Raw genomic sequence first — 144179 nt, 5'->3', positions numbered from 1 at the left:
GTAAGAATGACCAGGAAATGATAGCAGGAAGACACAAGAGCCAGGTTTGGCTGAGAGAGAGAGGAGGTCTGGGCAGCCTCACAACCAGTGGTAACAGTTCTCATACAGCCAAGCAAGTGTGGCTGCATTTACCTGCGAACTACATTACACACAATGCATTGCTCACGAATCTTTGCAGTGAGAGCTACAGCCACGAAAGCCCTTAGACATGAGAATAACAGTAAAGGCATTAAACACATTTTAGGATCCCACTACAAACTAATGCAAGGATGTCAGGGGACAGAACATTCACAGCTCAGCTCTTTTTGTGAGTCTAGCTTTTTCTCTCCGATTCCAACCTTTCAAAGCCTGTGACCTGCAGTTACAGGTTTTCCCCAATATAGAGAAGCCTTCCTCTCAGCCATAAGACCAAGAACCAAAGACCCCCAAACAGCATCTCTGTATATCAGAAAAACACCAACTTGAAATTGAGTCTGAATTCCTGGGGAAGGTCTATATTAGCCCACCCTAGTACTTATATTCTGGTGATGAATTTTCCTGACCCCATAATCAGCTTCAGTTACCTTTACTTATTGTGTGTGCATTACTAACCCCGCCTTTAATACGTAATTATCCCCAAAGTGTGTAAATTTCGATCATTTCTTCTTTTTCTCCCAGTGAGTAATTAGAATATCCAGCCCACTGTGCTGTTCTGTCCCCTGAACGTATCAAAATATTACTTTCCAGAGACCTCCTGCCAGAGCAGAATGTCAGTTATAAATTGTTCTTTCTCTCCCAGATAATTTACCTCAGCCAGAGAGAATAGTCTGGTTTTCAAAATCATTTTAACCAAAGATTTCTTCTTTTCTTTCTATTTCTGAAACCCTCCTTCCTTGGGGAGGGGGGGGGGGGGGCTTCATGAATGATGTACATATTTCCAGGGCTTTTTTTGAGGGGGTACTCAGTACCGGCACCTTTTTCATTGTCTGTTAAAATTGACCTATGGACCCCAAGTTTTAAATGAAAGAGCTCAGGCTCTACACACCAATTTTACCTTTTCATAGATTCTGTGACTAGTTGCAGGGGGCCTGGCTATTGTAGGGTGGGTCCCTTAGTGATCACCCCACCCCTGAAGGGTGGCCTGGCATTTGAGTACCGGAACCTTTTTTGCTAGAAAAAACGCACTGCCTGTTTCACTTATTTTTGCCCCAGGCTCATAGTGGCACATTATAACCATCCAATTAATACTGCACTTAATGTGCTTTAACAGCAAATATTAATATGCATTAAGTACAATTGCTGAGCGCTGTTAAGGACATGTCCAGTACATTCTCTGCAGTTAATGCACTGAAAGGTTCTTTACTGTACGATATTATATTCACAATTAGGGCTAGATTCTATATATGGCACCAAAAAAATCAGCATCAAAAAAAGTTAGATTCTATAAGTTGGGTGTGGTTTAAAGAATAGCACTTATGCCCGAGAATCGTGCCTAACTTTAGGCGTGGCTATTTGCACTAACTGAAACGTGGTGCAAATGTACACACCTACATTAGGTGCATATCCCTGTTATTCTATAACAATGCACATTAATTTTAGGAACGCCTCCATTCCACCCATGCCCCTCCCATTTCTACACCCCCTTTTTCAAATCGCATGTAAAATTTAGGCACAGATCCCATGCTGAAATTTACATAAGTGAAGTTCAATTAAATTTAATTAGGGCCAATAATTGTTAAAAAGCCAATTGTTGATGCTAATTACCTTATTGAATTACATTATGCATGCAAATTAGGAATACTCCCAAATATGCATGCACAATTTTTGGCGACTTTCAAGGAATTAGGAGGCTAATAAGGATATACTTAACACCTGCTGTACTAACCTCAATATGCAGACTGAACCCATTCTCTCTACCCATAACCCATCCAGTTCCTAATCCTTAACACAGCTTACAGGTAATTTGCCTATTGCCATATGCTAATTGTCATGGCAGAGCAGTAACTGCTTTATGTACTTTAGTTTCACTAGAATTTACCATTATTCCCAATTTCCCCATTTCTCCTAGACCAGTGGTTCCCAAACCTGGTCCTGGAGACACCCCCATCCAGTCAGGGTTTCAGGATATTCACAATGAATATTCACGAGAGAGATTTGCATGCATTGCCTTCACTGCATGCAGATCTCTCTCATGAATACTCATTGTGGATATCCTGAAATCCTGACTGGATGGGGTGCCTCCAGGACCAGGTTTGGGAACCAGTATCCTGGACATCACATTGATGGCATTCTGCAAATCTATAAACACTTATACTGGCAAAATTCTCATAAAGTTATTGTCAAAGCCTAAAATGTAGTTTTTGTACATCTTGTGTAAACCATATCAGTACAGCATTCCTTGTTTTGCAGGAGTTCTAGTTTCATTCTAAAGCATGAAAACATCAACCATTTTGTTATATTGTTTTGTGTTTTACAGACAAAAAATACTAAAATGTCATTTATGGTGTTGCTGCACATGCTAATGGGTTTCAAAACATACTAAAGTGAGTGCTATTCTTTCAATACATGCTATTCTTAAGAGTACACGAACTACAAAAATATTGCATGTCTTAAAACTAGGAAAAGCAGACAGATGGGGAAGTGAAAAGAACCAAATAGGAAATGAAATGACATAGCGGCATGAGATGATGCTTTTTTCCAAGCACATTCCTGATTCTAGCACAGAGAGGTTTTTCCTTTGTTTTTAATTTCAGGATAATTGTCTTTGTCAGAAAGCATATAGGGACAGACTTAAAAACCTCATTATGCATACTTTGAAAGAAAGATAGAAGAGGGGAGATATGATAGAGATGTTTAAACGCCTTCATGATGTAAATGCTCTTTCAATAAGTAGACTCAGAAGTAAACTAAGGAAATATTTCTCTATGACAAGGGTGGTGGATGCATGCAACAGTCTCCTATTGCAATTGGTGGAGACAAAGCCTTTATCTGAATTTAAGAAAGCATGGATCAAGTACAGAGGATCTCTAAGGGAGAAGAAGAGATAGTAGAGATTAGTAGATGGTGTAGATGGGCAGACTGGATAGGCCATGTGGAGGGGCATTTTCGACCGGGGACGCCCATCTCTAAGGGCGCCCATCTCCAAGGATGGTGCCGCGAAGGAGCGGGGCCGACCGTATTATCGAATGAGATGGGCGTCCATCTTTCGCTTCGATAATATGGTTGGGGGCACCCAAATCTCAACATTTATGTCAACATTAAAGATGGTCGACCTAAATGCTGAGATTGCTGGATTTAGAGATGGGCGCCCTCGGTTTTCGCCGATAATGGAAACCGAAGGCGCCCAACTCAAAAACGAACAAATCCAAGGCATTTGGTCGTGCGAGGGGCCAGGATTCGTAGTGCACTGGTCCCCCTCACATGCCAGGGCAGCAACCGGACACCCTAGGGGGCAGTATAGTGGACATCGCAAATTGGTTCCAGGTGCATAGCTCCCTTACCTTGGGTGCTGAGCCCCCCCCAAACCCCATGAAAACCCACTCCCCACAACTGTAAACCACTACCATAGACCTAAGGGGTGAAGGGGGCACCTACATGTCGGGTGGGTTTCGAAGGGCTCCCATTTTCCACCACAAGTGTAACAGGTGGGGGGGGGGGGGATGGACCTTGGTCCGCTTGCCTGAAGTCCACTGCACCCACTAAAACTGCTCCAGGGACCGGTATACTGCTGTCATGGACCTGAGTATGACATTTGAGGCTGGCATAGAGGCTGGCAAAAAAAGTTTTTAAAGTTGCTTTTTGAGGGTGGGAGGGGGTTAGTGACCACTGGGGGAGTCAGGGGAGGTGATCCCCGATTCCCTCCAGTGGTCATCTGGTCAGTTAGGGCACTTTTTTGGGACTTGGACCTGAAAAAAAGGGACCAAATAAAGTGGACCAAATTCTCGCTAGGGACGCCCTTCTTTTTCCATTATCAGCCGAGGGCACCCATCTCTTAAGCATGCCCCGGCATGCCCCTGTCCCGCCTTCGCTACCCTTCCGACATGCCCCCTTGAAGTTTGGCCAGCTCTGCGAAAGACTGCAGTTGAGGCCGGCCAAAATCGGCTTTCGATTATGCCAATTTCGCCGGCCTTGAGAGATGGCCGGTCATCTCCCGATTTGTGTCGGAAGATAGCCGGCCTTCTCTTTCGAAAATAAGCTGAACAGTCTTTATCTGCTGTCATTTCTATATTTCTCTGTTTCTTCTCAACTTCCTTATTCACTTCTATCTATCTCTCTCAATCATTTTGAGTCAACTATTGTGAATGTTAGGAATTAAAGGAGATAAGTCTGTGGGATGATATTCAAAAACATTGGCTGCTGACCCCATAAGTGCTCTTATTTGAATTTCCTGTCACACTAAATGGATAACATTTGGCTATATAAATTGATATATGGCCAAAGATTATTAATATAACTATGGGGAGGGGGAGGATTGTAGAGAAGTTCTATAGTGGGGTTTAAAATTAAGTGGACATGAGCAATATTTGGCCATTCTCCATGTCACTTTATTTGGATTTCTTGGCCACAGAAATAGCTGACCTAAACATATTCCTTTAAAGATATACAGGTATGTATTTTTGAATATCTGCATAAAGGTACAGTAGAGCCTCAATTATGCAACGTAAATGATAAATGAAAAGTCGGATAATATGGAAAACACTGCATAAACTCCTCAAACAACGCATAAACAAAGACACAGAGTTTCTGATCTTCAAAAATTGTTCTAGAACAAAGATTGTTAGTAGAAATAAATGCAATGACATCACCAGGGGTCTGTCGAAGATGTCGGATAATCAAGACTGTACTGTATACAGATAACTTACCCGTATAACCTTATGTGAATAAATTTCTGCTAAACACTTGCCCCTTAAAGTTTAATTAGGTGAGCCCACTTTCATCTACAGAGGTGACAGGTACATGTGTAAGGATATCTGTCTTACCATGAGTTGTTGCTCTCACAGTGAAGGCAAGATGGATGTCCTTCATAAGCTGCTTAGTTTTGGGGTGCAAGGGCTTAGGCGATCATATTGGCAATAGGGGGAGGAGGTGGTGGGGCACCAATTCAGCATCAGCACCTGAAGCATTTGGGGGGAGGCACTTCTCCTCTCTATGCCCAAACTATGCTTATAAAGTCCTTTGATTTGAAGACCTAGTCCTCCATCTACCATACAGGACCATCAATCATTTGTTTTGTTCTAAAAGCTTTCTGATGTTTAAGTGCTTACTTGGAATTGAGGAAAATCTAGTTAACAGCAAAACCATAGGCAGGCCAGCCCTCCAGCAAATTACTGCAAGACACTACACTCAAATTCACTCATGCTCACACAACGTCATGTCAAGAGGATGAATTCTCTCTCACAAGGAGGAATTGTGTGGTCCAGTGAGTCGAGAAAATAAATCAATAGTTTCTAAAGTCTTATCTGCCACTGTCTGGCAGTGTGACCTTAACCAAGTTGTGCTCGCTCCCCATGCCTCATCTTATCCTGCTGTGATTGGTTGAGAGAATATCCAATTGTTCCAGGTGAGGGAACCTGTCATCTAACACATTTCGAGAGCTCTTGTGTGCAAAGATAGACCTGGAGATACTCCTGTAGTAGTGCAACTGTAATATGCCCTTGTATTCCATTGTGAAGAAAGGTGTAGTATCTATGTCAAACACTGTCATTGCACGTCTCCTTTGTTTCAGAGAATGGTTCGTGAATTGAAGCGTGGGAGGCTATTTTGTAGCTGTTGTAACTAAAGATGCAGAGTACAGCAGATGAGCCCTTCCAATAAGAATTTAAAAAATTACTGCCCTATTTTCGTGCATATGGATCTCCTTTTTCTAATGATCACATTAATGTGGTAATAAAGTGCAAGGACAGAGACATGGCTAAGCAGAGCATGATTATAATTTTATTGCAAAGTGAAGCCTCATGGCAGACAAATGAGTTGGGGATCATTTGGTTATTGCATGCCTGTGAAGCCACTTTAAACAGGGGACGTGACCGTGCGAACCTTTACGGCTTTTAACCCTGTGTGTGCCAAACGAGCCCTCCTGCAAGTGCTTGGCAAATCAGAGACATGTGAAAAGCAAGCGCTGCTGAATTTCCACAGAGGAAAGGGGACAAAAATATATCCTACCCCCCCCCCCCCCCCCCAAACAATGACACTTCTAGTGGGGCCATGAACTGGGACCTCTTCTTTTCATTGCCTGACATAGAAATGTGAAGAGGGTATTTCGCCTTCATTATTCTGTGCTGGGGGGACCTACTACATCTCAGTGGAATGTTAGAGAATGAATCTCTTTGTATGTGAAGTATTCTCATAGTAAGTCTGCATGCAGAACCATCAAGGCAAGGGAAATGGAGTGAAAGTCATAATGATTATAGTGCTTTATCCTGGTCTGTTTTCATCTGGGACTGTCAGAAAGTGAGATGAGAGAATGTAGATATTAGTCATTTCCTACATCCACTGGGATTGTCGGTGAAAAGGGGGAGGGGGAGAGAGAAAGAGAGAGAGACAAAATGGATACAAGTATTTACAGGTGTTTATTTTCTAACAATGTGTTCCAATGAATTGGGAATGTTATTTATTCCTTATGCCAAAGAGAAACCTCACTCTGGGGTCCTTTTATTAAGGCATGTTGAAAAATGGCTTGCAGTAGTGTAGACACGGGTTTTGGGCACACGCTGATCCATTTTTTAGTGCACCTGTAAAAAAGGCCTTTTTTGCCGAAAATGGATGTGCGGCAAAATCAAAATTGCCGTGCATCCATTTGGGGTCTGAGACCTTACCATTAGCCATTGATCTAGCAGTAAAGAATCTGGGCGGTAATGACCTACGCGCGTCAAATGCCACTTGGCGCGTGTCCGCTACGCGCGACCAAAAATAAAAAAATATTTTTCAGATGTGCGTATCGGATGAATGCCAAAAATGAACTTACCGCAAGAGCCACATGGTAGTCGGGCGGTAACTCCATTTTGGCGTGCATTGGGCCTGTGTAGACGCTTACGTGACTCAGTAAAAGGGCCCCTGTGTGATGGTGAACGCTAGAAGGGTGTGGAAGCTGTGCATCCTGGTCATCAAATTCACTTTATGAAGAGTGGATAGACTCTCCGGCAAAGAGTGTCCTATCATCTAGTTTTGTGTTGCACTACCTGTGTACAGCAAATAACATAGGGGCCCAATGTGCGCCAAAATGGAGTTACCGCATTACTACCGCGTGGCTCTTGCGGTAATTTCATTTTTGGTGCGTGTCCGATATGCATGTCTGTAAAATATTTTGTATTTTGGGGTGCACGTAACGGACATGCGCCAAGTGGCGTTTGACACGCGTAGGTCATTATTGCCCGGATTCTTTACCACTAGATCAATGGCTAGCGGTAAGGTCTCAGACCCAAAATGGACGCGTGGCAATTTTGATTTTGCCACACGTCCATTTTCGGCAAAAAAGCGCCTTTTTTACAGGCACGCTAAAAAATGGATCGGCGAGCGCCCAAAACACACGCCTACACTACCGCAAGCCATTTTTCAGTGCACCTTAGTAAAAGGACCCCATAGATTCCAAGAGGAAATTCCTGAATGGTAATAGGGTAAATAAGCGCTCAAAGTAAAAAAGTAACCATATTTCTGTGGGAGCAGTTTTGTTCTCCCTCATCAAGACCTGAAATAATGGCAGAGAACTCCAGCAACTGTGGCTCCAAAGCTGGTCTGACTTCTATTTAAAAGCTGCTCTAGGGAGGCAATTTGTGTATGCACAAATGTCACATATCTGTACTGAGTATCAGAGCTGATACATTTCACAGTTCCCATGGAGAGATCCCTGAAATTACTGAATATATCACCATCTCTCTTCCCTTCATGGAAAAGATTTTGGATTTGGGTTTTAGATTTATTATTTGCCCTTTTCAGATCCAAGTTCAAGTCTTTCCCTTCAGTTAGAGGTTTGAGATTAAAATTACATCATGAATGTTTGGTTTATTGGCAAACTGCTAAGATTTGGAATACACTACCGACAAACATTAAGTTTGTGCCATACTAGCCCTCTCCTCAAGACCCTTCACTGGCTCCCTATCCGTTTTCGCATCCTATTCAAACTTCTTCTACTAACCTATAAATGTACTCACTCTGCTGCTCCCCAGTATCTCTCCACACTCGTCCTTCCCTACACCCCTTCCCGTGCACTCCGCTCCATGGATAAATCCTTCTTATCTGTTCCCTTCTCCACTACTGCCAACTCCAGACTTCGTGCCTTCTGTCTCGCTGCACCCTACGCCTGGAATAAACTTCCTGAGCCCCTACGTCTTGCCCCATCCTTGGCCACCTTTAAATCTAGACTGAAAGCCCACCTCTTTAACATTGCTTTGACTCGTAACCACTTGTAACCACTCGCCTCCACCTACCCTCCTCTCTTCCTTCCCGTTCACATTAATTGATTTGATTTGCTTACTTTATTTATTTTTTGTCTATTAGATTGTAAGCTCTTTGAGCAGGGACTGTCTTTCTTCTGTGTTTGTGCAGCGCTGCGTATGCCTTGTAGCGCTATAGAAATGCTAAATAGTAGTAGTAGTAGTAGTAAGTTTATGGTTTCTTATCTTTCTTTCTGGAAATCATTAAAGTCTTTTTTTTGGTTAAAGAAATATGTATTATCTGATGATAATTTATGATGGGGATACTTTTCATTTAAAATACCGATTGCTATGTAATTTCCTGATTGATTGTAATCAGATTTTTTTTTTTTGGTGTTATCCCACTCTGAACTCTAGTTTGGCTGGTTATAAAAGCCTAAAGCAAAGTAAAGTTGCAATACACGAGTTATTCCCGTGCCTAAATGGACTCATAATCTAAGTTGTACCTGAGACAATGGAGAGTGAAGTGATTTGCACAAGATGTACTAGTGGGAGAAGTGAGATTTGGGCCCTGGCCTCCTTGGTTCTCAGCCTGCTGCTCTAACCATTATGCAACTCCTCCACATTTTTACAGAGGTGTTGCCTATTTCTGGGTTTCTGTAAGAAGCTTTGAATTCCTCTCCTCTTTTTTCCATTTTGGGGTCTTCTCTATAGTTTGTTTTAAGCTTCATCCCCTTTTCACTCCATGTTCCATAATAGTGACTGGAAATCTCTGAGGTGGAGTTGCCTCTTATATCCCAGAGTGAAGCATTTCCTGTTTCCATTCTTCTAGGAGTCTCTCTCTATAGCTCATCTCCTGTTGAATGTGTTTTCACACAGTGAAATCTAATAGCCTATCATATGCTCACAAATATTTAATGGGCACCAACACTAGGCCTAAAAGTAAAGGAATTCACATTCTTTGGGTCATATCATGCAACACAAGTGTTAGATAATAATATGGTTATTTTTATGTGTTGGAGTGGGAATGGAATGGGGAAGAGGTAACCAGAAAAGGTTTTTTTTCCTCTTAAACTCATCTCAAAATCATCATGCACAGTATCTGCTGCTTTCTACATATCTTCTCTTGCATGTGGAACCAAGTCTACTGCATCAGTCTCCTGCAAGTGACAGGATGAGAAGAGAGCTGGCTTTCCAGTGCCAATTTCAGAGCTTCTGTTGACTAGTCACATGGGGCAGAACTAGTAAAGGATTTCTCTTATTTTGGGTCTGTGGAAAGTTGGTTGGTGCACGTGGCTCTATTGTTATTCTATTTGCCTCTTCTGTTAAATATGTTTATAAGGTAGCCAGACATCTGCACATCATAAGGTTAAGGTGATCCAGTCTTGATAGTGATGTACTACTCCAAAAATTGAAAGAAAGTTTGGGTCGGGGATTGAAGGAAGTACCTGTGGGTACAGGTGGGGATGGAATTGATCTTAGTGGGTATGGGCTAGATTCCATTGGGGACGGGCGAGGATAGGTGAAATTTCTGTCCCTGTGCAACTCTCTAAAATGACTCATACAAATTAAGAGAGAGAGGCGTAACTTGCATGGAGTATCAGGTAGAGCCCTAACAAAGGAGAGGGTAACTTGCAAGGAGTGGCAGGTGAAACCTTGGTCACCTCTCTGGGCAGACTGTATGGACCATGTTGGTCTTTATCTGCATAATTTACTAGGTTATGAATTGGAATAATGATCTTAAATTTGACTCACCGCTCATTGTGGAAATTTTGGTGAGAAAAGGTTTTTCCAAACTGCGACAACTGAAATTTGTTCATTCTTTATTTAAAGTTACCCACTTTACTGCTTTAATCCAGTTTACAATTTTATCGCAACTTGACTAATGTAACTCCCTTTATGGAGGTATAAGAGTGGATGCTTTGAGTAAATTACAACTTGTTCAAACACAGCAGCTCAACTGATATTTAGAAGATCAAAATTTAACCATTTTGGGAAATTTCATTGGCTCCCACTATATGCGAGGATAGAGTTTAAGAGCCTATGTTTTATTTTTACAAATTTCCAATGACTTAGAACATAAGAATAACCATACTGGGTCAGACGAGTGGTCCATCTAGTCCAGTACTTTGCTTCCAACAGTGGCCAATCCAGGTCACAAGTACCTGGCAGAAACCCAATTAGTAGCAACATTCCATGCTACCAATCCTAGGCAAGGAGTGGCTTCCCCCATGTCCATCTTGATTCCAGAAGAGCTCCTTTCATTAGTATACTTTTATTACAGGAAAGGTGGCATGTAGGCAAAGTCAAGCTTATATGTTGATGTTTCCTTCTTTTAAGTATATCCATTTTAAAAAAGCTGTAGAGCAATGCTTCTCATATAGGGCAACTTCAGCTTGGAATATTTTTTCTGGTCCCATCAAGAACTGCAATTCTTATCCTCAAATTTAGATATTCCTGCTTCATCTTATTTTGACTATTCTTGCCAGAATTTCTACTCTGGCTCTGTTAATTAACTATATGATTTTTGTAAACCACTATGGGTTCTATTTTATAGGGAAGAGGTGGTATATAAGTGCGATGATTAGATTAGATAGTGGATGATATGAATGGGCAGACTGCATGGGCCATGTGGCGTTAATCTGCTCTCATTTCCTCTGTTTCTACGTTTCTATGTAATACAACTTTAGCAACAGCATCACTGTTGGGGCATCATCCATGCCTCTTTTGATGGAGCTGTAATGTTATATAAGATGATTGTGCACCATGAGGTAATTCTATAAAAGTGTACCGTTATTTATTTTTATTTTATTTACAGAAACTTGATATACTGCAAAGGCCCAAAATAGCATCCGTGTGGTTTACAATAAAAACAGTTACAATTTACAACCAACACAAAGTAAAAGTACAGTTAAGATATGGATTAGTACTAGTTTGAACCATAAACTATAGTAAAATGATGAGTTTTTAAAGCTGCTTTCAATTTTGTGTAGGATGATTCAGAATGGAGGGGAGCAGGAAGAATATTCCAAAACTGGGGTGCAGCATAACTGATAGCTGTGGAACGAATGACATCAAGGTGAACAACAGAGGGAGGGGATAGCCAGAGTAAACCAGATGTAGAGGAATGGAGGTGCCTAGTAGGTGCATAGGGTATTAGAAGACGAGCTAAATAATCTGGTGCAGAGGGAAGACGTGATTTGAAAACCAAAATACATAACTTATACCGTACTCGAGCAGAAAGAGGTAACCGATGATCTGAATGGAGCAAAGGTGTGATATGATCAAATGGTGTGGATCGGTGAAGTAGTTGAACTGCAGTCGATTGAATGAGTTGGAGCCGTTTAAGGGAGGAAAGAGGAAAACCAGCATAAACAGAATTACAGTAGTCAAGATGAGTGATAACTAAACTGAGCAACAGTGCATGGATAGCCGGGAATGAAAAAAGTGGACGGATGAAACGATTCTGTGCAGCGCAAAGAAAGAGGTTTTGATAACAGCATTGATTTGGTCCTTGAAGTTAAGGTGATAATCAAAAAGAATGCCTAGAATTTTAACCATTTCCCTGAAAGGCAAACACTAGTTGTTTACAGTGGGAAGGAGTAAGGTAGAGAAGGAGGAATCCCAAGGAGTGGTTAAATAAGGACCTATAGGCACCTATTCTATAAAAGAAAATAGGCATCTACTTTCCTTTAAAGAATATATACACATGTATGCTGTTAGGTGTAAACACTCATGTCAGCAATAGAGATATTGTAAGTACTCATACCTAAATGCCAGGGAGATATGAGCGTAACTTATGGCAGTGCTTCTCAACCCAGTCAGTTGGGTTTTTAGGATATCCACAATGAGTATGCATTAGATAGATTTGCATACCAAGGAGCCAGTGCATGCAAATCTGTCTCATGTATGTTCATTATAAATATCCTGAAAATCTGCTGGGTATGCCCCACAAACTGGATTGAGAACCACTGACTTACAGTATTCTATAAGTTATGCATTGAACTGTGAGTCATACCCATGCTTTGCCCAGATTACACCTATGCGTGTCAAATTCACACTATGTATGATATACATGTTGTCACAAAATACCTAGCCACCCACCTGGGGTTACCCAGACGTCACTTAATGGGCTATCCCCAGCACAGCTCAGGTCTGCCTGCACCTGCTGCTTGTGCTCTACACTAGCACCCTCCTCCCACCGACTGGGTCACAACCACCTCTGGGCGAGTCTCCCACTCTCAAATTATCCCTGGTGATTTCTAGGTTACTGGGGCCACAGTCCTAGTGGTCCCACAGTTCCAGGCAACAAACTAACAGTGCTTATTCTCATTAAAATATTGAACAATGAACATAAAACGTGCAATCAGCAAACAATAACAGGTAACTGAAATATGGTTCAATTATAACACTATCTAAACATTTGTATACTAATTAGTATCTGGAAGATCAAGACATATACAGTAACTGTTCACCGAGCCTCAACAAAGAGATCCTACTCTCTTTTCTTCCTGGCTAAGACTGGGGGAAAAGCCAGTAAAATCTAAATAAAATGAGCTCCTGGGCCAATCAGAGCCCAGAAAGCAAGTTTTAAAAGTATACTGCAGACTGCCTTTCCAAAAGACTTAAGCAAACAATGACAGCCTTGGTTCTGCAGCAGCTTCAAAACATAAACATGCACCACCTGCTTGCCAAAATAGAGATACACACTTCAAGAAATAAGGCAGTTTTATAGGCTTAAAAACTCATTGTTCTGTCCCAGATGTATTTACAGAATAGTGCTTAAGCGGAATTTTGCAATTATATGTGTATATATGCACATATACACATAAATGTCATAATTCTAACCTTTTAAACACTTAATCGGTGAGGAAATATTAGCACCCTCTTTATAGAATTATCCCCTATATGCATTATGTGAACTTTAGGCACCACTTATAGAATATCTAAGTATTTTTTTGGCACAAGGAGGCTGGTGCCTGCCTGTGTGCAATAAAAATTCAATAAAAATATTGAACTAAAAAAAAAAAAAGGAATTCTAGAAGAGACAGGGAGCCAGTGCTCTTGTTTTAGTAGAGGTCCCATTTTTTAGCCCCTGTGATAGTCTTAACAGCAGTAAAATGAAAGCGATGCCCTGTACAAATATTTTTCATTCCTCTAGAATACTCTTGCAATAGAATTACAGCTAGAACTGAAGTATCAGGCTTCTGGTAAAGACTGAGGGGTTCTTTTACAAAGGCGTGCTGAAAAATGGCTTGTAGTAGTGTAGGCGTGGGTTTTGGGAGTGCACAAATCCATTTTTCAGCGTGCCTGTAAAAAATGCCTTTTTAAAATTTTTGCCAAAAATGGATGAGTGGCAAAATGAAAATTGCAGCGCATCCATTTTGGGTCTGAGACCTTACCATCAGCCATTGACCTAGCAGTAAAGACTCACATGGTAACCAAGCGGTAATGACCTACGTGTGCCAAATGGCACTTGGCACGTCGAAAATAAAAAATATTTTCCAGATGTGCATATTGGAAGCACACCAAAAATGAAACTACTGCCAGAGCCACACGGTAGCTGTGCAGTAACTCCATTTTTCGCACATTTGGTGCGTATACAGTAAATGGTTACACGGCTTAGTAAAAGGGCCCCTGAATGACTTATTCTCTCTGATTTAACTAATTTTTCTGCTTTGAAGAAAAACTGTGGCTTGCAACTTGGGCTCACTATTTGCTTTGACAGACAGGGAAAGAACCTTTCTGGGTAGTCCAGGTTGCGTTTTTATACCTTTTGCAGTTATATGTTTATAGATGCTCATATTTTATGTCATAGCCCTTATGCTCATAATTCTGGTACATTATTACAGAATCATATGATACTTTCCTGACATAACCCATATTTAAAATTTTTGTGCATTATAATAGCACCACATGACCTTCTTGTTATACCACATTGAATTGTATTTATAACCTTGAATAGGTTTCCAATCCTTGGAAAGACAAGCTATAAATTTTAAATTAAATTATCACATAGTCTGATGTCACGGACTGTTATTGAAGGTTGCAAAAGTTATTCAGTGCCGTAGAATAGTAGAACTGTTTTCCTCTATGTTAAACAACAGATCCTGCTGCATCTGTCTTAGACATCGCTTGTAGTAAACAAAAACTTGAGAGCAATGGTTTACCACAGGAATCTGTTGTTTAATTTATATGCTTGTGATAGGCATCGGTTTATATCAAGGAAGTCTGTGATTGCAGATGACATTGACATCGCTCTGGCATTACAAGATGATGATCTGAATAGAATTGTAAGTCCACTCACCCAAGACCTGAAGAATATTTCACAGAATGATGCCTTCATCCTAACCCAGAAAAAGCACTTGTCACTGCTTTGCATCTGAATGAGAACTAGCCAGCACTGACTGCGCAGTTAACTTCTGCGGTAGCTGAGTAAGGAATAAAAGGTTTCCCTGGTCTTAGAAGTCACCTTGGACTGTAGCCCTGCTTATAGTTAACATCTATCGAACTGCACTAATAAAATAAAATCATCATCTGCAAGCTAGCAGGCACCATATCTTCTTTGTTTATATGATTTCTCCTCCAACTTTCCAGAAAGATTGTCCAAGGGAGTCGGATATCAGAAAATGTTGTATTTCAACAGTGGAATAAGAGCAACCATCCAAAAGTGCTTTAGTGTTGTGTGTCACAACTGCCTCTCTAAAGTCTGTGCCACTGTTTTGGCTCCTTGTCATGTCAACTATCTCTCTCCCCCTCCCCCTCGCCCCCATTTGTTATCTTGAATGCTGCATTGATGAATACAATCACATTCAATGGAATTTAGACTTCTCAGGACATCTGGATTTCTATAATCTACGTCAGGAGATACGGAACTCTCCTAGAACATTTTGTAACACTTTATTGAACAATTCAAAAGCATATTGCTAAAAGTAGGGCAGGATTAAAGTATAGGCAAACTAGGCACCTGCCTAGGGGCCAATATTTATGAGTGACCCTCAAGTATGCTAATTCAATAGCTTTTAAGGCAAGTTTTTACACTGGTAAGTCTGTTTGGCAGAAACAAGAGTTGAGGCAAGGGGTCCAGAACCACACTGCCCACAGAAGTTTGTCTATTCTCCCCACCCTCTATGCAATGTATTCTAAACAGCAAGAGGAGTTGGTTACCTGCTGCCTCCTCTGCTGGTTTTCCTCTGTAGGCCAAACCGGGGCGGCCCTACCATTAGGCCACCTGAGGTAGGGTCCTCAGGTGGCACTCTTCTGAGGCAGCATCATCGCTTCCTGCCCTTACTTCCCCTTTCCACCAACTTACCTTTTCTATCTCATTTTTCCAAAGGCGGTGGCAGCGATTTCCAGAGGCTGCCCTGCGCCACTCCAGGCCCCTTCTGTCTACTGCAGCTCGCCTCTGAGGAAACAGGAAGTTACATCAGAGAGGCGGATGCAGTAGAAAGAAGAGGCCAGAACCAGTGGCAGGGCAGCCTCTGGGAATAGCTGCCACTGCCTTTGGAAAAACAAGAAAGAAAAGGTAATTTGGTGGAAAGGGGGCTGGGGAAGAAAGGGGGAGATGGCAGACTGTAACGGGGGGGGGGGGGGGGGGGGGGCAGCAGTGGTGGCTCATTCCTCTCCTCAGGCAGCAGATTGTCTTGGACTGCCTTTGGCCCAAACCATATGGGCCCTGTTTGTTGGAGTTTTAAATATATTTATACTGCAAAAGAGGTCGCAACATGGTTGTTTGCCTAGAGCTCATCAGAAACTTAATCCTGCTCTGGCTACAGGCAGGAAAGGATGTACCTTAACTTTCCCAAAAAAGGAGGCATTTGTATAACAGAGCATCTACAGTTAGGTATCCGAGGGCTTGCAGTAGAAGCCTGTTCTATAAAGGAATGCAGAAACCTACTTTCCTTTATAGAATACTACCATAACCGGGTACATACATTTAGGCATGAAACCACCTCAGCACTGAATTATCAATAAACTAATGGATATTAGAATACCAAAACAACATACTTCATACAAACAGTATAAAACCAATATCCCATAAGTGCTTTTAATTTTTTAATTTTTTATTTTGACACCAGTGGTGCCATTCACACGGTCTTATATCTTCAATCTTGAATCATTCTGCAGCTCTTATAAAATCTATATATGACTTTTTTTTTCAAAACCAGATGAGTAATGATCATATATAGATTTTTATAAGAGCTGTGGAATGATTTAAGATTGAAGCTATAACATATATTCTTTTGTAATGTTTTGAACTTTATTGACCTATGACAATTGAGGTGCATAATTCTCCTCAGTGAAGTTTAAGACTGTGTGAGTGGCACCGTTGAGGTAAAAAAAAAGAGCACTTATGGGAAATTGGCTTTATACTATTTGTATGAAATCTGTTGTTTTGGTTTTAACATTTAGGCATGAGCACATACATCAGTTATAGAGCTTGTGTAAATGTGAGCACCTTAAGTGTAGCAGGTACCTGCATTACTTACATTATTTATTAATTTAGATTTTGCTCACTCCTTTTTCAGTAGTAGCTCAAGGCAGTGGCGTTCCTAGGGGGGCGGACACCCGGGCGGCGCCCCGCCCCCCCGGGTGCAGCACCCCCCCAATGCAGCGCGGACCCCCCCCCGGGTGCACGCCGCTGGGGGGGGGGGTGCCGCAGCGCGCGCCTGCTCAGAGTTCCCTGACTTCATGCGTTCGCTGCAGCTCACTCTGACCCGGAACAGGAAGTAACCTGTTCCAGGGCAGAGGGAGCTGCAGCGAACGCGCAAAGTCAGGGAACTCTGAGCAGGCGCATGCCGCGGCACCCCCCAGCGGCGTGCACCCAGGGCGGACCGCCCCCCCCCCCCCCTTGGTACGCCACTGGCTCAAGGTGAGTTACATTCAGGTACACTGGATATTTTTCTGTTGCAGGAAGGCTCACAAGCTAGGTTAAGTGATTTGCCCAAGATCACAAGAGCAGCAGTGGGATTTGAACTGGCCACCTCTGGATTGCAAGACCAGTGCTCTAACCACAAGGCCACTCCTCCACTCTGCATTATTCTGTAAGTTACACTGGGTGGTGGTGAATGAAATTCACTCGGAGGAGGGAAAGGTGAGTAGTGGTGTGCCTCAGGGATCGGTGCTGGGACCGATTTTGTTCAATATATTTGTGAGTGACATTGCCGAAGGGTTAGAAGGTAAAGTTTGCCTATTTGCGGATGATACTAAGATCTGCAACAGAGTGGACACCCCGGAGGGAGTGGAAAGCATGAAAAAGGATCTGAGGAAGCTAGAAGAATGGTCTAAGGTTTGGCAATTAAAATTCAATGCGAAGAAATGCAAAGTGATGCACTTAGAGAATAGAAACCCTCAGGAGATGTATGTGTTAGGCGGGGAGAATCTGATAGGTACGGAAGGGGAGAGGGATCTTGGGGTGAAAGTACCTGAGGATCTGAAGGCGACGAAACAGTGTGACAAGGCGGTGGCAGTAGCTAGAAGGTTGTTAGGCTATATAGAGAGAGGTGTGACCAGCAGAAGAAAGGGGGTGTTGATGCCCCTGTATAAGTCGTTGGTGAGGCCCCACCTGGAGTATTGTGTTCAGTTTTGGAGGCCGTACCTTGCGAAGGATGTAAAAAGAATTGAAGCGGTGCAAAGAAAAGCTACGAGAATGGTAAGGGATTTGCGTTACAAGACGTATGAGGAGAGACTTGATGACCTGAACATGTATACTCTGGAAGAAAGGAGAAACAGGGGTGATATGATACAGACGTTCAAATATTTGAAAAGTATTAATCCGCAAACGAACCTTTTCCGGAGGTGCGAAGGCAATAGAACGAGAGGACATGAAATGAGATTGAAGGGGGGCAGACTCAAGAAAAATGTCAGGAAGTATTTTTTCACAGAGAGAGTAGTGGATGCTTGGAATGCCCTCCCGCGGGAGGTGGTGGAAATGAAAACGGTAACAGAATTCAAACACGCGTGGGATAAACATAAAGGAATCCTGTTCAGAAGGAATGGATCCTGAGGAGCTTAGCCGAGATTGGGTGGCAGAGCCAGCCTGTGGTGGGAGGCGAGGATAGTGCTGGGCAGACTTATACGGTCTGTGCCAGAGCCAGTGGTGGGAGGCGGGGCTGGTGGTTGGGAGGCGGGGATAGTGCTGGACAGACTTATACGGTCTGTGCCCTTAAGAGGACAGGTACAAATCAAAGTAGGGTATACACAAAAAGTAGCACATATGAGTTTGTCTTGTTGGGCAGACTGGATGGACCATGCAGGTCTTTTTCTGCCGTCATTTACTATGTTACTATGTAACCCTGCCTATGTGCTGCCCATGCTCTGCCTGTGTGTATGCACTCTTGCAAATACATGTTATATCTGCTAAGTGGGTGGCATGCTGGCACATAAGTGTGTAACTGTGCAGAAATCTGCATATATGGTAATACTCTAAACATTAACGCATGTAATGCATGTATAAATACCAGCACCTAGATCAGTGCTTCCCAAGTCCGGTCCCGAAGTACCCCTTACCAGTCAGGTTTTCAGGATATCCACAATGAATATGTCTGAACTTGATTTGCATGCACTGCCTCCATTATATGCAAATCTCTTTCATGTATATTCATTGTGGATATCATGAAAACCTGACTGGACTAGAGAAACACTGACCTAGATTGTAGAATTGCCACCCAAGGGGTCAATTTTATAAAGTACACCAAAATGCAGCACAGTGATTGTGAATTCTTTAATAGAACCTAGATGTCCAGATTCCATTACAGAAGACAAGTCTAAGTTGGAATTTACATGCTAACATTTAGGTGTGCCCGCTTACACCGTGTCAACAGCAGGCATAAATGCAGGCGCCTAAATGTAGCACTTTAGCAGATAAATGCAAGTATTCTATAAACGACACGCATAAATGTCTGACACGCCAGTGCCCCAACCATGCATCTCCCTCGATCACACCCCCTTACATTTATACACAAATTCTATATATGGTGCCTAGCGTTATGCTCTATCTCAATGCAGAAAAGTGTTATAATGGAAGCAAGGTGCCAAAATGGCCCCAAAATGGCCCCAAAATGGCAGATCAGTGCGGACCTACTCTTATGCACTCTGTTCTAGAATAGTGCTTACGTGTTTCTGCACAGATCTGAAAAGTGGGTGAAACAATGGGAGAGACATGGGTAAGTCAAGGGCATTCTCCTAAAATATGTGCAGTGTTATAGAATTTGAGGGGTCCGTGCCCAGTTTGCGCACAGAGATTTACACCTGGTTCAGTTGGTGTAAATTCTCGCATCCAAAGTTGGGCGTGGATTCTGGTGCTATGTGCAATTCTATAAAGGGCATCCATCCTTGAGCACCCTTTATAGAATACTGTTCAGCGCCAACATTTTGGCTCCATATTAATGAATCCAGCCCTATGCAATTTGCAGACTCTTATTACCAGGGGCGGACTGAGAGTGGGATAGGCCCCCAGGCACTGAGGGTGGTCTTGGTCCCCCGCCCAGCTGCTGTCCAACATACCCCACCTACAGCTGTGCTGCTGCCCCCCTACCGCTGCAGCTGATGCCCCCGCTGCCCCAGTCCTACCTGAAGGGCCCTAGTGGTCTCTGTGAGGGGGGGAATGTTCTTTCCTGCCTGCAGCACTGCTGCTATTCCTCTGCCTGCTGGCACCAGGTTTTTTAAATGGCGGCCAAGACTTCCCACGGTAGTCTCGTGGGTCTCAGTCTCGCAAGACTTCCGCAGGGAGTCTCAGCCACCATTTTTAAAGTACGGCGGTGCCAGGCAGGGGGAATAGCAACAGCACAACAGGTAGGAAAGAACATGTTCCCTCCCACAGAGGCCACTAGATCACCAGCAGCGCGTCTTTAAAGGTAGGACAGGGGAGGGCTGTAGTGTGCGGCAGGCATCCGGGCACAGCCTCTGGGCTCTTGAGCACTGCCTGGTTGCCCGAATGGTTACTCTGCCCCGCTTATTACAGAATACAGCTAATCATGCACTGAACTTGTATGTGCTTGAATGCTACATTCAGGTGCATAAGTGCTAGTATTCTATAATCTTAGTGTGCAAATAGTACTTATATTTAGGTACTAGCCCCCCCCCCCCAATATGCAGCTGGCATCAGGCTGCGTGGTGACTGCCCAACACCGACCATCAGACTGGATATTCAATGCTGCGCCATATCTGGCAACCGGCATTGAATATCTAGTTTCATGTTTGACTGTGGCAACTTAACCAGTTAAGTCATTATTCAGTGCCAAACAAGTTAAGGGCCAAATTCTATATAAGGCACCTAACAAAATCAACGCAGTAAACATTTCCACATAAGCGTATTCTATAAGTGGCACCTAGATTTAGGTGTGGTATATAGAATATGCTTAATTGATATCCCAGCACCTAAAATTACGTACCTCCATTTACACCAATGAAAACTTGGCGTAAAATTCCTGCATGTAGATTTACGTGCTGTTAAGTGATGTTATCAACGCTGATTAGCTTGTTAAGCGAATTAAGTTACATGTATTGTTATATAATACGCCTGGATTTCGGCACGGATCTCTAGGCGCGCTATATAGAATCCGGGGGTTAGCAGTTAAAGATAGGCCTGCTATTTATGAGGCCTATTTTAACTGCTAAACATAGCCAGTTTGGTGCTGAATATCCATGCCTAACCGGCTATCTTGCACAATATAGCTGGTTAGTGGCTAGGTGCTAATTATAGTTATTTCCCATCTATGTCTAGCTCCATCTCTACCTGTTTTCAAATCTATGCTGAAAACCCACCTTTTCACTGCTGCATTTTAGCTCCTAGCCACTACTCAATTGCCCTCCCCTTGTCCCTTCCTTCCTTCTCACCCATTATTTCCCTCATTCGTAACTGTCTTGTCTGTCTGTATTATTTAGATTGTAAGCTCTTTTGAGCAGGGACTGTCTCTTTGTATCAGTGTTCAGCGCTGCGTGCGTCTGGTAGCACTATACAAATGCTAATAATAATAATAATATCCCACTGAATGTCTATGGTTAGGCGCTAAAACACTTTTTAACCCGCCAGAAATGGCTCTTGTCCTGTTAAATAGTTTTGAATATTGGCCAGTAGGATTATAGAATTAGGGAGCAATCCAAAAAGGAAGATCCTGCTTTTGGCCTGTTGAGAAAACAGTGGTGCACACAAGGCTGGATAGTGACACAGAGGAGAGATGCTGAATATAGGTGGAGAAAATGGACACAGATGGCAAATGCTGAACATGGGGAGAAGATAGAGATAGGGATACAGAGGGGTGATGCTATACAGGATGGATGGATGGGGATCAAAAGAGAAGATAGATGATGAACATAAAGAGAGAAGAAATGTTAAAAGTACAGGACATCCTGGAAAGAGATTTAAGAAAAACCGAGAAAAGCAAAAAAAAAAAAAAAAATGTCACTGGGACCAAAGCAATGCTCAGACAACAAAAGTAGAAAAAAGTATTTTTTTTTCTGAATTATTAATTGTAGTTCGTCAGCTTTGGGAATGTGCATACCTGATATCTTGCATTTCAATTTCTATTTCTATGACAGGCTTTGGAATGTGTTTGTTTTTTGCAGAATTTGTTTACTGGAACTCTGAAGGGGTTCTTCCTTTTATTTCCCTGGGTCCCCACTACTTTGTGAGAGATTGTGTTTTAGGGGCCTATCTTAATATTTCCACTTAGAATCCATTCAGTTCTAGCGTCGCTACTGCAGGGTTGGTTAGGTCAGTGTTTCCCAAGTTGGTCCTGGATTACCCCTTTGCCAGTCAGATTTTCAGGAGATCCACAATAAATATGCATGGAAGAGATTTGCATGCAGTGGAGACAGTCTATGCAAATCAATCTCATGCATATTCATTGTGGAGATCTTGAAAACCTGACTGGCAAGGGGGTACTCCAGGACTGACTTGGGAAACACTGGGTTAGGTCACTGCACTTCACGGGACTGATTTTTAAGTTGACTAAATAAGCCAACAACAGTATTATTTATATAGCAGCCCCCTCATAGTTGGGGCTGAGGGTAATCCCAGAGGCGGGTACATAGACAATTTGTAGTTTCTATAGCCAAATTTACACTTCTCCAATCTAAACTTTAGCAGGGGTCCTTAAATCCAGTCCTAAAGGTCCACAACCTAGCCTGGTTTTCAGGATTTCCACAATGAATATAGTGGTGTAGTAGCCGAGTTAGTCCATTTTTAAAGATAATAAATAGAAATAAATCAAAACATGGAAAAGAAAATATGATACCTTTTTTATTGGACTAACTTAACACATGTTTCGAAGGTAACCCTTCCTCAGATCGGAAAGAAGCAAATGTTGACAGATATCAGAACATATAAGTGAAACACAAAAGAGGGTGGGGTGGGTTAGGTGAAAAACAGGGAGAGCTGGGTAGGTGAGACACCTAATCTGAAGCAGAAATTAGTGAAAAGCAAACTCCCAATACAAGCTCAAAAAGAAGAGAATGGCACACATCTGTGCAACATATCTAGCTGCAAATTATACTCACACATCTCACAGGATCCCACAGTCACTCACATGGGAAAACCATTCATCATAAAGGGATCCTTCACATGCTCATCCTCAAATGTGGTATATATCATTCAATGTAAAAAGTGTGAAGAAGGGTTATATATTGGAGAAACAAGCCAGATGCTAAAGACACGGCTCAATTTATACAGGTACAATATTAAACACTCCAATGCCAACCAGGATGCCATCTCTGTGGGACAGCACTTTACAAAACCAGAACACTGCATCAATGAGCTTATAGTAAGAATACTAAAAGGAAATTTTTAGACAATCCAGGAACGTAAGACCTTTTAAGTCAAAATGATGAAATATTTTGACACTCACCAGACACTCATGCCATCCTCGATCCACTTCAATCTGGTTTTCGCCCTTTACACTCGACAGAAACGGCACTCACTAAAGTCTGTAATGACCTGTTCCTTGCTAAATCCAAAGGTCACTACTCCATCCTCATCCTCCTCGACCTATCCGCCGCTTTTGACACCGTTAACCATAATTTACTTCTTGCCACACTATCCTCTTTTGGGTTCCAGGGCTCTGTTCTCTCCTGATTCTCCTCTTATCTCTCCCACCGTACCTTCAGAGTACACTCTCATGGATCTTCCTCCACCCCCATCCCTCTCTCTGTTGGAGTTCCTCAGGGATCAGTCCTCGGACCCCTTCTCTTTTCAATCTACACCTCTTCCCTGGGCTCGCTGATCTCATCTCATGGTTTCAAATATCATCTTTATGCTGATGACACCCAGCTTTATCTCTCCACACCAGACATCACCGCGGAAACCCAGGCCAAAGTATCGGCTTGCTTATCTGACATTGCCGCCTGGATGTCCAACCGCCACCTGAAACTGAATATGGCCAAGACCGAGCTTATTGTCTTTCCACCCAAACCCACTTCTCCTCTCCTTCCACTCTCTATTTCGGTCGATAACACCCTCATCCTCCCCGTCTCATCTGCCCGCAACCTCGGAGTCATCTTCGACTCCTCCCTCTCCTTCTCTGCGCATATCCAGCAGACAGCCAAGACCTGTCGCGTCTTTCTTTATAATATCAGCAAAATTTGCCCTTTCCTCTCTGAGCACACCACCCGAACTCTCATCCACTCTCTCATTACCTCTCGCCTTGACTACTGCAACCTACTCCTCACTGGCCTCCCACTTAACCATCTGTCCCCCCTTCAATCCGTTCAGAACTCTGCTGCATGTCTTATCTTCCGCCTTGACCGATATGCTCATATCACCCCTCTCCTCAAGTCACTTCACTGGCTTCCGATCAAGTACCGCATACAGTTCAAGCTTCTCCTACTAACCTATAAATGCACTCAATCTGCAGCCCCTCACTACCTCTCTACCCTCATCTCCCCTTACGCCCCTACCCGAAACCTCCGCTCTCAGGACAAATCCCTCCTCTCAGTACCCTTCTCCACCACCACCAACTCCAGGCTCCGCCCTTTCTGCCTCGCCTCACCCTATGCTTGGAATAAACTTCCTGAGCCCATATGCCAAGCCCCCTCCCTGTCCATCTTCAAATCTTTTCTCAAAGCTTACCTCTTCAATGTTGCTTTCGGCACCTAACCATTATACCCTATTCAGGAAATCTGGACTGCATACTTTGTCCTTTAGATTGTAAGCTCCTTTGAGCATGGATTGTCATTCTCTGTTAAATTGTACAGCGCTGCGTAACCCTAGTAGCGCTTTAGAAATGTTAAGTAGTAGTAGTAGGACTTAACAAAGATCTGGGCTTTCTATCCCACTATAAACAATAAAATTATATTGTTTTGTCATCCTCTTATCATCCATCCATCTCTTCCTGTCTCTCACCCACCCAGCTCTCCCTGTTTCTCACCCAACCCACTCCACCCTCTTCCTGTGAGACTGTTCCTGGAATGCTTTTATGTTTCACAAATATATTCTGATATTTTTCAACATTTGCTAATTTCCAATCTAAAGAAGAAGAGTTACCTTTGAAAGCTAATTTTTAAAAAATGTATTGAGTCGGTCCAATAAAAAAGGTATCATTTTCTTTTCTTTTCTATGTTTTGATTTATTTCTATTTATTACACACAATGAATATGTATGAGATCTATTTGCATGCAACGGAAGCATTGAATGCAGATAAATCTCATACAAATTCATTGTGGAAATCCTGAAAACCAGGCTGGGTTGTGGACCTCAAGGACTGGATTTGAGGACTCTGCTGTAAAGGGTTCCCCTCTAGTGAGTTATACCTTTATGAATAGAATATTAATAACAGCCAGAGTACGGAAACAGGCAAAAATAATTCAGGAGACAATAGTTATCTTTAAAATAAAAACTCCCTTTAATAGGCACTCCAGTAATGAATAATTAGGCACGAAAGAAGAAAAATGAAAATTAAAAGAGAAATTGTCTATAAAAATCAATGCAAAGTGGTCTTATGCACTTCAATCTCTAATATTATACTCTCTAACTTACAGAAATTAACTGTAATAATTTCTTATTACTCCTGATGATGGTGTCTTTATTAGGAAGGGAAGGGGATGGGACTTGATATACTGCCTTTCTGTGGTTACAATCAAAGCAGTTTAAATATTATATACAGGTACTTATTTTGTACCTGGGGCAATGGAGGGTTAAGTGACTTGCTCAGAGTCACAAGAAGCTGCACTGGGACTTGAGCCCACTTCACCAGGATCAAAGCCTGCTGCACTAATCACTAGGCTACTCCTTTATCTTTTATTTTCTGCTATTCTATAGCCCTCTCCTCCTCCTGAACTTGGTGTATATATCAGGGCAAAGTTTAAGTCCTGGGTTCCTTCTCTCCCAGCAGGTGACAACAGGGTTTCTGTGCTCTTATCCCTTTTTGGCAATAAATAACTCTCTTGCTTTTCTGTGTTTCTTGAGTGCAGTAAGGATTTACCTTGTTCGGAAAGGTTAAGGATAAATCCCTTGGTGGGTGTATATTCATCTGCTATTTGAGGTAGTAGGCAGTCACTGGCTCCAGCTTCAAGTCTCTTTCTCATTTGGCATTTTCAGAAGTCAACAGCTTCACACTGTATTATCTTTTTTTTTTTAACTGAGGTTCACGATCCAGTCTCCTCATGACCAAACCTTCTTCTTTAAGGCGCAAACCCTTGGATTCTATATATGTCGCTCAAACTTAGGTACACAAATTTGTGGGCACAGGGCAGATGCGTGTGCAAATTAATGAGTTAATGAGGTGTCAGTAATCGATAATTCGCATTAATTGGCGTCAATTTGGATGTGTGTACTCAACTGGCCTAGTTGCTATTCTATTATACCGTGCCTAAATTTTATAGTGCACAACTCCAAAGGGGACGTGGCCATGGGAGGGTCAGGGGTAATTCCAGAAATTAGGCACAATGTTATAGAATACATGGATTTGTGCAACCAACTGCTATCAGTTGGGCATGAGGATTTACACCAGAATTCAGCAGGCATAAGTCTTCATGCTCAAAGTTGGAAGTGGAAATCTGCTCTAAGCGCTATTCTATAAAGGCCACATAAGGGGGCATAATTGAACGGGGTGCCCAAGTTGTCATGAGGGCGTCCTTGCAGGACGGCCCCGTAAAGGGGCGGGGCAACCCATATTATCGAAACAAGATGGGCGTCCATCTTTCGTTTTGCTAATATGGTCGGGGACGCCCAAATCATGAAATGTAGGTTGATGGTCGTACTTAGGTCGTTTTTGAGATGGTCATCCCCGGTTTTCAGCGATAATGGAAACCGAGGACGCCCATCTCAAAAATGACCAAATCCAAGCTATTTCCCCTCACATGCCAGGACACCAATTGGGCACCCTAGGGGGCACTGCAGTGGACTTCACAAATTGCTCCCAGCTGCATAGCTCCCTTACCTTTGGTGATGAGTCCTTCAAACCCCCCCCCCCAAACCCACTCCCCACAACTGTACACTACTACCATAGCCCTAAGAGGTGAAGGGGGGCACCTACATGTGGGTACAGTTAGTTTTGGGGGGGTTTGGAGGGCTCAACATTTACCACCACAAGTGTAACAGGGGGGGGGGGGGGGGATGGGCCTGGGTCCGCCTGCCTGAAGTGCACTGCACCCACTAAAAACTGCTCCAGGGACCTGCATACTGCTGTGATGGAGCTTGGTATGACATTTGAGGCTGGCATAGAGACTGGAAAAAATGTTAAAAAACATTTTTTTTGGGGAGTGGGGGGGGGTGGGAGGGGGTTGGTGACCACCGGGGGAGTAAGGGGAGGTCATCCCCCATTCTCTCCGGTGTTCATCTGGTCAGTTTGGGCACCTTTTCGAGGCTTGGTCGTGAAAAAATAATGGACCAAGTAAAGTCGGCCAAATGCTCGTCAGGGCAGTGGCGTAGCCAGACTGCCAATTTTGGGTGGGCCTGAACCCAAAGTGGGTGGGCACAAAATGTTCTCTGTACTCCCCCCCCCCCCCCCCCCCCCAGCAAAATTTAGTCACACTCAGATGCATTTGTCACACAGGGTAAAGTGCTGCTTTTCAGTGCATCCGATTTCAGACAATTTATTTAATAGCCTAATCCTTTTCAGTGAGCTTTCAGAGGCCAAAACTTCCTGCCTCAGGTCAGTATAATGCTGTTACGATATCCTCTCCTGACCTAAGGAAGGAAGTATTGGTCTCTGAAACATTATTAACACCATATTACTTTATCCTAAATTAAAAATAAAATTATTTTCTTTACCTTTGTTGTATGGCCATTTACTTTTTCTCATTGTGTTGCTCCCAGTCTCTAGATTCTGCTTTCCTTCGTTTTCGCTTAACTCTTCTGCCAGGGTTTCCTGGCCATTTGTCATTTTTCTCTCCTTTTTCTTTGCTTTCTTCAATATTTTTCTGCCTCTCTCTCTGTGCCCAGATTTAATTCATTCTTACTATCCATTCTTTAATTTCCTTCATCTACTTATGGCTTTTCATCTTTTTCTCACCCTTGTTCTCCCCATGCCCCTTCCTCTTATTCTCCAATCTTTCACTACTCCCCCTTTCCATGCAGCAGCTCTCCTCTTTCTCTCCCCATCCTTCCAGTGTCTCCCCTCTCTCTCCCCATCTTCCAATAGTCTCCCCTCTTTCTTTCTGCATCCTTCCATCCAGTGTCACCTCTTTCTCCCTACCCTTCCATCCAGCGTCTTCCCTCTTTCTCTCCCCATCCTTCTACCCATCTACCTTCTCTCCTGATCCTTCCATCTATTGTCTCTCTCCCTCCTTCTAACCAGTGTCTATCTCTCTACCCTTTTCTGTTCAGTGTCCCTTCTCTCTCCACATCCTTCCAGTCTCTCCCCTTTCTCTCTGCATCCTTTCATCCATCTCCCCTCTTTCTCTGCCATCCTCCCATCTGTTTTCCCTCTTTCTCTCCCCATCCTTCCATTTTCCCTCTTTCTCTGCCATCCTCCCATCTGTTTTCCCTCTTTCTCTCCCCATCCTTCCATTTTCCCTCTTTCTCTGCCATCCTCCCATCTGTTTTCCCTCTTTCTCTCCCCATCCTTCCATTTTCCCTCTTTCTCTGCCATCCTCCCATCTGTTTTCCCTCTTTCTCTCCCCATCCTTCCAATTTCCCTCTTTCTCCCCATCCTGCCATCCATTTTCCCTCTCCCGATTCAGGCCCACCAGCCCCAGCTCCCATTGCCGGCCACTGCTGCTTTTCCTGATGAGCAGCAGGGCCGGCGCTACAAAAAGAAGAAGCACTCAGCTGACTGAGCTGAGCGCCAACGCAAACGACGACTCAACGAGAAAAAATGTTTTTTTAAAAAATGCGGCACCACAGGCAGCTTCGAAGCATTGGCTGCTGGCTCTGCAGGCTCCGCCCATCTCTTACGTCACTGCCTCTGGAGCGAAGCAGGCCCCACCCCAGGCCCACCCGTAGCTACGCCCCTGCGTCAGGGACACCCTTCTTTTTTCCATTATCGGCCGAGGACGTCCATCTCTTAAGCACGCCCCAGTCCCGCCTTCGGTATGGTACCGACACGTCCCCGTGAATTTTGGTCGTCCCCGCGACCGAAAGCAGTTGAGGACGCCCAAAATTGGCTTTCGATTATGCCGATTTGGGTGACCCTGAGAAAAGGATGCCCGTCTCCCGATTTGTGTTGGAAGATAGGCGTCCTTCTCTTTCAAAAATTCACCTGTTAGCATCTCAGAGGGGCAGCTGTGAGTCAGACTGATCTCTCCCTGATCAGTTCATTGAATATGGGAACAGCTCTCTCCTTCTTGGTTTGCTGAGAGTAAGGCTGGAAATCCATGTGCTTCATTCTTTCCTTCCCCTTATTCCTCCTTGCAGAAACAGGAAATGAGGGCGGGACCAGAGCTCAGAGAGAAGGGAAGGCTGAAGCGCCTAGCCTGGTCGCCTTTCACTGCTGCCGCTGGGACTCAGAGGTAAGATGCGTTTTAAATTCTGGGTGGCACGCAGGAAGGCGAGGGCAGAGGACTGTTGTGGGAGAAGAGGTCGGGCTGGGGTTGGACTGGCACTCGGAGGAGAGGGGGGCCTGGAACTCGGAGGAGAGGGAGGGAATGGGCTTGGAACTTGGAGGAGAGGGAGGGGGGCTTGGAACGCGGAGGAGAGGGAGGGGGCCTGGAATGCAGAGAAGAAGGGGTGCTGAAAAGGGGCAGGTGGTGTTTGGGGTGAGTTACTGGACATGGAGGGGTTGGAGGAGAAATTGGACATGGAAAAGAGGGCAGGGGAGAGATGAGACTTGTTGGACATGGATGGAGGGAGGGGAGGGCAGGGCAGGGGAGAGAGAAGAATTGCTGGATATGAATGGATGAGAGGGCAGGGGAGAGTGGAGAATTGCTGGATATGAATGGAGCGGGAGAAGGGGGAGAGGAGGGGGAAGAGGGGGGGGGGGGGAGGAGGGGGGGGGGAATGCACCACCTGTAAAAAACAAAGAAAAAATTTTCAGCACCCCCAATCATTTTGAAAAGTTGGCTCCTATGGCTGGGGAACTGTGTTTGATTTTCACTGCAGCTCTTTGTGACTCTGGGCAAGTCACTTAACCCTCCATTGCCCCAGGTAACAATTAAGTACCTGTGCATAATATGTAAACCACTTTGATTGCAACCACAGAAAGGTAGTATATCAAATCCCATCCCCTTTATACTTAAGTTTTTATACTTTCCTCCAAAAGGTCAAGCTCAGGTACCATTGGGCCATTTCTCAGAAAAGATTTCCTAATATTCAATTTAATTGGCACCTCCTCTGGAGCAGGGACTGGAATGTTCTTCCTGCAACTACATAAGAAGACACATTTGCAGTCCTGCTACACTTAGGTACATTAAGGATTCAGAGAAAAAGAAGACATCTGAAAAAAGGAAAATAAAAGGTTTCCACTGATCCTGAAAGTGAAGAGGAGGATTCAGAGAACAACCCCAGGAGGTAAAACAAAGAAGCCCAGGGTTCAATAGAAAAAGGTGCCTGTTGCCACATCTAAGTCCACCATTTAGAAACTGCAAGATATCTGACAGGAGTAGGATACAGGAGGGCCAAGGGTTCAAGGAAGGAGCACTTGCAGTCTGTGCCTGTGGCCACTCCAAGAAAGGAAAGGTAAGGAGAGAGAAGGTAGACAATACTGGAATGCTCAACTTAGGGGAAGACTATCACCACAAAGAGAAGAGGAGCTTTCCAATGTACCAAGGTAGAAAGAGCAAGAAGTGTTTATTTTTACTTTTTTATACTCTAAATGTTTATTGTATCTTATTGTTTTTGACCACTCAGAGTAAGTGGCAGAGCAAGTGATCCCAGGAGCCAATGGTCTGCCAGCCATAGCTGGTCTTGGCCCAGAACCCTGATACCACAGATGGTAAGTCTAAGCAGAGCAGTGCTGCAATCCATGAAGTATGTAACCTGGGTCTCCCCACAGATTAATCAATGCCTAGTGAAGGACCAGAGACCTTGGGGGCTACATCAGGAACAGACAGTTCCTATTGAATAACCTCCTTTGTGTATGGAGCTTAAAGCTGGAGGAAGAACTGGGAAGGGTTGTGTTTGGGATGCTGTGTAAGAGGAAGATAAGGAATATTGGAAGGGATGGCAACCTAGGTACCCTTCCTTCTGACCTTGGATTAACTGAGGAAATAGATGTAGCATTCACAGTACAGTTGATGGAGAATAATTACAATATTAGCCAGTTTGCCTACAGGGGGAAATACATTTCCAGTTGACGCAGCCTAATGCATTGTCTCTCAAGGCGCTGTGGTAGCTTTTACAATTTGCATTATGCTGTATCAGTTCCACAGTGAATCCAATTGAATAAGGGCTTTTTATCCACGGAAACAGCATAGCAAGTGGAATTGTCCCAATGCCAAATACCCATCAACAAGCCCTTTTATCTCATCAGTTATGTCCCATGAGAGGGAGGAAAGGAGGGAGGGAGATACAAGCCTTTGTATGTAAAGCTCTGTATTTCAGGGGCATATCCTCTCCAGCACTGTCAGAAAAGAATCAGGAGGAATGCTTGGTAGTGTGCCTTTGTTCCATTAATAGTTTCCCACCTGAACGGGTGATTGATGTATTCCATCTGGTTACAAGGCAATGTTAGAAGTCACAGTGTGTAACCGTTTATCATACAATGTCTAAAGTCAATCTTCTTGGAAATTTGAAAGATATTGAATTGCCTAAAGTCAACATTATATCAATTCTACTCTAAGGAGGTTGAAAACGTGACATAGATGGATTTGCATGGGATAGATCAGATGTGTATATATTTGGAGTCACAGAGAGGGTGATCTATATGCAAACTCCACAAAAGTGCCTATTTTACACCTATAGAGTCCTATGTGCCTTTTTTAGAATAGGCTCCCAGAATCAGCTCTAACTGCGTGAAAATGCCCATGTCTAAATTTGCATTATGTACCATTTAATTAATAAAATGTGTGTTTACATAACAACTCTGCCTCTGGTCCACCCCCAGTCTGTGCCCCTAGGACAGCAATTCCCAAACCTGTCCTGGAGAAACCCCAGCCAGTCAGGTTTTTCAGGATATCCACAATAAATATTTATAAAATTGATTTGCATATACCGCCTCCTTGGTATGCAAATCTATCTCATGTATATTAATTGTAGATAGGGTTACCATATGTCTGGATTTCCATCCGGGGCATCCGGCGGGTTTTGCCCGCCCGCCTGTTTGTCCAGATTACTGGACAAACGGGCAGGCGGGCGAGCGGCGCTGTGAGTCTCCCCTCCCCTCCCCTTACTTACTATCTGCCCTGGTGGTCTAGTGACGTCTTCAGGGCAGGAAAGAGCCCCCTCTTTCCTGCCCAGAGCGCTGCCTGCCCTTGCCCTGCATCGTTCTCAGTCTCAGCTCTGGATTCAAAATGGCCGCTGAGAGTTGAAGCGGCCTCGCGAGACTTCAACTCTCGTTGGCCATTTTGAATCCCAAGCCAAGACCGAGACGGATGCTGGGCAAGGCAGCACTCCGGGCAGGAAAAAGGGGGCTCTTTCCTGTCCCGAAGAGGTCACTAGACCACCAGGGCAATAGATAGTAAGTAAGGGGAGGGGAGGGGAATATGTGACAAGGGGGAGGAGAGATGACAGGAGGGGAGGTGACGGGGGCAGGGGAGGGGAATATGTGACCCGGGGGAGGGGAATAGGGGGCAGGGTGAGAGCGAGAAAGGGCGGGGCGAGGATCCGAAAGGGACGTGGTGTGGGCAGGGCAGGGGGCATGGTGTGGGCGGGTGTCACGTCTGTGGTCGTGACCCCTCTCAGGCTTACCTTATTTCTGGCGGTCAGCTTCTAAGCTGGCTTTTGTCTGGTCTTTCTGAGTTAGCCCTGTCTCTGTCTCTGTGTGCTGGCTGCTTCCAGCATGGCTCTGATTTCTCCACTACACTGCACCTGTGTGTGTTAAGCCTCTCTGTGCTTCAGTATGCTTTCTGCCTGTGTCTTGGTTCGTGCTCCCCTCGCCCTCTGGTGGCCAGAACCGGTGGCTGCCATAGACTGTCTTGCTGTCCCTACCCGTTCCAGGCTTCAGCTCAGTCCGGTCCGGATCTTCCAGGCTGCCAGACTTGTCTTTCTTGTTTGTGCCTGCACAGCACCCGTAGCTGCCTTGTGATTGCTGCAGCTGAGTCTCAGCTGCTGCTGGGCTTATTAGCCATTTGGAAACTTCTGTGTTTGCCTTTGCATCGCCTAATGCCCTGGTATGTTGGTGCTTGTTGCACTTCTGCCTAGCTTGGTTTTTATTCTAGTTCCTTGTCTGATGCTAGTTAGTCTGTGTGTAGTTTAGCTTAGGGTTATTGTTTGTTTCCTAGACTTGTTCCTTGTCTGTCTTTTGTGTTTAGTTTCTGTTTGTCTGTGTTTCTTGTTCAGTGGCTGCTTGGCAGCTTTCAGTTCTGTCTTGTGTTTGTCAGTGTTTGTTCCCTGTTTTAGTGGCTGCTTGCAGCTTCCAGTTCCTACCCTGTACTGTAAGTCCTGTTGGCCGCCTGCAGCCAGGGGCTCAACTCCTGGGGAAGGGTGGCTAGTGCAGGTGAAGTCTTGCTATTCCTATCTGAGTTCTGTCTTGTTCCTGGTGTGGGGTGGTTTTGCCTGCCACTGCTGCTCCTCGGCAGTGGCTCAATGGCTCACTAACCTAGTTCCTGCTTTTGAAAATGTAACAGCGGAGCAGGGGTGTGTGGTGTGGGTGGGGCAGGGGGACGTGATATGTGTCCTCTTTTTCAGAGGACAAAATATGGTAACCCTAATTGTGGATATCCTGAAAACCTGACTAGCTGAGGTTCCCCCAGGACAAGTTTGGGAACCCCTGCCCCAGGAACACCTATGCACAAATTATATAAAAGTACTTTTTTACACACATATGTAATCGTACATTGTGCTCAAACATAAAACAGACTCTACACACAGACAATGTTTTATAAAATTATTCTCAAAATGTGCATGCTTGATTAGTCATTTTTAGTGCTTTGCACTTTCAGGTAACCTGAAATCAAGCAGTTAGCCCATGGATAGATATTGAATGTGATTGATAACTATATGGCAACACTGATCATTTCATGTTAATAAGCATCTTATTTAAGCAATGTCATTGAACCTCAGAGACTACAAAAACAGAGTCAGCCCACTGGGTCAAGGATAGTGTACCAGTCAGGTGGAGGACCTAAGTGTAAGAATCGGTGGGATTCTGCACAGTCTTTGTGCTTAGAAAATTCCACCAGGTCCCTCCAATGAAGAGTATAAAAGAAAAGTTGATGATATTTCTGTGAGCTGTGAGATTATGTCAGTAACCAGAGGAAATGGGAGTGTCCAAGCCCTAACTGGTGAAAATTGGAAAGACAGGAGGAGTTTTAGTCCTGGAGGAGAAAGTTAGGAAAATATATAAGGGAACTCCTAAGTTTGAATTTTGTCTGTTGGCTTCTGCCTCCTGAGTCCTAACCTATGTGGTAGGGCCTGCCCTCCAGCAAGATGTCTCCAACCTTTTAGGCACAGAAGAAATACTTACAGCAGTGTTGTACTGTCAGTAAATACATTTACATGGTTTCTTTTTACAAGTTGTTTTGTCTATGGTGTGAGTCTAGAAATTGGGGATCCACCTCATTTCCTTTGGGCTGATACTGGTAAGAGAAGGAGAAGGGAGTATCTGTGTCTCATCTGTGCTGTATCACCAGGCATCTTTTAGTTTCCATCCAAAATACTGCAGATTCTGTCAGAGCCCAAATAGCCAGCTGGGAGAACAGAAGTTCTACAGTTCCTGTACCAAAACACCAGCACTTATTTGAATATCTTATTAGCCTCCCAATTTCTCAAAGGTGGCAAGAACTAGGATTGCATGGCTCAACAACTGTAAGCAAAGCCGCCGAGAGGGGGGGACAATGGGGACATAGTTCCCCACCCACCTGTGCTCCTTTGTCGACCGTCTGCCACCGGGCAGGCCCCCTGCATTGAAATCACAGCGCCTCTCATCTCCGTGTGAAGGCGCTGCAGGCAGCAGGGCAGCAGATCGCCTCCCTTCTGTCCTCCTTCCCTCCCTGTGTCCCGCCCTCGTGGAAGTTACGTCAAATGAGGGCGGGACACAAGGAGGGAAGGAGGGCTGAAGGGAGGCTGCCTGCAGCGCTTTCACACGGAGGTGAGAGGCGCTTTGATTTCAATGCAGGGGGCCCGGCCCAGTGGCGAATGGAGGGGGGGGGCGGGTGGAGGGAGGGAGTGGCGACCTGCGGGGGGGGGGGGGGTGTGTGGAGGGGGGACTGGCGGCGGCAACCTTGGAGGGGGAGCGGCAGCGACCTCGGGGGTGGCAGGGGCGGAGCCCCGGAGGCGGCCTTGCCTTGGGCCCGGCCCAGTCTCTCGGCGGCCCTGACTGTAAGAATATCAATTCCTTGTTAATACTTACTGTTGATGACATTTGCTGCTGTATAGATGGAGCATAAATACACTCTGTGGGAGAACTCCACAGTTCTCCAGATGAATAGAAGGAAGTGTCTGTGTATAAAGTTTTGGCTGCCCTGCATTTAAACTGTCTCTGCCATAAATGACCCTGATTGTTTGATATCTGCTTATTTTTTTTTAAACATTGTGGTTCAGAGCACATCAATCATGTAGTCTACGTTTATTTGATATCTGACTGTGAACGAGTGAAACACTGTCTTATTCAGCCCCTTGGGGAAACCTCAGTCCTGGCCGATGCTCCTAAAAATAATGTGTTCTCAGCCAGCTCTAATACTCCAAAGCACACCCTAAGTGACTGCCTAGAGTGATCCCATGATGGCTAGGGCTTACATAAGTTTGAATCTTCTTGGGTCAGCTTTGTTATCCCCTGGGACTGCTGGGGTTGGGAATACTGGTCCCTGTGGAAAGGAAATCCCAATCATCATGCAAATGTGACAGCTAGAGGTCGGCAAGGCACCTTTAACCACCTATGGGGCCTTTGGCAAACTTTTGTGGAATCCCCCCCCCCCCCCCCCGTCCCCCAATCCAGTGGCACGGCTTCCTTAGTTTCCTGTCAGGCAAGGCATTTCCTGCTGAAAAAAAAATGCAGCACAAATTCAAGGAGCCACAGTCTAGGTTTCACCACTGAGGCTTTGCCGGTTCTGCCCTTCAGAAGCAGAATCCCACACAGATGGGGGGGGGGGGGGGGGGGGGGGGTGGACTGGCAAAGCCATCAACAGCACAGCCTAGACAGCAGCTCTGTACCTTTATATTGCCTTTTTTAAAACTTGAAGCAGTGAGACTGTCAGGTTGTGGGGAGGCTGGAGCGGTGGGGGTAAGGAAGTTCCTGGATAAGAGGGAGGGGAGGAGGTAAGGTTACCAACTGGATCCTGATTTGCCCAACTGGGTTGATCCAGTCCTGGGTTTATTCCATTGTATGTAGGGACTTGCAGTCTTTCTTTTCTTAGGGACTGCAATGGGGAATTCAAAACTACAAGTCCCTGCATGCAATGGGGTAAATCCAGGACTGGATCAACTATGTTGGGCAAATCTGGAGCCAGAGTAGGCAACCTGAGAAGGGGAGGGATGGCAAGGATTATGCTGGATCAGACTGCAGAGGGTGACCCATCCCCAAGAGTGAGATTGAAAGCTAATGAGTGAGGTTTTTTCTTGTGGAGCATTTGGGTATAAATCTAGCATGGCGGTGAAGGGACTGAGTGAGGAGGGGCTGCTGGTTATTATTATTGACAAGTGATGCTTTAAAATGGATTTCTGCCTTGTGGGTGACACATTACTTTTTTTTAAACTCAATTATTTCAAGCACTTAACCAACACTAAAACACATACACATCTATGGAAACAATTCAACTGTATTTAAAGACCCCTCAGGAGGCAGTGCCTCATAATTTAAACCTGATCAGATACAAGTTTGCTACAAAGACAAAAACCACTTCAACACACATCAGATCTACAAAATGTTCTAAAGCCCCGTCTGATGTTATGACAAACTACAATTATATAAAAACTTTGATGCCATCTCAGCTAAGCTAACATACAATCCCTCCCCTGTAAAACACTGCATAAACTTGGGCACAAGTACACTCAGAAACTTACCATACCATACTATAACAGCACTAACTTCCAAGATTCAAAGAGCAGCAACCTTATCCGTGAAAAAGCATAGCTCCATTGTCGGGGAATATGCTGCCTGTTATTTAAGACGGTTTGACCTCCAAAACAGCACTTAACTGTGGTAGTGTGGGTGCGTGAAATTACCGCGTGCTGAAGCCACGTGTTACCACAGCCAAAATTTTCATTATTTTAAATGGAAGTCGTAAATGGCCATGTGCTAATTACTGCCTGATCGCTTACCACCACCTATTTAGAAGGCGATAAGGGACAGCGCATGGCAATGGCCAATTACCACTGGGCATGCCTATTGGGCGCCCCCATTCTAGAAAATAGAAAAATATTTTCTGGTGTGGGAAACACCATGCAGTAAACACAAAACTATCTCAGAGAGCCTGGGAACGCTCTGTGGTAGTGATGCTTTGCCGCATGCTACCCGCACGGTAGACCTACCACAGATTAGTAAAAGGGCTCCATAATGTGTTTAACAGGTAGCCATTCCTGAACATAGGCGCCAACTCCGTGGGTGCTGTGGGTGCTCGAGCACCCCCAATATTTCACCCACCGGAAGTTCCCTTCGCCAGCCCAGAATTTTAAAAGTTCCTCCCTCCCTCCGAGTTCCAGGGTCCTCTCTCTCCCTCCCTCTGAGTTCCAGGGTCCTCCCCCTCCTCCCTCCCTCCCTCCGAGTTCCAGGGTCCCCCTTCCCTCCGAATTTTAAAAGTCATCTTACCTCGTCGGGGTTACGCCGGCAGCAGCAGTGAAAAGTGTGCAGGCTCGGCACTTCAGCCCTTCCCCTCTCTCAGCTCTGGTCCTGCCCTTGCAGAAACAGGAAATGAGGGCGGGACCAGAGCTGAGAGAGGGAAAGGGCTGAAGCGCCGAGCCTGCATGCTTTTCACTGCTGCTGCCGGCGTAACCCCAACGAGGTAAGATGACTTTTAAAATTCGGAGGGAGGGGGGACCCTGGAACTGGGAGGGAGGGAGGGAGGAGGGGGAGGACCCTGGAACTGGGAGGGAGGGACCCTGGAACTCAGAGGGGGGGAGGACCCTGGAACTCAGAGGGAGGGGGACCCTGGAACTCGGAGGGATGGGGACCCTGGAATTTGGAGGGAGGGAGGGGGGACCCTGGAAGATGGAGGGAGGGGGAGGGACCCTAGAACTCAGAGGGAGGGGGCCCTGGAACTGGGAGGGAGGGAGGGAGAGAGGTGGGCCTGGAACTCGAAGGGAGGGAGGGGGGCCTGGAACTGGGAGGGAGGGAGGGACTGGAACTCGGAGGGGAGGGGGAATGCATCACCTGTAAAAAAAAAAAAAAAAATTCAGCACCCCCAATCATTTTGAAAAGTTGGCTCCTATGTTCCTGAACATATGCCAACGTGGATCACTTGACCGTTTTTAAAGGTTCTATCAGCAGCAAATAAAAGATTAATGAGAAAATAGAAATGTGTAGGTTTGCACAAGTCATAGCAGGAAATTTGGTAAAATAACAAAATAGTTGTAGAAATTGGACACATTTAATCTTCCAAGGGAGAGATTACTGGTTTTGGAAAACAAGCCCAAGTTTCTTTGCAAACAGCTGGTTTACTCAAAAAGTTCCTTGCAAGGAAAAAGCTCTAGTTCTGTTAATTTGGGGCCCTTAATTCAGGAGAACAACAATTTGCCAGGAGACAGAGAAAGCAAATCACAACACAAGAGAGAGTAGAAATTATTCTAGCAGTTTTTACCCTGAATTCTTGTGAGGGAGAGGTAACCCCCCCCCCCCCCCCCCCCCAAAAAAAAAAAACAACAGGCAAAGTCTGAAGGGCAATGAGCAGGGAACCCAGTTACAGAGGAGGGAAGATGCATTGGGAAAGGAAAGGGGGGAAAAGCCAAGTTGTGATGCTTGCCTTAGGTTTTGGGTAAAAGCTCTTGGTCCCTGGATCATGGGGTAATGAATTCCAGAGTGAAGAGGTCAGGAGACAAAAGGCTGAACAGTGAGTAGTCTTGAGTCTAACCCTGGATGGAAAGGGAATAATAAGCAAGCTGGCCGGAAAGGAACTTAAAGAGTGTAGTGGAGAGTAGGGGGAGTAAGGTGGATGAAACAACATCACAATTTTAAACTTTAGTCGGGTCAGGGATGCCATGTTCAAATTGCTTAGAAACAGTATTTTCCAAAGACATTCGTAATCTTCTGTGCATAGTTTTAAAAACTCAAAACACATAGCTTTTCATTCACAGACCCAGTGCGCCATGGCCAGTGTTTTGAAACCTTCTTCAGGGAAGTGGATTTTAAGGATTGAATTTGCTAAGAGTATGATCTGTTGGAAGACAACGGACCACTTCCCTGAAGAAGTTTTCAAAACACTGGCCATGTTGGCAGTGGGTCCATGAATGAAAAGCTAAGTGTATTGAGTTTTTAAGACTATACACAGAGGATTACAAATGTTCTAATTGCTGGCATTGAAAAGTAGTTTCATTGCCATCTTCTGTAAAAGCTTGAGTTGTTGCAGGTTAGTGTGAGACAGATCTGCTAAGAGATAATTGTATTAGTCTAAACAAATACCACCGGATTCTATATATGGCAAACCCAGATTTGCATGCACAAATTGAGTAACGAGTAACTTAATTGCTAATAATTGGGTGCTAACAACCAATTATTGAAGTTAATTGGCACCAATTGGGATTTATATGTGCATCTAACTGAGTGCTATTCTATAAGGTATGATAGTTAACTCTGCTAAGCGTGTAACTCAAAAGGGGATGTGTCAGGGACATTCCAAAAAATTACATGCATATTTACAGAATACTTCCCTTTTATAGAATAGTAGTTCTGGTGCCCTTTTTGAACACCTTTTATAGACTTTTCTCTGAACGACTGGGGCATGGATCAGTGTTTTTGGGGAATTGGAGCCCAAAAAGGTTCATAGCAGTGGCGTAGCTACGTGGGGCCATGGGGGCCTGGGCCCCCGTAGATTTGGCCCTGGACCCCCCTGCCGACGACCCTTTAGACCCCCTCCCACCGCCAACCCTTCCCCGCCGTCGCCTACCTTTGCTGGCAGGGGACCCCAACCCCCGCCAGCCGAGGTCCTCTTTTTCCGGCACAAGGCTTTGTTCTGTTTCTGTGAGTCTGACGTCCTGCACGTACAATGTTTTGGTAACATTTGTATCCCACATTTTCCCACATATTAGCAGGCTCAATGTGGCTTATAAAATACCGTAATGGTGAACGCCAAGTACGGTAGGTATTAAATAAATACAATTAGAAAACAATAGCAAACTTGAGAGGTTTATGATTGCCTATGTGTTTTTTTTTTAATTTGACAACTTTCTTATTTATTCGAAAACTTCCCTTATGTAACCAGAGTTTTTTTTTTTCCTTAAATCTCTGGGGAGGTCCTGAGGCTCAGGCAGAGCAGGAGCCTTTCTTAAATCTGTCCCCTACAAAATTCAAGCCTCCCATGGCTCCAAAAACAAGTCTGTCACTCCCCAGAGGTTAAAAAAAAACTCTTGGGTTATGTATGCGAAGCTTTTAAATAAAAAATACCTACACATAGGCAGTCATAAACTTCACAAGTTTGCTATTGTTTTTAATAGTGTCTGCGAATGTTTGGAGTCACACAATATGACAGCAAGTTCCGCCCACTGGCTTCAGCCAACAGAATGGGCTAGATAGGCTTATGCTATCTTCTTATTCCAGCCCATTGCACTAACCATTAGGCTAATCTAGGCTATGGCTATAGGTGGCTGGAGCAGTATAGTATATTCCTGGCAATCTACATTTCTTCAGCTGATACAATTGTACTTTGAACTAAATTATTTGCCTTCACTCCACTCTCCTGGCAACTGTCTCTGTGTTACTATGTCTTAGGTCCCACTGTAGACTTAGAACGAACAGAATCTCAGGTTACTCAACTGATTGGGATGCTTGGCTCAGTTTTGCTTATATGGCACTTTAGGAAGAAATCTTCAACCATAGACTCCTTTGTAGCAATATTAGCCAGCTTACCAATTCTGTTTGTACCAGCTGGGCTCATTGAAAACAGATTCTACCCAGCTACCAAAGAGGCAGCAAACCTCTCTGCTCCCTTTCTTCTTCCTGAAAGTACTTTCTGCCTCCAGGAAGGGGACTGCTGGGCTTCCTCTGGAGAACACCCTGTTGCTTCAGTTTATCTCTGCAACTCTTTAATTACCAGAACTGATTACAGGAATGAAGAACACAGTACTTCAACTAGCCCTCCTGAACAGCCCACAATATTCAGCTTCATAACTCTTCCATACTCCACATTACGTTATCTAGGGTTCCGTCAAAAAGTGATGACCTCATGGAATCTTGCTACTATTTGGGTTTCTGCCAGGTACTTGTGACCTGAATTGGCCACTGTTGGAAACAGGATACTGGGCTAGATGGACCATTGGTCTGACCCAGTATGGCTATTTTGATGTTCTTAAGAATACCTACACTTCCCTCTGAAGTGCCAATCCCTCTGATCAGCTTAGAAGACTCTCTTACTTGATCAATAAGGAACCTAGGCAAACTCTAATGATCAAACTGCACACTGTTATTTTGTAATTCCAAGCTGTTCCCTGCTGTAAGCAAATACTCATAAACCACTTAAGCAACTTGGTAAAGTATGTCAGGGCAAACGGGGGGGGGGGGGGGGGGGGGGGGCTAGGGGACAAGATTCTCTGGGCCTGGGTGATTGTTTAATGTGATAACTCGGGTCTCGGCACACAGGAGCAGGAGAATTACAGATCGAGGGAAGAACAGACGCAGGGATTGGCAAAAGCCCAAATGGGAGAGGCAGGGTGGGATGTGGTGGCTCGAGTTGTGGTGGAGTGTTGGGGGACAGCGGTGGCCCGTGGGGGGAGCAGGGGTTGGTGGCAGCCCACGTGTTTGTGGGTGGGTGGGGGTGGCCCTACCCCGGGCTCAGCTCTGTCTTTCAGTGACCCTGAAGTCTGTACTTTGTGATTGCTTATTGACGTTTGGATGCTTCCCTGTTTGGCAGGCTCTTGCTATTTTTAAGGTGTAGTCCAAATGGAAAGAAAGTTTTGAGTCCAATACTCAGCTGGCAGCAGTGAGTGTTTTGCTCACTGCCAACAGAGTTATTCCCAGATATTCAAAGCTGGGCCATATCTGGGCTTTGGCTTTGAATATCCAGTTTACACATAGCCGCTTAAATTGATATTCAGCCCTTAAGTAGCCCTGGGCTAGCACATAAACAGGACAGACTTTTATGCAGTCCCATTTATGTGCTAAACCTGTCTGCTTAAGAGCTGAATATGAGCCCTTAAGTGGCCAAGTGCTGATTCTGCCCCCAGAAAGCCCCCAACACAGCTGGCTGAGTTCGGTGCTAAGTGTGAATTTCAGCAACCTGCTAAATCACTGAATATTGGCCCCCAAATCCAACCAACAAGTTAATTTAAGCCCTTTGGGGAGGGCACCTGCTGTTTGTGAAACCTATCATATAAATTCATGAATTCATGGGCGGATGCATTTCAATTAAAACTTAATGCAGAAAAAACACAATATCTTATACTTTCATCACAACATAATGCAAGTAAATTCACCACTATAACCACACCAAACTTTTCCCTTCCCGTTTCAGACACACTGAAAATTCTTGGTATTACCATTGATCAAAATCTCACACTTGAAAGCCATGTGAAGAATACAACAAGGAAGATGTTCCATTCAATGTGGAAACTCAAAAGAGGTAAACCTTTCTTCCCAAGGGGTATTTTTCGCAACCTGGTACAATCAATGGTGCTAAGTCATCTAGACTACTGCAATGCACTTTTTGCTGGCTGTAAAGAACAAATCATCAAGAAACTTCAAACAGCCCAAAACACTGCAGCCAAACTCATATTTGGAAAAACAAAATACGAAAGTGCCAAACCCCTAAGAGAAAAGTTACACTGGCTTCCACTTAAAGAACGTATTACATTCAAGGTCTGCACTCTGGATCATAAAATCATTCACGGAGACGCTCCGGCCTACATGGCAGACCTTTTTGACTTGCCACCCAGGAATGCTAAAAGATCAGCACGCACATTCCTGAATCTTCACTTCCCCAGCAGTAAAGGACTAAAATACAGATTAATACGTGTCCAGCTTTTCCTACATGAGCAAGCAGTTGTGGAATGCATTGCCATTTGACCTGAAAACAGTTTACGACCTAGTCAACTTTCGTAAATCACTGAAGGCTTATCTCTTCAACAAGGCATACTACAAGGATCCATAATAGGAAATGCAACGCATCACCACTTACCTGATACTCTGAATGTTTTCTCTCTATACCTGATTGCTTAATTTTATTATGTTATCCATGTTCTTTATGTAATACCAATTGTATCTTTTACTCTGGAATGGCGAATGCCATGATGGAAAATTGTAAGCCACATTGAGCCTGCAAATAGGTGGGAAAATGTGGGATACAAATGCAACAAATAAATAAATTAATTAAAATGTACTTTATAGACTAATAACACACTGTCATACTTTTGCTCTACTATGTAATAAAAACGTTTTTTAATTCTGTCTGCCACTGTTATTGCGATGGACATGGGGAAGCCACTGCTTGCTCTTGGATTGGTATCATGGAACGCTGCTACTAACTGGGTTCCTGCCAGGTACTTGTGACCTGGATTGGCCACTGTTGGAAGCAGGATACTAGGCTAGATGGACTATTCTTATGCTCTTATGTTCTTATTGCCATGTACAGAGGCTATGCTTTTAAAAAGATGAAAAAATGAAGAGGTGGTGGAGGTGATCCTATTAGTCTATCTAATGAGAGGAAATTATCCATTTTCTCTCTTAATCATTTCCAGGGTTAGAACAATTACAAGGTTGTTATAAGACCATTAGATGCTAGTGAAGTAAGATTTTTTTTAGCATACCCCCTATTGAGCATGAAATTATTTAAAGTTGCTCTGCTTCAATGTGATTGAGATCCAAGCAGAAAAGCAGCAAAGAAGAGGCATGGAGGCAGCTGCAAGGGACATCATCCAGGCAGAAATGGGGGTAATTCTATAACGAGCTGCCTAGATCGCAGGTACACATGCAAATGCTGGTATTCTAGTCATTTAGACACATATGTGAACACATACACATCCTATATAATAAAATGCACCTCCAACGTTCTGAAGCTGAGAAAGTGAAGCCTTCAAGCCTTGAAGCATTCGTGCAACGTTCTAAAGCCGAGAAGCACTGACCAACCGCACAGCAGCACGAGGCTCCACCCCAGTGAAGCCTTCAAGCCTTGAAGCATTCCTGCAATGTTCTGAAGCAGAGAAGCATTGACCAACCGCACAGCAGCACGAGGCCCCACCCTCGCCGCAATGCCACGCCCCCAGGAGAACGTTGGAGGTGCGCTTTATTACTTTAGAAGCACTGGGTAGCTGGAGGGGGGCAGGGGAGAGAGGAGATTCGCTGGATGGCTGGAGGGGGGGGGGGCAAGGGAAAAAGGAGAATCACTGGGTGGGTGGCTGGAGGGGGGCAGGGGACACAGGAGAATCGCTGGGTGGCTGGAGGAGGGGCAGGGGAGATAGGACAATCACTGGGTGGCTGGAGGGGGGCAGGGGAGAGAGGAGACTCGCTGGGTGGCTGGAGGGGGAGCAGGGGACAGAGGACTCGCTGGGAGGCTGGAGGGGGGCAGGGGACAGAGGAGACTCGCTGGGTGGCTGCAGGGGGGGCAGGGGAAAGAAGAGCATCGGTGGGTGGCTGGAGGGGGGCAAGGGAAAAGTAGAATCGCTAGGTGGCTGGAGGGGGGACAGAGGAGACACACTCGCACCCAGCAGTCTCATTCTCTCTCTGTCACACACACACACACTCGCACATTCACTCTCTCTCTCTCTCTCACACACAGTCAATCTCACACATAATCTCTCAAACATACTCACTCCGAGAAAAACCTTGCTAGCGCCCGTTTCATTTGTGTCAGAAATGGGCCTGTTTTACTAGTGTATTAATGTAACCTGGGGTTTTTAAAAGACTAAACGTCACTTTGGTAATGCTGGATTTCAATGTGACTGTGCTGTAAAAGGGCCCTGAATTAACTAGTAGGGAACAGTTTTAATCCAACCTGAGCTGCCAGTTGAAAAACAGATTAACTCGGTTGACTGAAAAAATTGTTCAGTTTGAAAGGGTTGAATTATTATTTATTTATTTATTGCATTTGTGTAAAAGGACCCCTCAAACTCAGAAAGAATACCTTCACACTACAGAATTCATGTGTTAGTGTTTCTTTTCCTTAAGTTATTTAAAGGTAGGGAATAGCACTGCAAAGAGAAGAGGACCGCAGAATACATGCACCGGGAGTGAGGAGAGCTAGCCAATGCAAGCAAACACCGAGCCAGTGAAGACAGTTTTTTAAAACATTTCTCAGAGACCTAGCAAAATGATACACTTAGGACTCACTACTAATACAAAGAAAAGACATGACTACATGAGCACCAAAGTAACTTCTATACCGAAGAGACTAATTTGTTAATGAGAAACATTTAGAAGTTATTTGATTTAGTTAGATGATATTTGGGCACAGATAAGAAACATTATTTATTAGAAGTTCTGTGACTTAGTATGTAATTTAATAAAAGTCAGTTGTTATTTGTATGCATGACTAAGCTTCATTGCTAAAGGTTACTGTTTTTGTCACCTAGTAACCATTTGTTGACCCATCCAACATCATTCTAAAGCAGGATTGCCAAAAACACCATTTGGTGTCACCGTGATATTTATTAAGGGAAACTGCAATATTGCTAAAGAATTGGGTGGTGTGGTACATTAAGAATAGAACAACCCAGCACAAACCACAATTTAAGTAATTATAATGATCAGGAACATTCAGAATAATGTAGAAAATTTATACAAGGTTCAAGGTTATTTTAGTTGATAAACCGCACGGGAAATCCATTAAATGGGGTACAACATAATAATAAAATCCATAAAATCAATACAAAAAGGTGGTAAAGGAAGAACTGATGCGGACTTCCGGTCAAGATGGCGACCGTGTGAGGGAGTGAGTTACACAAGTTCCCGAACGACATTGTCTGCCCTAGTAGCGCTTACCTTTCTTTTTTTTCACCTGCGATAATGGTGAAGAGAAAGGGGAAAGTCGGGGCTAAAGCCGCTGCGAGCCCCGGCGGTAATCCAGCGCTCCGACAGCCGACTTTAGAGTCGTTCGGTCTTGGTGCTCCGGGCGCCCAAGTTCCTCCCTTGGTTGGGTCCCCAGGACAACAGGGGGACCTTAGCGTTGAGGCGACTTCTCTGAGTCCGCCCCTGCAAGCTGCGCCGCCGAGACCAAGCGGGAAGTTAGGAGCGATGGTAGAACCTCAGACGACCCTTGCTGAGGTTAGCGGCGGCCCCATCGGCTTTTCGACTCCGGGTGGAGTATCAACAGAAGAAGGGGCGGGAGGATTTGATTTCTCGCCCTCTCTTACCCAGGAGACCCCGCTTAAGGTACTCGGAGTGAGGAACAAACCTGCAGCGGTAACATTAGAGGCCCTCTGGGACGTGATCCAGACCATCAATTCGTCACTGCTACAATTAACTAATTCCTTCAATACTGAAGTTAAGGATTTAAAGGACTTTTGCCGAACGATGGAATCAAAAGCGCAGGAACAAGAAGTAAAAAGTGAGTCAAATTTACGAGAAATAAAGAATTTACAGACTGCTGTTGCTAACATGGTTGTTGAAAAAGACTTGACTCGAAGGAAAATTGAATTCTTTGATAATCAACTCAGGCGTAACAACCTGAGATTTCTGAATTTTCCTAAGACTCCTTTAATATCATCTATAGAAATGCTGAAGAAATATTTCCTTGAAGTACTTGGTATTCCTAAAGAAGCTATGCCCCCTATAGTGAAGGCCTTCTATGTCACAGGAGTCAATGTATCTCCAATAGAGATTCCGGAAATGAACATAACACAACTCTTAGAAACTTCATCCTTAGAAGTGGTAACTGAGCGTACGACTCTTCTAGCTACCTTCGCTTTTGAGACTGATAGGAACCATGTTTTCAGACTCTATTTTAGACATATGGCTGCCCAGTTTTTTGGATCTAAAATACAAATTTTTCCTGATCTCAGTAAAAATACTCAGAGAAGGAGAAGAGAATTTCTGGGACTTAGGCCCCGGGTTCTCGCTCTTGGGGGTATATTTAAATTGAAATTTGCCTGTAGATGTATCATTTCCTTAAATACAACATACTATGTATTTTTTGAACCAGATAAGCTGCGACAGTTTATAATTGCTAAAGAGAGCGCTGGCGAAAGAGTTCTGGTCACCCCAGTAGGGAGCTGAAACCGCAGGCAGGAACTGGGCTCTACCCTTACAATTAGTTTATATTTTTCTTCTTTTGATTGAGTATTTCCTTATATCTTGATCTCATATAGTGGACTAAGTAACAATGTAATTTCTTTTATTACCCCTTGAGTTAAAGGGGTGTGGGAAAATATGTAATTGAATATTTACCTGTTTTTCCTATATTTACTTAATGTAAGTTGTATTTTGAAAATGATAAATAAAATAATAATAATAAAAAATCAATACAAAAAGAGGGCCAACCAATAATAGGAAAGAAAGATAACAATAAACAGACAAACAAATTTTTATCAAAATACTAAATTCAAAATGCTAAGTTATACACTTACTCGGACCTAAGTGGTAACTCATTTCACACAGGGACACAGTCCTGCATCTCATCTACCTCGTCACTGGTCCAAAATCTTTACTGACATATTATCATAATATTTTTTAAAAGATGCTCACTGTAACTCTACAAATTATGTTTCTTATCTTAGTATTGGGATCTAGAACATTTAGTTAATTTCTTTAGTAGTCTTGGATCCAGGTTATATTCATACATAATCTATTCCCTATTGCAAAAGAAATGCATAATGGGCAGACTAGATGAACCCTGTGATCTTTATCTGCTGTTATATACTCTTTATCTGTGTATCTCGTTGCTTTTCTAATTGTAGAAGTAGAGCACTGGTAGAGGGATGTTTTCATGAGTCTGTGAAGGTTGATAATCAATAGAAGACAAGTACTACCCATTTCCCAAGTCCTTCAGGCACAATAATCAAAACAAGGCTCAGAAACACAGGCCAAGAAATTATTATCCAGGTAAAACCAAATGGAATCACTGTCTATATATGTGCTTGAGTCAAGACCTCAGTAAATGGCAGGAAGAAAGACATATATATTCTTTCCAAGAAAATGTGGAGAGTAGTTGTTTTCTGAATGATTAGCTGCATTAATATTTTTTGATTTTCTGTCCAGGGTACAAAGACACTGTGGAAGCACAGCTTCCACTAGTCATTAGTGAGTATTTTCAGTGTAGAATTCATGAATCAAAATACCAAACTATTTCCCAGGAAGCCTCAGGATTCTTCAGTGGACTTCTCAGAGAATCACAGAAGCCTGGGCCTGTGCAAATTAGAAGGCACCAGATAGAGAAGCAGTAGATGCAGTAGCTATAGATGTATATATGTTTGAGGTCTACAAAATCCTGAGTGGTGTAAACAGTGTGTTTTTTCTAGCAAAAAAGGTTCTGGTATTCAAATGCTAGGCCACCCTTCAGGAGTGGGGTTTTCACTGAGAGACCCACCCCATAATAGTCAGACCCCCTGCAACCAATCACAGAATCTACAACAAGACAGAATTGATGTGTAGAGCCTGAGCTCTATCAAGAAATCTTGGGTTCCATGGGTCAATTTTAGCAGACAATGGAAAAGGTGCCGGTACTCAGTACCTCCAAGTACCCCCTCAAAAAAAGCCCTGGGTGTAGAACAAGTAGAAGTAAACTGATTTTTTACTCATTCCAAAAGTACAAAGACTAGGGGACACTCAAGGAGTTACATGGAAATACTTTTAAAACAAATAGGAGGAAATACTTTTTCACTTAATGGATAGTTTAGCTCTGGAACTCTTTGCCAGAGGAGGTGGTAACAGCGGTTAGCATATCTAGGTTTAAAAAAGGTTTGGACAACTTCTTGGAGGAAAAGTCCATAGTCTGCTATTGAGATAGATATCGAAGCAACTTCTTGCTCTGGGATTTGTAGTATGGAGTATTGCCACGATTTGGGTTTCTACCAGGTACTTGTGACCTGGCTCAGCCATTGTTTGGAAGACAGGATACTGGTCCACTGTTCTGACCCAGTATGGCTACTCTTATGTTCTTATGTTGTGATTAATGTAGTGAGGGTACAGGGGAAAGAAGGAGTGAGAAAACAGTTACAGAACCTATACAGGGACAAGACCACCAGCATTGCCTAGTGCCTACAGAGGAGGACAAAGGAAAGAAGCAGTGGAAATATCTATTCAGGAGAAGCACTTGGACAGAGAACTCAGTAGCTGAGATGCCATTGGGAAAGGAATCCTCTAGCAGGACTTTCGTACCTGCAGGCTCAATGACCTCAGCTTCCTGAGAAAGTCATCTACTTCATAGCAGCTCCTCTCAGAAAACAGGGTGTATAGAGAAAACAGCTGTAAAGGACCGTTTGCAAAGAACCTCTACCAAGACAGACAGTTCAGCAGGCTACTCTCAAGGAGACTATTAAGTGTTAGATATTTTTTTCATTTTACTTTTGACTGATGACTCTAAATAGATGATGCAAGAAAGAAGTTGTCCCTTCCCTCATTATCCAAGTGTAAGTACCTTCTGGCTTGGACTGACCTATTGGATCAAAAGAGTGTGCTGAATTTAGGCTTATTCTATAAAGTATATCTAAATTATGGCATACTTTATAGAACATGCTTAGGCAAATTTCATTTCAGTGCTGATTTTTTAGGCATGATATATAGAATCTAGTCCTAACTGTATCAATGTGCCTGTAGAGTCTGGTGTTGCTTGATGTAAGCATGGGCACGTGTGCTTGGTGTTTTCCTTCCTCTAATTTTATTTATTATACTAGTTAAAAAAGGCCTATTTCTGACACAAATGAAACGGGCGCTAGCAAGGTTTTCCTCGGAGTGTGTATGTTTGAGAGAGTGTGTGTGAGAGTGACTATGTGTGAGAGAGAGAGTGAATGTGCGAGTGTGTGTGTGTGACAGAGAGAGCGAGTGAGTGGGTGTGAGTGTGTCTGTGAGAGAGAGAGTGTGTGTGTGAGATTGAGAGTGTATGCCAGTGTCCTCCCTCCCTCCCTCCGTGTTCCATGGTCATCGTCCCCTCTCCCTCCCTGCTAGTTCCAGAGTTGTCATCCCTCCCTCCCTTCCAGTTCCAGGCCCCCTCCCTTTAATTTTTAAAAGTCATCTTCACTTACCAAGTCAGGGTTACGGCGGCGGCCAACAGCGGTAAAACTTGTGCAGGCTCAGCCCTTCTCTCTCTTTCTCAGCTGTGGTCCCGCCCTTGCGGAAACAGGAAATGAGGGTGGGACCACCACTGCTGGGTTACCGCTGCACAAGCCATTTCTGGTTATTTTCTTTTTCCCCCTGGAAGTGATGTGCGCGGGTGGTAGTCCCAATTTAGCGCTCGGTAAGCCTGCGTTGGGCTTACCAATGCTTTGTAAAAGATCCCGTTAATGCGAAGGACTGCAGAGTGATGCACTTGGAGAGTAAAAATTCAAAGGAACTGTATATGCTAGGGAGCGAGAAGTTGATATGCATGGCCCAGGAGAGAGACCTTAGGCTAATAGTGTCCATGTATCTCAAGGCTAAGAAGAATGTGACAAAGCGGTGGCTGTAGCCAGAAGGATGCTGGGCTGCACAGAGAGAGAAATCACCAGCAGAAAAAGAGAGGTGTTAATGCCCTTGTACAAGTTTTTGGTGAGGTCCCACTTGGAATATTGTATTCAGTTCTGGAGGCTGTATCTTGCTAAGGATGTAAGACGACTTGAAGCGGTCCATAAGAAGTTGACAAAAATGATATCAGGATTGCACCAAGAGACATATGAGAAGAAACTTGAATACCTAAATATGTATACCCTAGAGCAAAGAAGAGATAAGAGATATGATACAGACATTTAAATACTTGAATGGTATTAATCTACAAACAAATCTTTTCCAGAATTGGAGAAGCAGTAAAACTATGGAATGCAATTTGAGGATCAGGGGTGGTAGACTCAGGAGTAACATCAGGAAATACTTTTCATGGAGAGGGTGGTAGATGCCTGGAATGCCTTCCCTGTGGAGGTGGTGAAGACAAAAACAGATAGAATTCAAAAATGCATTGGATAGACACAAAGGATCCCTAAATAGAAAGAGGATATTATCAAAACGTAAAATAAGTTTATTTTATAATATGCAAGAGTTGTGCTTAAATGGCAGCTTCAGCAGTGGGGAACTGAAGCCAATGCCAGATGAACTTCTACAGTCTGTGTCCCATATATGGCAAGACAGATCAGGATGGGCTGGAGCGGGTTTTGACGGCAACTCCAGTAACTGGGATGTAGGGCCAGTGCAGGGCAGACTTTAAGGTTTGAGCTTTCAAAATTGCAAGAGTGAATCAGGAGCAAGTATGCACATTTTATACCACATTCATATCACATGAGTGTGGATCTTGTATATCTAAGTGGGGGAGGGGAAGACATTGTATAATGGAACTTAGTAAGTAACTGGATTGTTTTTTTCAATATTGCACTGATAATGACTGTGATTGTTGGGCAGACTGGATGAATCATGCAGGTCTTTATTTGCCGCCATTTAGTATGACTCCTGTTGTCATGGATATTCTGCTGTTCTTTTGCAAAAAGAACAATGCCCTGAAGCCTTAAACACCTATGAGAGTCTCTACATTCTCAGTCCAGCCAACAGAAACCTTTACCATCCTAAAAGGAACACATTGCAAACCGAGGTAATTTTTCTGTCTTTCTTTTATATCCAGTACTGTGAAGAAACAGTGTGTTGTAAGACTGTAAAACATATTGGATATTTTCCTGCATTATGTCCTGAAGTGTATTTCTCCTATTTGGCCAGCAGGTGGTATTTTTTGCTGTAAAGCTGTTACCGAGTAATGAATGCTCTTCTCTTTAGTTTGCAACAAAAACAGCGAAGATGACTCAAAAAACAGTGGATGACGCTCCAGATGAAAAAAGACTATTTATTGAAGGATGAACGAGACTTGACACAACTGTGTTTCGGTCGACTAGGCCTGCATCAGGAGTCTCTTGTGTTAATTAAAATCATCCACTTGAAATATTTGTCTTCGCTAATGTATCAAAACAACAGGTTGATGTGCTCTATGAGCCGAGATAGAACAAAGCTGTAGTTAGCAATAAAACTTCGAGAGTGAGCTCGTAGTTTGAAAGCAATATTGAATTATATGTCCTGATCTTCCCAGGTACTTTTTAGAAAGTAAAACAAATGTTTAGTTACTGTTATAATTGATCCATATTTCAGTTACCTGTTATTGTTTGCTGATTGCACTTTTTTTTGCTTATTGTTCAATATTTTCAATATTTTTAAGACAATAAACAAGTTTCAGTTCATTGCCTCTTTGTCTGAACTGATAAAGAATCCTGGTGGTTTGTGTGTTGGGTCTGTGAGTGCTTCTGGAAGCTGTGGGACCACTGGGAGTGTGGCCTCCAGTAACCTAGAAATCACTGGGGATAATTTGAGAACAGGAGACTCGCCCAGAGACGGTTGTGAGTGACCCAGTCATGGGAGGAAGGTGCTAGTGTAGAGCACGAGCGGCAGGTGAAGGCAGACCTGACCTGTGCTGGGGATAGACCCTCTAAGTGGTTGCAGGGTAACCCCAGGCAGGTGGCTAGGCATTACATGACAAGTAGTATGCCTGATGTTTTAAAAGTGATTTTGAAATTATAATTTTACAGTGCTAGTTTAGCTATTGAGCTGTTTTTTGTTTCTATGGTAGAAGAGGATTTTATGAGGACCTTATAGTAGAGTCTCGATTATCCAACATAAATGGGATTGACAGATTGTTGGATAATTGAAAAGTTGGATATTATAGAATAAGTAGATAAGGGATAAAATAGAAGTATATTGAATACATGTTTCAAAAGAGGAATCAGTAAAAAATAATTTAAAAAATGTGTCCAAGAATCTTACCTAGCAATGCTGTTTTTTAAACTAAACACGATGCCAGGAAGCTAATCTCTTTTATGTTAAATACCTCTGTTCTGATTTCCTGTGTGTAGGATGTTGTTTGCTTGCTCACTTGTCATTGGGATATACGGCAGTTTATTTTCTCTTCAGACTTCAAAAATGTGGTTTATGTATCTGAGGTATGAAATCTATATATTCCCTTTATGGACTTAAATATTTAATAAGATATTACTATTCAAAGCCCTCTGAGATATATTTAATTCTTCTCGTTTAACAGATAACCAAAATTTGACCTATTTATGTCCTTCATTTTCCCTGAAGCACTTCTTTAATTCAGCTAATTGGTGAGTGGGTCTATATGCCAAGATTTGGAAGATGTGATGTGGGAGTAGGGGTGGGGAGGGAGCGAACAATCACCTCAGAACTGCTGTGACTTCAGAAAGTGTAATTAGCCTGCCTCCTCCTTTGAACTAAAAGTAAAAAAAAAAAAAAAAAGCCCTAGAGCAGGCAAATACAATATAGTGTCACTTATCCAATGCTCTGGATTATCCAAATATCCCAGTGATGTCATAGCATTGTCACTGAGCAATGCTTGGTTTCTATGAACTTTTGTAGGTCTTTTTTTCCAATGTGTACCAATGCTCTAACAAGTATGACTGGGAAACATCATGTCACCATAACTTTTGCTCCCATTATAGCTTCTGCTTCCTTCCAGACAGTGTGATCCAAGGCAAAGGATTATCCTGCGTGCATAGACGGTCAGTGGTCCAGCTGTTTGAGGAGGTTAAAGGGGGCAGGGGAAGAGGCAGGGCTTACATCCATAACTTCTACAGAGTACATCCAAAACTTAATTTTTATTTTCTCATTTCCATCTTCCAAAATTCCAGACAGCAGATGTACAGAGCAGGACCCAAAGCAGTCCAAAACAAGTAAAATCAGAAACAACACAGTTTATACCTCATTGTTCAACCACCCTTAGGATTCACCTTTAGGTTTAAAAAGCAAAATGAATTAAAACAAAATTTAAAGCAAGTGCCCTTAATATGTAATACTTGATAGCAATAATGAAACAGTAATGGAATATTCACATAACATAGTAACATAGTAACATAGTAGATGACGGCAGAAAAAGACCTGCACAGTCCATCCAGTCTGCCCAACAAGATAAACTCATATGTGCTACTTTCTGTGTATACCCTACCTTGATTTGTACCTGTCCTCCTCAGGGCACAGACTGTATAAGTCTGCCCAGCACTATCCCCGCTGCCCAACCACCAGCCCTGCCTCCCACCACCGGCTCTGGCACAGACCGTATAAGTCTACCCAGCACTATCCCTGCCTCCCAACCACCAGCCCCGCCTCCCACCACTGGCTCTGGCACAGACCGTATAAGTCTGCCCAGCACTATCCCCGCCTCCCAACCACCAGCCCCACCTCCCCCCACCAGCTCTGCCACCCAATCTCGGCTAAGCTCCTGAGGATCCATTCCTTCTGAACAGGATTCCTTTATGTTTATCCCACGCATGTTTGAATTCCGTTACCATTTTCTTTTACACCACCTCCCGCGGGAGGGCATTCCAAGCATCCACTACTCAAGCAGCATGAGCCAACAATTTATTTTCTGTTGAACATAATTAACTTTGCATGAACTTGGCGGCTAATAGTGTGCTGAACTGGACAATGTTGGCACATTTAGACTGACTCGACAGAACTTCTGCATGAAGGAAGCCTTCCCTCATTATTCAATACCTCTCTGTGAAATACTAGTAATAAAAAAGGCAAATGAATGGCCAGCGAAAGCACAAGAGGAAACAAAAATGGCTAAAGATATATTGGGAAAGGAGAAAAGCTAGGAATGGACTTGTAAGACTGAAAAATGTTGAGAACAGCTGTGTGGGGAGTGATGAGGAAAAGCAAATGTGCTAAACCAATATTTCTCTTCGGGGTTCATGGAAGAAAATCCTGGAGAAGGACCATGGTTGGATACCAAGGGTATATCTGAGAATGAAGTGGATATTGCACCATTTACAGAAGAAAACATTTATAAACAACTTGAAAATCTGAAAGTAGACAAAGCTATGGGACCAGATGGAACAGATCCCAAGATACTGAGGGAGCTCAGTGAAATCCTGGCAGGACATCTTAAGGATTTATTTAATAGATCCTTAAGATGGGATTGGAGATGAATGGATTTGGAACCTCTTCACAAAAGTGGGGACAGGGAAGAAGTAGGAAACTATAGGCCGGTAAGCTTCACATCAGTGGTAGGAAAAATAATGGAGTTGCTGCTGAAGGAAAAGATAGTTAACTTTATAGAATCCAATGGGTTGCAGGATCCAAGGCAACATAGTTTTACCAAAGGAAAATCCTGCCAAATGAATCCGATTGATTTCTTTGACTGGATGACCAAAGAACTGCATAAAGGACATACACTAGATATAATCTACTTGGATTTCAGCAAAGCCTTTGATACAGTTCCTCACAGAAGAATAAGCTGAGAGGGCTGAACTTAGGACCCAAAGTGGTGAACTGGATTGGAAACTGGTTGATTGGCAAGTGGTAGAGGGTGGTGGTAAACACAATTCGCTCAGAGGAAAGGAAGGATAGTGCCGCAGGGGTCGGTACTGGGGCTGATTCTGTTTAATATATTCGTGAGACACATTGCTGAAGGGTTAGAAGAAAAAGTATGCCTTTTTGTAGGTGACACAAAGATAGCCAATAGAGTGGATACTCCGGAGGTAGTAGATACCATGAGAACAGATCTCCAAAAATTAGATGAATGGTCAAAGGTCTGTCAAAATTTAATGTGAAGAAGTGTAGAGTGATGCACTTGGGGTATAGAAATCCAAAGGAGATATACAAGATAAGAAGAGAGAGATTGAGAAGCATCGTTCAGGAGAGGGATCTTGGGGTGATGGTGTCTGAGGATTTCAAGGTGACAAAACAATATGACAAGGCGGTGGCCTTGGCCAGAAGGATGCTAGGCTGCATAGAGAGGGGTATAACCAGCAGAAGAAAGGACATATTGATGCTCCTATACAGGTCATTGGTGAAGCCCCACTTGAAGTACTGTGTTCTGTTTTGGAGGCTGCATCTTGTTAAGGATGTAAAAAAACTTGAAGTGGTTCAGAGAAAAATGATGAAAATGGTATGCGGTTTGCACCACAAGATGTATGAGAAGAGACTTGAAGACCTGAAGATATACACCCTGGAGGAAAGGAGAGACAGGGGTGATATGATTCAGACATTCAAATATTTGAATGTTATTAATATACAAACCTTTTCCAGAGGAAGAAAGGTGGTAGAACTAGAGGACATGAGTTTAGATTGCAGGGGGTCAAGCTCAGGAATAAGGAAGTACTTTTTCATGGAGAGGGTGGTAAATGTCTGGAATGCCGTCCTGTAGGAGGTGATGGAGATGAAAACAGTAACAAAATTTAAAAAATGCATGGGATAAACACAAGGGAATGCTTTATGGAAGGAATGGATCCAAACAAGCTTAGCAGTGATTAGATGACAACAGCAGTAATTGAGAAGCAAAGGCAGTGATGGGCAGACTTTTACAGTTTGTGCCCTGATCATAGCTCATCAGGCCAGTGCCGGGCAGATTTCTATGGTCTATGCCCCGATCATGGCTGGAGAGATTTGGATGGGCTGGAGTTGGCTTAGATGACAGCTTCAGTAGTGTTGGACAGACTTCTACGGTTTGTGTACTGAAAATAGCAAAGACAAATGAAGATCAATTGTGCATATGTAGTATCATATCATACATTATGCTACGAGTTTATCTTGTTGGGCAGACTGGATGGACTGTACAGGTCTTTATCTGCTGTCATCTACTATGTTATTATGAAACAAGCAGAGGAACTATCAGAGGAGATAGTGAGGCCGAGAAATATCCATGACAATGGCAAACACATCAATGAAATACTTTGTGAGGCATCAAGGATTTCCATCAGAAGGGAAAATGAAACTGTACTGAAAGAGGACAACTGGATACAGATCATCAGAGCCTGTGGAACCAACATCTCAACTCTTTTAACTGAAGAACTGAAATGCAGCCCTGGAAGTGAAAAATGCAAGAGCATTGCAGGAAAAGGAGGAACCAGAGTTCAAAAACTCCAAATTAGTGATCATGAAGAGTAGTGGTTGGTGATTCTCTCCTGAGGGTTACAGAGGTGTCCATCTACCGACCAGTCGTGGAGGGGAATTTTTGAAAGGACATCCACAACAGAATTGGGATGTTCTGCTCATAATGTCCACCCCCCCCCCCCCCCCAAAAAAAAAGAACAAAAAACGTCCATCTCACGGCTGTTTTCGAACAGAAAATATATTGGGGTTTCCTGTTCAAACATATGTGAAGAAAAGCCTCACGTGTCATGATGTACCTCCGCTCTTTACAGTTAAACTCACATATAAGCAGGGTATTTCACTAGCATCATCAGAAGCCAGAAAGCAAGAACGATAGCAGTTGAGAAGTGAGGTTACATCTGTTATGAGAGATTGGTAATGTGAAGTATGGATAGACTGAGTTGTTTATTATCTATATATCTGTTTGTGCTTTTGAACAGTCACAGAGAAAACAGTCACGCAACCACAGACCCTGACGAAGGAACTGAAACTCTGGCCACAGTTGGCCGTGGACAGTAGCAGACTGGAGGACTATTAAGATAAATCTAAGCATATGTATAAAACAATTGAATCTAAGAGATAAATTGAAAAGATAATTTGACATAAAAAGAAACAGTAATAGACGGGAGGTTTTTATGCCAATGATGCTAGTGAAATACCCCGCTTATATGTGACAGTTTAATTGTAAGGAGCGGAGGTACATCATGACACGTGAGGCTTTTCCTCCTAATAAATAGAAGACAACATAATACGACATAGAAAAGTGGAAGGATTTGACTTGATTAGTTTTAGATAGCAATTGTGTCCTTATAAAACACTCACTCTATGATTTACAAACATATGTGAAAACATCGAAAATGAACAGCCATTTTACAAACTGAAACATTCAAATTATGAACACCAAACAGAAATGGCCACACAGATATCCCTGCAGAGAAGCTCACTAGCCTAGTGGTCAGTACAGTGGACTGTAAACCAGGACACCCAGGGTCATACCTCCACACAACTCTTTTATTTTAAATGCTGAGCCCTCCAAAAATAGGGAAATACCTACTGCACCAGACTGTACACCACCTCAATAGCCTTCAATAATGGTAATTTCTTAGTTTTATTTGTAGTTTATATCCATTCCCCTCATCCCTTTTAGGCTATATGATAATGAATGCAACCTAGGCTCCGTTTGTTTGTTCACCTGTTCTTTCCTGATAATAACTGAATTTGATTTTAATGTTTTTGTAAACTGCTTAGCTACTTTGTAATTTAAAAAAACATAAGAATAGCCATACTGGGTCAGACCAATGGTCCATCTAGCTCAGTATCCTGCTTCCATCAGAGGCCAAACCAGGTCACAAGTACATTAAATACAAAACCCAATTAGTAGCATCATCCCATGCTACCAATCCCAGGCCAAGCAGTTGCTTCCCCCATGTCCAGCTCAATAACATACTAGAAACATAAAAACATAGAAACATGACAGCAGATAAAGGCCATATGACCCATTCAGTCTGCCCATCCTCTGTAACCCCCAATTCTTCCTGTTTCTAAGTGATCCCACATGCTTATCCCATGCCTTTTAAAATTCTGGAACAGTCCTACACTCCACCACCTCCATCGGGAGGCCATTCCACGCCTCCACCACCCTTTCTGTGAAATAATACTTCCTTAGGTTACTCCTAAACCTATTCCCTCTTAACTTTGTCATATGCCCCCTCATTCCAGAGCTCTTCTTCATTTGAAAAAGGCTCTCATCCTGTGCATAAATGCCCTTGAGATATTTAAACGTTTTATCATGTCTCCTCTCTCCCAGCGTATACATGTTGAGGTACCTACGCCTGTCCCTGTAATTTTTGCATTCAAGACTGCTTACCAATTTCGTAGCCACCCTCTGGACTGACTCCATCCTTTTTATATCTTTCTGTAGGTGTGGTCTCCAGAACTGCATGCAGTACTCCAAATGAGGCCTCACCAGAGACTTATGGCACTATCACTTCCTTTTTCCTGCTGGTCATGCCTCTCTTTATGCACCCAAGCATCCTTCTGGCTTTGGCCGTCGCTTTTTCTACCTGTTTGAAAGCTTTAAGGTAATCAGATACAATCACCCCCAAGTCCCGCTCTTCCTTCGCACACTGAAGCACTACACCCCTATACTGTACCGTTCCCTCGGAGTTTTGCGACCCAAGTGCATGACCCTGCATTTTTTTGGGGATTAAACCTTAGTTGCCAAATATCGGTCCATTCCTCTAACTTTGCTAGGTCCTTCCTCATGTCATTTACACCCTCCAGGGTGTCCATCCTGTTGCAGAGTTTAGTATCATCCGCAAAGAGAGAAACCTTACCAGACAGCCCTTCCACAATATCGCTCACAAAGACATTAAAAAGATCCGGCCCTAGGACCGATCCCTGCGGTACTCCACTGACAACATCCTTTTCTTCAGAGCAAGCTCCATTTACCACCACCCTCTGTCTCCTACCATTCAACCAGTTTTTTACCCAATCAGTTACTCTAGGTCCCACACTGAGGGCACTCGATTTATTTATCAGTCGCCTATGCGGAACCATGTCAAAGGCTTTGCTGAAATCCAAGTATACCACATCAAGCGCCCCTCCCACATCCAACTGTTTGGTCACCCAGTCGAAGAAAACAGTCAGATTCGTCTGACACGACCTGCCACTAGTGAAGCCATGCTGCCTTGGGTCCCGCATTCCATGTAGTTCAAGAAATGTTCCAATCCTCCTCTTTAGAAGCGTTTCCATTAGCATACTCACCATCGAGGTCAGACTGACAGGTCTGTAATTTCCAACCTCCTCCTTACTTCCACTCTTGTGCAAAGGAACCACATCAGCCCTTCTCCAGTCCACCGGAACCACTCCAGTTTCTAAGGATGCATTGAAGAGGTCCATCAGCGGAGCCGACAGAACTTCTCCGAGTTCCTTAAGCACCCTTGGGTATATCCCATCAGGCCCCATCGCTCTGTCTACTTTTAGTTTGGCAAGTTCCTCCCGAACACAGTCCTCTGTAAACAGGTCTTGGTCTACCATACATCCAACCCCTTTAGTCTTTGTTTTCTGCAGCCCTACCCCCGGTCCTTCATTCAGAGCTAAAATAATCGTTAAGCAGTTCAGCTTTATCCTTATCATCTTCCACATATTTCTTTCCCTCAGCTTTGAGCCTCACAATGCTATTATGGCACTTCCTCTTGTCACTTACACATCTGAAAAAGGGCTTGTACCCCAATTTTACCATATTAGCTATCTTTTCCTCCATTTGCCGCTTCACTTTCCTGATAGCTTTTCCAGCTTCTCTTCGCTTATTTAGGTATTCTCTCCTGTCTTCATCTTTCTGAGTCGTCTTATAACACGCAAAGGCTAGCCTCCTTTCCCTTATCTTTTCAGCTACTACATTTGAGTACCAGAGAAGCCTTCTTTTCCTTTTACTTTTATGTAATTTTCTAACATAAAGGTTAGTTGCCTTTAATATAGCTCCATCCAGTCTTGTCCATTGCTGTTCTACATCGTTCAGCTGTTCCCATCCCGCTAACTGTTCCTTGAGAAATTCCCCCATCTCGGCAAAGTTAGTTCCGTTGAAATCCAAGACATTCAATCTCGAATGAGCCCTCTCTTCTGTTTTAATATTGAACCATACCATACGATGATCACTAGATGCCAAATGGTCCGCCACCTTGACGCCAGAAACATACTCTCCATTCGTAAACACCAGGTCCAGAACAGCTCCATCCCACGTCGGTCCATACTATGGACTTTTCCTCCAGGGACTTATCTAAATCTTTTTAAAACCCAAATACACTAACCACCATTACCACATCCTCCAACAGCAAGTTCCAGAGCTTAATTATTCATTGAGTGAAAAAATATTTCCTTCTACTTGTTTTGAAAGTATTTCCATGTAATTTCATTGAGTGTTCCCTGGTCTTTGTACTTTCTGAAAGAGTGAAAAATCAATTTAGTGTCACAGAGCCTGGTATTCTTTTCCAGTTTAACTTTTAGAGGAGAGGAAGGGGGACAACAACTACTGGGGAATTCATGAGGGGGTCAATCTGTTTAAGCATCAAGTTTGTTTTCCTCATTTCTGGAGTCTGTGGGCCATTTCCCACTTTTGATCTCGTTGCTACTGTTATGACTGGGGATGTGAGCCCTTGTGCCCCGACTGAGCATGGCGAAGATGGAGTGCACCGCACTCGGTCAGGCAGCCAGACAACCCCTAGCTTCACCTGCACTTAGCCACTATTCCCCAGGAGTTGAGCCCCTGAGTTCAAGCGGCCGGCAGGACTTCTGGAACCGGCGGGGTTGCAGGACCACTGACCAGACAGGTAGCCAACAGACACAGTCCAAGAGCCAGGAAAACAGTAGAGCTGAGAATAGTCAAAACACAGTCCAGGGTCAGAGGCAGGCAGCAACACAACGCGTGGTCAGGAAACAAGGCAAGGTCTGGAACACCGAAAATACTGGAAACAGGAACCGACAAGGAACATGGATGTGGACCACGACCTCTATGCAGCAGAAACCGAAGCAACGAAGAGCTGGAGGCATGCCTTAAGTAGGGAAGGAATTAGGCTCAAGCATGTGCAGCTGATCCAAGATGGCTGCCCCCATCAGCAGAGTAGCACAACGCCCAAATATGGGCTTCCTTCCTGTTCTCGTATACAAGATGGCTGCCCCCTCCTGAGCTAGCCAAGATGGCTGCTGTCCTTGATCCAACCAAGATGACGGCTGCCAGAAATAGGAAACAGAAACAGACCCATCCTGGAGAAACCACATCCAAAATAGCTGGCTATCTCTGCCAGACCGCGCCTCGCCGGCAAATCAGCCACACAGGCCTGGAACCAGGTGAGGAACATAACAGTTACCACTAGCATGCCACAGAGATTGAGCCTTGATCTGGTTCTTTGCAGATGATAACAAAACCTGCAGTTGAACCTACACTCTGGAAGATGTGGATAACATGAAGAGGGATCTAGCGTAACTTGAAGAATAGTATAGAATTTGGCAACTAAGATGTTATGCAAAAAAAAAAATGCAGGTTCATGCATTTGGGTTGAAAAAACTCAAGGAAGCACTATAGTATAAGGGGTGAAGTACTTCTCTGCATTAAAATTGTATGGGACTGTGTGAGTTGTAATGACCAGCTTGTCTATCCAGACCAATGTTGTGCAGATATCGGCGTGGCTAAACAGTAAGATAAAGGAAATCATTAGAGCCAAAAAAAACAATCCTTCAGAAAGTGGAGAAGAGAACCAACTGAAAGTAACAGGATAGATCATAAGGAATGCCAAGCCAAATGCAAAGCGGAGATAAGGAGGGCAAAAAAGGACTTTTTAGAAGAAATTAGCGTTGGAAGCAAAAATACATAGTAAAAATTTTTTTAGATACATTAAAAGCAGGAAACCGGCCAAAGAGTCGGTTGGGCCGCTGGACGAAAATGGTGTTAAAGGGGCGATCAAGGAGGACAAAGCCGTAGCGGAGAAATTAAATGAATTCTTTGCTTCGGTCTTCACCGAGGAGGATTTGGGGGGGACACCGGTGCCGGAAAGAATATTTGAAGCGGGGGAGTCGGAGAAACTAAACAAATTCTCTGTAACCTTGGAGGATGTAATGGGTCAGTTCAGCAAGCTGAAGAGTAGTAAATCACCGGGACCTGATGGTATTCATCCCAGAGTATTAATAGAACTAAAAAATGAACTTGCGGAGCTACTGTTAGAAATATGCAATCTGTCCCTAAAATCGAGTGTAGTACCGGAAGACTGGAGGGTAGCCATGTTACTCCGATTTTTAAGAAGGGTTCCAGAGGAGATCCGGGAAATTATAGACCGGTGAGTCTGACGTCGGTGCCGGGCAAGATGGTGGAGGCTATTATTAAGAATAAAATTGCAGAGCATATACAAAAACATGGACTGATGAGACAAAGTCAGCACGGATTTAGTGAAGGGAAGTCTTGCCTCACCAATCTAATGCATTTTTTTGAGGGGGTAAGCAAACATGTGGACAATGGGGAGCCGGTTGATATTGTATATCTGGATTTTCAGAAGGCGTTTGACAAAGTGCCGCACGAAAGACTCCTGAAGAAATTGCAGAGTCATGGAATCGGAGGTAGGGTATTATTATGGATTAAGAACTGGTTGAAAGATAGGAAGCAGAGAGTAGGATTGCGTGGCCAGTATTCTCAGTGGAGGAGGGTAGTTAGTGGGGTCCCGCAGGGGTCTGTGCTGGGTCCGTTGCTTTTTAATGTATTTATAAATGACCTAGAGATGGGAATAACTAGTGAGGTAATTAAATTCGCCGATGACACAAAATTATTCAGGGTCGTCAAGTCGCAGGAGGAATGTGAACGATTACAGGAGGACCTTGCGAGACTGGGAGAATGGGCGTGCAAGTGGCAGATGAAGTTCAATGTTGACAAGTGCAAAGTGATGCATGTGGGTAAGAGGAACCCGAATTATAGCTACGTCTTGCAAGGTTCCGCGTTAGGAGTTACGGATCAAGAAAGGGATCTGGGTGTCGTCGTCGATGATACGCTGAAACCTTCTGCTCAGTGTGCTGCTGCGGCTAGGAAAGCGAATAGAATGTTGGGTGTTATTAGGAAGGGTATGGAGTCCAGGTGTGCGGATGTTATAATGCCGTTGTATCGCTCCATGGTGCGACCGCACCTGGAGTATTGTGTTCAGTACTGGTCTCCGTATCTCAAAAAAGATATAGTAGAATTGGAAAAGGTACAGCGAAGGGCGACGAAAATGATAGTGGGGATGGGACGACTTTCCTACGAAGAGAGGCTGAGAAGGCTAGGGCTTTTCAGCTTGGAGAAGAGACGGCTGAGGGGAGATATGATAGAAGTGTATAAAATAATGAGTGGAATGGATCGGGTGGATGTGAAGCGACTGTTCACGCTATCCAAAAATACTAGGACTAGAGGGCATGAGTTGAAGCTACAGTGTGGTAAATTTAAAACGAATCGGAGAAAATTTTTCTTCACCCAACGTGTAATTAGACTCTGGAATTCGTTGCCGGAGAACGTGGTACGGGCGGTTAGCTTGACGGAGTTTAAAAAGGGGTTAGATAGATTCCTAAAGGACAAGTCCATAGACCGCTATTAAATGGACTTGGAAAAATTCCGCATTTTTAGGTATAACTTGTCTGGAATGTTTTTACGTTTGGGGAGCGTGCCAGGTGCCCTTGACCTGGATTGGCCACTGTCGGTGACAGGATGCTGGGCTAGATGGACCTTTGGTCTTTCCCAGTATGGCACTACTTATGTACTTATGTACCCCTTTGTTATTTATGGTTTTATGTGTTAGTCCATTTTTATCTTTCTACTTAGTTTCCTTTTGTTGCCCTGTCCTGTGAGTTGTAGTTGTTCTTTGTCTCTAATTGTTGTGTTTGTTCCTCTTAATTTATTTTAAATTTGTTTTAAGTAAACCACTTAGATTTTAGTTAGATTTTATGATATTCTATTCTATTCTATTGGAGTTTTCTATACCGCTAATATTAGTAAGGGATTCTAAGCAGTTTACATATTTAAAAGAAACTCCAGTAATAATGGAGAGAATAATATATCAAAACAACACAGTCATTGAAACAAAAACTTATCTTAAAAAACTAAACTTAAAAATCTTAGTTGAACAGATAGGTCGTTAACTGTTTCATAAAAAAGGAAAAAGAAAGTGCAAATCTCAAATCTAAAGGAAGTTTATTCCATAGTCTAGCTCTGAGACGTGGAAAAGAGGCTTTGAAAATAGTTTTAAACTGAAAGTTTTTCAAAGAAGGAAAACACAGTTTCAAAGTTGTTTAAAAACCTGAGGGCCTCTCTACAGATGAAAAAGTCAATAATTCAGTTACTCCTTCAGAATTCAGACCAAAAATTGACTTAAAAATCAGACATAACATCTTAAATTTAATATGCTTATTTATCCTAAGCCAATAAAAGTTTCAGTAAATCAAAGATACACCATCAAAATGCCTGAGGTCACAAATCAACCTAATAGTCATGTTTTACATCAACTGCAACTGTTTTAACTGCTTTACTAAGATACCAGAGTAGAGTGAATTACAATAATCCAACTATGATAGCAAGACAGCCTGAGCAACAGATCTAAAATCTTCTTTCATCAATGAAGATTTTATTGCCTGTAGCTGTTGAAGCTTAAAGTAAAAACTTCTACTGAGAATATTAATCTGTTTCTCAAAAGATAAAGTTGAGACCAGTATTACTCCGAACACTCTAAAATGGTCCTCAATATTTAGTACCTCCCCTGATAATAAAGTAATAATTTTACTTGGAAGTTTGACTATGGAGCTCATTTTCAAAAGAGAAAAACGTCCAAAAAGTGGCATAAATCTGCATTTGGAAGTTTTTCTCACAAAAATGTCCAAATTGGTATTTTCAAAACGAATTTTTAGATGTTTTTCTATGAAGTCCATCAGAAGTGCATGTCAGGGGTTTGTTAAGGGTGGGATCTGGGCGTTCCTAATACTTGGACGTTTTTCGGTCATAATGGAACAAAACAAAACCATCCAAGACTAAAACTAAGACATTTTGAGTTAGACCTGTATTTATAATGAATAAGGCACAAAAGGGTGCCCTAAATGACCAGATGACCACTGGACAGAATCAGGGGTGACCCCCCAATACCTCCAGTGGTCACTACCCCGCACAAAAGTGAATACAAATATGATTTAGCAACCTCTATGACAGCCTCAGATGTTAGAGCCAGGTCTATTTGAGCAGCATGCAGCTCCCTGGAGTAGTGTAGTGGTCAGTGCAGTGCGGGACTCTGGTCCCTTTCTCCCTCTACTTGTCACATTTGTGGTGGAAACTGTGAGCCCTCCAAAACTCACCAGAAACCCACTGTACCCACATATAAGTGCCCCCTTCACCCATAAGGGCTATTGTGTACAGCTTTGGGCAATGGGTTTTGGGGGGGCTCAGCAGACAAGATAAGGGAGCAATGGTGAGATGTGTATCTGGGAGCATGTTTTTGAAGTCCACTAGGGTGCCCCATTTATCTCCTGGGATGTCTGAGAGACCAGTCTACTAAAAAACGATGGCCCCTCCTACATCCCAATGGCTTGATTTTCTACGTTTTTCACTTGGACGTTTTTGTTTTGAAAATGGACTAAAAAACAAAATGTCCAAAGCACAAAACCTTGTTATAAACAGTATTTTCTGAAACAAAAGATAGATGCTTTTCTTTTTGGAAAATGAACTTCTTTCTTATTCATATTTTGGACGTTTTTTGCAAAATATCTAAAGTCGGACTTAGTCGTCATATTGAAAATGCCCCTCCACGTTACCAAACCAACGTGCTTTCATTTTTTGTTTATTTAATTTCAAAAGAAGACTTGTAGCCCAATTATCTGTCAAAGAGATGTAGTTTTTGATAGAATCTATGGTGCTCTCCCAAATAGATGAAGCAGAACCCAAAAGAAAAATATCTACATAAGAAAGTACAAAAGTCTCATCAGCCAGAATATAATCACTGAGTGAACTCATGTAATGTATATATCAAATAAACTTGAACCTTGACCTGGGGTGATCATATCTGATGATCTTAAGGTGGCCAAACAGGTATAAAAGGCAACAGCAAAAGCTAGAAGTGTTCTGCCCCATATTCACAGAGGTAAGGTGCTTTGTTATGTATATTTAGTATGAGTATTATTTGTATGTATTTGCATTGTCTGTGTAATAAATAGCACTGTGTTCTGGGGTTGCTATAGTTTGCAGTATCCTGTGATTAACTCCTTGTGAGCTTTCCTTTTTGGCTTTCAGCTCTGAGTTAGGGCCAGCCCTCACTCTGTGCCCTAGGGGCTGTGTGAGAGTCTTCCTAGCACGCTTTTGTGATCAGCAGCTGTTCTAGGGGCTGATCCCTCTGTAATTTCATGATTTCTCACCATCTCCCCAAGTCATTCCATTTTTATTTCCCTTGAGTTTCTCTCCCTTATTTCTCTTGAGAGCTACAGCCTTTCCTCTCAGTGTGGCTGAGGTTCTGTCCACTTCCTGGCCTTTGGGGTGGCTAGGAGCAGACTATTGCAGAAGGCAACAATTCTGTCTAAGTAACTGAACTGTAAGTTGGATTTTCTTTGTTTATTATGAGTAGTACAATAAAGAAGATCTGCTTAAGGATTGAGAGTCTGCTGGTAAAGCTTCTACTTGGGAATGGTTTAGCTGGCTGTTTAAGCTACACAAGAAGGATGCTTAGGTGTACAGGAAGATGAATAGTCAGCAGAAAAAAGGAGTGCCTCAGTATAAATTTCTGGTGAGATTTCATTGGATTATTATGAACAATTCTGGAGATCACACCTTCAAAAAGAAATAAACAGAATGGAGTCAGTACAGAGGATGCCTACTAAAATGGTCAGTGGCCTTCATCATATACGTAGCATATGGGAGCCAGAGCTAGCTTTGCCACCAGGAGGCTGTGATGGCAGGACAGAAGTGCAGCATCTCTTTTTCTTTCCTCCTGTCACTGCCATTGCCACCCTCCTTCTTCCAATTCTTAAGAGGCAAGAGGATTCAGTACTAGGGCAGGACCATGAAGCACAAGCCCGTGCTCAAGTGCTGTTGTGTCCGACTTCACCCTTTTTGAGAGGACGTCCTACATTGGAAGGGACTGGGACATAGTAATGCATAATCTTGGGCCTTGTGCTTCAAGGCCCTGCACTGGTGCTGAATCTTCTTGTCTCTGGCACCAGAAAAGAGAAGGCGATGCTAGTGACAGTGGCAGCAGGCCTGGTAGGGGGAAGAGCAGGAGATGCTAGACACTGGATAAGGTGGTGGGAGGAGCGCTGACATGATGAACGGGGTGGAGGGGATTGAAGAGAGGAGATGCTGGACTCTGCATACAAGGGTTTGTGGGAATAGTGACTACCTGCTTACTTATTTTTAATAATACGTAGTGCTTTGCAAAGACATAATGGGGGAGGGAAATTAGGTATTATTAGGAAAGGAATGGAAAACAAAAGTGAGGACGTTATAATGCCTTTGTATCGGTCCATGGTGTGACTGCACCTCAAATATTGTGTTCAATTCTGGTCGCCGCATCTCAAAAAAGATATAGTAGAATTAGAAAAGGTACAGAGAAGGGCAACAAAAATGATAAAGGGGATGGGACGACTTCCCTATGAGGAAAGACTGAAGCATTTAGGGCTCTTCAGCTTGGAAAAAAGATGGCTGAGGGGAGATATGATAGAGGTCTATAAAATAATGAGTGGAATGGAACAGGTAGACGTGAATCGTTTGTTTACTCTTTCCAAACATACTAGGACTAGGGGGCATGCGATGAAGCTACAAAGTAGTACATTTAATACGAATCAGAGAAAATATTTCTTCACTCAACGTGTAACTAAACTCTGGAATTTGTTGCCAGAGAATGTGGTAAAAGCGGTTAGCTTAGCGAGGTTTAAAAAAAGGTCTGGATGGCTTCCTAAAGGAAACATATATAGACCATTATTAAATTGACGGGGAAAATCCACTGCTTATTTCTGGGATATCAAAATGTAAAGAGGAGATATCTCTCAAAACACTTGTATAGCTTAAATGAGGTGGAGTCTCATATCATTAGACACTACTGCTATTCACATCACTCCCGTGGTGAATCTATATGTATGTGTCAAGATATAATCATTGACTCTATCCTCCACCCACCTAAATCTTCAAACTTTGTATTTTTTCTTTATAATATATCAACATATACAGCACTTAGCTTAACGGACTGGTGCGTTATCTCACAGGTGTGCCTGTATGCCCTGGGATAAGCAGCATAAAATGTATTGAACTTTTTTGGGATCCTGCCAAGTATTTGTGACCTGGATTAGCCACTGTTGGAAATAGGATGCTGGGCTTGATGGACCTCTGATCTGTCCCAGTGTGGCAATACTTATGTACTTATAAGGATTATAATGGATTGTGTGTGCGGATGAGGGGATAGGGGAGTAGATGGTAGGAAAGAGGAGATCCTGGATTCTGGGATGAGGGTGTAAGTGTAAGTCCTTGAGCTGCCCCTGGAGTAGTGGTGGGGTACATGGCTGAAGATTCACCTAGGGCCTTGGATATCCTTGGTCTGGCCCTGCTGGGGATAGATTTAATGTCCTGAATATATATACTTTGGAAGACCACCCTGGCTTGGGAGAGGGGATAAATGACAGAGACATTTGTGCCATAAATACACGGGAATTATCAATGCAAAAATGAAATCCAACGGGAGAGACAATATCAAAATCTGCTATAAAGAATCAATCCCACAATGATCTCAACAGGTTTGTAAGGGCATACACCAAAATGTTGCTTTAAAACTTTTAATTACTAATTGATACTTAGTGAAGGGGTACATAAATAGTTCAGTATGGGCTGTTCCCACAGCCGAGCTGATCTTAGTGAGTCTGGCCGCAAAGCGGCTCACTAACACTAACACACTCCATACATCATTTTTTACTCTCTTTGCATGTCTCCCCGCTTTTTGTGAAAATGCAATTTGAACCAAAATACTAACGTTAGTGTGTGTCCAAACATGTATAGCCCCAGCTCTATGGAACTCACTTCCATCTACACTCTGTCTTGATCTCTTGTTTCCTAAATTCAAGGTGGCCCTTAAGACCCGCTTATTTAGATCTGCGTTTGGAGATATTTGTTGAGTGGTGCTAGCACTGGGCACCTGCAGACTGCATTCTGTTCTGACTGTCTGTAGGTTTTCCTTGATATGAGTGTTGCTGTCCTTTTTTCTCTATCCTGTTTGTTATTGGAGTTCTTTTTTAACTAATTTTAAATTGTAAACTGCTATACTGTATTTCATGAATAGCAGTATATCAAATAAATTCAAGCCATAAACCATATTTGAATTCAAGAGGAGCATGGGAAAAATAAAAAACAACAAAACAAAAGATCTCTATGTGAGAAGAAGGGATTGTAGAGCACAGTAGCTGGGCAAACTTAATAGACCATATGGTCTTTATCTGCCATTATTTTCTCTGTCTCTATATTGAGCAATGGTGCCACAAGCCTTCTTGAGCAGTTACCAGGGTTTCCTCCTATTATTTATTCCCCTTTTAACTCAGCTTAGCCATCACAGTGATAGTTTTGGCTCAATGGCCACATACTGTGATTCTTTCTGTAATTTAGCTAATGTGGACCATAAATCTAGCCATTTGAAAGATGATTTAAACTTCATCTTTCCCTGGGGCTGTAAATGCTGATTGTACTGCAGCCCCAGCTCCTGCTGGCCTTGGGAACAGTGACCTGGCCCCAGAATTGAAGTCAGATCTTATACAGGACACTGTGCAACATTTGCTACTAAGCCACTGTGATTTAATATATTTCAATAGAGCATTGCCATATTTAAATTAAAGTGATTATATTTGAAATATGGTTAGAATTAGACTCCTTGGCATTATACATTCCAGTGAGGTACAATGTCAGTAATATGGGGCAATACTGAATATAATTTAATCCCCTCCTCAAAAGAGAGGTTTTTTTTAAACCTATACCTGTTAACTAAGCCTTTCTGACAAAAACACTGCTCTTTTGAGTGAATTATTTTGATGAACACACACTTTCCCCCTGCAAATAAATACACTTCTATATGCACACCTCCTTCTCCCTCTCCCCACGCATTTCCCCCATGCTCACATATCTTTCTGCACACATACATATAAAACCCCACCAGGGATCTGCTCTTTTGGTTCTTTTTTTGCGTGTTTGCAAAAAGCACTTTAGTGATCCAATATACATGGAAAACACTTTATAACTGCACATTATTGTTACTATGATTATTCTATTATTACGCCGATTATTCCAAAGTGATTCAGAGAGGAGTGTACAGAATGAGTTCATGATCCCAGAACACACAAAGCCTGTCACCCAGGGGGAGTGGCATTCAAGCGCACAGCAGGCCAAAGCAGTTTTTGCACACTCTCTGCCTTCAAAACCTTTCTGTACATGTACTGCAGTTCTTCCCCCCCCCCCCCCCCCCCCCCCCCCCCTTCTCTTTCTTTTCTTTCCTTCTTCTTGGAGAATGCCGAGTTAATGCAGTTCTGCTCTGCAGCTTCTCGGTCCCAACGGCGAATCAATTTTCTACTGTTGTTGGCCAAGCATCTCCTAATATTCCTCCCTTTTTATTTTCTTTTTCAATTACAGAGAAACAAATGAGTAGTGGTAGGCTGAAGTCCTGCAGCGCTGTAACAGAGAATTTAAAAAAAAATCAACCCACCAGCAATGAGTAGTTCTGTGTTATTTTTGTAGCCTTTCATTGTTACAGTACTTTGTTCCAGTCCTGGCATTGAGGGCTGCTGTATGACCAAGGCCTTGCTGTATTTTCTGGTCTCTATTACTGTTTTAAATCTAGTTCAGTATCTTGGATCAATTGAGCACAGTCGAGGAGGGAAGAACAAGAGCACAGCTCAGCATATGTAAGGCCTGGATACATCTTTTCTAAAGGATCCATGGCACAGTGAGGGTAAAGGATCATGGGTCCTCCACCTCCAGGGTCATGTAGGAATGGGGGATGGGAGAATATTTCATTCCGTGCCCATTCTCTACTTACACTAATGTAGCTGGATCCCTGGATACTTTTCTGTACTGGACGTTTCCAAGGGCTATAGTAGTAAAGGGGGAAAGCACATTCTTTACCTTCTGGATCGTGAGAGATGGAGAAAGACAGCTTCAAGGCCCTAGTAGGTGGATTCATTCTCTTCCTCTTTCCTAGCAATCCTCATTCACCTATCTAAGGTCCAATCTAATTCAGGTTTTGACTGTATATACTAAAATAGTCTTTATTGAGTAATTAAAAAATCAGAATAAAAGGCTGTTATCTTCAGACAAAAATGAAGAGACAAAAACATATACACCTGTTTGGAATTTCTCGGTCTCCTCTCTCTTTACATCTGGGGTCTCAATCTTCCAGTCTCAAGCCTAGGACTATTGCTTATTGCTTTCTCACAGTCAGACACCAGCTCCTCTGACCTGCAAGGCATCTCATTACTCCAACTCCAACATCACAGTTGAACCCAATGGAAATTCCGAACAGGAAATCTTCCACTTCCTGGGGTAACACTTCAAGTGGTGTCTCCTAACTTCTTCAGCCTTGCCAGGCTATCCACACTACAACAAAACCCTGTCTGAGTAATCCAGTTACTCCATCCCTTGAGCACTGATCCTGCCATAGAACATTTTCAGAAGAGACACTCTTCACTTCCCCAATTTCAGAGACTTCTTCCCTTTCGACTCTCCCAACCATAGGTGAAAGAGCACAGTCTGCAATCTCTTCCAAGTGGATTTTTAACATTCACTGATCATAGGATCTTAGACCCCCCCCCCCCCCCCCGGCTGACCTTTCTTAATGTAAAAAGGAGGTGCCCCTCAATTGTTTCCTCTGTCCAAGGCCTAAGCTAGAATCCAGGCCCTAGTACCTTGGGAGTCTTATGCTACTTCTTAAACACTTGGAAGCACAAGAGGCAAAAGACTTGTGAATTCTTTCCTTCTTTGTCCCAAAAACTGGTTTCATATTTCAGGGCCCAATCCTCACAAAACCTGAGACTACAAAGCTAAGATTGTTCCCCCATTCCACAACACTAGAGCCTTCATAATTGTTCTGCCCCCATATTCATGATGCACTTCAAAAACTCTCCACTTAAAAAAGTAATGCTCTAAAGAACACAGTATATATTATGTGCAATATATTACTAAATGTGTATAAGAAATCAATCAGTGTGTCACTACGTGCACGACAAGTGCATCAATTATGCAGAACACAGATGTCAGCTGTTTGTGCTAATATCGGTGACGATGTTCACACATCAACGTGACTTCTTTTGTGAACCAAATCATAAATATCTATGCAACTTAATTAAAAGAAAACTAATATGTTGCTGTGTCTATAGAGCAATGCATCATGCAAAAAACTTCAAATGCCTCATTCCAAAAATAATTACAATTCTTCAAAACAAAATGAATATATCGCAAAAATCACTTAGTTGTGGCATCCTTTACACTGACTGTAGCTCTATCAGGTGCCCCATTTCGTATTTTTTCATCAGGGACTATACTTGCTTCAAAATAAAACTTGTTATGATATTTGCTTGCCATATTCATGGTAGCAGTGTGCATTGTTATGAATATTTTGTATGTGTATTATTTGTATTCAATTGCATTGTCTGTATTTAGATAGCACTATGTATTAGGGCTGCTTTCCCTATAGTTTGCAGTATCCTGTGATTGTCCCCTTGTGAGCTTTCCCTATTGGCTTTTAATTCTGAGCTAGGGCCAGCTCTCTCTCTCTCTGCCCCTGGGGGCTGTTTTAGAGAGGCCAGCCTTTCTAGCATACCTTTGTGATCAGCAGTGTTCTAGGGGCTGATCCCTCCTTCACCATTTTCTCAGGTCAATATTCCCACACTTTTCCTTTGAATGTTACAGCTTTTCCTCTCAGCTAGGCTGAGTTCTGGCCATCTCCTTGCATTTGAGGTGGCTGGACATGGACTGTGTTTTGCAGAAGGTAACAATTCTTTCTAAGCAATTGAACTGTAAGTTGATTTTCTTTGTTTGCTATCATGATTACTACATTAAAGGAGAGTTATATTAAGAATTGAGAGACTACTGGTAAAGTTTTTGCTTAGAAATGGTTTAGCTGGCTGTTGAAGATTCACATCACCTTACCTAGCCTAGAACAGCACACTAATCTTGCCTAACACAATCATAATTTCACATTCTTTTTACTCGTGGCTATTTCCCATTGTGGAAGCCATCTATCTAAACCACATTATTTTAATCAGTTACCAAGGACAGTGAGACCCCTGAAGCACATAAATTACAAATTACAGAGTCATCAACGGAGCACTGAATAGTTAAGCACTAGAGATTTTTAGTGACCCTGTCACACAAAAATATCCAGGTCTAGTTAAATATAGTTGATTAAAAACATATTTAATGAAAAATAGGTTATAATAATAATAAACAAAACTATGTATAATAGAAAAAAATAGCAACAATGGGAGTGGGCTCCATCCTACTGAAACCCCGCTGAGCAGACCAGCCGCCGATATTCAATAGCACTTTTCCAGGCAGTGCTGCTGAATATTGGCTCTGACTGCTGCAGCACAATCCAGGCAGAGCCAGATGGTCCAGGACTTGAGTAAGAGTGGACCTGGAAATTTTGCAGACACTGGCAATATTCAGTGTCTGAGCCCACATACTTAATGGGGCAGATAGAACTGCATAAAATGCAGCTTTGTCTGCTTAGGTATGCAGGCGTTAGTACTGAATATCAGCTGGCACCTTCATAACTTATGGGTTTGCCAAAGACCTGGATAGTCAATGCTGATATCCGGACTTGGCCTGGCATTTAATATCAAGGTCTAACCTAGCTGGCAGCGGTCAGGCTTAAAAAAACTATTGACCTGAATAATTATTTTGATGTAGACAACAAATATGCAAATGGATTAGAAGTGAGCAGGAGCAGGTCTGTAGAGTGTTCTTCCCCAAAGCAGACTCCTCTCTTTTCTTCAGTGTGCAGAGTTAGGATGACTTCCTGTAACAGCAGACTCTTCTCCACTCTCTCCAAACTCCCTTCTTTGCCTCTTAGGCTCTGGGAACTTCCATGGATTAATGAAAACAGCTTCTCCAACATAGATGTCTCCTCACTTCTTCGTAGGCACAGTCAGTCACATATGGATGTGGCAACACCCCACTCCCTTAAACCCTTCCTCTGTTCCTAGGCCACCTTGGCCCTCAAGACCTGCTTATGGAAGTTCAGGTACTCTTCTTTGTGACCTCTGATTTGTCACAGGAAGGTGTTCAGAGGAAGAAACACTTCCTCAAACACCATGGTTACCTTCATCTGAACCTCTGATCTACTTGGCTCCAGGGCCACATTCCAAGTAGTCCATCAGTTCACTGCATGAATCTCGGCCACTCACGTGAAAGTAGACAATGGACAAAATGGGTCTCTCTTTCTTTTGTCCCTAGACCTCTTTTACACATAGGACACAACCCTGTATACTTTTCTACCACCTGCCTGGAAGATGGTCCAACGGCCAAGACAACTTCATGGACTTCATATCAAACATATGCACAATCTTCTCGAATATCCTTCTACTGGGTGATATCAATCTACACCTAGACAAGCAAAATGCCACCAACAGCACAAATTTCCTGAAACGCTGAAACTTCAAAACGGCATCAGCAACCTCATCTCATATAAAAGGTCACCTACTAGCTTACAGATTCTTAGACAATAACAACCATATAATAGAGGATCATAACTGGGCAGAAGTGCCATGGTGAGACCATAACAAACTCACTTTCACACTTCAATGGAAAGAGAATGGCAAAAACAGAGAACTGAGGATACCACACACTGGGCAACCATAGCTTCTGGTCAACAGCGATGAATGACCAAACAAACATAATACCCACTAACATTCACTTCATGAGAAACTGGGACAAACTAAGTGGAAACACACTAAATGAAATAGCACCACTCAAAATGAAAATTAAGAGGAAACAACAACCGCGCTCTTGGTTCAACAAGGATCTATTAGAGCTGAAAAAACTATGCAGGAAACTGGAAAGAAAATGGTCCAAAAACAAATCAGACATGAACAAAACCATATGGAGGAAAGCCCTAAGCAAGAACAAACACACCATAAAAAGAGCCAAAGCGGAATACTATCCAGCTCTTAATCGAAAGTGATCGCCGGCCATTTCCCGACACAAATCGGGAGATGGCCGGCGAAATCGGTATAATCGAAAGCTGCTTTTTTTGACAGCATCGCCGCTTTCCCGTCGCCTCGCTGGCGAAAGTTCAAAGGGGCGTGTCGGCGGCGAAGCGAAGGCGGGACATGGGCGGGTATGGGCGTGGCTACCAGATAGCCGGCTTTTGCCAATAATGGAAAAAAAAACGGCATTAAGCTGTATTTCGCCGGGTTTACTTGGTCCTTTTATTTTCACAACCAAGCCTCAAAAAGGTGCCCCAACTCATCAGATGACCACTGGAGGGAATGGGGGATGACCTCCCCATACTCCCCCAGTAGTCACTAACCCCCTCCCACCAAAAAACCCCCCACTTTAAACACTTTTTTTTCCAGCCTGTATGCCAGCCTCAAATGCCGTACCCACCTCCATGACAGCAGAATGTGTTCTGTCCTCCGACAGCCTTTTCCTGCTTGTGATGTGGCTCTGGGGTGAGTGTGACACCTTTTCTGTTATTTGCACTGCAGAGTCACATCAGCAATGCATTGTCGTGGGTGTAGGTATTGATAGTTACATAGTAACATAGTAACATAGTAGATGACGGCAGAAAAAGACCTGCACGGTCCATCCAGTCTGCCCAACAAGATAAACTCACATGTGCTACTTTTTGTGTATACCTTACCTTGATTTGTACCTGTCCTTTTCCGGGCACAGACCGTATAAGTCTGCCCAGCACTATCCCCGCCTCCCACCACCGGTTCTGGCACAGACCGTATAAGTCTGGCCAGCACTATCCCCACCTCCCAACCACCAGTCCCGCCTCCCACCACCAGCTCTGGCACAGACCGTATAAGTCTGCCCAGTACCATCTCCACCTCCCGCCACCGGTTCTGCCACCCAATCTCGGCTAAGCTCCTTAGGATCCATTCTTTCTGAACAGGATTCCTTTATGTTTATCCCACGCATGTTTGAATTCCATTACCGTTTTCGTTTCCACCATCTCCCGCGGGAGGGCATTCCAAGCATCCACTACTCTCTCCGTGAAAAAATACTTCCTGACATTTTTCTTGAGTCTGCACCCCTTCAATCTTATTTCATGCCCTCTCGTTCTACTGCCTTCGCATCTCCGGAAAAGGTTCATTTGCAGATTAATACCTTTCAAATATTTGAACGTCTGTATCATATCACCCCTGTTTCTCTTTTCCTCCATAGTATACATGTTCAGGTCCGCAAATCTCTCCTCATACGTCTTGTAACGCAAATCCCATACCATTCTCGTAGCTTTTCTTTGCACCGCTTCAATTCTTTTTACATCCTTAACAAGATACGGCCTCCAAAACTGAACACAATACTCCAGGTGGGGCCTCACCAACGACTTATACAGGGGCATCAACACCCCCTTTCTTCTGCTGGTCACACCTCTCTCTATACAGCCTAACAACCTTCTAGCTACGGCCACCGCCTTGTCACACTGTTTCGTCGCCTTCAAATCCTCAGATACTATCACCCCAAGATCCCTCTCCCCATCCGTACCTATCAGACTCTCCCCGCCTAACACATACGTCTCCCATGGATTTCTACTCCCTAAGTGCATCACTTTGCATTTCTTCGCATTGAATTTTAATTGCCGAACCTTAGACCATTCTTCTAGCTTCCGTAGGTCCTTTTTCATGTTTTCCACTCCATCCGGCGTGTCCACTCTGTTACAGATCTTAGTATCATCCGCAAATAGGCAAACTTTACCTTCTAACCCTTTGGCAATGTCACTCACAAATATATTGAACAGAATCGGCCCCAGCACCGATCCTTGAGGCACTCCACTACTCACCTTTCCCTCCTCCGAGTGAATTCCATTCACCACCACCCTCTGGCGTCTGTCCGTCAACCAGTTCCTAATCCAGTTCACCACTTCGGGTCCTATCTTCAGCCCATCCAGTTTTTTTAAGAGCCTCCTGTGGGGAATCGTGTCAAAAGCTTTGCTGAAATCTAAGTAGATTACGTCCATAGCTCGTCCCTGATTCAATTCTCCTGTCACCCAATCAAAGAACTCAATGAGATTTGTTTGGCACGATTTCCATTTGGTAAAACCATGTTGTCTCGGATCTTGCAACTTATTGGCTTCCAGGAAATTCACTATCCTTTCCTTCAGCATCGCTTCCATTACTTTTCCAATAACCAAAGTGAGGCTTACCGGCCTGTAGTTTCCAGCTTCTTCCCTATCACCACTTTTGTGAAGAGGGACCACATCCGCTGTTCTCCAATCCCTCGGAACCTCTTCCATCTGCAAGGATATATTAAACAAATCTTTAAGAGGACCCGCCAGAACCTCTCTGAGCTCCCTCAATATCCTAGGGTGGATCCCATCCGGTCCCATGGCTTTGTCCACCTTTAGCTTTTCAAGTTGTTCATACACAGTCTCTTCCGTGAACGGTGCTCTATCCACTTCAATCTCATTTGTACTTTTTCCAGTCCATCGCGGTCCTTCTCCAGGATTTTCTTCTGTGAAAACAGAACAGAAGTATCTATTTAGCAAATTTGCTTTTTCTTCATCATTATCCACATAGCGGTTCGCAGTATCTTTTAGTCTCACAATTCCCTTTTTAGTCATTCTCCTTTCACTAATATACCTGAAGAAAATTTTGCCACCCCTCCTTACATTTCTAGCCATTTGTTCTTCCGTTTGCGCTTTCACCAGACGTATCTCTCTCTTGGCTTCTTTCAGTTTCATCCGGTATTCCTCCTCGTGTTCCTTTTCTTGAGTTTTTTTGTATTTCTGGAACGCCAACTCTTTAGCCTTTATTTTCTCAGCCACTTGCTTAGAGAACCATATCGGTTTCCTTTTTCTCTTGCTTTTATTTACTTTCCTTACATAAAGGTTTGTGGCCCTATTTATAGCTTCTTTCAGCCTGGACCACTGTCCTTCCACTTCTTGTATTTCCTCCCATCCCATCAGCTCCTTCCTCAGGTATTCCCCCATTTTACTAAAGTCAGCATGCTTGAAATCCAGGACTTTGAGTTTTCAGTGGCCACCCTCCTCTTCAGCCGTCATATCAAACCAAACCAGGCTCTGCTCCCCTGGTGCTTTCCCCCTGCTTATTGGGTCAGAGTGTGCCCTGTTTTGTTTCCTGTTGTAGTCCATGCGGTAAGCCAGTTTTAGTTCCCTTTCCTGTGTTACCCACATTAGAGAACGTAGTTCTTACCTTGAATGGTGCTGAAAGAGGGCATTGTACACCATTGTGCCAGCTCTGACCTACTGCTAATCTTAGTACCAGGGGACTCTTTGCCAGTGGGGCACAATCTCTGATCTACGGTTAACTGTGAGTAAACGTACTTATTCAAATAAAGGACTTTTTCAAAGAGATTAGTCTTCAGGTGTGAACTAGAGGCTGTATGCAGGTCCCTGGAGTAGTTTTAGTGGGTGCAGTACATTTGTGGGTAATGGGTAGTGGGGGGGGGGGGGGGTTGGGGGGCTCAGCTCCCAAAGTAAGGGAACTATGCACGTGGGAGCTTTTCTGAAGTCCATCGCAGTGACCCCTAGGGAGCCCGGTTGGTGTCCTGGCATGTCAGGGGGGCCAGTACACTAAAAATGCTGGCTCCTCCCATGGCCAAATGTCTTGAATTTGGTCGGGGTTTGAGATGGCCGACATAACTTTCCATTATCGCTAAAAAACGACGCTGGCCATCTTTCTCGAAAATACGGGTCTGGCCAGCTGTTTGCGGCGCCGCCAAAATACATCACCGGCATAGGCGTAGTTTGACTGTTTCATTTGGGGGGGCAAAGGAAGGGGCAGGGTATATTAGCATATTCATTTGCATATATGTATATGCAAATTATGCTAATATGGAGGAAGGAAGCAAGAGCTGGCTTTTTGGGGGGATATTATTTGGATATTACCTCATGCTTTTTTCAGTAATAATTCAAGGTGAGCTATAGTCAGGTACACTAGCTATTTTCCTGTTATTGCAGGGTTTATAATCTAAGAGGGCAAATCTGTAACTGGGCACCACAGTTGGACACACTGAGCACCAGTTTGATAAAGGCACCTGTGCACTTGCTTATGCCAGGTCAGTTTTATAGAATAGCATGTAGTGCACACACACACCAATTATTTCAGCACTTATTTTCACCTGAGACAAAGGAAGGTTAAGTTACTTACCCAAGACCACAAGGAGCAGCAGTGGGATTTGAACCAGGCTTTTTTGGTTGTCAACCTGGTGGTCTAATTACTAGGCTGCTCCCCCAAAGGTTGGAAAACTTGGCTTTTTCTGCACTGAGACTTGCCTGTTATGATGGTGGCTTGGGGGGAGCCTGGTACACAGTTCCTTCCTTCACTTCTTTTCAGACTCTAGAGAAGCAGGGGCATTGTGTTCCAGCCCCCCCCCCCCCCCCACCACCACCCCCCTTCCAACCAGCTTGTAGGGAAGAAAGGATTATCCTAGGGCACAGAACAGACACCCTGATTCCTAATTCAACCCTCTTTTCCTGTTGCTCCTACCCCTGGCCCATCCACCTGCCCCTCCTCCACTTCTACAATTCCCCTTGTCTACAAATTGAGCCCTGGACACATTCCTAATGAGTGAGACATGGGATCTCCCAGTCCTGCCCTTGGCTGTCTTCCACCATTTCCCCAGCTTGGTAACTCCTAAATCAAACTAAAAAGTGCTGGTCCTTATTTAAAATTACCTCCAGGCTCCAGAAACCTACTTCCTATAACAGTTCCCCTACCTCAGAGTACCTTCTTCAGCCTTGATTTTGAACTGTTCTACGAACCTATCCCATCAACACCCCCCCCCCCCCAAAATCACCCTTCTAACTCCTCCAGTCCCGTCTTTAAGTTATCCATTGCTCCGCCCACTGGTCCAAGCTCCGTCCCTCCCAACCTCCCAAATCACCCCTCTAACTCCTCCAGTCCTGCCTTTAAGTTATCCGTTGCTCCGCCCACTGGTACAAGCTCCGCCCCTCCCAGCCTCCGGAGCGAAAACAGGAAGTGCTGCATACAGTAGGTGGGACGCGCCTGAGGAGAGAGAGGCCCCGACGCTGCCAGAAGGCTGACTGAATCGCCGGTGCTGCAGGAGGGAGACGGAGAAGGCAGGCTTCAGGTCAGTGAGTGCCCACACGGACAGGAGAGACGGGCACACGAGGACTCGGGAGGGAGGGAGCAGCGTTGTGCCGGCTGTCTGGCCCTGTGTTTGGGGGGGCAATGCCCCCCCTCACCCCCCCAATCTATGCCCATGATCGCCGGCCATGTATTTTGCCGGCGCCATTCGATTATTCCCCTCCACAGGACATATGTGTGCCCAGAAGAGATAAACACAAAAAAAATATATGAACTAATGAAAAACATACTGAACACACAAGCTCTGCTAATGTCAAACAAAAAAACCACCAACAGAAGACGAGTTCTCACAATATTTTGAAGAAAAAATAGTAAAAATAAGATCAAACCTAGCTGCAGCACAAATAACACTCATAGATTTCCTACACAAATGTGAAATCAAAGAGGACCACATCAAGACTGACAGAATCTGGTCCTCCTTTAAGATACCAACAACCAGCTCAGTTAAAGCACTACTGACAAAATATGCACACACCAATTGTCTACTAGAAAGCTGCCCAAACTACATGATGGAAAACCCACCAGATTGGTTCATCAAACACTTAACTGAACACATAGAATACATGTTCTCAAAAGGCCATTTTCCTTCTGACAAGGGCAACATCATACTCACTCCAATCCCTAAAGACACCACGAGAAAGATCAGTAAACTCACTAATTACAGACCTGTGGCATCAATACCAATGCTGACAAGAACAATGGAGGGACTAGTAGCACAACAATTAATGTAATACCTAACATACTGCTCAGTCCTTCACAGCTCTCAATCAGGCTTCAGGCCATTCTATAGCACTGAAACAGTCATAACCACACTGATCACAAAATTCAGAAGAATAATAAGCCAAGGCCAGTCAGTACTATTACTACAATTCAATATGTCAAGCGCCTTCAACCTAGTAGATCACACAATACTAATGACCCTGCTCGACAACATAGGAATAACTGGAGCAGTAGCAGCCTGGTTCAACGGTTTTCTAAGAACTAGATCCTACCTCGTCAAGATGTCTAATGTCTAATGAATTTTCAACCTTCTTGATCCCTGAATGTGGGGTCCCTCGGGCTTCCCCCATATCACCAATATTATTCAATGTCCTGATGGCTCCACTTGGCAAGAAACTGGAAAAAAATGGGTTTAAACCCATTCATATACATAGATGATGTCACCATCTACATACCTTTCAACAACAGCATCACAGAGATACTGGATAAGGCCAAAAAAGGACTAAACCTCATGGAAAACTGGATCACAACTGTCAAACTTAAGCCAGCACTATCCAACTACTTCCCACTACTTACCAAAACCCCATAATAGATCAACAATCTTCAACAATCGAAACACAAATAAAAATACTAGGTATCATTCTCGACATACACCTGATCATGGAAGACCAAGTTGCTGCAATCACAACAAAAAGCATCAAAACACTATAGAAACTGAGAAGAATCAGAGACTATTTCCCTAGACAGTCATTCTGTCTTATAGTACTGACGCTGATATTGTCCCAACTAGATTGTTGTAATACAACATATGTAGGCTGCAAAGAAAACCTACTAGGATCATTGCAGACCATCCAAAACACAGCAGTGAGATTGATATTCAAAAAGTAGAAATATGATAGAGCAACCCCACTACTCATAATGCTACATTGGCTCCCGATAAAGGCCAGACTATTTTTCAAAAACCAGCACAATCATCTTCAAAATACTGTTTGGCATGTCACCGAACTACATGTTAGACATGATCAAACTATCAAGAACCAGAGTTTACCTACTTCTTCACCTGCCCAACTGTAAAAATGTACTGTACAAGTCCACCTACTTGGCAGGATTTAGCTACCTGGGCTCAAAATGGTGGAACTCAATTCCCAGAGTCATAAGAAGTATCACGAACTACCTCCAGGTCAGAAAAGGCCTAAAGACCTACCTCTGCAGGAAATTCTATGAATAAAATATGAACTAATCACTGTGGAACAACAATACACAACACAATCTCTAACTGTAACACATCTTTTCATTTAAGAAATGAACTAAGACATATCTTCTCAAACCCAATAGTTATCTTGCCAACCATTGTAAAACACAGCATCATACAACCTTGTAAATGTAATTGAATCAATGTAATCTCTAACAACTGTTAAATGTAAGCCAAATTGAAACAAAACTCGTTTTTGGATAATTGTGGGATACAAGTATGAATAAATTAAAAAACAAAACAAACCCCCCCCCCCCCCCCCCCCCAAAAAAAAAAAAAAAAACTAAGGGCCCTGTTTACAAAACTAAGGGCCATGTTTACTAAGGTACGTTAGTGTTTTTAGCGTGCCTACACTTAGCGCACGCTCTAACCATGTAGGTGCCTATAGAGTTATTGTAGGCACATAAATGGTTAACGTGCGTATATGGTTAACACACGTTAAAAACGTTAACCTGCCTATAACTCTGCTTAGTAAACAGGGCCCTAAGTCAAAACTAGGGCCTCACTACTTAACTGGAAGAACTTATATGTGTAGGTTTATAAAATGGGACAGCTAACACGTGGAAAAGCTGACACCATCAAATGGAAGTTGCAGGGTTTGTGCTATTCATTTATTCAACATGGATGTTTCTAAAATGGCTGTTTCTGCTGTGCATGCCAGTTGCCAGCAAATACATTTGCAGTACTATAGGTATTTTCAAAACACATCACCCAGCCCATTTTATCTCTCACAAGCAAGAGAAATGATGTCGTCTAAGTTACAGGACAGGGATTATTAAAAAAAAAAATATGTTGAAGAAAGCTAAATTTAATAATAGAGGTTCAGACTTGACATATTTTCTTTGTACGGTAACCAAGTATCTAAGATTATTAGAGGTAACTGGGACATAATGAAATTACAGCCTGTATTTCATGAAAAAGAATTAAGAATAGCATTTTCTACAGAAAGAAATTTGAAAGAAATTTTAAGTCTGGCGGTTTATGACAAGAAGAGGAAAAGTAAATTGATGATACAAGGACTTTACAGATGTGGTGCATGCATTATCTATAACATTACTATTCAAGAAAAATAATTTAGCAGACACACAGATGGTAAAAAAATATATTATGAAAACTTTTACTACTTAAAGAACTGAATTTGTAATATATATCATCATATGTCCTTGTTTGAAATGGTATGTAGGGATGACATTTGACAACGAGAAGTCTGAGGACAAGGATGGCAGAACAGAAGTCAAATCTCAAAAGAATGAACGCGAATGAACCATTGGTTGGACATTGCATTGCACAAGTGCAATTGTTTAAGGATTTAAGGTTTGATCACTGACGTTGAACCTAACAATGTCAGAGGTAGATAGAATGAGACGCTTAAGACAGAGAGAGAGTCACCCTGGATATTTAAATTGCATTCTGTGGAACTGGCAGGGTTAAACAGTATGACTGAATGGAATGCTTTTTTTTCTAAAAGTTTTTCTATAATTGTTTTGTTCAAAAATTATGTCATCATGTCAGTGCGCATGCGTGGGTGTCTCTTTAAAACGCCTGTGCCATTTTTATTCCATTTGTTCACGAAGTGAGATGTGACTTCAGTGAACTATGATAGAAGGCTGTAGGTAAAGACTGGTTTATGCTTGAATATATTTTGTGAAATGTATTAATTGGGTGTTTTATTTTTCAGGTATGCACTATCATGCTGAAAAAGAAGCTGGATGCGTTAAAATTTTCTTAACCCTTGGAGAAGCCTGACAAAGAAGAGTGAAATGGGCTCTGTGGGGTGATAACAATGAGATAAGTGCATATTTATAAAAATATTATTTTTACAATTAAAGTTGCACATTTTCATGGCACGTTGAACACTAAGGGCCCTTTTTAATAAGCCAGGCTGTAGGCACGCTAGAATTTTTGGTGTGCACTAAAAAGTAGCACTTGATAATGCTAGAGACACCCATAGGAATATTTGGGTGTCTCTAGTGTTAGTGCACGCTAAAATCTAAAAATGCTAGCACGTCTTAGTAGACAGGGCCCTAAGTGAAACATACTGAGGGGTTTTTAGACCGATGAAAGAAAATGGAACTGAAAAAACAGCAGATATAAAAGAATTAATGACCTGCAGTGACGGGCTTCTGAGATCTTTTACCCCATCGAGTAGAAATTTACAAATGATAGTCTTCAGATGAATGAATTTGCTGTCTTTTATGAAAGACCCCATATTATTTGAGCCTTGTCCCCACATTGCTCATGAACAGTAGCCAGCATTGCTGCTCTTATCATTGCCTCCGTAACACCAGTTTCTGCCCCCCCCCCCCCCCCCCGCCATTACTAATGTGGCAGCAAGTTCCCAGGTTATTAGTATGAGATTGAACAAGCCTTTGCAGCAATCACAACAAAAACTCCTCTACTGGATATGATGCAGCACACCACAGCATTAGAAACAAGTTTGAAAGGTTTGAAAGATTCGGTTCAAAAGAGTAAATTTGGAAAATTTTTGAGGAATGAGAACGATTATGAACAGAATAAGGATTATACATGGATCTGAGATCTAATGAGAGTTCAGCAAGGCACTTTTGATTCAGGGTCAAGCAGGTCAGGAGAGGACAATACCTTTTCTGGCAAATCTTCCTCTTGAGACCCTTTTTCAACCCAATTCCAATGCTGAGGGGGCAAAAGAAGCAGGCAATATTTCCAGAACATTCAGCCACTAGACAGAAGGGGCATATCCTCAGACGTGCACCCATGGACCAGGTCACAAGTGAGTCATCCAGTACAATCAGTACACACCCATTTGTCAGATGTTCAGTTAGGGATACTACAAAAAGGATTATTGTTTGTTCCCACGATTACTTTTGATACATTTGAGGTTCAAATGTATCTTCAAAAATATTTTTGTTATTACGATTGAGAATATTTTTTGGGAGACAAGATCAAGATAGAGAACATGAAGTAGTTTGGAGTTAATCCTCTAGGTGGGTCCCTCCAGGTTCCATAGATAACAATGGTGGAGTTATTTCAGAGATTGGTACTAAAAGATATTTCTTAATACGAGACACATCCTCCTGAATTTTATAACTTAACACACCAAGAACATGAAGCCTTGAGAGAACTAAGTGCTAATGACTCAACAGCGATTAAGGCAGCAGATGAAGGAGGCTCTACAGTAGTTATGGATAAGGCTTTTACTTTGAAGTAGAAATTGTGCTGGTTTTTTATCTGTCCTGGTGCCATACTCGGCTCCCAGTTGTGTATGGCGGAAACTATTGATTACACCATTTAGTTATTTTGGTGATGAAGATCACAGTCTAGCCCCTGATGCAGCCCCTTTGGGCGAAACCCGGTCTATGTTGGGCATTCTATTAGATTGAAATTCTTCAATAAAAATTTGTTTGGATTTACCACGGATCTACTTTGTTTGTTTCCAAATTTATATATAGGATATTTGGAGGGGCATTTTCGATATGACATCGAAGTCCAACTTTGGATGTTTTGCAAAAAACGTCCAAAATATGAATAGCAAAGAAGGTCATTTTCAAAAAAGAAAAACGTCCATCTTTTGTTTTCAAATATAGAAGGCTTTGTGATTTGGATGCTTTATTTTTTGGTCCATTTTCAAAAAAGAAAAAAAGTCCAAGTGCAAAATGCACAAAATCAAGCCATTGGGATGTAGGAGGAGCCAGCATTTTTAGTAGACTGGTCCCCCTGACATCCCAGGAAAGCAATAGGGTACCCTAGGGGGCACTGCAGTGGACTTCATAAAATACTCCAAGATACACATCTTAGCATTGCTCCCTTACCTTGTCTGCTGAGCCCCCCAAAACCCACCCAAAACTCACTACCCCCAACTGCACACCACTACCATAGCTCTTACGGGTGAAGGGGGCACCTATATGTGGGTACAGTGGGTTTTTGGTGAGTTTTGGAGGGCTTGCAGTTTCCTCCACAAGTGTAACAGGTAGGGGGAGGTAGGAGCCTGGGTCCACCTGTCTGCAGTGCACTGCACCCACTACTAGACTACTCCAGGGACCTGCATGCTATTCTGATGGACTTGAGTATAACAACGGAGGGTGGCACAGAGGCTGGCAAGTAATGTTTTTCATCTCATTTTTTGGGTGGTGGGGGTGGGAGGGAGTTTGTGACCACTGGGAAAATAAGGGAAGGTCATTCCTGATTTCCTCCTGTGGTCATCTGGTTATTTAGGGCGCCTTTTTGTGTCTTATTCATTATAAAAACAGGTCTAGCTCAAAACGTCTTAGTTTTAGTCCTGGATGGTTTTGTTTTGTTCCATTATAGCTGAAAAACATCTAAGTTTTAGGAACGCCCAAGTTCTGCCCTGAACACATCCCTGGTATGCACCCTTGAGATTTGGACGCACTTCTGACAGACTTCAGAGAAAAACATCTAAAAATAGGTTTTGAAAATACAGATTTGGATGTTTTTGTGAGAAAAACATCCAAATACAGACTTATGCCACTTTTGGACGTTTTTCTCATTTGAAAATGAGCCCAATTGTCAAATTCAACTTTTCAACAAAACATAGGTTTGTGGAGATGCTTCATAGATGGTGTCTTTCTGGTGTGACAAGGCATGGTTTTGCAATTATATCAGTTTTTTTTAGTTTTTTATACATGTGATTCCAACTTAAAATTTATCTATGCATTTACCCTCTAATTCTATAAATTTGCACACCCAAATTTATGCTTTAGTGCACAAATCTTTTGCACAATTTATAGAATAAGGTCAGTTGCATGCACAACTTAACTCAAATTAACAACCAATTATTAAATTAACAGCCAATTATTGGTTTAAAATGGTTTTAATTGGCACCAATTAGCAGTTGTGCACATAAACAGGATTTTATTTATATATTTATTTATTTATTTGTTGCATTTGTATCCCACATTTTCCCACCTATTTGCAGGCTCAATGTGGCTCACAATGTTCCGTCATGGCATTCGCCATTCCAAAGTAAAAGATACAATTGGTATTACAACCTCGAATTCACTACCAAGCCACCTCCTCCTCTTCACCCTTTAACCCACTCCCTCAACCAACCAACCCAGGCCTCCTTCTCCTCTTTTCCTGATGTCACCGAAGAGGAAACCACCCACCTTCTTTCCTCCTCGAAATGCACCACCTGTTCCTCTGACCCCATCCCCACCAACTTACTAAACACCATCTCTCCTACTGTCACCCCCTCATCTGTCATATCCTCAACCTCTCTCTCTTTCTCAACACTGCAACTGTCCCCGACACTTTCAAACATGCCTTAGTCACACCACTTCTCAAAAAACCATCACCAGACCCTACCTGTCCTTCCAACTATCGCCCCATCTCCCTCCTACCCTTCCTCTCCAAGATACTTGAACATGCCGTTCACAACCACTGCCTTGATTTTCTCTCCTCTCATGCCATCCTTGATCCATTTCAATCTGGTTTTCACCCTCTTCACTCGACAGAAACGGCACTCACTAAAGTCTGCAATGACCTGTTCTTTGCCAAATCCAAAGGTCACTACTCCATCCTCATCCTCCTCAACCTATCCGCCGCTTTTGACACTGTCAATCATAATTTACTTCTTGCTACACTATCCTCATTTGGGTTCCAGGCTCTGTCCTCTCCTGGTTCTCCTCTTATCTCTCCCACCATACTTTCAGAGTACATTCTCATGGATCTTCCTCCACCTCCATCCCGCTCTCTGTTGGAGTTCCCCAGGGATCTGTCCTTGGACCCCTTCTTTTTTCAATCTACACCTCTTCCCTGGGCTCGCTGATCTCATCTCATGGTTTCCAATATCATCTTTTTTGCCAACGTCAACCAGCTTTATCTCTTCACACCAGAAATCACTGCGGAAACCCAGGCCAAAGTATCGGCCTGCTTATCCGACATTGCTGCCTGGATGTCCAACCGCCACCTGAAACTGAACATGGCCAAAACCGAGCTCATTGTCTTTCCACTTAAACCCACTTATCCTCTCCCTCCACGCTCTATTTCAGTCGATAACACCCTCATCCTCCCCGTCTCATCTGCCCGCAACTTCGGAGTCATCTTCGACTCCTCCCTCTCCTTCTCTGCCCATATCCAGCAGACAGCCAAGACCTGTCGCTTCTTTCTCTATAACATCAGCAAAATTTGCCCCTTCCTCTCCGAGCACACCACCCGAACTCTCATCCACTCTCTCATCACCTCTCGCCTTGACTACTGCAACCTACTCCTCACTGGCCTCCCACTTAACCATCTATCCCCCCTTCAATCCGTTCAGAACTCTGCTGCCCATCTTATCTTCCACCTAGACCGATATGCTCATATCACCCTTCTCTTCAAGTCACTTCACTGGCTTCCGATCAGGTACCGCACACAATTCAAGCTTCTCCTACTAACCTACAAATGCACTCAATCTGCAGCCCCCTATTACCTCTCTACCCTCATCTCCCCCTACGCCCCTACCCGTAACCTCCACTCACAGGACAAATCCCTCCTCTCAGTATCCTTCTCCACCACCGCCAACTCCAGGGTCCGCCCTTTCTGCCTCGCCTCACCCTATGCTTGGAATAAACTCCCCGAGCCCATACGCCAAGCCCCCTCCCTATCCATCTTCAAATCCTTGCTTAAAGCCCACCTCTTCAATGTCGCTTTTGGCACCTAACCATTAGACCTTTATCTAGGAAATCCAGATTGCCCCAATTTAATTGACTGCATTTTTTGTCCTTTAGATTGTAAGCTCCTTTGAGCATGGACTGTCCTTCTTTGTTAAATTGTACAGTGCTGCGTAGCCCTTGCAGCACTTTAGAAATGTTAAATAGTAGTAGTAGTATTAGTACATAAAGAACATGGATAACATAATAGAATTAAGCAATCAGGTATAGAGAGATAACATTCAAATATCAGGTAAGTGGTGATGCGTTACAGTTCCTATTATGGATCATTGTGGTGTACCTTGTTGAAGAGATAAGTCTTCAGTGATTTACAAACGTTGATTAGGTCGTAAATTGTTTTCAGGTCAAGTGGCAATGCATTCCACAGCTTCGTGCTCATGTAGGAAAAGCTGGACACATGTGTAAATCTATATTTTAGTCCTTTATAGCTGTGGAAGTGAAGATTGAAAAGCACAATTGATATTTGGATGAAAGTCAAAAAACAGATGACAGTGAACAAATGATTGAAATGCCTTAAAAGAAAAGTCTGGACAGTAAGGGGTATTGTTGCCCACTGCAGAAGCCTCTGATGTCTCACCACCAAACACATAGTTTTGATAAAACATTTTTTGATCTACAGTTGTTTCCACTCTTTGTTTTGGAAGCAAGTTCCATGCTACCATCAACCATGGCTAGCACATATATGTGATCTGCCTCTGCTGGTGGCCAGATTGCTGTAACCAGTCCAACCTGTTACACCAGCAGCGTGGCTTGCCTTAGCATTATTCACTCTCTTTGCTATAAATTGCTGATGCTTCTATTTCCATTACAGCCCACTCTGGTGCCATGACTTCATATCCTGACTCTACATTTGCATGCATATACATGTCTAAGACAGACAAAAAATTCCTGTTGCGATAATGCTCAGTTTCTGTCTGACTTGCAAGGGGCTATAGTATTAGCAGTGGCCACAAGGTGTCAGTATGCTTTAATAAAGCGTACAGTAGCAGTAGTAGCCACAATGTTACTTGGAGAACATGGGTATTATAATAGATCGAACTGTGTTGACAATGTCAAGTTCTAACACAGTTCGATCTATTATAATACCCATGTTCTAACATTGTGGAGTTGATGCAGGAAGCTATGCATTAGAGCCACTGAGCATACGGTTTCTAATACAAGCTTTCTGCAAACATTTACTGCAAAGATGCAGTAAATCAATGTGAATGCAAATTACTGCTGTGAAAATGTGCGCTGTCAAAAAAACGTGCACACTGTGGCAGTAATCTGTAGCTCAGTGCCAAAATGTGCCTTTTCTATCGGTGTGTGAGTGATGACTGGCTCATGCCCTGTTAGGAAGGGAGACTTAAAACACTGTTGTGCAAAGAGTCAACTCCACCCCTCCAAAAAAATTTCCTAATCCTTTGACCCCTTAATTAGCCAAACAAATTGACTTGGCATCCAGTAGTCCCCTCATTGCCTAATCCCCACCAAACAATCCCCCTGGATCCTCCCAAAAAATAGCCGCACCTCCTGACCCCTCCAAGACCCCACCCTCCCAGATGATCTTCTGACTGCCCCGGCCCTCCATGACCTCATGATCCCTGCCAAAAAACTGCCCTGATGTCTAGTGGACCCTACCATGGATCTTCCCCCAAAAGCCCTGCCCCTTATTCTTATTCATTAAAAACCCATCTGTTCAAGCAAGCCTACCCAAATGACCCAGATTAATTCCTATGAACCCATCTATCCATCACATATCCAGGAGACAATGACAATGACCTAGACTAAATCTCCCAACAAATTTTCCCTTGCTTATCCCATGTCCCATCCCCTTTCGCCTCATCTACCCCTCCTCCAATGCTCACCTACCCTTGCTTATACCTCTCCTACTCCCTTCACTCTTGCCCATCCCTTTCCGCCTCATCTACCCCCAATTGCTCACGTACCCTTGCTCATACCTCTCCTACTCCCTTCATTCTTACCCATCTCTACCTACTTATTTCTTTTATTATTCTGATAATACTTAACTTATTTTTCTTCATCAATACTCTGTAATCCCAGTTACTATGTAAGCTGCATTGAACCTGCTTTGAGTGGGAAAGCGCGGGGTACAAATGTAATAATAAATAAATAAATAAATATATAGTGCACCACACGTTAGACACCAATTAGGTGCCTAGCTTTAGGTGCTCAAATAGGTGCCCAAATGGAGGAAAATGGCAGCTAGGCACCTAAATGCACTTAGGTGCTTTTCTATAAGTTAGTGCCTGAGTGCTTTAGCATGCAACTGCAAAGAGAACATGCATATGGGCAGGGCATAGGTGGGTCACCCTCTTTGGAGCCGGACATAGAATACTGTAAGTTGCATGCCTAGATGCCAATATTAAAGTGCCAACATTTACACCTGCCTTTTACATGGTGAAAGTGTTGGCACCCAAATGCCAGCTTAGGCTTCCTAGAGCGTAGATTTTAGGTGCCTAATTTTTATCTCTCTTTATAGATCCCCCCCCCCCCATGTCTTGTGGCACCCCTAACCCCCTGCAACCTGATCTGGGTTCCTCTGCCCTCCCAGCACATCTTCAAGAAGAGGGAGAAGCAATGCTCACTTGCTTTTGCCTCTGCACCGCCATCTTAAAAAATGGCAGCACCTGACTCCACGGGCTACATCCTAGGACACACCACATAGGGTCCATCTGCTAAATAATGGAATTTCCCCATTATATAGGGCTCTCCACCCAGACTACCAAATAAGGGAAAATTCACCATGTAGGGTCAGGTACTGTCATTTTTGAAGATGGCAGCATGGAGGCAAGTGTGAGCAGGCATCATTCCTGATGCTTCTTGAGGGGTGGAGGGCTGGGGGTAATTCATGGGTGCCAATAGGAGCCAAGGCAATTTGTTGGGGGGGTGGATTGGGGTGATGGTCCACTAGAACACAGGGATGGTTGTTTGGGGGGGGGGTTGGGAGGGATTGGGATGTCAGCGGGTGGGTGTTTGGAGAATCAGGGTAATCTCATGGTGAAGGGGGGGGGGGGAAACTATTCGCTAACGGCGAGCTGATCCTTCCGTGCCTCCTCAGACCTGGTGGTAAATTTCTCATGTTGAGCTCACCTTAAAATCTTCTCTGTACTTCTCTAAAGAATGACAAATAACTCCTTATTGGCAAATAAACTCCTTCTCATTCATTTTAATATGCTGTGTGCTGATGTCTACTGTGAGAGTTAACCTTAATGCTGAACCCCTGGTCCTGCATCATGTGGCCAGTAAACGTGCATACAATCCTCTCTTTAACTGCGTGCTTTGCCTGTAGTAGTTTTTTTTTTTGTTTTGTTACATTTGTACCATGCGCTTTCCCACTCATGGCAGGCTCTATGCGGCAGGCAATGGAGGGTTAAGTGACTTACCCAGAGTCACAAGGAGCTGCCTGTGCCGGGAATTGAACTCAGTTCCTCAGGAACTGAGTCCACCACCCTAACCACTAGGCCACTCCTCCGCTCTTCTGGTTTCTATCTTTGAATATTCAAATTAACTTTAAAGTTATCATGCCCTGCACTTTTCCTTCCCCAAATGTTCCCCATTCATAATCACTGAGATCTATTTCCAACACCACTCTTGTGGCTATCAGGCGCCAGGTTCATGTTTTTCAAAAGACAAGTGACTGGCTTGAAGAGCAGCTAACTAATTAGCATGCCAAGCTTGAGGTTCCTAGGGAGGTTACAAGTCATCTCGTGCAGAACAAGAACAAGAAATCAGGTATTCAGCACAATAGAAACCTATTTAATGCTTTAAATATTCATTAATTAACTGAAGCTTTAATGGGATGCAGACATTACAGAACTGCACATGCTAAAAAGTCACTCAAGCACTGAACAAGTCATTGCTTTGAGATGAACTCATGGACTCTTCATAAGCTGTTCTTAGCCACATTATCTTTCTCTCTAATTGTGTCTCTGTCTTTCTCATATGATAGGAGTTAACAGTTTAAGGGGCTCATTGTCAAAACAGAAAAGCATCCAAAAAGCGGCACAAAGCAACAGATGGATGTTTTTATTTTGCAAAAACGTTCAAATTGCTAGTTTTGGAACCCATTTTGAAGACTTTTTCTATGCAGTTTGCCTGCAGTGGGTCCAAATTACAAGAGGGTGGGTTGGAGGCAGGATTTGGGCGTTTCCAAAACCTGGACATTTTTCTGCCATAATGGAACAATGCAAAACCATCCAGGGCTAAAAATTACACAGTCTGGTCTACATCTCTTTCAATTATGACTAAGACACAAAAAGATGCCCTAAATGAAAAAGAAAAAAAAAAGAAAGTTGGAGGGATTAAGGCATGACCCAGGCCTATATCCCACTCTAACTGTTACCAGTGGCATAGCCAGAAGGCAATTTTTGGGTGGGCCAACAGGTTGGATGGGTGGGCACTAGACAGTGGTGTGCTGGTAAATGTTTAACAACAGGTCCACCTCTGCGCCCCCACCCCCCGTCCACCTCTGTGCCCCTCGTCCACCTGTGCACCTCCCCTCGAAATTGCAGAGCTGGCTATAGCTAGGGAGAGAGCCTGGGGGGGGAGCAATGCATTACTCTCTCCAGGAAAAAAAAATTAAACAATCCCAGGTTCCAATCTAATTAAAGTTTAATGTGGGATAAAATGCCATAAATAGTAAATAAATATAAACTTTTAATGCTGAGCACCTGATTCTCAAAGTGGACATATTCCAAACACTGTAATGAAAATAAAACAATTTTTTTTCTACCTTTGTTGTCTGGTGACTTTGTTTTTCTGATCATGCTGGCCCAGTATCTGATTCTGCTGCTATCTGTCCTCTTAACTCCGTTTCCAGGGCTTCCTTTCCATTTATTTATTTACGTTCCGCCTTTCTTCTTCATTTCTTGCCCTATATCCGTAAGTGAAAGCTGGGTCCTCCGCAGATTTGACTGTCCAGTGGATCTATCTTCTGCCTATTTTCTTCATCCATGTGCAGTTTTTCTCCTCTCTTCCTTTTCCCTCATCTCATCTCCTTCCTCACTCTTCCCTCCCCTCCATTCATGTCCAGCATTTCTTCTCTCACCCTTCCCTCTCCTGCATCCTTGACCAGCAACCCTCCTCTCCCCTGACCTCCCCTCCATCCACCCATGTCCAGCAACCTTCCTCTCTCCCCTGCCCTCCCCTCCATCCACCCATGTCCAGCAACTCTCCTCTCCCCTGCCCTCCCTCCATCTATCCATATCTAGCAATTTTCTTCTCTCCCCTGCCCCCCTCCATCCATCCATACCCAGCAATTCTCTTCTCTCCCCTGCCCCCTCTATCCATCCATACCCAGCAATTCTCTTCTCTCCCCTAACCCCTCCATCCATCCATCCATCCATACCCATCAATTCTCTTCTCTCCCCTGCCCCCCTCTATTCATCCATACCCAGCAATTCTCTTCTCTCCCCTGCCCCCTCTATCCATCCATACCCATCAATTCTCTTCTCTCCCCTGCCCCCTCTATCCATCCATACCCAGCAATTCTCTTCTCTCCCCTGCCCCCTCCATCCATCCATACCCAGCAATTCTCTTCTCTCCTCTGCCCCCTCTATCCATCCATACCCAGCAATTCTCTTCTCTCCCCTAACCCCCCCCCATCCATCCATCCATCCATACCCATCAATTCTCTTCTCTCCCCCTGCCTCCATCCATCCATACCCATCAATTCTCTTCTCTCCCCTGCCCCCCTCTATTCATCCATACCCAGCAATTCTCTTCTCTCCCCTGCCCCCTCTATCCATCCATACCCAGCAATTCTCTTCTCTCCCCTGCCCCCCCTATCCATCCATACCCACATTGAAGGAGCCATAACTTGGCTGAGCTGACACAGTGGCCAGCCCTGACAGGGTTAAAAGAACAGGGTAGGAGAAGGGGAGGAAAAGGAGGGGTAGATTAATAGTTTTCAGATTAAGAGATGAGCACTCTGGTGCAGAGTTTGGTCTGAATCAATCAGAGTGTAACTGAATAGAATGAGTGTTGAACTCAGGGCTTTTTTTGAGGGGGTACTTGGAGGTACTGAGTACTGGCACCATTTCCATTGTCTGCTAAAATTGACTCATGGTCCCCAAGTTTTAATGAAAGTACACACCAGTTATGCCTTGGCATAGATTCTGTGACTGGTTGCAGGGGGCCTGGCTATTGTGGGATGGGTCCCTCAGTGATCACCCCACCCCTGAAGGATGGCCTGGCATTTGAGTACCGACACCTTTTTCACTAAAAAAAACACACTGGTTGAACTCTTGTCAGGATTTATTGTTTTTTTTTGTGAGAAGCCTGGGCAGAAAGGTGGTTTTTGACCCTCCCACCTTCTCCTTGTGATGGTGGTTTGGGTTAGTCTGATGGGAATGGGGAGGGGTGGGATTTGATCGGCTTTGTCGCAGTGGTGTGTTTTGAAAACCATTCTCACAAAGAAGGGGCTACTTTGGGGTATGTTAGCTGAAACAGTACCAATGGGAATAAATGGGAAGGGGTGGGTTCATGTTCAATACAGTCATGAATCCTGGGAACCAGCAGGTCTAGCGTGACCACAGATCTTGCCTGGGAGGGGGATGGGGAATTATTTCAAGCATGTTGCAAGTTGTGGTTAGTTTGATTCCATCTAACCAACAATTATGTTTGTTAATGATTAATGTTATGAATTTACTGTAATGGGAAATGGTGGGAATGGCTAAAGTTGTAACAACAATAAAGGATATTCTTGTGCTTAGTTCAGTGATAAGTGAAGCAATGCAAATGCCTCAGAGGAGCCTTTTACAAAGACACCGTAGTATTTAGCACGTGCTAATGATTAGTGCGCGCTAAACGCTAGAGACACCCATAGGAATGTATGGGCATCTCTAGCATTTAGCACACACTTATTTTTAACGTGCATTAAAAACGCTAGCACACCTTTGTAAAAGGACCCCTAAATTATTACTGATGACTGCATAGGAATGCACAGCTTCTTCAGTTGCACTTTCTATCTCTCCCAACAAGGAGTCGCTGTAAGAAATGGTGTAACCATGCTGCCAGTGGAGAAACTCATGGCTAACATAGGCCCGCTTACAGCAGCAGTCAGATGAGGTCATAGCTGCTACCCCCAATGCCAATCTCCCTCAGGAGCAGTAATTGTTGGTCCTGGCAAAGCCCAAATCTGGTCTAGTACTGGTCTCTCACAATGGAAGGGAATGATGACTGCAGGTGAGTTTAAAGATGAACTAGCTCTTAATCCTCCCAGCAAGAGTACCTCAAAGCAATTCCAGAAGTGGCAAGCTAATAAAATGGGGGTAGTATCCCCAATATGAAGGCTCAGTTATTTGAGTACTGCTTGAACAGTCTTGCTGTACTGGAATTATTTGAGGTAATAAGTACCTCCTCTGGGAATCATGTGATTTAAACTAAAATAATAAAAGATTAATAGAGAAACGGGCGAGATGAATGCAATAAAAATGACAGATGATATATGCGTCTCAATGTCTTTATGATTAGGTTGGTTCATAATTGGAAATAGTAGATTCCTTCTTACGGTTGGCTAGGTCTCTTTCTGTGTTTAAACTGAGCATTTTTACCTTTAATAAAAAAGGAATTCTGCAGTAACAAACCTTCATAGGCAATAACCCTGGGCTTGACTTTATAGAAACCATGAAATCATTATTTCATAGCACCTCAAAGCTTCAACATATTACCTTTGAGGATGAATAGGGCAGCTGGTAAAATTTTGTTTTACAATTCAAATTATAATATTTAGTAGCTATTCATGGATACAGAACTGCTCTAGCTAATCATGGGCGTAGTCACGGGCCTGGGCTGCTCATGGCACTCCAGTTTGGCCTCAGGCCCACCCAGCAGCTGGGTTCACCTTTTTGTGTAGCTGTTGGGGATCCCCAAACCCCACCAGCTGAAGAAATCCAAAACCCGTCCTAAGTCACCTGTGCAGTGTGGTGAAGGAACCAGAAGACAGTAGCAGCACTTTGAACTGCTGATGCCAGTGCTGTGAGCTTAGCTCTCACAGGAGTCCTTCACTGCATAATGCTGATCTCACAAGATCAGAATCAGGACATGCTAGCCTCTCAGTAGTCAACATGCTGCCCCAGTCCGCTGGCTCCTTCACCACACTGCACAGCTGATGAAGCGGGACTTGGAGATCCACACAAACTAAGGACCCTTTTACAAAGCGGCGGTAAGGTTACCGTGGGTGTAGCATGTGCCAAATTGACACTACCGCTCAGTTAGCATGCCCACCCGGTGGTAATTTCGAAGTTGGTGTGTGCTGTTTCCCCACAGTAGAAAATATTTTTCTATTTTCTAACGCGGGGGGGGGGGGGGGGAGGAGGCATTCCTGGTGGTAATCGGCAGCTCAACCACATTGGTGTACGTTGCATGAGTACTGCGTGTGAGGCATGTGAGCCCTTACCGCTAGGTCAGTGGGTGGCAGTAAGGGCTCAGGCAGTAAATAGTCATGCGCTACTTTTAATTTTAGTGCACGGCCATTTACTACCCCCCATTAATTAAAGCCTTCTTTTCCCAGCTATGGTAAAAAATGGCCCAGCATGCGGCAAAAACATGCGCCCATACTACCGCAGGTCATTTTTTACTGTGGCTTAGTAAAAAGACCCCTAAGGTATTTTCATTTTGGTGGTGCTGGTACTGTTGGTCAAGGGGGGGGGGCAGGGAGAAAAGGGAAAACAGGGGGAAACAGAGGAAATGAGGGACTCGTGCCTAGTGCCCCTCCATGCTAACCTGTGGCACCCCCCAAAAGATTCATTTCTGGCTATGCCACTGTAGCTAACAGAAGATTCCATCTCTTATCTGTACCCTTCTCCTCCACTGCCAATTTCAGACTCTGTTCCTTTTATCTTGCTGCACCATATGCCTGGAATAGACTTCCTGAGTCTATACGTCAAGCTCCATCTGTCAAATGTAGGCTAAAAGTCCACCTTTGTGAGGCTGCTTTTAACGCCTAACCCCTATTCACTTGTTCAGTACCCATGTCTGTTGTTTCATTTTCACCTTAAGTAATTCCCTTATCCATTATTTGTCCTGTTTGTCTGTCCTAATTAGATTGTAAGTTCTGTCAAGAAGGGGATGTCTCTTATATTTTAAAGTGTACAGTGCTGCATATGTCTAGTAGCACTATAGAAATAAGTAGTAGTAGTAGTAGTAGTAGTAGTAGTAGTACTAGTAGTAATCTGAGAATACACCACACCTGCCTGTAGGACCTCTGCAATCCCTCTGACTAATACCATCAAAGAGGTCACAGGAATGACGATTGTCATTTCTTAAACAACCCTCATCTCTTGCTCTAACTTACTATATTTTGAATTTTTTTTGTTTTATTAATCTAAAATGTATTTATGCTATTTTATTATGTAAGCTACCTTGAACAGAAAGGTAAAGCAGAATATAAATGTTCAAGTTAAATTAAATTCAATTTATCCCTCAAGAAGATCTTTAGAAGAGTTATTTCAAGTGTCCTCACCTATACTATTTTTAAATAGTTTGTGTTTGGCTATCCAGCTCATTTTTGAAAGAGATCCCCGGCCATCTTCCGACACAAATCGGGAAATGGCCAGTGATCTCCTGAACTCGACCAAATCTGTATAATCAAAAGCCAATTTTGGCCGGCGCCAACTGCTTTCCATCGTGGAGCCAGTGAAACTTCAAGGGGGCATGTCGGTAGGGTAGTGAAGGAAGGACTGGGGCGGGACGGGGGCATGCTCACGAGATGGCCGGCTTCGCCTGATAATGGAAAAAAAAAGCCAGGCTTGACGAGCATTTCACTGGCTTTACTTGGTCCCCTTTTTTTCACGACCAAGCTTCAGAAAGGAGCCCCAACTGACCAAATGATCACCGTAGGGGATTGGGGATCACCTCCCCTGACTCCCCCAGTGGTCACCAACCCCCTCCCACCCAAAAAAAAAACTTTTTTGCCAGCCTCTATGCCAGCCTGAAATGTCATACACAGCTCCCTGACAGCAGTATGCAAGTCCCTGGAGCAGTTTTTAGTGGGTGCTGTGCACTTCAGGCAGGTGGGCCCAGGCCCATCCCCCCCCCCCACCTGTAACACTTGTGGTGGTAAATGGGAGCCCTCCAACCCCCCCCCCCAAAACCCACTGTACCCACATGTAGGTACCCCCTTCACCCCTTAGGGCTATGGTAGTGTTGTACAGTTGTGAGTAGTGGATTTTGGGGGGATTTGGGGGTCTCAGCACACAAAGTAAGGGAGCTATGTACTTGGGAGCTATTGTTTTTTTTTTTTTTTTTTTTTAGAAGTGCCCCCTAGGGTGCCCAGTTGATTTCCTGGCATGTGAGGGGGGCCAGTGCACTACAAATGCTGGCTCCTCCCACAACCAAATGCCTTGCATTTCGACGGGTTTGAGATGGCCGGCCCTGGTTTCCATTATGACTGAAAAACGAAGCCGGCCATCTCCTCTACACCCCGCGATCTATTTAGCCGGCCCCAACCGTATTTCAAAAATATGGTTGGCTCCGCCCCCTTGCGGCGCTGGCCCCGAAGATGGCCAGCCAGCTATTTGGCCGGCGCCGTTCGATTATGCCCCTCTATATGTCCTTATAAGGAGACATAATTGCTCCAAAGCCTGCATCATAGAGGACCTCAAAGGCTTATCAATAGAAGTCAACATATAGGCTAGTTTGGTTTTGAAATAGCTGCAGTTCTGTGATGATATGGGAAAGAGGGTGGGACTTACAGAATAGCACTCAGGTGTCCTGCTGGCACTTTTGCAGCTAAGTGCACACTTTTGCACATATGTGCTAGTATTCTGTACATTTATATGCACAAGGGTCATGTAAATGCAGGCACCCAATTATAGAACAGAGCTTAAATTCTTATAACTTATAAAATTTCATTACAAGTGGCCTTTGTCCCTTGCATTTCCAAATACCTATATATCATCTTCCCATATCAACATTTATATAAAATATTAACATTCATAGCAATATGGCTGAAATGAAAGTTCTCATTTTTTCCAATTAAATATTAAAAATTAATTGAGATAAGCCCTCCTCTATAGAGAAGCAAGACTGACTCATTAAAAATAAATTTTAAATAATTAAGAAGAGATGAAATTAGAATTTTCATATTGACCCTTTTAGCCTCAAGGGGAAGTATTAGCCACTCTAAAGACCTACTAAAAAGGAGCATAAGAATTGCCAGTATCCTGTTTCCAATAGTGGCCAATCCAGGTCATGAGTATCTGATGACATCTCAAAAGGTAGCAAGATACCATTCTGCTTATCCCTAGGGATAAAAAGTCAAAAGCCAATCAGGATTTAGGAATTTCAAAATGCTGGAGGAAAATTAAACAAATTCACAGTAAATCAATCCACAGCTAAATTGTGTCTGTAGAAATCAATTGACTGAATATAGAAGTGCTCATATGTAATTGAAAGACCATCACCAATCAGAAAGATCACTTGTGTTACACTTTCAACATGATGTAATCATTGCACTTCAAAATCTCAGTCTATTTTGGAAAAAAAATTGAAACAAAAATTGTGAAAACATGAAATGTGCACTTATCTGAAAATGTAGCAGGATGCTGGATACCGTCCATATGAATTTCAGTAGGAGTGGAGGAGTAGCTTAATGGTTAAGTGCAGTGAGCTAAGATCCTGGGGAACTGGATTCAATTCCCATTGCAACTCTTTTTGATACTGGGAAAGTCACTTAACCCTCCATTGCCCCAAGTGGAAAAACTTAGATTGTGAGCCTACTAGGGACAGAGAAAGTACCTGCATATAATGTGTACATCTAGTAGCACTACAGAAATGATAAATAGTAATAAGTTACTTCTTAATTATATCTGTTTCACAGGGTCCCAACATGGACCATGTTTTGCTGATTCAGGGAACCCATCAAATGCCCTATTCTTCCACCATACAATTTATCAACGTTAATTTATTTTATACATTGTAAACCTCCTTGACATGCCTGTATCCTAGATGGAATAGTAAACCTTAATAAGCAATAAACGATCATGGCAGTCTCAAGGGATAAGCAGTGGATTTCTCCAAGTCTACCTTAATTAAAGTTTATGGCAATGATATCCACTCCCAGTTCTCAAGGGGTTACCGAGTCACATGTTCTGGATATCCCTTAGGAATATGCCTGAAAGAGATGTGCATACAATAAAGGTAGCATGCATGCAAATCTATCTCATACATTTTCATTAACTCCCCACAAAAGTAACTACACACTGTCTTTTCTACACAGCTTTATTAACTTTTCAAACAATTTTTATCAAATCCTTCCTATACTAAGTACAGTTTCCCCTCACCAATCACACCTCAGTCATGCATACACATTCTCACTAACAAACATCCTTTCCTGTAATTAAAATATGATCTCACTCTTTCCCTTGAAGTGATCAATAGAAATAAAACAAAATAAAACATGGAAAAGAAAATAAGATGATACCTTTTTTATTGGACATAATACATTGAAGTGATGAAATCAATACCAATATCTATTACATTCACCGAATTACAGAATTCTTCAGCATAACTTCTTCGACGCTTGCCATAACCTTCAATACTCTTACATATCATATACAATTGCAATGGCTAGAGCATGTCTTACTGACAATACCCTCAAGTCCAATAAACTCCCAAACTGGAAAACTGCTTCAAGTGTCAGATGGTTTATACCATATTTGTCCTTCTCATAATCCACAGTTCTTTTCACTTCTTCAGTAATCGAGTGACATATTCACTCTTCCAAATCCAGTTCTATGGTTGTGTCACTTTACAACGCTGTTCTCATACACTCTGTTGAATAATCTGATCAGTGATTAAAGCTGGCGTCAAACCCAGCTTCAACAGGGTGCATGAGAACAGCATTGTAAAGCGACACAACCATAGAACTGGATTTGGAAGAGTGAATACATCACTCGATTAGCAAAGAAGTGAAAACAACATGTGACAGGGAGCCCTTAACGCTACCCATTGAGGTGGCAATAAGGGCTCCTGTGCTAACCCGGCAGCACCCGCCATGCAAGCCATTTCCAGGGGTTTTCTTTTTCCCCCAGAAATGGTGCATGCTCAGGGTGGGACTACGGCCGGCGGCCACACTGGGCCCACAGTAGTCCTAAACGAGTGAGTGTTGAGCCTGCCTTGGGCTTACTGCTGCTCTGTAAAAGGGCCCCTAAGTTTGTACCTCAGGCATTGAAGGGTTAAGCGACTTGCCCAAGATCACAAGGAGCAGCAGCGGGATTTGAACTGACCACCTGTGAATATCAAGACCAGCACTCTAACCACCAGGCCACTCCTAAAGTTGCACTTTAAATGGTCCGCCCAAGATCACAAGGACCCTCAATATAATGTGACCTGTGACTTCCCTGGTTCTCAGCCTGCTGCATAGAATGACCAACACAACTTCCTCTTTCACTTTGTATCATTTCTCATCCTTTTATTACGTCATCTTAATTCATGATTTTTCCTCAACATGCATTAGTTTACTAATAGTGCACTGTAACATTGTTGGTGTATTTGCAAAATAACACACACTTAAAAAAAAACCCAAATAAAACAGCTCAAGATAAGACAAAGAGGCAGATCTTGTAACCCCCCCCCCCCCCCGCCCCCCGGATATTCAGCTGGTGGCTGTCGGTGTTTTTTAAAATGCTGATCGTCGCTGGCTAACTTATCCCCCGATATTCTTGAGCTGTCCTAAATGAAGCTGCTTAGCTATGCAGGTGCCGGCATTGAACATTGCCGGCAGCTGCATAACCTGGGGCTCCTCTCAATAGCCATCCCTAGCGCCTCCCCTGACCTGCCCACTTTTGTTTGGGTGGTCTCAGGGGTTATTCAACGGCACTGTCCGGTTAAGTGCCACTGAATATCCCCGGTTAGGCAACGGGAAGCTATTTAAGCTGGCAGGAGAGACTCCTGCCTGCTTTAATTGCTTTGAATATTTACCTCACAGTCTTTATTCAGTAAAAAGCTCCAAGGTTTTCAACCATATGTGCCTGACATGGCCATGTTTCACCAAAGACACTGGCTGCATCAGGGTTCTTTGCTAGAGAGAGAAACCTTTACAGAGAACCTTTGCAAGAGTTTTCCTTTTAGGTACCAAGATGCGGCAGCGAAAACAAGACAAGAAAATAAACAAAATGGTTGCAGTGCTGGTTGTGATATGGAGCAAGAAACTTTATTGAAGATACCATATGTAAGACAAATGCCCGACACAGGCCGTGTTTCGCCCAGCAATAGGGCTGCGTCAGGGGCTTGTCTATATCTTCATCGAATAGGAGCGGTAATAAATAATGTATCAGGACAAGGATAAAAGGTATCTTCAATAAAGTTTTTTGGATATTATATTGATCTGCTAGTTTGTTTTCCACGTTGGATTTTGCAGATCGCTTGCCTTGTTGTTTTCTGTGATATGTAGCAAACAGGCAGAGGTGCCCAGTTCAAATCCCACTGCTGCTCCTTGTGACCTTGGGCAAGTTACCCAACCCTCCATTACTAGGGTTACCATTTTGTGTCCTCTGAAAAAGAGGACACATGTCACGCCCCCTACCCCGCCCCCGCCACGCCTCATACCCCGCCCCCCGCCACGCCCCCTTCGGGTCCTCGTTCCGCCCCTCTATTCCCCGCCCCCCGTCACATGGTTCCCCCCCTCACTTACTATCTAGCCCTGGTGGTCTAGTAGGGTCTTCTCTTCGGGGCAGGAAAGAGCCCCCTCTTTCCTGCCCGGAGCGCTGCCTGTCCTTGCCTGCTGCATCCTCCTCGGTCTGGCTGGAGATTCAAAATGGCCACCGAGAGTTGAAGTGGCCTCGCGAGAGTTCAACTCTCGGCGGCCATTTTGAATCCCCAGCCAGACCGAGGAGGATGATAGACAGGGGAGGCAGCGCTCCAGGCAGGAAAGAGGGGGCTCTTTCCTGCCTCGAAGACGTCACTAGACCACCAGGGAACATGGTAAGGAAGGGGAGGGGACGGGAGTAGGGTTACCACGGCGCCGATCGCCCGCCCACACGCACGCGCCTGCCCGCACCCGCGCCGACGTTTGTCCAGAAATCCGGACAAACGTGGGTGCAGGCAAAATCCGCCGGACGCCCCGGACATGCCCTCAAAAAGAGGACATGTCCGGGGAAATCCGGACGAATGGTAACCCTATCCATTACCCCGGTACAAAACTTAGATCATGAGCCCTCTAGGGGCAGAGAAAGTGCCTGGATATAATGTGTACAGTGTTGTGAACATCTAGTAGCAGTATAGAAATGATTACTAGTAGTAAGAGATTCTGACTGACCAGTAAAGAGGCAAGGCTGTATGTTGAGCTGCTGAGAAGAAAGGCTGTACTGTGAAACTCAGATTCAGTAGTAGAAGTTGATGAAGTAGTAGAGTCTCTTGGAAACTATTCTCAGGCCATTGGGCCATTGTAAATATCTTTTTGGAAATTTGATGAGATTCCACCCAGTACAAAAAGTTCCTTTGTGGAAATAAGTCTTTAGAGATTGCATGCGTGTGCGTCTGCCCTTTCTTGCTGAGTTGATTAGCTACAGATATTTATTTTTAATATACCAAGTTACTGCATAATGAAAATAAACCATGAATCTCAAGCTGTTTTTCCCACTCCTGACTTCATCAGGCAGTTACCAACAGATTGTCTGATGGTGCCTTCAGCAGAAAGCACACAGCTTGATATTAGAAGCAATTTTTTTTCTGTACAGAAATTGAGGAAGTAAAAATATAGACAATGAAATGTTATCTTGATTCATCAGTATGCTGTGCAAATATGACTTAGAAGTCACTGAGCAAACACACAAACCGTGTGCAACTTAAGACTTCATTTGTTTTTCTAAATAACATCACTCTTGCTGGATGCTTCCAGTTTCATTGACTGGAGGGGGTGGGCAAGCCTTGTGATGGAACCTTTAGATTCTCTATAGGGTTCAATCCAAAGGATGAAAAACACATGATTTACAGACTTTTTAACCATCTACATCTTGTATTGTCTTTCTCTGAATAAATAAATATATTCTGATGACTTGGGCATAGCTTCCAAATCAATCAATAGCTGTATTAGCTTTGTACTAAACAGTAAGGTGGGCTAAGGCAGATACAAAAATCAAACATTGTAAACATGTATTTCTTTGTGTTCATCATGCTTGTGGAACAGCATTTTAAAAAGGATGAGCAAATTGAAAGTGGAATGGAAGAGTGGTCTAGTAGTTATAGCACTGCTCTTGACATCCAGAAGTGGCTGGTTCAAATCCCACTGCTGCTCCTTGTAATCTTGGGCCAGTCACTTAACCCTTCATTGCCTCAGGTACAAACCCACTGTTCCTGAAAGTAATTCCTCTTGAGCTGCTACTGCAAAGGTGTAAACAAAATCTAAATAAAATAAATATCCAGTTCTGAGCTTCTTATGATCTGCTGATGTTACAGTCCATTCTAAGATATCTAGAGAAATAGATATAGAGCCCATTCTAAGATAGATGAAGAAACAGGTGTTTATGCACCAGTTACGTGTCGCAGGAACATCCACTTCACAAATGCCTTAAATATCAATGAGCACAACACAGGAACCGAAATGTGTGTGTGCTCGCACATACAGGTATGTTAGCCATTTTAGAAACAAACATGACTGCCTTTCAACACTGTCACAGTGCCCACTATCTATGGCCAGTATTGCTTTTGGGGGGAGGGGGATAAGAAACAAGGGGGAATTAAGGGGGCAACACAACCTCCTCTAATACCTCTAGTGGAGATCTTCATGAAATAAGAACATTTCAGAAATCTAGACATCCTGGTGAACAGGTGTAGATCCCAACATCCATCTTTTAGACAGAGACATGAACTCCTCTTCTGAGGGAAGGCACGCTTTTTGGCCCCACCTGAGTTCTGCCCCAAACACACCCAGATCACAACACCTTGTGATACGCACATTTTTGGATTTAGACATTGTGGTAACCAGTGGCATAGCTAAGGGAGGCCACAGGGGCTTGGGTCCCCCCCCAAATTTGCTCTAGGCCCTTGATTTGGCTGTCGGGGGTCCCCAACCCCTGCCAGCTGAAGCATTCATCCAGCGCCGGGCGCTGCTGCATTGCCTGCCCTGCTTTCTCTTCCTCTCACGGTCTGGCGTTCTCATTATAGTGAAACTGAGCATGTGCACATGCTCAATTTCATTAAAAATGAGTGTGCTGGATGTGAGGGGAAGAGAGCAGGGCAGGCAATGCGGCAGTGCCGGAGACCAGCGCTAGGTGAAGGCTTCAGCTGGTGGGGGTTGGGGGACCCCCACCAGCCAAGGCATGTGCAATGGCTGTGCTTCAGCTGGCGGGGGTTGGGAAACCCTGATGGCAAAATATGCACACGGGCGGAAGTGTGTGGAGAGTGACAGGGCAGCTGTAGAGAGGGGTGGCAGGGCAGTGGACCAAAATGTGCCCCCCATCCTGGGCTCTGGCTCCCTCCCACCTCAAGGTCTGGCTATGCCCCTGGTGGTAATATGAGTGAGGGCGGGCCTGGAGCCAGGACAAACTGGAGCCACACAATGAGTGCAGGTAAAGGATTTATTATAAGTATCAGGTAGGGGTCCTGTTCTATTCACAGGGGAGAGAAAATTAACCCAAAAAAGTTCCTTAGACTTAACAAGGTTTTTCAGTGGCCTGATCCTGTATGGCCATGGTGTACATTACTGTCTGTCAGCACAGCAGTATACTTGTCTTTGGCCTGGTTCCCCAGAGTTACCAATGCAGTCTCCAGCAGTTACTTGGTTCAAAAATCCAAAGTTGTAAGGTTCCATGCAGTGCCGTAGCGAGGGCAGCTGACACCCGGGGCGGGTCGCTGCTGCGCACCCCCCCCCCCCCGGGTGCAGCGTGGCGCACCCTCCCCCCTCCAGAGCGCACCCCCCCCTCGAGTGCATACTTACATTGAAAAGCGGCGAGGGATGGGTGGAAGGGCCGATTCGCCCCCAGTGCATGTCGCTGGGAGCTGCGTAGGCTCCGATGGTTCCCTGCTCTCTCTGCCCCAAAACAGGAAGTAACCTGTTCCAGGGCAGAGAGAGCAGGGAACCAGCGGAGCCGACACCCCCCAGCGGCGTGCACCTGGGGTGGACCGCCCCACTGCCCCCCCTTCCTACACCACTGGTTCCAAGTTGAACTTGGCCTACCTGACAGTAGCAGTTGAAGTTTACACATAGGTGGTGTAAGCAAATGCAGTTGGGTGTCGCTGCTTCCCTGTGGGCCTCCTTAACCTAGCTGTGCCACAGGCTTTTATACTTTCTGTACCATGCTGTCCTGGCTCCATCCCTTCCATATCACTTCCCCCTTAGACTGGACTAGGAGTTTTAAGGTGGCTCCGACACTGTGAGGGAGTATCCTTAAGGGAAAGTGGCAGCATCCTATAGATTCCCTCACAGAAGTGTATATCCTGGCATTGTAAATTGGGATTTTACAGCTAATCAATAAGGTATGATTTGTAGAAAATATTTCTATGTACCTTTTGGTACTATATATCATTTTATCCTCGGTTTCATCTTTATCCATTTGTGCTACTGGTTGTATTATTGTAATTGTTTCTTTTTTTTAATTTTAATTGTTTTCTTTTTATTTGTTAAGACCCCTGACGAGGGCTGGAGTGCCGAGACACAGTGGCGTACCTAGGGTAGTTGACTCTCGGGGCTGGTCATTTGTTAACACCCCCTCCAAAATCCAGTACTAGGCATACCGAGAATACAAAACACTCAGGACCTATAGAGCAATTCTACCATACCATAAGCAGTCATTTCTATGAGTCACACAAGGAAAAGGAAAGTATCTTAAACACTACAGTGAGCACTAGAACATCAATTCACCTATTGTAAAACGAAACCAGACAGAATAGTACAGATCGTCGATCCTGCACGGTCAATGCCAACTGAAAACCAGGTCTTTTTCACAAACACAGATACACCCTAATCCACTATAGAATAAGTAATAATAAACTTTCTATTTAGACAAAAATTAAACTGAACCCCCAAGATGCCAGACTCTGCATACAATGCAACATCACAGAAACAGAAAATGTCCCCAAGTACTGTGCAAAATATTAAGACAGCAGATGTAAATTTGAAAAAAACTAACAAATACCAATCACCACTTTACAAATTAACAAATAGAAATAAAACAAATATAGAAAATAAAATAATACCATTTTATTGGACTAATACATTTAGCTTTCAGAAGCCAAAACCTCCTTCCTCAGGTCAATACAGTATAGTGCTGTTACAGTATCCTATCCTGACCTGAGGAAGGGGGTTTTGTTCTCTGAAAGTTAGTCAAAATGTATTAAAATTAGTCCACTAAAAAGATTACCTTATTTACATGTTCTGTTTATAAACATTTATTAAGACATCTACAATACTACTTTATCCTAAAGCAAAAAAAATAAAAAAATATATTTTATTTACAGTTTGTTGTCTCTGGTTTCTGCTTTCCTCATCTTCTTTTCACTGTTTTCCTTCCATCCAGCATCTGTCTTTGCCCTCCCTCTGCCATCCAGTGTCTGCCCTCTCTGCTGTTCCCTCCATCCAATGTCTACCCTCTCTCCCTGCCCCTTCCATCTAGCGTCTGCCCTCTCTCTCCCTTCCATCCAAATCTGCCCTCTATTTCTGCCCCTTCCATCCACTATCTGCCCGCCTGCCCTCTCTCTCTCACTCTTCCATCCACTGTCTGCCCTTTCTCTCTGCCCCTTCAATCCAACATTTGCCCTCCCTCTGCCATCCATCCAGAGTCTACCCTCCCTCTCGCTCCCCCTTCCATCCAGGATCTGTCCCCCCTCTCTCTCTCTCTGCCCCTTCTTTTTGGCCCCCACCTGCTCCTAGTTCCAGCCCCAGCCCATATCTCCCACCTGGTCCCCCCTTTTCAGCCCCAGACCCATTCTCCCACCTGCCCCAGGCATGGCTCCATTCTCCCTCCTGCCCCCTTCTCAGATCCCAGTTCCAGCTCCAGGCCTCTTCTCCCATCTGAGCCCCCCCTCCCAGACCCAGTCCCCTTCTCCCATCTGAGCCCCCCTTCCTGACCCAGTCCCCAACTGCCTACCAGCTCCGTCGACAGACGACCCTCTTCTCCTGCCACCCGGCACCCAGCCTTTAAAAAAAAATCTGTGGAGCGGAGGCGCAGCGCCTCACGTCTGCTCTGTGTGTAAAAGAAGCAAATCACCTTGTCGCGTCGGCCCTTCCCTCACTGTGTCCCGTCCTCTGATGAAACTTCCTATTTCCGCGAGGGCAGGACACAGTGAGGGAAGGGCCGATGCGACGAGGCGATATGCTTCTTTTACACGCAGAGCAGATGCGAGGTGCTGCGCTGCTGCGTCACAGATTTTTTTTAAAGGCACAGTGCTGGGTGGCAGGAGAAGAGGGTCATCTGTCGACGGAGCTGGTAGGCAGGTGGGGACTGCGGTGCCAGCAGAGCACTCCCCTACCTGCTGACACCTGGGGCGGACTGCCCCCACCTCCCCGCCCTTGGTACACCACCGCCGAGACATGGCCTGTGTTGGGTCTGTCAGCACTTGTTCTGTACTGTTTGGACAATAAACATTTTCTTGATCCACTGGAGATTGTGTTTGGCATCTTCCACTCTTTATGGTTTTGAAAATAGAGCATGGCCATTAATTGAGAAAATGAGGAAAGTGTCCATTTTACAACCATGCTAAGAGGGCTCCGTGCAGTGGCGTACCAAGGGGGGGGGGGAGGCGGTGGGGGCGGTCCACCCCGAGGACACGCCGCTGGGGGGGTGCCGCTGCGCGTGCCTGTTGCCCTGTCTCAGTTCGAGTTCGCAATTCGCTTGTGTTCACTGCTCCCTCTGAGTCTGCCCCAGAACAGGTTACTTCCTGTTCCAGGGCAGACTCAGAGACAGCAGTGAACACAAGCAAATTGCGAACTCGGAGACAGGGCAACAGGCGCGTGCTGCGGCACCCCCCCCCCCCAGCGGCATGCACCCGGGGGGTGTCATTTCGCTGGGGGGGGGGGGGAAGAGGCATCATTTTGCCGGGGGGGGGGGGCGCTGCACCCAGGGGGGGGGGGCGCATCAGCGTTCCGCCCCGGGTGTCAGCTAGGGTCGGAACGCCACTGCCTCCGCGCGTGGAAGAGTCCCATGCTAGTGATAGCGCTGACCACTTTCTAGCATGGCTTAGTTAAAGAGCCCCAAAGTTTCCATATGACCCTTTCAAAATCTGGCTCATGTTGCTGCACTGAAGAAGGCAGAAAGAGCACTCTGTAAATCATGCGGGAGATTTGATGATGCAATTTTGGTATCTGCACTTTATAACCACAAGATGGGTAATGTGCATGTGTGTGTGTTGGATGCGACAGAGACATATATTAATCTCCAGTACATACCAGGAAGAAGCATGTAAACATCTTAATAACATCTGGCACAGCTGAGTGCTTGGCTACTTTAACAACACTTCCCTTGCAGAGAATCTGCTCAGTGAGCAGAATAGAGTCCATAAATTGTCATACCATTTGCATTGCTCTTTGCTGTCGCTCATTACCATTGACCTCCCTGATGCTCTGTACCTTATGCTGTCCTGCTGTTATCTAGGTCTCCATCTTCACAATGCATTAATATTTGGGGGGCCAAGTTGGAAAATTTTACATCCAAAATGTCTCCTTTAGATGAGAGAGTTTTCATATAACACAGTCCTTTTCACCTTTTATGCTTTGCAAATGCACAGCAATGGGCAGATTATTGCCACTAGCTTTATACTGGTAATAGAGAATGGCACTGTACATAAATCTGAAATTTTTTCAAGTTTAATGGTTAAATAGTGCATGTTATAGGAGGCATGAAAATTGTGGTTTTCTTCACCACATGAACTTGGTTTAGTTTTGTTTTAAATAAAAGGACGATGTGAAGAAGAGGAGCAGTTTAGTCATGTGCCTAAACTTTGAAAATCTCTTTCGACAACTGCAGTCCAAGGGTTTTTAAACTCTTTTTTGCATAACTCAGTGGAAAACAAATACTTAGGATTGTGACCTCCACACCATTCCCATCATGCTGTCTTCCCTTATGCCTTGCTATTGTGACATTCACAGCCCCTGCTCTGATGCTCTCTCCAATATTCATGATAGTTCAGCTGGTTCTCAAATTAGGATCTGCATTGCTAATACACGGGGCTACATTAAAGAAGCAGACACTGTATCAGGGCAGGGCTGGGAATTGTATGGCGCAGACTTCATGAAACAGCAATAGCAGATATGTTGTGATACTGAGGAAGCAACTGAAACAGGGGTGCACAAGTCTGTCAAACCTTTCCACAATCCAGTAGTGGGTTGTGACTCCAGGTGGTTTGAAAACTATCGGTTCAAAGATAAGATGCCACAAAAGGCAGTTCTAGGCATCTTGTATACATTCAAATGTTATATATAACTTTTGGCAAATATAGTCAGTCACATCCTGTGTTCAAGACCCCCTGTAACCTGCATGACTTGTGTATCTCTGGAAAAGTGAAAAATTGTCCCTTTGAGTGAAGTTTTAAGACAGACCCCTCACTCAGAAACATATAGACCTGTATCAGCTTCTTCACAATATGCGTGAAATTCATTGCTCCTACTTGGATTGCAGAGTTACTCTCCTCATGTCACTAGTATCTGGGGACAAGAAGCCAAAGAGTAGAAGAGTAGTAAATGATGGCAGATAAAGACCTGTACGGTCCATCCAGTCTGCCCAACAAAATAAACTCATTTACATGGTATGTGATACTTTATTTGTATACCTGAGTTTGATTTGTCCTTGCCTCTCTCAGGGCACAGACCGTAGAAGTCTGCCCAGCACTGTTCTTGTACTAAGCTCTGAAGCTAACATCGAAGCTCCTTATAATTTACACTCCAGCCCATCCCTATCTATTTAGTCACGATCAGGGCATAGACTGAAGAAGTCTGCCCAGCTCCCATTTTGTTTCCCAATTACCGGCGTCGCCACCCAATCTCCACTAAGATTCTGTGGAACCATTCCTTCTAAGCAGGAGTACAAGGAAGCCATCGTTCTAATTCTGCTTTTTCCGCTGATACTCCTCATAATATCGGGCAAGTCATTTCACCTTCTAATAGAAGCGCCATTATTACCAATGGGGCCTATTTACTTATAAAGGATTTGATTTTTTTAACAGGATATCTACATGAAAAGTCCGTAAGTGCCTAGTTTACAAAAGCAACATAGGTGTCTATGGGTCGTTATCAAATATGTTCTGAAATCCAATCCTGATAGCATACAAATACTGATGTACATACATTATACATACCCATCACATGCCCCCCGCTACAAAATATTTTTGAAAAATAGTAAATGCACGATTAACACACAAAACAGACAAAATACTGCAAAATGCTTTAATTCGTTGTGTGGTAAGTCTTGTCTAAGGGACTGGTGCTGATCTAAATGAAAATACTAGTTTTGAAGGATGGTAGAATTTCAAATATATCCTACTTATAAATGATTCTTGAGAAATTAGCTCTGAAAGGTGGAAATTACATCAGTTATAATTAGATTTTGAATGAATTTCCTGATAATTTGTAAAGTAGAGAAATAAAGATTTTGACAATCTTTGATAGCTGGTTTTCCAACAACTATTGACCCATTTCTGCTTTAACAATTGCACTAACATAAAATGTATGCTGTTTCCCATAAAACAATTTGACCCTTTTACATTAAATAATTTAATGGAAGTACCTGAGGTAAAATTCAAGAGCCTCCAAGACAGATGTGTTATTCTGTTATCAGTTAAATCTTAAAGCACTGTAGGCTTGCTTGGTAATGGGATGTTCATAAGAAGCAGAAAATTCACTTGTTTTTCTGTGAGCATTCTGTGAATGAGAGGTGATTTATTTATTTATTTATTTATTTATTTATTTATTGCAGCTACTCTAATCAGCGAATTAAAGCCTGTTTGGAAGACTCCCTTCAGGCACAGCATCAATGACCACGGAAAAGATAACAGAGCAGAGGAAGCGGAAACCGTTTTCATTGGGAGACTCATCCTGTTTTTCTCTTTTGTAACGGAAATGTTTAATAGAGGTGCCGTTCTGGTGAATAATTGGAATGTTGATTTTTATTGAAGATGCCCGTTTTCAGTCCTCGGCTTTGCAGCTGAAATGGAACAGAAGCTTATTTCAAGAGAATTGAAATGAGGAATTCAGTATATGTGTGTTTCATGAAAAACATGACAGATATGAACTACAAGGCTCTCCCAATCTGCCAGAGTTCATTTTTGGCACAGTGCCATAGCCCCCAGTTAATCTCTGACCTTTATTTTTTTCACATTTAAAACTCTATTACCATTAGACTACCGCAAAAGTATTATTCTTTTCTGCATTGATATATTAGTTGTGGTGATAATCCGGAGCCCTATTATACTCTATATGTAAGCCCAACTTAAGGCACTTCCACTACCAGTCTCTGGATATTACTTAATTATGAACCTCAGGGAAATGTATTCAAGCACTTTTATACAGTAATAGTGTCCATCAAGGTACATGGTTAGGATAGTTTGTCTTTTGGCATTAAACATTACTTAATTACTTGAGGGTATTATAGATAGATAAGGACAGTGATTGAGTGTCTCTCTAAGAATGGCTGAGATAAGCATTTGCAGTAAGATCCTGGAGGAGCTCATTATAAAAGATGCATAAACTTCTTTGTATGAAGGTTAAAAAGTAACCTGATAGTGAAGCACGCACTGGCTCAGTCATTAGAATCTGGAGAAGGAATCCTCGTTCAACTTTGGGAAATTATATAGACTGAAGAAAGAACATTTTAGATTAAGTTACATGATGTAAACAACTGAAGAAGTGTGAATTGAGAACCAATAGTCTGAACTGGACAAAAGTCACAGTAGCCTGTGACTATTCACTGTGACTCTTGAGTCGTTATGAGTGGTGCTTTAAGCTGGGGGGGGGGGGGGGGAGAGAATGTCAATGCATGCATCAAAACAATATCCCATTGACCATTTCTAAATTGTACAACATGATAAAAGGTCATAGTTAAGGGACACATTATCAGCACTGGCTACCATTAAAACAGCTTGTTTTGCTAACTCATGCTATTTTAGCAAAGGTCCCATTTTGTGCAATGAGATCTAGTTACTAGTACCTTGGGTTAAAGGTACAATAACCCGTCTTAATGGTGACCCATATTGATAACTTCCCCCCTTATTCTCTAAACAACTCCTGCACAGGCTATCATTCTATATTAAACTGCAAACACTTCTCAAGAGCAAAGAGACTATATATGTACCCTGGGGACCTGGTTATAGCTGAAGATTTGTTAAGCACTTGAAGTAAAAACAGATACTAAGGGCTTCTTTCACAAAGCCACAATAGTGATTCCCGGGCAACAAAAGAGAGGAAGCCCATAGGAATTGAATGGGCTTTCTCTCATTTGCTGCACCAAGAATCAGTAGCATGGCTTTGTAAAAGAAGCCCTAAATAAATTCCTTATCTGCCTTTCTTATTAAGGTTGATCTTAAGCAGATGTGGGGCCCAGGACAAATGTACAGTAACAGTAAATGTTGGCTAAAGACCAACGTGGCTTGTTCAATCTGCCCAGAATATTTATCCTTACAGCGCTTGAAAACAGTTTACCAGAAAAACATAAAGCATGGAACAAAAATATTTCATTACAAACCACCCTCACCACCTCCAATTAAGTCCTCTCGCATCAAAATAATAAAAAACCTCCATATCCACTCCTAAATAAAACTCATTCCTCCCTCTTTAAAGAAAAATCCTCAGTTCAAAGAAAGACTTTAGGAGAAAACCAACTGGCCGATATTCAGCACTATTTAACTGGCCAGGAATGTCTCCTGGCCGGTTAAATAGCATTGGAAACATAGAAACATGAAGGTAGATAAGGGCCAAATGGCCCATCCAGTCTGCCCATCCTCATTAACCCCTAACTCCTCCTTTTCCTAGGAGATCACACATGCCTGTCCCACGCTTTATTAAATTCCGACACAGTCCTCGCCTCCATGACCTCCACCAAGAGGCCATTCCACGTATCCACCACCCTTTCAGTGAAAGAATATTTTCTTAGATTCCTCCTAAGCCTATTTCCTCTCCAGAATTGCACACAGTAGTCCACACTGGCACCAGTGAAAGGAGGGATGGGTGCATCACAGTTTTTCTCCTGAGGATGCCTAGTAAGGCGAAACATGGACACCACGTAGAGAACAAGGCTGAGATGATCAACAGCGTTGAGAGATTATGCTTGGAGAAAGATGGTGAACAGGAGTAATTACACATTTTGGGATTGTTGGGACACTGGAAGCATATTGTGTGGGATCCTTCTTTGAACAAGCACTGATACATTGAGAATCACAACCTAGGAGTATCATCCTTGTAGATAAGTGAAGTTCTTGAGCATTACATAATCATAGAATGTTATATTTCAAGATTCAATAACATTTGGTAGGCAGGGAGGACTCAGTGCAATGATGGTTGGAGGCAGGGGCATAGTAAACTTGCAGTGAGAGAGGGCCAGAGCCCAAGGTGGGTGGCTACATTTTGGTCTGGTGCCCCGCTGCCACCCTCCTACGCTGCCTTTCCCCCCCCCCCCCCTGCTGCCCTGCCACTCCCCACCCACTGCTGCAGCAAATACCATGGCTGGCAGGGGTCCTCAACCCCCACCAGCTGGGTCCCCAACCCCCACCAGCTGAAGCATTGTCCAGGGTCGGTCTCCTGCGCCACTGTGTTGCCTGCCCTGCTCTGTCTTCCCCTCACATCTTGCACGCTCCTTTTAGTGAAATTGAGCATGCTCAGTTTTACTAAAAGGAGCATGCTGGACGTGAGGGGAAGACAGAGCAGGGCAGGCATTGCAATAGTGCTGGAGACCGGTGCTGGACAACGCTTCAGCTGGTGGGGGTTGGGGACCCCCGCCAGCAAAATCAGGGGCCCAGAGGAAATATGGGGGGCCCAGGCCCCTGTGGCCCCATGTAGCTATGCCACTGGTTGGAGGAGTACATTATGGAGGAGATGGATCCTACACTATGCATGGAATAATGCACTTGGTCTATCAAAATATTAATATATTTAACAGTAAAAAGTATTTTTGCTTTTGTTTTCATTCTACATTTTTGGTTTCTAAAGGGCTATATTTGATAATACAGGGGAAACCAGACATATTGTTACCCCAGATATTTAGTTGTGATACATTAAATTTTAACTGCCAGACCCTTGACCATTGTAGCATTTGGAGATGCCTTCTCATAGTTTCTACTCCCTCCAGGGTATCCGCTCTATGGCTATCTTCGTGTCATTTGCGAAAAGGCAAGCTTTTTCTTCTAACCCTTCAACAATGTCTCACACAAATATATTGAACAGAATTGGCCCCAGCACAGACCTTTTTCCGACCTAGGCAACCTATACAAACCTGGGTTTACAATTCAGTAAATAAACAAAACAACAAAACACTTAATCTAACAATGAATACGATCCTAACGCGAATAAACTCCAATATGCCATCAGTTCCCATGTATTCCCCTGTGTGAGAATGCCTGAGTGTCCTGCAGAAGCCACGAGGAGCCACATAGTACACAGGACTGACACATTGTTTATTGACGCTGAATGTGTTTATCACTGCCTCTGTTAAATACCAAATCTCCTTTCCAGCAATGAAATGGCATTATACTTTTTTTTAATATATATTTGGATCAATTGACTGCCTGCTTGAGATCTAAGTCTAATACATCAATGTCAGACTCTGTGATGGTGAATCATTGTCAGGTTCAATCAGATGTTTGTGTAATAACTCTGTTTAGGATCATCAAAACAGCAGGATCTGCAGCTGTGGACCAAGCCATCTTGGGGAAGCGTTTAATGAGCTATATTTGGTAAACAAGCATGTCAAGATATGAACATTAGGAGTATGAGGTTTTTTTAACCTTAGCATAAGAAAGAGGTAGCATGTAGTTTAATTGCACTGGACACATATATATGAAAAATAAATTATATGTGTTGTCTAATATTTTCAAAAGAGACTACTACATTTTATTTAGATAATTATTGCACACAAGTATTTGGTAAGAAATAATTTGTGACTTCAAACCAAACTAAGGGCCTTGTTTACAAAGGCACTAGCATATTTAGTGCATGCTAACCATGTAAATGCCCATAGGAATATTATGGGCATCTACATGGTTAGCATGTGCTAATTTTTAGAATGCACTAAAATGCTAACGCGCTTTTGTAAACAGGGCCATAAATTGGGAGAAAGGAGGTATAGGATTATTGCATGACTCCCCTCTGTCATAAGGACGTTCATTTGGTTTTGGTTTGGAAAATTTTATGTGCATTAGAAATGTGTACTAAATTGAATTTCATGCATTAATCTTCTGCATTTATATGCATTAGGAAAATTTTGCACATTAATTCATGAAACAAACTGAACAAATATCTAAACTTTGGCCAAAACAGTTCAAAAATTATTTAAAAAGGAAATACTCCCCCCCCCCCCCCCCCCCCAATATTCAGCTGATGGCAGTCAGTAATTTTAAAGGCACTGACTACCGCAGGCTGAATTCGACCTGGATATTCAATGCTGGGCTTAATCCAGGCACTGACATTGAATATCCAGGCACTCCGCAGCTCCTAACTATGCAGGTACTTAATCGGTTAATGGACTGAAAATTGCTGCTAACTGGGCCCTAGACTGCCCCAGCACTAACCATTAGTGCCATGTCAGTTTGTCCAGATATTCAGTGTTACTATAAACTCACTGGTAGAGCACTTGAGGCATTCCAAGGACTGTTCATGGAGACATGCTCCCAGTTTGAGGAGGTGTGCACATTTTTGTTGAATCGTTATGCTATTATCCCCGAGACCTATAGACTAAAGTTCCATACTTTTCAAAAGGGGGCCGATGATACTCACAGTGAGTTTGTGGTTCAGCTAAGATATCAGCATCAGTGGTGGTTCAGTGGAGCTGAATTTAAAACTCTGGAGGACTGCCAAAACCTGATGGTCCTGGAGCAGTTTCTTCAGCGTTGACGTCCAGAGGTAAGGGAACACGTTAAAGATCACCAGTCCCATACTCCAGAGAAAGTGGCTGAGTTGGCTGACATCTTTATGGCTTACTGTCCCTGGTTGGCAAAGAAAAGCCGTCCTTATCTGCAGCAGCAGGGATCTAAAGGAAACCAGGGCCCTAAGCCAAATATTCCTCTTTCCTGCCCCAAACAGGTCACTAGACCACCAGGGCAGATAATAAGTAAGGGGAGGGGAGGGGAGACCCATGGCGTCGCTCGCCTGCCCGCCTGCCCTGCTTGTCCAGAAATCCGGACAAACAGGCGGGTGGGCAAAACCCACTGGACGACCCGGACATGTCCTCGAAAAGAGGACATGTCCAGGGAAATCCGGACATATGGTAACCCTAGGCTTGTTGTACAGAGAGACTGATTCTGTTGATCCTAATAGGCCCTGGACAGCAGGCAAGCAGCTTATAGTGCCCAGGGCATTCAGAGAACAACTCCTACAGATTGCACAGGATATTCCACTAGCAGGACATCAGGGGGTGACATGCAGACGCACTAGATTGACCCAGAACTTCTATTGGCTAGGGGTACCTTGAGCTGTAGCTGATTATTGTCGAACCTGTGATGCATGCCAAAGAGTGGGTAAGACCCAAGATCACCCCCCGAGCTCCCCTGAAACCTTTACCCATTATCAGTGAGTCCTTTGAGAGAATAGCTGTGGATATAGTGGGGCCTCTAGCTGTCCCTAGCTGGACTGGGAAAAGATATAGATTGACAATTGGTGGACTTTGCTACCAGATATCCTGAAGCAGTAGCCTTATCCTCCATAGAATCAGAGAAAATTGCCACTGCCCTGCTAGAAACATTTTCCCAGGTAGGATAGTGAGTCCATACCTGACCTTCTAACAGAGACATGACCAGATGAATCTGACACTGAAGAAAGACTGTGGAAAAACATTCAGTCAAAAGATACAACTAGAATAACAGAAAACATGTATAAAAGAGACACATTTTACATGCTCTAAGAATGAGAAAGATTTCAGTATGAAGAAAGAGCTAATGCAGCTCCTGAAAAATAATAAAGAAACTAGAGCATGTACAAGTATAGAATATGGGAAAAAAACTGTATCAATAGAGCAAGCATTACAGAATATCAGAAAAACACTGATAATAGAATATCTTCATGTCCTGTTTATGACAGTAGCTTTAACCAGGGAAGAAATCTCCACAAGAAATGCAAAATTTCACCTAGGAGAGAGACCAGTTTCACGTACAGAGTGTAAGAAAATTATTGCCAAAGCAGCATAGACTTCCTTCAGGGAAAAGCCGTTTACATGCACTGAATGTAGAAAAAGCTTTTTTCATAAACCACAGCTAACAAAGCACAAAAGAATACACACAGGAGTAAAAACCATTTACATGTGCTAAGTGTAGTAAAAGCTTCTGTCAGAAGGTACTCCTTACTGTCCACAAACTGAAACACACAGGATTAAAACTGTTAGCATGTACTGAGTGTGGTAAAAACTTCTGTTATAAGCACAGAAAGGGCAATCAACAAGGCAAAGCTGATGGTATCTCCAGAAAGGAAAAGCCAGAACTGCCCTGACACCGGACTATCGAGACCCAATCAGCAGTCTGGAGAGGCTGCAGTCCGGGGGCCACCCTCTTGAAGAGGGAGGTGTGACAGAACAGTGTGTTTTAAACCTGTAATATTGCCTTTATTAACTCTTGCAGTGCATTTATCTAGTTTGGCCAGCAGGTGGTGAATGTTTTATGTTAAAGCAATTATAGAAAAGTGCATGCACTCTTTTAGTTTCACCAAGTGAAGAGGTGAATCTACAGTACTGTGAGCAGTATACTTTTAAAACTTGTCGACTGGGCTCTGATTGGCCTGGAATTTTAAATTACCAAGCAGTTGTTGTTGGCTGTTGCTTCAGTCTTAGCCCGGGAGAAAAGAGAGACAGATCTTTTTGCTGAGGCTCGGTGAATTTCATGTCCTGATCTCCCCTGGTACTTTTTAGGAAGTATACAAATGTTTAGTTAATTTCCTGCAACCTAACGAAACCAAAGTTTGAACTGGACATAACTTAACATCCTCCTTATGATTCCCCAATGTCTCTGTCACACATGAACTTTTATTTTACTACTATATCACTTTGTAGTTGTTCATACCGAAACTAGCGATCACCATTAAGGTACTATGTAAGCCACATTGAGCCTGCAAATAGGTGGGAAAATGTGGGATACAAATGTAACAAATAAATAAATAAATGATCCATATTTCAGTTACCTGTTACTGTTTGCTGATTGCACATTTATTTTTTTGTTCATTGTTCCAGTGTGACAGTAAACTGATAAAGAATCCTGGTGCTTTGTGTGTTGGGTCTGTGAGTGCTTTCTGGGAACTTTGGGACCACTGGGAGTGTGGCCTCAGTAACCTAGAATCATTAGAGATAATTTGAGATGGGAGACTCTTCCAGAGGCAGTTGTGACACAGTTGGTGGGAGGAGGATGCTAATGTAGAGCACAAGTGGCAGGTGCAGGTGGACCTGAGCTGTGCTGTGGATAGACCCTTTAAGTGATCATAGGATAACCCCAGGTGGGTGGCTAGGCATTTTGTGACAGGCTGCAAATCCTCCATAGTACTTGGTAGGCAGCTGGTGGAAGCGCTAGGCACGTGGAGCGGAGGTCCTGGGTAGATCAGGGTATACCAGGGAGTCACCCTTGAGAAGGCTGTGAGAATATGCAGATGTGCTGCAAGTCCTCCACAGCACCTAGAAGGTAGCTGGTGGAAGCGCTAGGCACCTGGAGCAGAAGTCCTGGATGGATCGGCGTGGACCTTGGAGTCAACCCGGAGAAAGCTGTGAGGATGTGCAGATGGACTGCATATCCTCACAGCCAGAGGAAGGAAAAATATGCCTCATTTGGGCTTAGTTCCCAAGGAGATATTTCTGCAATCCTACAGGGAGAGGATCCATTAAATGCTAACTCAGCCAGTGTCCCGGAATGCTGCCTGTAGAGCCTATAAAGAGTGAGTGAGTGGAGTGAAAGGAAGATCAAAGTTTTCATTACAGTAGGACGAAGAGAGAAAATTATTGAACATAATATTCTATATCCATTGATGAAACTGTAACTACCCCAGTTGTTCATTTTGCTACTGTTCATCTTGATTCATGTCTCTTCCTACCTAACTCCCACATTTCCTGAGATGTCCAGTATCTCTCTCCTTCCCTACCGCCCCTTTTCAAGGTGTTCAGCCTGCCTCCTACCCCCCTCACCAAGGTATCCAGCATCTCCTCTTCCCTTCCCCTCACCTTCTCTCTCTCATCCACTCCCTTTCCCCACTAAATTAGCTGCAATTGTTTCATATTTGGGTTCTTCTCCCCTTCCTGCCCCTGAGGCCCTGGATTCTGAGGTTATGTGTAACAAAGGAAAGTTCACACAGGAAGGGTCCAGCAAACTTTATTAGGCACATGAATCTGACAATTAGCAATAATGTTGGCAGGGGCTGCATGCTGTTTCTGGTCTTAGTTCTCCACAAACACTTTGGTAGTACTTTGAGGCTGTTGTGAGAAGTTACAACAGCCATTTTATGAAGACAGCTGCTAGGGGTAGGAGCGAATGGACTTTGCTGTCCCCATCACCCCACTGGACAACCAGGGACGTCAGGTAAGCCCAGGGGGACCTATCCTGACTGGTATGTGGGGGTGGGAATGGGAGGGGATTTTGGAAAGGGGGCTATGGATCACATGGGGAAGCAGTGGCGTAGCCACAGGTGGGCCTGGGTGGGCCAGGGCCCACCCACTTAAGGTTCAGGCCCACCCAACAGTAGCACACATTTAGTGGTAGCTGGTGGGTATCCCCAGCTCCACCAGCTGAAGACCTCCCCCCGATGGTAATGAAAACGCTACTCTCCTTGATACTGGCACCTGTGCATGCTCAGTCTTCAGCGCATGCCTGCTGCAGACTGCCAAGGTGGAAAGAAGCGTTTTCCCGCCAGCTGAGATATATATTTTTTGGTGGTGGTGCGGGGGGGGGGGGGGGGGAGGAGGGGGAGAACATTTGCTGCCCACCCATTTCTTGCCTAGGCCCACCCAAAATCTGTTGTCTGGCTACACCCCTGTGGGGGAGGCTTGGAAGGAGGGCCTATGGACCTCATCAGGGGTATGTGGGAGGAGGGATTGGAGGGAATTTTCCTAATTTTTTAAAATGCAATATTCAGTGTCGAGGCCTGCATAGTTAATTGACCAAAGTTAGGACTGCTTTTTATGTGGTCCAATTTAGTTGTTTAGTTATATGGGTGCTGGCCAGAGGAGTCAAGGGTGGATAGAAAATGCATCATGTCCACCCATTCCACATGTTGGCCTACCCACAATTTGCTGTCCCTCATTATAGATTCATTTTCTAGTCCTGATACAGTCTGGCCTTCCCAGTCTCTTTGCTGGATTGTCCCCTCCTCCACCCTTGGCACAGTTTCCCTATCTAGGTGTAAAGACCTTTCCTTTAAAGAGTCCCAACCATCTTCCTTCAGAGATTTAGGCTCTTATGTTTTTGGCTAACCATGACAGTTCCTAAATACTCAAAATCTACAACCAGCAAGTCAGCACCCTTACATTACAAGTCTGTACCTCATAGTTCTCTGGCTCTTCTGATCTTCATATACACTAGATCTCACATCTCCACACCCATCCAACAGATTTTCCTCCCCTTGTCTTGATTGTCTCCTCCTTGCATGTACTTACATACAGAGCTGGAGCATTAAACGCTGCAGTCCCTTAGGTGAATTCTGTGAAAAAAAGTTTACATTTTGCATACTTTGTGATCTTTTTTTGTGCCAAACTCTCTCTTCATAAATCTTGGCTCCTCCTTATCCCAGTCTTGACACCTCTCCAATTTCTTTTTTCTTAGGCTCTACCTTTCCCAGTGATCTCACTTTTCAGGTTATACCTTCTCCAACTCTCTTCCACTCCAGCTTAGCTTGAACCCAGGGCTGCCTTAAGGCATGAGTGGTGAGACACTGGTTCAAGGCACCAAAAACCTGTGCCCCCAGGTCCAACATCTCTCCATCCCTTACCCCTTCCCCTCCACCCCCAGATCCAACATGTTTCCATCTCCTTCCCCTCCATCCCCAGGTCCTTCCATCTCTCTTCTTTCCACACCTCCCTGGGTATAACATCTCTCCCTCTCTGTCCCTTCTTTCCCACTGCCCAGGGGTCCAGTGTTTATCCATCTCTCTCTTCCTTTCTTTATCTTGCCCACTCTGTGTGTCTGACATCTATTGTTGTCCTCCTTCCCCTCTGCCCTTGGATCTGACATGTCCCATCTCTCTTCCTTCCCTTCCTCCCTCCCTGCATTTAACATCTCTCCCTCTCTGTTTCCCACTTCTCTACTACCCCTGGGTCCAAAATAATCTTTCCTTCCCTTTCCCCCACCCATCCATCATTTCTCACTGCTTCCCCTCAGCCCAGTACTACTCGCCTCTCTCAACTCCTCTCCTTCCCTCCCACCCATGGCCCAGTGTTTCCTCATGTATCCGACCCCTCTCCTTTAAAACCTGCATTTCTGTGGTAGAAAGGCAATGATCCCTTCAGCTGTCTGCCACCACCGAGCTTGCAGACAGCTCTCTACTGATGTCCTGCTGCGTCCCGCCCTTGCGGAAGTAGAATGTAGGAAGTTGCGCCAGAAGGGGGGTGGGATGAGTAAAGAGCAGGCCGTGAGCTCAGTAACAGACAGCTGAAGGGAGTCGCTGCCAATCTACCACAGAAATGCAGGTTTTAAAGGGGGGGGGGGGGATCAGACAAAGCAGGAGATACCGGGCCACGGATGGGGGAGGGAGAGGAGTTCAGAGAGATGAGTAGTGAGTGCCAGACCCTGAGGTGGAGGGGAATTAGAGTGAGAAATGGACACGTGGGGCAGGAAGCACTGGGCCCCCCCAACCTCTCTAGGCCCTTGGGCACTGCCTGGTTGCCTGAATGGTCAGTCCGCCCCTGGTGGCCAAAGTCCCTGAGTCTTCTTCTGAGTCTATCCCCTTTCACCTTCATCCTGTACCCTCTCATTCCAGAGCTTCCTTTCAATTGAAAGAGACTCGCCTTCTGTGCATTTATGCCACGTAGGTATTTAAATGTCTCTATCTCTTTCTTCCAAAGAATACATAGTGAGATCTTTAAGACTGTCCCGATATGCTTTATGATAAAGACAACAGACCATCTTAGTAGCCGCCATCTGGACCGACTCTATCCTGTTTTTATCTTTTTGAAGGTGTGGTCTCCAGAACTGTACACAATATTCTAAATGAGGTCTCACTAGAGTCTTATATGGGGGCATCATCACCATTTTTCTTCTACTGGTCATTCCTCTCCCTATGCAACCAAACATCCTTCTAGTTTTTGCCGTCGTCTTTTCTACCTGTATAGCAACTTTAAGATTATCATGTAACCCCCATGGGTTAATATATATATATATATATATATATATATATATATATATATATATATATTTTTTTTTTTTTTTTTTTGGATCTCGGAAGAGGTCTAGGGTCTGGGGTCCTTGGGCCTTTTTGATGGCCACCGCATCATTGGTGGTCAATGCTGGGGCTTGTGGTGACTCTGGAGGCATTTCTGAAGCTTCTGGGAAGGAGCTGCGCTGTCCATGGTTGGTTGTGGTCCCACCCGGCTGAGTAGTGTTGTTTCTTGGCCGGGTGCGAAGAAAGCAGTCAGTCTGGGCCTGGTTTGGGATTCTGGAGCATGTGTAGTTTTCTCTGCATGCGCAGTAGCACTCCAGAGCTGCGACTAAGCCCAAACCAAAGCTAGGGCCTTGATTTTTGGGCCTGCTGGTTTCAGTTTCTGGGTGGATCGCAGCCTGTTTCCATGGTCACAGAGGGTCCACGGGGATCTGGTTTGATAGTGGATCACAACTTAGATGCTTCTGAGGAACTATTACAACTTGCTTCTCACAGGTTTCCCACTAAAACATCTTTTTCCCCTTCAATCTGTTCAAAATCCTGCTGCAGGACTTTTATTCCTCCAGCGTCGCTATGCTCATATTAGCCCTCTCCACAAATCCCTTCATTGGCTATCTGTTTCCATATACAGTTCAAATTCCTCTTATTGATTTACAAGTGCATTCACTCTGCAGCTCCTCAGTACCTCTCCACTCTTATCATTTCCTACACTCTTCTCCGGGAACTCCGTTCATTAGGTAAATCTCTCTTATCTGTACCCTTCTCCTCTAATGCTAACTCCAGACTCTGTTCCTTTTATCTTGCTGCAACATATGGAATAGACTTCTTGAGCTAGTACGTCAAGCTCCATCTATGGCCGTTTTCAAATCTAGGCTAATGCTAAAAGCCCACCTTTTTGATGCTGCTTTTAACTCCTAACCCATATTCACTTGTTCAGTACCCATGTCTGTTTTATCATTCCCACCTTAGTAATTCCATTATCCCTTATTTGTCTTGTTTGTCCTGATTAGATTGTAAGCTCTGAAGAGCAGGGACTGTCTCTTCATGTTCAAGTATACAGCATTGCGAATGTCTAGTAGTGCTATAGAAATGATAAGTAGTAGTAGTAGAGGCTGATGTTAAGTGGTTGGTCTGGAATAGGGCTGAAAATACCTCCATGAGTAGAATTGCTGGAAGAATTGACTCGTAGGGTGGTTGTGAAGTCCATAGGTACTGAGAAAGTTGATCCGATGGTTATGAGGAATGTTCTGAAAGAGCTGATCAATTGTCTTTGATAGGGGATATGGTATCTTTAATTTTGTCTCCAAAGAAACTATCTCCAAGACAGGGAGCATCAACAAGTCGATCATGGAAATCTGATGCATGGAGTTAGGCCATGTAGTGAGCACTGGGGATTTCTCCTGTCCTGAGTACCTACTACAGCACCAGGGGATGGATGATAGGCCTGGAGGGGCATATAGGTGGTTCTGGGAGGGGGTTGTTTTATGCGGGGGGGGGGGGGGGGTTCTGTGCACAGGAGGGGGGGAGGGAGTGGGGGCTTGTTCGTTCTGTGTAGGGGCTGGGCTGGGCCGGGCTAGGCCAGGCCAGGCCCTAACAGCCAGTTTCAATTTTGGCTTCAGCTGTGGCTGAAACCGAGCGTCAAAATTTGGCTGCAGAATAAGTTTCAGCCAGAACCAAAGAAACTGATTTCAGTCACCTCAGTCTATCTGCATGTACCCTGCTTGTTTGTGAAGAAACTTCATTTCTATAGCACAAAAACTATCTCCAAATGACCTCCTGCCTTCCTGTGACCCAAACCACCTTCCAGTCCTCTGGATCCTACCTGCAGTCTCTGCAGCTAGTTACACCCTTTTGGTGTACAGCTACATTCTAAAATGACCCCAGCCTCACAGGAGCTGAAGTAATTTTGATATACAGCATGGGAAGGACATGAGTGACTGGGGATTACTCTTGAATTTTTTTTAGCTATACATGAGGTAATATGCTGAGAGAGAGAGAAATAAGGGACTTGGAGTGGGGACTGTGTGTCATACTTTTGTGGCAGGTGCGTGGACATGGCCTGGGTCTGACATTTTTCTTCATCTTGGTTTTTTTTTTCATTTGTTAAAAAAATACACAAACAACACAATGAGAACCAACAAATAGAAATATTTTGAATTGACACACCTACTGTGCATCTCCCAGCACAGAGATGAATGCAGAAAAAGAAAAGACTGACTATTTCAGAACCACATCAGTATGTTCTAGAAAACTGTAGGATCTTTTATATTGTTAATGGCACAATTCATTCTGGTAACTTCCCAAAGTGGTGCTCTTGCATATGGACCACACCATCTCCTTCTACCATAGAGTATGTTCAATTTAGTGGGAAACATCCGGACACATGGTGGGAAAATCAGCAGAGGGTATGGTGGGAATGCAAAACACATGCAAAAGGGATGAATCCACAATTGCTCCTGATGTAAAAACATGCTAAATTTTAGAGCAGGATTTTATTTTCAGGGCAGGAGAAAAAGGATAATCTACCCTTCAACCCTTGTCCCCCAGTGGGCACTGACATCACACCCCGCTAACCACTGTGGTGATCCTGTGGGCTTTGGACCCCCTGACCCTTCCACTTTTGGGGTTGGGAGGCAGGAATGATGCCCACTCACTCTTCTGCCTGGCCCAAACATCTTTAAAAATGATGACACATGACTGCTAATAGTGCATCCCAACCTAACGCATTGCTGGGGGTCAGTCTGCCAAATAAATGACGCATTCCCTTATTTGGCAGACTGCCCCTCCCCCCCCCAGTAGTACTCTTTTAAAAAGATGACAGTGCAAGAGGCAGAAACAAGTGGCATCACTCCTGCCTCAAAATCCCAAAGGTGGATGGATGGACGGGATCAGTATCCTCTGATATGGGGTGTAGATGTTGAGCACCAGGATGATGTTTGCAGGCTGTGGGATAGGGGACACTATTTGGACCAGAATTCTCAGCATAAATGGCCCCACACTTTGGAACTGGTTGCCTTTACATCTTCACTTGGAATGTGCCCTTGAAATATTGACAATAAGTTTTAAAACCTTCCTATTTAAAGACGCATTCGGGTCGAGACTGTCTAGTCTCCTGAGCCCTCAATGTAACTTAGTTGTGTGGGGACTGTAGGCCAAATCTGCAGGGCAATGTCTCTGCACCTCTTGCCCTTTCTCTCTCCCTCATTTCTTCCTCATCTTCCCTCTATCCTATCAACCATTGCATTTCTTTTTGAATCTATTTTGCATTGTAATTGTAGTATATTGTAAACAGCTCAGACAGCATGCTTACAATGTGGTATAGCACAATAAATTGAAACTTGAGTGTGCCAACATAGTGATGTTAGCAGTGTGAAGGCTTGGGAGGTTGTGGGGGTCAGGGCCCACTGTGTCATAATAAAGATATTTGCAGGTTTGTGGGTAAAGGGATTGGGGTGTCTGGGGTCCACTGGACCACCAGGGATTTCATAAGGAGCTTTTATTTTGTCTCCCTCCCTGTCAGTTCATGAGCTAATCCCCGCTCATGCACTGACAGAAAGGAGGACAACTGCAACAGATTATTGCTGTTTTTTCTCTCAGGCCACATTTTTTTAATGCCTCAGTTATTGCATGCCATTATTTTACTGCATCAGGAGTAAAAGTTGTTTTTTCAGCATGTGATTAGAACACCGTGCAGAAGCTCAGAGCACTGTCCTAACACATGGCTCATTGTGTTGGCCCCTAGGTATGGAATCGGTCTGCACTGCAATGTGGCATGACCAAGCTTCTGTGTAGGCCTTGTACTAATTTCCAAAGATCCTATTCAAAAATAGACACTCTTTTTGCTCCAGTTGATATTGTGTCTAAGTGTAAAACTTATTTAAAAAGCTGTCAGCGAGAGATGAGTCTTAATTAATCTTCTCTTACCATTTGTTGTATTGTTTCTTGAGAAACTTGTACTTAAGGCTCTATATCAATCATTGCAGTATAGCAATATACGAATCTGAGACAGGAAGATTAATGAACTCTCAAGTTTAGCATTTGGTAACTAAGTTAATTGTAATTTGTCTGCGCATATGAATTGATGGATAAAGCTGGAGGAGAGGGCATTCACCTTTAGTGCCAGGACCACGGTTCATTCTACAGCAACTTAAGTATTGAATTTGTAGCTGTATCCACTGCAGGACAAATGCGAGCGACAAAGTAATATATTTCCACAACACCATATTTTTCAGCTCCAGCATGCTAGTCCTCATTGCCTCTATGGGTGCAGTTCTACAACCTGGTGCATCTATTTTGGTGCCCTGAGGATGCATGGTAGGATTCTATTCTAGAACGGCCCAGGTTCTGTTATAGAATACTAGCATCCTATATAATAAAACGCACCGCCAACATTCTGAAGCTGAGAAAGTGAAGCCTTGAAGCATACGTGCTCTCTCTAAGGCTGTATCCATCTCCTGAATTGACGTCAACGTAGCACTGACCAACCACAGATGGGAGGGCGGGTGCACGGCGGTGATTGGCTCTACTGTTCAGTGGGCGTGCACGCTGAGCTGTGCACGGCAGCGGAGAGGAGCAAGGAGAGTGCAGTGAAGTGAAACTGTCAGGAGCCATGAAATTATATGCCATAGAGGAAGTGTGAATTTAAAGGCAGAGAAACAAAAGTGGCAAGTGAGCAGTGCAAATGGAGAAATTAAAATGTAAACGAGCAGCACAGGCAAAGCAGTGAAGTGGAAGAACGGTGTAGGAGAGAAACGTGGACAAATAAAAGCTGAAGTCGAGTGTGGATGTGAATGCAGAGAACAAAGTGATGTGCGAGAGGAACAGCTGAGAAATACGGCGTGTGAATAAAGAAACGGAAAAAGATGGGCACGGTGTGAACACCGTGGCACTGTGAAAGAAGGGAAGAAATATATATAAGAATACCTGACAGGAGAATCGTGTCCACAAAAATATCGCTGTGTCAGCAATGAGGAAACTAGATCTGAGTCAGGATATTTAAATGAAAAAAAGGGCGGCAAAAGAGGGGGCGGGGTGAATACATGATGTCAGTGATGTTGACGGGAGACTTGGGATAGTGCAGAAAATGATGAATGATTACCGTTTGCAGAACATAAACTAGGACTAATAAAATGTGAGATAGAAGATAAAATATAGGGAAGGAAATGATATGATTGTGAACTATTAAGCAGAGAAATGACAGATGTATATGGGAAAATGGTGATATGAACTATATGAGATAGAACATAAAATATAGGAAAGGAAATGATAGATGTTTATGGGAAAATGATGATATGAACTATTACAAAAAAGGCTGGAGGGGGGCAGGGGAGAGAGGAGAATCGCTGAGTGGCTGGAGGGGAAGCAGGGGAGAGAGGAGAATCACTGGGTGGCTGGAGGGGGGCAGGGGAGAGACAGGAGAATCACTGGGTGGTCAATGTAATGGAAAACTTTATTGTGGCAAATGAACCTCGAAGACTTAACACGGTGCCATGTTTTGGCGCTGCCACCTGTGTCAGCAGTCTGCAGTCTTGAATCAATCTAGTATTCGAACAGGAAGCTTTAATAAGCTATTTGTAGAGAGAAGATCTTGAAAACATGGATTTTTGAGAATGCTTTTAATGATTTGTAGTTTTTTATTTGATTGTATGAAGGGTTGGATGGATATCTGTATTTGTGATTTGATACAAAATGTAACATAATATGTTTATTGTATATACTTTTTTCATTGTAAAACACATTTCAAAACATGGAGGGGCATTTTCGCTAGAACGTCTAAGTCCGATTTTGGATGTTTCGCTAAAAATATCCAAAAACGAAGGGGCGATCGTAGCCATTTTCAAACTTGAAAAACATCTATCTTTTTGGTTTGCAAATCACCTTTTTCAAGACATTTTGTGCTCAGTGTGTTTTTCTTTTGGGTCTTTTGGATCAGTTGACTTTTTGTGAATAAACATTTTGGATGCTCTTACTCCTTGTTTGTGCTGGTCATTTGGTCTTTGTTCTGCTTTCACCCCTTGGTTTGTGCTTGCTATTCCCGCATTGATCAGAAGCTTCATTATTCCTCTTTGTCAGTTGTGGGTAGACTGTGTTTGCTATGGGAAATTCATATGCAGCTGCTTGTTACTTCCAAAGTATGTATGCAGGACTTGGATCCAACACTGGGAAAGACTAGAAGAGGGCAAATTTCAAAGTCATTTTTGTGAGTAAAATGGCATTTTAACTAGGGAGGGGGCCCTCAATATTGAGCCTATAGTGGTCAACAAATTTTAAAAATCTGACTGCCATGGACTCAATCTGACCCTGGTATTCAATGCTCTTCCTAATCTGGACAATGGCATTGAATATCTGGCTCATAGGTGACCGCTGGAAGTTATCTGGGTGCTGGCTGATATTCAGAGTGCCTGGATAACTGGCTGCATAGAGTTCGGACAGCTTTTTTGCTGCCCTACCTTTGTCTAGGCACTTACTCTATGAGTGGACTGAAAATCACCACTAATCATGTAAATCCCAGCTTTGCCCTAACTGTACCCCTGGACCGCCCCAAAGTACCAAGTTAGTACTGCAACATATAGAGCACATATTCAGTGGCATAAGGTGGTTAAGTGCCACTGAATATGTTCTCTGGGGCAGGCCAGTGAAATTTGGAGTGGAGGAGTGGCCTAGTGGTTAGGGTGGTGGACTTTGGTCCTGAGGAACTGAGTTCAGTTCCCACTTCAGGCACAGGCAGCTCCTTGTGACTCTGGGCAAGTCACTTAACCCTCCATTGCCCCATGTAAGCCACATTGAGCCTCCCATGAGTGGGAAAAGCACGGGATACAAATGTAACAAAAAATAAATTTAACAGGGTAGGAGCTTTCCTACTGAGTTAAATCCTTTCAAAGTTTGAAAACTGTGCATTATGTAAGGATGTAAAAGTAGGCACATGGCTCCACAATGTGTGTGGGCTTAAGTAGGGGTTGCAACAATGTGCACACTTTTGTAGTTTCCAAAGTCCATGCATTGTTTTAGTTGGGAAAAATACTGCAGGAATTGATTAGGCCCTGCTAATCCTCTCTCACCAGTGCAATAAGTTCATATGCTGTCGTTTCTTTCATTCTGCTTTTTTTCTCCCTCCAATTCCCCAGGTACAGTCTCTTTCTTATCCCCAGAGTGCAGTCAAATCATAAGAAAAAGAGCCAACACCTTTTCCTTCCTCCTTCCCTGTGGCTCACAGTTAGACAAGTTGTATGAACCACATTTGCTTTAGATTTTTGGGAAGTTTCAAATGGTTCAAACATATGCTCATTCTGAACTATGGGAGAGGGAATGAGGAAAAGCACCAGCAGCAGATGAGCCCCAGCAGTAGATGGGATGAGGCAACTGAGACAGAAGCAGTGATACATCTTCAGCCCTATGTAGGTTAGAAAGTGGATGAGCAATGGTAATGAAGGATTCATTTTTGCCACTGGGGCTCTTTTTGCTGCTCATTTATCTTCCCTTCCCTTCCTACAATTTCTTTTGATGAAGGTACAGATAATGATGCACCTTCATCAAAAGAAATTGTATGATGTGATACCCGCCAGCGAGCCTTGTCAGGACTAGCCCCCATGCTCTGGAATTTACTCCCAGAGGGGCTATGTATAACTCAAGACTTCCTCTACTTCAGGAAGCAGGTGAAACCTGGCTCTTCTCCCAAGCCTTTAATACATAGGGTGACTGACTTTATACTCATTCTGCACCTGGACTAGCTTGCTACACACACTGTAATTTAGATTAGTTCCTTATCTTTTGCTTAACTATACAACGAACTTGCCTTGAGTTTAGCTAACCACCAAATTATCCCAACTGACTCTGTAGCACACATCTTGTTCCCATCATATATCTTCTCTTGGTCCCTCAGCTATATGTGAATATAATTAGGTCTGCCACCTCTGTTTGGGCAGCGGAAGCCATGGGCTTTCTACTATCCTGTAAAGGATTGCATGTTCCCTCCAAATACTTAATTACTCCAACCTTGTATCTGCTCATGACAGTTTCACACAGTCTGGGCAGTAGCAAACTCAATAATTAGAAAGAAACCAGTATTCAATAGATATAGTAAGATAGTTTATTAGGATCAGCATCTCACCCAAAGGCAGTACAGGCAACCAGGTATTCATATGGTAGAACAGCACTTCACGACACGTCTACAGCCGTCTGGAGTCTTCTCTCTTCTTTTCATCTAATACCCTTCAGACTCCCCTTTTTATACCATTTTGACCCTATTCATTTCAATGGACCCTAGCTTTCTCACCAGAGCTCTTGGCCCTTATCAGTTGATAAGAATGACTTCACATATTCTCAAGCCCTAAGTATAAATAAATTATGTTTAGGACAACATCTGCGAAGAAATGACTTCACATGTCATTTTGCCCTCTGCAGCTCCCCCTCCCTCTACTTGCACCTGACCCTCTACTAACTTTTGCAATAGCCAAAACATCTTCGCTCATGATTTCTCGTAGGTGCCAGTCCCAGGATTGTTGACAAGAGCAAATGCCCCCTCCCGTGCCAGCTCTCTGGGAACTCACTTCAGCTTGAGCTGCAGTGAAATATATTTGTGTCAGAGATGATTTTTGATTTTAAGAGGCCTAGCTCTTAACCTGAGCCATTGACCTGTATTTTACTGAGAGCAAGTGACAGGATATTTCTACATTCCCCTCTTGCCGGGCCTCCTCATGGTAAGCCGTATTGTAAAAATTCTTTAGCATCATGTCTGTGTTAGTTGAATGTTCTAATGCATGCTTATGGGGTATATCATTAGTATTATGCTAACATTGTATTATATCTCTGGTATTTCACGGTAGTTCTGTTATTAGGTTTCAATTTACTGTTTTCATTTTTACCTCTTTTATTTTATTTAAGTTTATTCTTGGTTACTTTACTATTGTTATACTGTTAACAAAATTGTAAGTTTATGTTAAACTGTACCTGATGTACACCACCTTGGGTGAATCTCTTCATAATGGTGGTTAATAAATCCCAATAAATAAATACATACTACTACTACTTAACATTTCTAAAGCGCTACCAGGGTCACACAGCGCTGTACAATTTTAACAAGGAAGGACAGTCCCTGCTCAAAGGAGCTTACAATCTAAAGGACAAGTATACAGACAATCAACATAAATAAAAACAGGGTTTTGAGAAAATGTGCTAATAGCTCTAAAGAAACATACATAGTATAGGTTGCCTCCTGCAACCTGAGCTGCTGCATGTGTCTCCATCCCCAGACATCTGGGGTTGTGCTTGCACTAGCACCAACTGCCTAAACAGGCATCTCATTGGATCACCACTGCCAAATGGTCTTTGATTGATCTTTGTTTCAGTAAGTCTCACTAGATCAGACTTTACAGAGTCCAGTCACTAATGTGACTGGACATTGCATTGTAAAGGATTTTAAAAAGCTTTGCCAGCCAGGGAATCCTGGGATGCTGCTGGTCTGGTCCCGGTTCGGGATATTTCTGGGCTGATCCAGGGCTGGTCAGGTCTTGTCCCAGTTCTGTTGGGACCCATTTTGGATCTGTTGAGTATGGGGACAGAGGGGATCAAAAACATGGCAGGTGCAACTAGGCACACTGCCACAAATGCCGCGAGTAGAGAGAAGCAGGCTGGAAGGAAAATGGCCAGCTTTGGACTTCCCCAGCCTAGCCCCCATTGCCTGGGCAATGACTGTTGGGATGGTTGCCAGAGGAGCCAGAACTTGAAAAAGAGAGTGAATGTGTGTGTGTGCAGCTCTGCTGAGCGAGTATAGGGGAAAGGTTATGAATTAGTGCTGAGAAAGGTATAAGAGATTCTTGTGTGCAAGAGAAAGTGTGTTGACTTGAAAATTGGCTTTGAAAAGCAAAAATTAAGAAAGATAACCACTTTTATTTTAAACTGGATTTAGTTATCTGGTGTTTGTATTCCTGCTGAGAACAAGATCTCAGTGATTGTTTTTAACCTGAAAGTGTTCTAATCACTATAGGACTGTTCAGTGTGTTCTGTGAGCCTGTTTAAAAAGCAAGTTCTGCCTGAGAAAGTTTGCTGGAAAGATTGATTAATTAAAGCAGTGAATGAAAGCATTTGTTACAGTGAACAGGGAAGCTGTGGAGAGTGCTGGGTTAAATGAGTGAGCCAAGACTGCAGCCAACGCTCCTGTAGAATAGGGAGATCAGTGTAAGACTAGGAATCTCCTGCAGGGAAAATAGTTATCTTTTGTTTTAAACTGAGGATCCACAGTGCCTGAATCCAGAAAAAGTGTACCTGACTTTAAAGGGAAAGAGAGGAAGGTAGGGTCTTTCTTCCTTTTAGTTGTTTAAAGTGTCAGGGGATCAGGCTTTAGAGGTGAACAGTGGAGAAACAACACATTGTTGGAGCAGCAAGGGCCCCTCCATAAGCAAGGCCAAAGCCTGGATCAAGACAGTACTGCAGATAAGTATTGATCACCACCCAGAGTACACTGTAAGGAGAAAGCATCTCAAAGGGACTTTGTTAGGGTTGGGAAGGAGTATTATACTTACCTGGGCAAGATTAAAGTCTGTGATCCAGTTGGGGGGATGAGACACCTGAAAGATAGAAAATAACACAAAGAATAAGTCCATAAAGAAAAATATAAATGGTGGAGAAAAGGTTGAAGTTTAAAAAAAGAACACTTATCTGACAAACATTCTGGGTTGCAACTTCTACTGATTGAAGAATTTGTCAAAAGTGAGAGTTTCAGGGTGGTTTCTGGAAACACTTCTGGTTAACTGCTGAGGGAGAGTTAGTTAGCATTATTAGTTTAGCACTTTACCTATTTTTGTGGAATTTAGATCTGAAGCTCGTTAATGCATTCATTTGAATTTTATACTGTAAAAGGTTCAGGTTTTAAACATCTGATTGCTTACCATCACATGAACTCTTGAAACCTCTTCCCACTTTCTTATCTTTTGTGTGTGTGTGTGTATGTATGTGAATTCCCTATGTGGTTGGTTAAGGTGGGGAACCAGCATACCGTGACATAATTCCATCAAAATTGTACTAACATCAACTTACCACTAGGGTATTTACAGTATGGTTGAAAGACTGGACTGTCTGATTCAAAACCAGGCAGTAAGCCACCCTACTTGAAGGCATTTGAGAATAGTATTTTTTATTTTATTTATTTATCACATTTATGCCCCACATTTTCCCACTTAATTGCAGGCTCAATGTGGCTTACACAGTACCGTGGAGGCGAGCTCTGGTTCGGTAGAATACAATTACACAATAGAGAAGTAGTCATAAAAGTATCATGTGTTTAAAGCACAAAGGTTTAAGGAAGGGATGGTTATAAGTATCCAGTACAGTCCATGGTTTTGTTGTGTCGCAGGATGTAGGCATTTAAGCTGGATCCGGGGATATGCCTTCTTGAACAAGATGGTTTTCAGTGACTTCCTGAAGTTAAGATGGTTGTGGATTGTTTTCACAGCTTTAGGCAGTGCGTTCCATAGTTGTGTACTTATATACGAGAAGCTGGATGCATAAGTTAATTTATATTTGAGACCATTGCAGTTTGGATAATGTAAATTTAAATAAGTTCGGGATAGTCTGGTTCTATTTCTGGATGGTAAATTTATTAGGTTCGACATGTATCCTGGAACTTCGCCGTAAATAATTTTGTGGACCAGGGTGCAGACTTTGAAGGTAATACGTTCTTTGGTGGGAAGCCAATGTAATTTTTCACGAAGGGGGTTGGCACTTTCAAATCTTGATTTACCGAAGATCAATCTGGCTGCTATGTTCTGGGCGGTCTGGAGTTTCTTAGTAAGTAGTTCTTTACTTCCTGCATAAATTCCGTTGCAGTAATCTAAGTGGCTTAATACCATTGAGTGTATTAGATTGCGAAATACATCTCTCAGGAAGAAAGGTTTTATACGTTTAAGTTTCCACATTAAGTGGAACATTTTCTTTGTGGTGGAATTTACTTTGCTTTCAAGTGTCAGGTTGCGATCAATTATAACGCTGAGTATTTTTAGGCTATCCGAAATAGGGATGGTGTGGTCTGGGGTGTTTAAGGTTGTAGGTTTAAACTTATTGTGTTGAGATGAAAGGATGAGGCAATGAGTTTTTTTCAGTGTTCAGTTTCAATTGGAATGAGTTTGCCCATGAGTCCATTGTGTTCAAACCGATCTTAATTGCATTGGTGATTTCTGTCAGGTCGTGTCTGAAAAGAATATAAATTGTGACATCATCTGCATAGATGAACAGGTTAAGGCCTAGATTGGATAAGGACTTGGCCAGTGGAATCATCATTATGTTGAAGAGTGTTGGTGATAGCGGTGATCCTTGAGGGACTCCGCAGTCTGCTTTCCACAGTGATGATATGCTTGAATTCGATTTTACTTGATATGTTCTTGTGGTTAGAAAACCCTTAATCCAGCTAAGTATATTTTCACCTATCCCAAAGTAGTCAAGAAGATTTAGTAGAATATTATGGTTTACCATATCAAATGCGCTCGACATGTCGAATTGAAGGAGAAGTATACTTTTACCTGCAGCTATTTCCTGCTTGAATTTGGCCAGAAGAGTGACTAGTACAGTTTCAGTGCTATGGAGGGGGCAAAAACCTGATTGCGATTCATGTAATATAGAGAACTTGTCCAGGTAGTTCGTAAGCTGTTTAGTCACCGTTCTCTCCATCAGTTTAACTAATAATGGGATAGAAGCAACTGGGCGGTAATTGGTGAGATCATTGGTCTTTTTCTTGGTGTCCTTTGGTATTGGGGTGAGAAGGATGTTACTATGTTCCTCAGGGAAGAGATCTTGTTGGAGCATGTAGTTTAGATGGGATGTTAGATCTGCTATGAAGTGAGCAGGGGCGGATTTAAGTAGATAATTGGGGAAGGTGTCCAATTTGCAATAGGAATTGGAGAACCAGAGGACCACCTGGGTAACTGATTCAATGGTGAGAAGAGCAAAGTTTGACCAAGTACGGTCCACTGGGTATGCTCCCAAGGTTGGGTCAAGGACATTGATGAAATGTTCAATGTTGGTATTGTGCTGAGGAAGCGTATTGCGTAATTTTAATATTTTTTCATTAAAGTATTTAGCAAGATTGTCAGCGGATGGGGTGTCTGTGTTGGTTGTGGTAATTGGATTGGTGTCAAGTAGTTTGTTGATGAGATGAAATAGTTTCTTCAGGTCTTTGTAATCCGGGCCTATTTTAGATTTGTAGTAAGACCTTCTGGCCTGTCTAATTGTATATTTGTATTTTCTTTGTACTTGTTCCATGCATTGAGTGTGTGTTCATTATTTGCTTTTTTCCATGCTCGTTCGAGTTTCCTGGATTGTGTCTTTAGTTTCTTTAGTTCGTCATTGAACCATGGTATTGAGTTTTGTCTTTTTGATGTTCTAGTTCTTAAGGGTGCCAGTATGCCTAGTACGCTTCTACATCTTGCGTCCCATTCTGAGAGCTAGTGAATGGAATCCGTTCATGCTGACCATTCGTTGTCATATATCTGTTGCCAGAATTCCTTTGGGTCTATTTGGCCTCTTGTGCTGTAAGTTATATGTTCTTGTGTTTGGTGTGGACCCTTCCTCTGCCATTGTAGGGATAAGTTAAGTTTATAGTGATCAGACCAAGGAATTTATGACCATTTAATATCTGTTATCCATAGGTTCTGTTCTATGGCCAATTTATGTGAGCAGAGGTCAAGGGTGTGCCCTTTGATATGGGTAGCTTGCCAGTTAGGCCATATAAGATCCCATGATTGGAGGAAGTCTATGCATTCTCGTGCCCAGGAAGATTTTGGATCTTCTAGATGAACAATTTATGTCACCTAGTATAAGTATGTTGGAATTGGACACACAGTGTTTGAGAAAAAGTCCGTGAAGATAGATTGGCTTTCGTTCCAATTACCGGGCGGTCTGTAAAACGAGACACAGCTGAGATGGTCAAGCAGGGATTTGTTGTGGATCCTAATTGAGGCAATTTCAAGTTGGGTTGTGATGGACTCGGCAGTAGTTTCAATAGTGAAATGGGAGCGATAAATTAGTGCTATGCCTAAGCCTCTTTTTTCCTTCCTGGTTCAGTGAATGATTTTGTAGTCTGAAGGACATAAGTCTAGGATTATTGGATCTTTTTGATCGTGGATCCAGGTTTCGTTAATGAAAATTAGATCAAGATTTTCTGAGGTGATCCACTCAGTTATTGTTGTTGCTTTGTTAACTACGGATCTGGCGTTAATATAACCCACTTGGATATTTTGGTAAGGGGCTTCTAAGTTTGGTAATGTGTGAATTTTTGTAAGTAGCCGTTCCTTAATTGGTATAGGTTTATTAAAGCCATTCTTTCGAAATTGTAAATGTTGTCCACGTTTGGGAATTCTTCCTTTATTTTGGGGATTGTTAGTATGGTGAGGAGTGAAGTGTCTAAACAGTCTTTGGTGTTTCTGTAGGATGGGTATAATATTGTTTCCAGCAAGTGGGGTGGATAGTGTTAGGTGGGTCAATAAAAGGGAGTAGATTACTAGAAGAAATCTGACTATGGAAAATGGAATCAAACATTCTGTCTTGTGGTAATTTTAGAAGCACTGGAATGTATTTTCAAGTGACCTGCATAAACCCTCACCCTCCCCTAGCCACAAAAATGTACTTCAGTGCTTGACCTTTATAAGAGGGGAGGTTGTGAGAGAAAGGAAGATTTTGCAAGCTGCCAGAATGGTTGCTTGATAAGAGCCCAATCAGAAGTAATAAGAAGAAAACCTTTGAACAGAAAGATAAACAGAAAGGCAGCTTTAATGCTCCAAGGTGACCCAGGTTAAATATTCTACTGGCTTCTCTGTGTTTTATCTTAGTGCAGTGATAAAAGTTTGGATTTAAAAAAATGAAACTCAATTTCTTGACCTTTCTTCATAATGAATTACTTGTATAGGATGTGTGCTTTAATCCTCTGGGGCATAGAAGATGGCCTCTCTAGGAAGATTAAGGGCCTTAAGAAGAAAATTTAGTTCATGTGTATTTTGTTCAGCTTTTTTCGTTCTGGGTTGTAAACTGTGATCATTTTCCATCCCTTATTTTATTTTCAATGCCTGCTTGATTTTGTAAAAATTTGCTGAATAGTTTACTGGATCCTCTCTTGTGTAAATGGCTTGCTTTACAGCCTTTCTTCTGGATTTCACAGATAAACACCCAGCACCTGGGAGATATGTTCATTTCATTACTATTAAACCTTGAAGTTTAAGATTTCATTTTGCATGCAGTTTCCCTGACTATCTTTTGAGACAAGTAATGTTTCTATTGTTTTACACATGCACATACACAAATATACACGCATGCATGCCCATATGTATGTGGATAAAAGATGGCAGAAATTTTATTCTGGGGTAACAAAAGACATTAGAGAAGCTATGAAATATCACTGCTATTCTCTAGTAGCTATTCAGTTCCCATTGAGTGAAAACAGTGTACCAGTGTTGTGTAAGGCCATTTTATGTTAGTCCTAAAGATAAGGATGTGCATACATTTGCAAACAAAAAGACTTTATTTTGTCATTTTCAATGAAACACTATGAAGGCATGAACAAAATATTTGTTTTATTATTATTTTGTTTTGTGTGCTATTCAAAACTACGAACCTGTGATAATACATGCAAGTGGCTTGAGTTTTGGGCCTGTGGTGAAACCTTAGGAGAACAGGCCAGATGAGCCCAGGTTCAGAACACAGAAAGAAAGTGTTTATTCAGTATAGGACAACACAAAAGGAATGTTGCTGCTGGTCATGTCCCCTGACTTGGAGCTCCCTAACGATACCTGGCTCTGAATCTATGCTGTGCCTCCCGATCATGCTTGCTGCTGCTGGCCATGATCCCTGGAAGGGGCTCATATTGAAACCCACATGTCCCTACATCCACTGCTTTGGATGCTCCTTGGGGCCGCAAATCAATGCATGATTAGGTATTTTTTAATGGCCTTTTGTCTTTTCCCTAATATCCTCTTCCCCATTTTCTATTCCACCTTTGTGGGGCAGAAGATTATCCTTGCCTCTTTTACACATTATAATCAGGGCACCATTAACTTGTTTTCTCCTCCCTTGCAGAGCTCCTATCTCAATCCCATCACAGACTACTACATTTCTTTGAAGGGGTGAACAAACACATAGACAAAGCAGTTGATATTGTGTACCTGGATTTTCAAAAGGCATTTGACAAAGTACTCAGGAAAGACTCCAGAGGAAATTGGAGAGTCATGGGATAAGAGGTAGTGTACTATTGTGGATTAAAAACTGGTTTAAAGGTAGAAAACAGAGAGTAGGGTTAAATGGTCAATATTCTCAATGGAGAAGGGTAGATAGTAGGGTTCTCCAGGGGTCTGTGCTGGGACCAGTGCTTTTTAACATATTTATAAATGATCTAGAGGATGGGAGTAACTAGTGAGGTAATTAAATTTGCTGACGACACAAAATTATTCAAAGTTGTTAAATCGCAAGAGGATTCTGAAAAATTACAAGAGTATCTTACAAGACTGGGAGACTGGGCATCCAAATCCAGATGACATTTATTATGAGCAAGTTCAAAGTGATGCATGTGGGAAAGAGGAACCCTAAACTATAGCTATGTAATGCTAGGTTCCACATTAGGAGTCACACTGACCAGGAAAGGGATCTAGGCAATGGTGTGCTGGAGCTGGCTCGCACCGGCTCGCAAGAGCCGGTTGTTAAATTTTTAAAGCTTGCAAGTCGGTTGTTGTGGCAGGCGAGCCGGCTCCCAGGGGCGGCGCAACCCGGCGGTAAGTGAGGTAAGCATGGCAGGAGGGCACCACAAGCCATGCTTACCTCATCTCCCGCCGCTCCGGGGGGTTTAAATTGTTGATTTACCTCCGTTTCAGTGACGCAGTCAAACCCTGTCTCTAGCCTTCACTTTGTTCCCGTCAGTGTCCCACCTTCTTCTGACATCATTTCCTCTTTCCACAAGGACGGGACATTGACGGGAACGAAGTGAAGGCTAGAGACGGAGTTTGACTACAGGTGCTGCGACGGAGGCAGGGGAGCGAGGGGAATCATTGGGTGGGTATCGATGGCTGGAGGAGGGGCAGGGGAGCAGAGAGCATCGCTGGGTGGGTATCGATGACTGGAGGAGGGGAAGGGGAGCAGAGAGAATCGCTGGGTTGGTATGGATGGCTGGAGGGAGTGACAGGGCAGCGGAGAGAATCGCCGGGTGGGTATGGATGGCTGGAGGAGGGGCAGGGGAGCGGAGAGATATGAATGTATGCTGAACCACACGGAGGTTGAAACAGAGTAGAACTCTGTTGATGGACAGCGATATTATAAGATGGCAACTGAGGATTGATTTGAGAATGAATATATAGCTACGGAGTTTTGAGACCCTATGTGGCGAAGCTAAGTACATATATTTTTTTCAACGTGGATGCCATTTGTCTGATTTGGACGTATATACTTTTTGTCTTCTTATCTTTATAGACCAAGTTTAGAGTTTCATTGGTTATAAAGGGAATTTTTTAGGTATTTGAACTACAACTTTATAAGATTATGATTATTTCCTACTAGTCTAGACATTGCAGACTTTTCTCTCAGTGAAACATTAATATGAGAGTTTTTCTCTGCGGTTTCGGGCTGGTGGGTTAGCCTATGATGAGAGCCAGACAGAGGTGTCCTAATATAAAGGTACCCTGGGCTTATGAGGCTAGTTATTACTAATTATAGTTAATATGATTCAAATGCTTAATTAAATTTCTATGATTTAGAGCAATTGCTATGGAGCAGCCATGACTACCAGCATAGCTAATTTTTGTGTACCCAATTTTGAAGAGAAGTTTTTATACACTTACCCATAGTGTGCATCTATTATTACATTGTATAGATACATAGATGATATTTTTTGTTTGGCCATCAACTTTTGCACATCTGTGTGACTTTTGGAGAATGATTTGAATAAGGTTCCATTCTTGGAAGTTTATATTTGTAAAACTGAAAATAAATTATCAAATTATTCTGTAAATCTTTTGAGTTTAACAACCTTTTGAGATTTGCCAGTCATCATCTCAGGAAACTGAGGCTGGGATGACCTGTTAATCAGTTTTTTCTGCAGAATTTGTTCTTCCACATAGGATTTTAAACACCATGCACACACACATTTTGGAACAGCAGTGTTCTGAAAACTGATATCCAAAGTCATCTATTTGTTCAGTCTACTGTACTCATATACACAGCGGGTCTGTTCTTGCAGAGTGTAAGGTGTCAGACAAAGAATGGAAGGGGGGAAGAGACCTCAGACAGGTGAAATTACAGCACAGTTGCTGAAATTACTCATTTGGTGAGTCATCATGGATCAATCATTGGTCTTTATCCAACCTCCTCCCTTGGTGTGGAAAAATGTATTTTTTAAAGAAAATTTTTCAAGAATATGCTGAATCCACTGTGTGCCACAAAACTTGACATTGAATACATAAAAAACCCCACTTAGCTCAAAGCAGCATCGAAGGTAGTGCTCCCCTCCCAATGGACCCATTTCGCTGGAGGGGCTTCTTCAGGGGAAAAAAGGACGCCCAATCAAAGAACACTGCTGGAGTGGCCGATCATGAAGTCATATGGCTGGCTTTACTAACAGCTAAAAATGGGACTGCTGTACAGCATTATTTTGCCAGTCAGGATCTTGAATTACAATATAAGCCAAGATCATTGATGGATCATTAGATATGCATTTTGAGATACTTGAAGTTTGGTTCTCAGATTGCTGCTAGTTTTTGGAGACATTGCCATGTCCTATTGCTTTATAGCGTCTTCCAAGTATATCTTTGTGTGGATTACACAACATTAAGGACAAGATAGTATCTTCATGGTTACCAGATAATAGAGAAGGAATATCTAGCACACATGGTCATCAAGCATGTGGGGATTGTTCTATTTGTGAACAGACAATTAGTGGACAAAAATGGCAACATCCATCCCCTCAGAAGGTGTACCAGTTGAGAGCTTATTGTTTGCCCATGTAGTCTGATATATATGTGCAAGACTAGCAGAACAATAAAGGTTAGAATGATTTAAAATCACAGCCACCTTCATACCAGGAATCTGCTAGTCTCATGGCAGGGAGGTAATTGAACAGCCATTCTGAACTGTAAGGAACAGTACTGGATATCTGAGTTTAAAGCAGTAAAACCTGATGGTCTGAATTAAGAGATCACTTGTCACTCTGTTTTGTAATGTTTTCCTGGCAGATTGCCTTCACGGATACTTATTTGACTGTGATAGTTTTCAGTGAGTTATATACTCTGTGGTTGCTTGTGTGATTGCAGCATGCATAAAACTACTTCTGTTTTCCGATGGCATAAGGCCCGATGAATGGCTACTTGTTTGAAGAGGATGTGAGGAGGCTGACTATTCTGATACAGAGAAGAGTCAAACTTAGTCCAAATCAGGATATTCCAGTTC

The sequence above is a fragment of the Microcaecilia unicolor genome, chromosome 5 (genome assembly GCF_901765095.1).
Source record: "Microcaecilia unicolor chromosome 5, aMicUni1.1, whole genome shotgun sequence".
Lineage (NCBI taxonomy): Eukaryota > Metazoa > Chordata > Amphibia > Gymnophiona > Siphonopidae > Microcaecilia > Microcaecilia unicolor.
The sequence above is the reverse complement of the archived record's forward strand: the minus strand, read 5'-3'. Positions refer to the sequence as shown.